The 109,120-nt window shown below is 40.7% G+C and overlaps 4 protein-coding genes across 9 annotated transcripts in view; 2 read left to right on the top strand and 2 right to left on the bottom strand.

The window, feature by feature from the left end:
- Nucleotides 1-25,681: 25,681 nt before the first annotated feature.
- On the bottom strand, nt 25,682-35,281 carry Fam217b (family with sequence similarity 217 member B). Of its 3 annotated transcripts, none has more exons than XM_075963279.1 (6): nt 34,981-35,281; nt 33,127-33,238; nt 32,326-32,411; nt 27,601-29,979; nt 27,480-27,547; nt 25,682-27,286 (listed from the first exon to the last, which is right to left on the bottom strand). In XM_075963279.1, the coding sequence occupies exons 3-4, from the start codon at nt 32,349-32,351 to the stop codon at nt 28,827-28,829; spliced, it is 1,179 nt and encodes a 392-aa protein (XP_075819394.1). In that variant the 5' UTR covers nt 32,352-32,411; nt 33,127-33,238; nt 34,981-35,281; the 3' UTR covers nt 25,682-27,286; nt 27,480-27,547; nt 27,601-28,826. The 3 variants fall into 3 exon arrangements, with proteins under 3 accessions (XP_075819394.1, XP_075819392.1, XP_075819393.1); XM_075963277.1 differs by having other exon boundaries at nt 35,146-35,272; XM_075963278.1 differs by having other exon boundaries at nt 35,164-35,272.
- A 58-nt stretch (nt 35,282-35,339) lies between these two features.
- Ppp1r3d (protein phosphatase 1 regulatory subunit 3D) lies at nt 35,340-38,589 on the top strand. Its single transcript, XM_075963280.1, has one exon. It carries the CDS (start codon nt 35,669-35,671, stop codon nt 36,506-36,508), a length of 840 nt encoding a protein of 279 aa, XP_075819395.1. The 5' UTR covers nt 35,340-35,668; the 3' UTR covers nt 36,509-38,589.
- Nucleotides 38,590-45,004: 6,415 nt separating this feature from the next.
- Sycp2 (synaptonemal complex protein 2) lies at nt 45,005-96,844 on the top strand. Its single transcript, XM_075962899.1, has 43 exons — nt 45,005-45,028; nt 45,792-45,935; nt 46,750-46,878; nt 47,578-47,682; nt 48,114-48,138; nt 50,911-50,996; nt 51,492-51,577; nt 51,823-51,857; nt 52,520-52,662; nt 52,744-52,796; nt 54,239-54,284; nt 54,859-54,954; nt 56,954-57,014; nt 60,194-60,342; nt 61,364-61,438; nt 61,831-61,977; nt 62,871-62,970; nt 63,670-63,821; nt 65,953-66,022; nt 66,474-66,531; nt 66,995-67,125; nt 67,232-67,644; nt 72,888-73,015; nt 73,902-73,938; nt 75,304-75,368; nt 75,451-75,508; nt 76,740-76,792; nt 77,419-77,476; nt 81,151-81,313; nt 83,919-83,956; nt 84,717-84,887; nt 87,213-87,399; nt 88,730-88,935; nt 91,163-91,348; nt 92,076-92,166; nt 92,598-92,750; nt 93,223-93,332; nt 94,592-94,686; nt 94,788-94,887; nt 95,273-95,331; nt 95,455-95,536; nt 95,641-95,697; nt 96,770-96,844. Exons 1-43 carry the CDS (start codon nt 45,005-45,007, stop codon nt 96,842-96,844), a joined length of 4,500 nt encoding a protein of 1,499 aa, XP_075819014.1.
- An 11,182-nt stretch (nt 96,845-108,026) lies between these two features.
- Phactr3 (phosphatase and actin regulator 3) overlaps nt 108,027-109,120 on the bottom strand; it is a 207,782-nt gene continuing 206,688 nt past the window's right edge. For all 4 annotated transcript variants that reach the window (XM_075963274.1, XM_075963273.1, XM_075963275.1 and 1 more), the window contains exon 13: nt 108,027-108,665. In XM_075963274.1, coding sequence (XP_075819389.1) covers nt 108,650-108,665 — 16 coding nt within the window. In that variant the 3' untranslated portion in view covers nt 108,027-108,649. The remainder of the gene's footprint in view (nt 108,666-109,120) is intronic.

Here is a 109,120-nt window from a genome sequence, read left to right as displayed (position 1 = left end):
CTTGGATGAACAAACCGTGCAGCACTTGCATGACAGACCGCCATATGGCGTCTGTAATTACACGCACAAGAGCTATAGCCTCACACCCAAGCTAGCAGACGGAAGCATCCTAGATGCCAGAGGCACAGTGGGAAATCAGTTACATGCGTGGCTTAGAAGTAGGTCAGAGTCTCGGTGCAGGGATGGTCAATCCACAATTATTTGAAAGAACGTAAAAGAATGGACTGCAATGGGCACTTGTGTCCTATGAAACTGAGAAGATTTAAAATAAGTAGAGAAGATTCCTTTACAGGAAAAAAAAGAGGCATTCTTCTCTTTATGAATCTATCATAAATCATATTGCAATTCTCAGCAGATTTTTACAGATTTCTTTTAGGTTTAGACATTAACAAGCTAGTCCACCCCTTCCACACTCCCAAGCCCAAATTCTACAAGTTTTCTCTAATTTTAGGGAAGCCCCCCGGGTTGCATCAGGAATAACATGCTTCTGGAGTCTCCCTTTGCAGCCTCAATGTGTTTGCGCGGTTTATAGCGGTGTCCTGTCTTTCCGTGATCTCAGAACCAATCATCAGCACTTGGGCAGAGAGGCAGCTGGTCAGAGTAAAATGTGCTGGGTGACATGTGTCCTGGGCCACTTTCCAACACCTGGTGATCTCCACTCGATGTGCTCCTGACCCAGGAGAGGGATATTCTCACCATCACAGTGGATTTGTCCCCATGCTCTGGAGGCTGGGCCTGCAGTGCAGTATGGCAGGAGGCCCTCTTGTAGGGCCCCGGTCTACTCTTGTTCCTGGGGTGCATCTTGAGGACAGTTTCTGGTCAGCTAACTAAAGCATTCTGTTTGTTTCTGTGCTCCCCGTGCTGTGCCCCGCCTGGTGATTAGCTGTAGGGCATTGTTGACTCCATCTTTGGTATGGTAATTTCCCACCTGCCTGGATGGAAATCCTTGTGCAGCAGCTAGGTAAATAAGGATTTCCCCAAGGTTGAATAAATGGCATTCGGCTGATCTCCTTTCGAATGACCCAGGTCTCTTTGTGTGTTCTTTCAATCTCCCGGCCCTTGCCCGACTCCTGTGGGGTACAGTGGCGGGCAAACTGTACTGAGGGGATAACACAGAATCTGTGTTACACCCTCTGGAGTCTGCTCAGGCGTCTCTGCATGTGGCTTCTGGCCACTGTTAAGAATGAGGATCCCTGGCCTTATGGATGCCTGTGTGGCTCAAGTCTCTGCCTCCATTTTTTCACAGTTAACTCCAAGTGTTCGCCCTCTTCTGTGCCCAAATAGCCTTCTTCTTCTTAGGACATTGACCAGTCCTGTTCCAGTACGACTTCATCTCAACTTGATTGCATCACAAGAACTCAGTAGTCTAGTGAGAACACAGTCACAGCTGCCATGAATTGAGATTCAAGTTCATCTTTTTGGTGGGTGTGATTAGACTCCTGGACCCTGGAGAGAAGACTCCATTTTACCAGCCTGGTACCTCACCTAACATCCAATGTACTTATCTGAGACAGCACTCTATGAAGAGCCTTGCTCTTGACTTTAGAGAGGGAAGCCAGGGTCTCTCACCTCTTAGTACCTACATTCTGATGGAGAGTTAGACTTTAAAACCAAACACAAATGCACAAATTCCAGAAAACTCTGACATCAAAGAGGAAGTGAGTTGGAGTTGTGGAACAGAGGGCGCTGGGTGGATGGTGCCAGCCCAGAATTTCCACCCTATATTCTATACAAATGAGAGGGCCAGACGGCTTGATTTTTAATAGCATTTACATATTTACATAATTGTACATAAAGGACCAGTGTAGGTGGCTGGGGAGATGGCTTAGTTAGTAAAATATCTACTATGCAAAAAGAGTTGGCGCTCCTATTATCCGTGAACAAGCCAGTCATAGTGGCATGCATCTGTATCCTAGACCTGAGGATGTGGGGACAAGGAGGCCCTCCTAGCTAGCTCGACAGCCAGTCTAGAAAATAAGTGAATTTGGATTCAATGAGAGACCTTGTCTCGAAAATAAGGTGGACATTAAGTAACAGAGGAAGACTCCCAACCTCCACATGCACAGGAACAGACATGGAAACACACATACACCCCCTTATGCTCCCTATACATACAAACACACATACATACACATCCTACATACGTTCACCTTATACACACATAAACACAGAAGCATGTACACACACCTATACACACATACACCTACACACATCCCTATATACACATCCCTATACATACACATACACACAGAAGCATGCACACAGATGAACACATACACCTACATACACATACCTACACATACACACATACATACACACACAGCTACACACACCTATACATACACACACATACACATATATTTACACAACACACCTACACACACAGAGTCAATGTAAAAAGACAAATATGATCTTGACGTCATGGTGTAACAGGCCCCAGACCTCTGTACAACTGACTTCATGACGGAAGTACCCTTCAGGCCTTGGAACCCAGCACACAGGCAGAACCACCTGCCAGAATAGGAACAAAGACCTTAATCCACCAAAGACCATAGTTCGGGAAAAGTCTCTGAATATACTAGCCATGCTTTTCAGCTCCTGTACTTCTGCTTCTGGCTAAATTCTTACTAACTCAGGTGCGTCAACCCAGGATGTGGGTTTGTGCTTAAAACCTATCCTAAAAGGCTCAAGACCGCACGTGGGTCCTGAACACACAGTGTAGTCACTGGCTGGCTTGACTGGAATCACATGGTCTGCTCTAGTGGGTCCCTCCCTCCCTCCTTCCCTCCTTCCCTCTTTGTCTCTCTCTCTCTCTCTCTCTCTCTCTCTCTCTCTCTCTCTCTCATACACACACACACACACACACACACACACACACACACCAGTGAGATGCCTGTCCCTTTGGAAGAGTGTCTAACATTTTACACCTTTTTCTAAATGGTGCCTGGGAATTATCTGTGACTTGCACAGTGTCTTAGGGTTTCCATTGCTGGGACCAAACACCATGACTAAAAAGCAAGTTGGGAGGAAAGGGTTTATTTGGTTTACACACCCAGATCAAAGTCTATCACTGGAGGAAGTCAGAACAGGAGCTCAAGCAGGGCTGGATCCTGAGACAGAAGCTGACGCGGGGGGGGGGGGGGGGGGGGGGGTGACGATGCAGGGTGCTGCTTACCCGCTTGCTTCACATGGCTTACTCAGCCAGGTAGAGCCCAGAACTACCATCCTAGGGATGTCACCACCCACCACACATGGGCTGGGCACTTCCTCATTGGTCACTAATTGAGAAGATGCCTTACAGCTGGATCTGATGGAAGCATTTCCTCAACGGAGGCTCCTTCCTCTCCGATGACTCTGCTTTGTGTCTAGTTGACACACATAAGCAGCCAGTACACACAGCTCATCCATCCCAACCCCAAGTTTCACAAAATGCTCCTAGGGACAGGTCTGTGTTACCAGCTTCCAGGCACCAAACACGTCCAGCCTGTGACGTGTCAAACATTTAAAGCAAACAAACACCCACCGCACTGGGGCTTTGGTTTGGTTCAGTCTCGCTGGGGCTCTTCCTGCTGCTGTGCACCATAGCCACGCCTCTCAGCACAGCAGCCCAGAACAATGACCCAGCCTCCTCTCAGGGCTCATCAGACACACAGACTGTCTGGTCCCATCCGAATGGATGAGCAGTTCGCACTGTGTATTAATGTGTATGTGCATGTATGTGCACACATGTGCACGTATGTGGAGTCCAGAGGCCAACATCAAATGTCTGGCTCAATCTCTCCACAGTATTTTCTTGAAAGAGGGTCCCTCCTTCACTGGGAGCTCACCAATTTTGCTATATTGGCCGGCCAGAAAGTTCTAGGGATCCTCCTGTGTCTGTGTTCCCAGCTCTGATGTTACAGGTGCACACTGCTTTCAGCTTTTTCATGGGATCTGGGAATCAAACTCAGAGCCTCAGGCTTGGACAGCAAGCGCTTCACCCACTGAGCCACCTCCCCAACCCAGAATCTGCATTTCCCCATGATCCTCCGGTGGTCGGTTTGTTTATGAAGAACTGAGAAGCTCCTGTAGGATCCCTCCCGTACTTTTTCCCTTTTTAATAGCACCATAAATCCTGAAGACAGGGAGGCTAGAGAAGACAGAGATCGTGGGGCTAGAGAAGAACCACAGAGTCAACTTTGCAGCTCGTGGAGTTTGGTTTGGGGGAGAATTCCTGTCTCTTTAAAAACCAAGTAGGCGCCTGGTGGTGACTTTAAAGCTTATATTTTGTTGTATATATATAAATATTTTGAGGCTACTTGGGGAATACTTCATAAATTACTTTTCTCAGATAGCAAACACCATATTCCCACCCTGGTGGGGTTAACTGACAGCCAAGCCCTGTTCCCACAAGTTCCCTGGAACAAAGGATGACAGCCCTTGTAGCCAGCAGAGACTGGAACATGATACACCACCCCGTGACTTGAGGCTCTTTCTCTGTAATTTTCTTTCCTGGTTTGGAACCTGAATTTCAACTGCACAGAAGGTCACGGAGTGATAAAAACCCTGAGTACACACGGACCTCGATAACTTGTCAGTAAATCCTCCCGCCGCAGCTACCAGGCACTTCCGGTTCTGTGTGTGTAGCCGCTCTCCACCCTCCAAATGTTGGCTACCGCAAACCAAATTGCAGCATTTTACAGACGCTCTGTGGCTCCATCCCCAAATGACTTCCAATCTCTCTGTCCTGTTGGGTCAGTGGTCTGAAAGCTTGTCAATCGCACCTCGTTCCCATTGCATCAAACTTTAATAGCGACTCCAAAATTAGCTACGTCCCACACGTGCCTCCAAAACCGGGCACCCTGAAAATGTACTAACTTCCCAGATCTGGACAAAGTTCAACATCTTACAAGAGCTTTGCACTAAACACAAGCTTAGCCTAGATCCATTTTAGATACCAGAAAAGACGGTGTCACTTCTCGGTCCACGGCGCGGTGCACGTATACTTTTCCACTCTGGTGATCTTCTATAGAGAATAAGCCGATCTCGGGAAATTCATCCACGCCAGGCCCTCTGAGTAAGTACATCAGGGACACATTATTGGACATATTATTGAACAGCTGGAAAGAAGGAAATCAGAAAAAAAATAAAGGACTCTGCCAATAAATCATGGTGAGCTTCAGACATCAAGGCTAAGAACCAAGGCATCTTTCAGGAATCTAAGCAAGCATCTCACTTCTAAGGGTCTGGGCTAAATAAGCAGAGGGCTCAGCAGAGATGTGGGAACAAAGATATGGGGGCAGAGGCTGGAGAGGGAGCTCCATGGTTAAGAGGGCTCTGCTGGGAATATATGTTAAGGTGTAAACAGAGATTGTGCATTCATTTTGACTGCCCATACCCAAATAATCACACAGAAACTATATTAATTACAACACTGGCCAATGGCTCAGGAATATTTCCTAGCTAACTCTTTTTTTTTTGTTTGTTTGTTTTTTTGTTTTTTGAGACAGGTGCCTGTCCTGGAACTAGCTCTTGTAGACCAGGCTGGCCTCGAACTCCCAGAGATCTGCCTGCCTCTGCCTCCTGAGTGCTGGGATTAAAGGCGTGCGCCACCACCGCCCGGCTCCTAGCTAACTCTTACATTAGTTCTATTATTTTATATTTTACCACATAGCTCATGGTTTGTTGCCTCTTGCTTCTTGGGCAGCTACATGGCATATGCCTGACTCTGCCTTCTTTACTCCTCTATCTCTGCTTGGATTTCCCACCTTGCTATATTCTGCCCTGCCATAAGCCAAAGCAGCTACTTTATTAACTCATGGTAATAAAACATATTCACGGCATACAGAAGGGAATCCCACATCATTAAGGTGTGTTACTTTTGCTTATGTTGCATTGGTTTAACTCTGTGAAGCTATGATACTTTGTCTGTCTAGAACATCTGATGGTCTAAGGAAGATCTGAACGGCCAATAGTGAGGCAGAAGAGAGGATAAGTGGGGCTGGCAGGCAGAGAGAATATATAGGAGGAGAAATCTGGGTTCAGAGGAGAAGTAACTAGAGAAGGAGGAGGACGTTAGTGGCCAGTCATCCAGCTGCACAGCAGTCTATGGAATAAGAGTAAGATTTACAGAAGCAAGAGAATGAAAGAAGCCCAGAGGCAAAAGGCAGAGGGGATGATATAAACTAAGAGAAGTAGTCGAGAAGCAAGCCAAGCTAAGGCTGGACCTTTGTAACTAAGAACAAGACTCCTTTTGTGATTCATTTGGGAGCTGGGTGGTGGGCCCCCGAAAGAATTCAAAGAACTTAACAACATACTCCTGCAGTGTTCACCATTCCAGAAAATGAGAGTTTGTTTTTCAATTCTGTATAGCTTACAACTGCCTGTAACTCTAGCTCTGGGAGATCTGTAGACAGAGATCTAACTCTGACCTCTGTAGACAAAGCTGCTCATGTCTGCAAAGCTATATAAGGACACACAGATACATGTCATTACAAATAATAAAAATAAAATCTGTACTGGAGAGGTGACTCAGTGGTTAAGAGTGCTTACTTTTCTATTCTTGCAGAAGACCAGAGTTTGGTTCCTAGCACTCATTTCAGAGGCTCACAACCACCTGTAACTCCAGTTCCAGTGAGATTCTAGTCCTCTGGCATCCACAGGCACCTATACCCATACACATGAAGGCACTTGAGTGTGTGCGTGCACGCATGTGCACACACACACCCAATTAAAACAAAAATAAGTCTTTTAAAAAATAAATTAAAGATATTGGACTGGAATAGAGAAACTGGAAATAGCATGGATGTTTATGGGATGAGAAACACCACACAGAGATAACATGGATGTTTATGGGATGAGAAACACCACACAGAGATGCCCATCCTATGACCTCAGACAGCTGCTGCCCAGGGTGAGGATGTGTCCTGCCTGGAAAGTCTGGCAGTCACACTCTTAAGTGAGAAAGGCAAGTCACAGAAGGGAACATGTGCTGTGATCTTGGTCCTTTACACACTCACATTCCTAAACATGCACCAAAATATCTGGAGGAACACATACCAACTTGTTAATATGGGCACACTTAACTTTTCATAAAGAGAAGCTATGAGCAGCCCTTAGCTGACTCTTATTCTTCTTTAAATAAATTACATCATCATCATCATTCGTGTGTGTGTGTGTGTGCGTGTGTGTGTGTGTGCGCACGTGCGAGCGCGCACATGCCAGTGGAGCTCAGAGGGCAACTACCAGGGGCTAGTTCCCTTTTTCCTCCACCCGGGTCCTGGGAATCAAACTCAGATTGTCAGGCTTGGCAGCGAGCACCTTTATCCACTGAGAAATCTTGCCCCTCACCCCAACTGATAGAATTTTTCAGGTGTGTACCACCACACCCTATAGCAATACAGGCCTTTAAATAATCTCTCCCTACAATCAAGAATGAAATAAAAATAAAATAAAGTAAATGTGCCAGGCAGTGGTGGCACATGTTTTTAATCCCAGCACTCAGAAGGCAGAGGTAGGTGGATCTCTGTGAGTTCAAGACCAGCCTGGTCTAACGAGTAAGTTCCAGGACAGGCTCCAAAGCTACAGAGAGACCCTGTCTCGAAAAAGAAAAACAAAACAAAAATGCAGGGGGCCAGAGAAGCAGACCTGCACATAGAGTCATTCTCATTCAGTTAGAGAGGGAAGACAGCAGTCTCAAGGCACACACTCAGATGGCCCCTAGAAATCAGCCAGCAGAGTCCTAGCCAGTGTCAATGCCTGCTTGTCTTCACTGCCTGCTGTAAGTCAGGCAGGCACACAGCAAGGCAGCTGCCAAAATCCACTCTATAAACAGGGTGTGATCCTGGGTTCTTTCCCCCAAAGAAATAATCAATAAATGCTAGCAGGAATCAAGACCCCACTCCTCCTTCCAGAAGGGACTTACTGCTCACAGAGGCCAGAGTATGTCCTTACCTCCCCAACCAGTTTGGGAAAGGGCCCTGGGTCTTCCTCCTCCAGCTCCAGGGTGGTGAGAACCCATCTTCTCTTGGACCTCCGAAGAGGCTGGTGGTTCTGTCCCTACAGGGCATAGGATGGCAGTATCAGTGAAGATGGAGTTGAGGCTGGCGGCTGGGATCTGTAGTATCTGAGTGTCATAGCTGGGCACTGAGCAGACTCCGCATAAGCCTCCTGTCTCTTGTACCCAGAGCAACCACCTGAGCTTGGCCATTGCAAATATCACTGCTGTCATTCCTAAAGGTGAGGTACAGGTTACCTAATGATTTCACAAGGTTTGCCAGATAGCTTTGGGAGCTATGCAGACTTGGCATTAAAGAGTATTCTCTACCAGGTATGAATGTGTGGCCTACGACAATAAGCCAACAGCCTAATCAGAGAAAGCATTCCCTTTATTAGTCTCTCGGTTTTCCTGAAATCATTGACAAAAATGTTTCCATTTGTTGCCAGCAGGCTTTTAACTAAAGTTACTAGTTTCCCTTTTAACCAACATGTACATATATAGACACAAGACTATGAATTGAAGCATTCCATCCTGGAAGAAAGCTCATTAAACCCAGAAAAGAAACAACTCACAAGTCTCAGGAAATCCTTGAAACTTACAGGATATACAAGGTCCCTCCCAGATTTCAAGGTTATATAAGCAGCAAGAAGAGAGAATTAATGAGGAAGTGGTGAGGACAAGCATGCAGGCTTGCACCGCTGACTGTTTTCTGTTCTTCCCAGTTAGACATGAAGGCCTCGCTGGCCCCACGGACAGCACCTGGGCCTCTAGAAGACTACGTGGAGCTGCAATTCTTTGTTCCACTGAGCCAATATGAACACGGCACTGAATAAGTCAGTCCCACCCATCTGTGGGCAAAGGGCAGATTCTGGCTTCTTTCATTAGAAAGTGTAGGAGTCAATGTCAGTTGGTGGCGGGACTTAACTGGGCTTTTCTGTGTCCTCTCCTGTGCTTTATTTACAAGAATTGCTAAATAATAGAACTTGGCATCTTCACTGGAAATTCCCACTGTGTGATTTGTATTCCAAAGCCCCCCCACCAACAAGCTCATATGTAAGACTGTAGACGCACAAAAAGACACACCCTACAATGGCATCCAAAGGTAGCAGTACACTGATGTGTGTGTGTTTGCTTTAGATAAGGCAGAGGCAGAGAAAGGGTGCACATGGGGAGCATATGGTAAAGCAATTGGGACAAAAGTTTAACAGCTGATGAATTATTGGAAAAGGAGATGGCACAGAACGGAAGGGTGCTCGCTGCACAGGCCCTGGTGTTTATCACTGCAATAGAAATCTTAAGGCACACGCACATGCACACGCTTGTGCACACATTCACAATCACAGACTCACAAGATGCACCAAGGCCTGAGGGTAGAGAAACAGGGCGTGGCTGAAAGGCCCAGAGCAGAGGACACGTCTGTCGAGCTGATTGCTTTAGCAAGCTGTCACTCATGCTGGGGTGGGGCTTATTGGTGATGCGGCTGCCCAAGAGTCACCCACGCTCCTGCACACAATCCCTCACCCACGTTGTCCCAGTAAGAAACCCTTCACAGACTCGCTGAGCTGGGCTTGGTTGGAATTATTTCTTTGTATGTTGCGGCCCTCTTGGTTCCAAGCCATTTCTGTATCCCCTGGAAAGTTACAGCACTAACAAAAGGCTCATTCCATTATATTCAGATTTCATATCGGAGGGGATGGTTGGGACATCAATACTGTCATGTTTTGGTGTAGTCTCAAAAGAGAAAATCCAGAATTCCCTATTCAAAGCATTCAGATCATTCCAAACGCAAACACGTGGGAGGCCAGGGTCTCCACACATCCTTCAGCTGAACAGCATTCACAACCGATTACACACAAGTGCGGGAGGAGAACCCAGCTGTCTTCTGCTAGACTGACAGAGGACACAGCAGCTCTGCTTTTCTCATTAGGCAGGATCTGAAAAATACAGTCATTTTGAGTAAAACTCCGTTATTCATATTTGTGTGTGATGGAGTTATTGTTCTCTTTAGTGAATTAAACATGGCTAAGGATTGTCAGCTTTCATCTCTAACACATTATCAATAAATAAAACTCGGGCAGTCAGAGTCGCTAAAACTAGAACCCAAACCACAAGTGCCATAGTCAGCAGACCCAGATTCCACCAGGCCGCCACCAAGTGTGGCCACATAGAACACACGAGGTCTGTCTTAATTCAGGGTTATGTGGTGACACAGTGGGCTTTGAGGGCTCACAGGAAATGAGCATTCTACACATTCTACATGTGTTCATTTCTGGTCAGCGACCTTCACGGTAGTGTGTGACATTACTGGGTCATTTTGTTTATGTCAAAGGAAACAATGGCATTTTTTTTTTGTTTTTTTCGAGACAGGGTTTCTCTGTGGTTTTGGAGCCTGTCCTGGAACTAGCTCTTGTAGACCAGGCTGGTCTCGAACTCACAGAGATCCTCCTGCCTCTGCCTCCCGAGTGCTGGGATTAAAGGCGTGCACCACCACCGCCCAGCAATGGCATTTTTTTTTTACCTGCCACAGACTGTATTTCTATTTCCATCTATTTACCTAAAGGAGAAGAGTTGTCTGTGCACCGCGTGTATATATATTCATGGCAATGTATGTGAAGCATGGGGATCCTCCTGCCTCTTGTTCTCTCACCCTGGGATGGAGGGTGTGCACTGTGGGGAACTCATGTGTGCCCAGAGGGCATGTCAGTGAGAGGTGCACTTATGCCTCTAGTCCCAAAGAAGGAATTTTCAAAGTCTTTGACTACCCAAACCTTAAACCAGTATGTTCAGATAGTGAGTGTTTCTTAATTAATACTGGGAGATTTAAATACACAGCCGAGGGGCTGTAGAGATGGTGGTTTGGCAGTTATGAGCACTGGCTGCTCTTACAGAGGAGGAACCTGGTTTCAATTCCCAGCACCTACATGGTGACTCACAATCACTTGTAACTCCAGTTACTATAGTGATATGTATGGTTTTTCTTTGATATGTATGTTTTAATAAGTAAAGCTTGCCTAAAGATCAAGGGCAAAGCTAAGACACTAGAGATCAGGCAGTGGTGGCGCACACCTTTAATCCCAGGATTTGGGAGACAGAGGCAGAAGGATCTCTGTGAGTTCAAGGACACCCTGGGCTACGTAAGTGTTAAATTGGGAGCTTAGGCCCCAGCCCCTTGCATCTATCCTAGCCCCCTAACCCTGAGAGTTAGCACTCTGGATTCCAAATCCCAGCAGGCCAGGTCCTGACCTCCTCCTCTCCAGACCCCTTCCCTGGAGGGGAGGGGCTCAGGACCACACCCACAGAATATTTAAGTGAACTCCCAAAAGAGGAACGTGTGGTCTCTTTTCCTTCCTCCTGGTGGTTGCCTTCATGGCCCCTGGGGACCACCCGAGTGTACAGAACTCCCATTAAACCTGGATATCTCTTAATTTGGCTTGTTTTGATTTGGCTTGGTTGGGATTTTTCATCAGCAGAGAGCTCACGTTAGGAAACATTCCTAACAATAAGATCAACACAGAAACAAACCCAGGTGACGGTGCCTCACACCTTTAATCCCAGCACCAGAGGGAATATAAAATAAGAGGAGAGAGAGTCTGCAGTCGCCCAGCCTTGGTAGAGGAAAGACTTCTCTAGTGGCTTGGTTGGTTTGCTTTTCTGGTTTCCAGGACTGAACCCCAATTTCTGACTCTAGGTTTTTATTATTCGTGCTACAAGTTACAGGGGATCCAACATCTCCCGAACTACATCAGCACCAGGCACACGTGGTACACAGACATCCCAGCAAACAACCCATACACATAAAATAAAAGTAATTTAAAAAAATTACAGAAGAAATTGCAATTCTTGCAAACGAACGCAGAAATTGATTTGGTTTCTGATCCAAGCTGCCGGTCATTGGCGTGGGCTGTGTGACATCCCCTGTCACTCTCAAGTCCCTTAGTCTAAGATGGAGACTTCCAGCGCCTGCTCCACCCCCTTGCTCTGTAGACGCTGTCCTAATAGCACAGGCAGGCCCAGCCAAAGGCAGGGAAAGCCAGCTGGATCTTCAGAGAGTTAAAGGTTTACGCTTTGCTGGAGAGGTACCAGAAATCCCCACAGCAGCTCCAGGCTGCTTTCTCCTCTTTGTGTGGCCTCAGAACAGCTAATCTGCAAGATGCAGAAGGACTCGCAATTGTTCCCTGAGGCGGAAATGGCTCGGTAAGAGCACCTATTACACCTCCACCAGGGACAATTGAAGCAATTCCTCCAAAAAGGACACCGCTCACAGCACTTTACATAATGCTCTCCCCCTGCTGGTAGGACCGTCCCTAAACTGGCTTCCCCGGCTGCAGTCTACCCCAGGCTGCTTCATCAGAGTGGTAGGCAGGCAAGCTCCGCCCCCTCCATCCTACAGGCCCTCTCATAGGTGGGACTGGATTTGTGCCAGGTCACCAGGGCCATTCAGGCTCACCTGGTCAGGGGTGCCATGATATCTTTGGAGAAAAACAAAAACAAACCAAAAATTCATAGAATAAATTAGGGGGAAGAAAGAAAAGAAGGACTCTCTCTCTCTTTCTTTCTCTCTCTCTCTCTCTCTCTCTCTCTCTCTCTCTCTCTCCTTTCTTTCCCTTCCTTCCTTCTTTTCTTTCTTTTTGACAGAACCTCCCCAAGTCTGAATCTTTGTGATGACACCTAACTGCGCACAACTGTGCATACTGAATCCTCGAGGTAGAGCCAATCACAATGCCTTTCGTACATAATGTATAGAACACACTTAAGACCATTTAAGAAAGCTGGAATAAAGGCGACCCTGCAGATGTCCTGACAGGCAGGGAAATGAAGGGTGAAGAGGTGAGAATGACCTAGTCAGCCTACACCAAACTTCAGGGAGTCTGATGCCAGGCAGTTGACTGCCAATAAACAGAAACACGATATAATTTGGGGGAAAAGAAAGTTTCATTGTGTAATACAATTCCCAGTGAACAACAAAGTGTAATTACATTGAAACTCAGCTCAGGGCACATGTCATTCCCTCCAAAGAGATGGGATAGAGAGATACACTATTTGTATTAGCTTAAGGACCTAGGAAAGGGTCTGGCATGGTCTTGGTAATACAGATAGTACAGAGGCCATTTGGGTTATTAGCCACCTCTGGCCCTGGCTGTGAGAGTGTAGGGAGTCCCTAGCTGTACAGATAATGTAAGTGTCATTTAGATGACTTGCCACCTCTGGCCCTGGCTGTGGAGCTTGATGTAGCCTGGCTCAACAGATAGTGTGGATCGCCAGGTTATTAATCACCTCTAATTCCCATCTTTCTGGAGAGAAGAACAGGTTTTACATCTTTTCCATTGAAAAGGCAATCCTGCCTGCTTAGCATTCCTGGTTTCCCTGGAGATCTGTGGGTAGAAGGACCCTCACACTCCCACACTAGAAGAAAGGGTATCGAATGTTTCCACCATAAAGAATGGCAATGGAGTGAGGTGATGGATGTTGGTCCTGATTTGACCACAGCAATGCACACAGCAATAGAACCATTATACGGTACCCTGTGAGCACAGCTTTATGTTTTTAATGTATCAGCTCCCTGCTATTTAATTCTTTAAAGTGCTAAAGGAGGCTAGCGAGATGGCTTGGCAGGTGAAAGGGCCAAGCCTTATGACCTGCTCTTGATCCCTAGGACCCACGTTGTAGAGGAGAAAGTGTATTCCTGAAAGTAATCCTCTGAATCCACGTGCACGCCTAGGCACGCACAGGCCCGCACACACTTGTATGTGTACACACACGAGTACATGCACGCACGCGTGTGCACACACGCGCACACACACACCAATATATGTAAAATGTAATTCAAACAGGAAGGGCCAGGGATTTGCATTTTCCTATGAAAGTCAAATACTTGACTTTGAAATAAAGGCAACTTTTACTTCCTCTTGTACCTTACAGTCAATTTGGATTCAACATACCCTTAACCCTTTTTAGCTCATTTTCTCACAAAGCATCCCCGTTTCAGGACTCCCTAATTCAACAACACACAGTCACAAGTTTACTTGCCATGTCTCCCCCTTCCTAGCTCCACAGTCAACCTCCATTCTCATTCCCAGGCTTCCGTGGGCCGTCCAGCCCTCTGCGTCCACCTCAGGCCTGATGGTCCCCACATTGCTATGGGTGACACTGGAGCATCCTCTGGAGTGGATCTCTCCCCACCAGTCCCTTCTTATCCCTCTGCTGGGGATTGAGTGGCATCCCTAACCATGGATGTGGAAGTCCTAATCCCCACACCCGTGGATGTGATCTTGAACCTTCGGGTTTCATCAAGTTACAATGAAGACTTCCTGGTGTGCCCTGATCCATGACAGGAAGAGGAAGCAGACACCTAGGAAGAAGGCTGGCAATGACCTGGACAGACTGTAGTGACGTAGCCGCAGGCTGTGTTAGCAACAGCCAGAGAAGTCAGGAAATGGCTCTGAAGGATTCTGCCAGGACCGTGGCCCTGCTGTCAGTGCAATTGCAGACACCAGGCCTCTAGAACAACGACCACACATTTCTCTTGATTCAAGACACCCAACTTGTGGTCCATGCTTCTCCAACCCACTCTCTGTATTAAAGCCGGTGTGAGTCCCAGCAGCTAAGCCGCTGCTGTTAGGACAGAGTCTGGCTGCTCTTTCTCCAGGTAGCCTATTTCAGGTTCACCTCCGACAGCTGTGGAACTGTAGCACCCCAACTCTGCATTCCTGGGTGAAGCCCTAGTGACTTGGGTGGCTGAAGCATAGTTGCTAGCAATGCTTTTATTATGATGATGCGTATATATGTATGCATTCAAGTATGTCCATGTGGAAGATTGAAGAAGGACACTTAAACGAAATCCCACACTAGCTCAGAACTGAGAATAATAAAGGGTTAATCTTACAGCAGAAGATAGTGGTCAACACAAGGTATCTTTCTCAATTGCTTTCTACCTCTCTGATCTGAACCATATTGACCATTAGTCGAGGCTGGCAGCCAGCAAAGCCCCAGGGATCTGCGTCTGCCTTCCCAGACGTGAGCCTCCAGCACCTGACTGTTTATACAGAAACTAAAGATCTGAACTTGGGTCCTCAGGCTTCCCTAGCAGGTACTTAACTGACTGAGCCATCTTTCTCTAGGATTTATGATAGTTTATTTATTTATTTATTTATTTTTATTTATTGTCTTTTGTTTTGTTTTGGCTTGGTTTTGGTTTTGGTTTTTCAAGACAGGGTTTCTCTGTAGCTTTGGTGCCTGTCCTGGAACTAGCTGTTGTAGACCAGGCTGGCCTCGAACTCACAGAGATCCACCTGCCTCTGCCTCCTAAGTGCTGAGATTAAAGGCGTGTGCCACCACCGCCTGGCTAGATTTACAATGTTTAAGGATAACATTTTTCAGAATTTCAAAAACAGTGCCAACCCCAGAACACCAGGATTTCTTCCTAGTTCAGTTTCATTCTTCGGAAAATTCTCTCATCTCTGGCCTTTGAATCCTGCCCAGCCCAGCCTGGGGTATCTTGGACTCTTGGGACTAGAAATCACCAGCCAGGAGGACAGCTTGTCACTGGGTGACAATGAATGTGGGAGAAAGTCATAAGGCCACAGAACATACCTCTGACTTTGTCATCTGGCTTCATGTCAGAGCCACGAAATAATTGGTAATGTTAGCCACTGGAGAGGGAAAGTCGTTCTTTTTATAAGAGCGTAGCCCCTGGTAAGTTGACCATACCCAAGTGAAAGGGCACATATCCAAAAATATTTATTTGGACAGCACAAATTCTTCTCGCCTTTTTTTTAAGTACACAGATCTTGGTGGGTAGAGCAGAGGAGGGGGGTCTGGGAGAGTCGGGGAAAGGCGAATATGATCAAATTGCGTATGAAATTCTCAGAGCTTTAAGAGAAATAAGAGCAGAGCAGGGTTGTGGGATTTGGGGGGGGGGCAGCGCACAGACACCTCCCCAGTAGAAGAGCACTGGTTGTCCCCGAGGATTGGGCGTGGGCGCGGGGCGGGTATGCCTGCCAAAGACACTGGCGAACAGAATTTGGAGGAGCCCTGAAGGTGTGAAAGGTTACATTATTTCCCGCAGTCTGTCCTGCAGCTTGTGAATGTGTACTTCTCCACCAAGGGAAAGGTCACTCGCCATGGAGGTGAATCAAGCACTCAGGCCCTGTGCTAACACAACAGAGAGGGGATATTGCATTTCCTTGAAAGACTAGTCGCGAGGAGGTGCGGGTGTGAGAGAAGGGTGGAGATGGGATTGGATTTGCAATATACTCAAATACAGGCTCCATGGGGTCATAAAAGAGGGGTCTATGAGAAACCGTAGACGAGATGAATGCACACTCAACTCTTGACATGGCAAAATACAACCGAGGTAATTCTCCTAACTCAAAGATTGGTACCAGGCAAGGTATCCACTTTCAAAAATGGGGCTCTGCTAGAGTGTGGGTACGCCGAGTCGGAACCCCCTATCGTATTTGCATCCAGTGTCTGGCCCAGGAGATGTCTAACTAGTGATTAAAGGGATGCACCTTCATCAGTGTTAGGAACACAGGAAGGAGTGCAGAAATGCCACTGGCCAGGCACGAGCCGTCCAGTCCACGGAGTCCCCTCCCTCATTAGCATGCCCACCAAGCCAGTGCAGCACAAAGTTTAGCTTTATTGGCAACTAAAGAAAACGTAATAACAAAGTTGTTTTTGTTTTAAGTCCTGACTATCCAGCTGCACAGCTAGAACAATCAATCTAAACTTCTGGTTTTCAAACCCTGCAGATGAGATGGATCTGAGCTGAGCTGAGGATAAAAGTTGGCTTACGCCACACCCCTGTCGGAAGTGGTTGACCTCGATTATTATTTAAACACTGAATTCAAATCCCAACCATAATTGCTGCCTCAAGTGTGTGTGTGTGTGTGTGTGTGTGTGTGTGTGTGTGTGGTGTCTTTTTCTGTGTAAGTCTCTGTCTGTGTGTGGTGTGCCTATCTTTTACTGTCTCTGTCTCTCTGGTGTGTGTCTCATGTCTGTCTCTGTGTGTGTGTGTGTGTGTGTGTGTGCATGTGTATGTGTGTTGTGTCTGTGTGTCTGTCTGTCTCTCTCTCTCAGTGTATGTTTCTGTGTGTGGTGTGTCTGTCTCTGTCTCTGGTGTGTGTGTGTGTGTGTGTGTGTGTGTGCACGCATGCATGTATTTATGTGTGTGATCCAGTTAGAATGTGATGTGATCTTGGGAGGGGCACTGGGATATGGGTGACATGAAATCAGAAGGAGGCTTGTGAGGTGGGAGGAAGAGACTGCAGGAGGGGGGCCTGGGATGAGTGAGAGCAGAGTACACATGAAAACGATGAAACCAATAGCTTCATATGCTGACTGAAAACACGATTTAAAAAAAAAAAAGGAAGGCACAGTTTTCTCTTCCCACCAACAGAAAGCAAATCCAGCAGGTCACACCCAACAACCACATGCAACATTGGCTGTCACCTGGGACTCAGGACACTGGCTGCCCACTGGTGACCCCTGCTCTTCCCATCCTGTTTACAGTGGGGTGTTTCAGTGTCCCCACTGGTTCGCCCCCAGTTGTCTTTAATACAAACTGCTGAGATTTCCTCAGCCCCCTTAAAGTGGGGGTAGAAGTGCTGTAGGAAACTGTTTGTTATTAAAACAATCTAACCTGAAACTGTTTGTTTCATGAATTAGTATCAAGTCCCTCAGCTGCTCCCTACTTCCTTGTAAGATGTGGATCCCGAGCCCACGTTTATGCGTCTATATTACTCTAAAGACGACAGCTCTCTGCTTCAGCTGAATGGCTGCTTCTCACCAGGTTCAGTTGGATTATACGCAGTTGTCCTGCCAAGTTCCTTTAGCCTAGGATATGAAACATCCCCCCCCCCCCGCCATGCAACACACAGTTCCCAGCACCCACCCAGCTCACCTGCAGGAGCTGCAGCAGCAGTAGCAGCAACCAGGTGCAGCCTCTTATGGCCATGTCTAGGTGGGCAGGGGCAGTCCTTGGAGCCTGGTGGCCTCACCAGGAGCCAGGCACCTGCTTTCCAGCCAGTGACATCTCCTCTAGTCACTCTGTTGAGTATTTCGTCCCCACTACTTTACCCCAACTGATCCTTCAGTCCTCTGCCCCGCTTGCATTTGTCAGAACAGGTGGGTCGATGGGTAAGGTGTAACCTCATCTGTGGCCAGCAGAGTCTAGGGGAGCAAGTGCTCAGATACCAAACACCAGTCATGTGTGTACACAGAAAACTGGCTGGATGTCCACCTCGGGGATTATAGCTCAGCCAAGGAAAGACGGCCCGCACCTACAGGAAGAGGCAGTTCATCGTTTCTTTGTTTCTTGGTTGGTTTTTAGTTTCTAAATAGAAGTCCAATAATCCCTCAATAGTATGGCAATTAATGGTGCTTAAAATCAGTCAAAACTGGAAAAACAACCTCAAGAAATTGTAGAGCGCGCGTGCGCGTGCATACACACACGCACACACACACACACACACACACACACACACAGAGAGAGAGAGAGAGAGAGAGAGAGAGAGAGAGAGAGAGAGAGAGAGAGAATGGTGGCAGCTCAACAAACGTGCTAGCCAGTTCCCCTTCTGTTTTCTAATTGTACACCCGCTGGGCCGGGCACTCGGAGGACACAGAACACAGCAATAAACAAACACAATAAATAGGGAAGAATCCTGTCTTGGGGTGACCACACTCTGGTGGAACACGAAACTATACCGGGGGAAATGTGGGAGGAAGAAAGAAACGAAGGAGACTTGGGACAAGACCCCTCTATAGAGCATTTACCCATCATGCACATGGCAAGGCCCTGAGTTCCTTCTGCCACTACCACAGAAAAACAAGTGACTTCTCTACAACTTCCCAAAGCATGTTACAAAGTCTTTATTCTAAGCATATCTGGGCTCTAGACTGTACAGACGTTTCTACCCAAACCTCTTATGAATGAAGATGGAGTTAAAGTGTAGGCAGAGAGATGGAGAAAGAGCAAATTTTGAAGCAAAATCTGAACTTAGACTTTGGCAATCTTAATTAATATATGAATTTTTGTCTCCTTATCTCTCCCAAAGTCATGACCAGCGTTCAGCAGGCAAAATGGGTAATCTTCCTCATCGGCTTCCTGTGTCCTCGGAGTGTGAGCTGCAGCTGACTGTGTGTGTTGAATTGTTAGCATCTTAGCTCCTCTAATTCTGCCACTGAGAAGGGAGAGATGGTGTGGTGGCCTATTAGTGTTCCTATGGAGAGAGAGAGAGAGAGAGAGAGAGAGAGAGAGAGAAGCAGGCTGCTAGCATTCCTGTGCAGAGAGAGAGAGAGAGAGAGAAAGGGGGCTGGTGGCTGCTAGCATTCCTGTGCAGAGAGAGAGAGAGAGAGAGAAAGGGGGCTGGTGGCTGCTAGTGTTCCTTGCAGATAGAGGATCAGTAACAACGACTGAGTTTAGTTTGTGCTCATTTCAGAGAAAGCGATTGTTCTGCACACAGCCTGTGAAACCTCCAAGCATATTCCCTAATTTGGAGTTTGTCAAGTCACATGAGCCATGCCTGGACAAGCACAGTGCAGAGCCCCATGGGAGAATGAGGTCGGATTGTAGGTTACAAAGCTCTGGGAAGGAACCCAAGGATGCTGGGAATAGCTCCACTTTATACTTATTCTGAGTTGAAAAAATGGCATTTTAATAAATTAGGAGAGACCAAATTTTCAGTGCCCTGAAACATTTAAATGTATCTGGGCCAAATGCCATTTGGGCATTACATGGACCTTTTCCCACCAGCTCACCCTAGTGTGTGCTTTCTAAGCCCCTGGAGCTCCGGTGACAACCAGCCAGTGCCCTGACTGGGCTTGGAAGCACAGTATTAGTTTGGCAACCACTTTGTGGTCACTCTCAGCTCCCCAGAAGCTGACAGAACAGAACAGAAGCGCTTCTGGGAGGATGAGAAGGAAGGTGAGATCCACTGTTGGCCCCCCTAACTCAACACGCTCACCTAGGGTACTCAAGGGAGCACTCCTCAAATGTTCAACGTTCTATTTAATGACCACAAGCAACACATCCCAGAGAAATGGTGTTGTTCCAAATAGTCCATGCCAACCCATTTCTGGGAGTGCTAAGCACTCACTGAGTTTTATTTTTAGGGCATTTGGACAAGATGTCTTGAATACGGTCATCTGTGGGCTTTCCAGGTGGAAATGTGTTTTTTGGTAGGTTTCTACTTGCTCAGGAAAACCTTCGTTGAGAACCCTTAGCTGAGAATAAAGAAGCATTAAATGTATCCTATCCTGAGAGCCACCGACAATGGGGGCTAAACATCTCAGGACTTCAGAACTGACCCTGCCAGGCTCCCAGCTGCTTCTTGGCCCAGTCTGATCTCCCCACCTCTGCTGCCCACAGCGGGAGTGAAGGAAGAGGTAACTGCCTTCTGATACTTAACTCCAGGGCTCCTTCCTGGGCCCTGGGTGTCCTTTTTTCATACCAGAGCCAGATGGGAACATCCGGGGTGCACTGGTGAAGAACGGGTGGGTGTGAGGCACACTTGACTGCTAGGCTTGGATTTCTGCTGAGACTGTAGCCCAGCTGGTGAGATGGAGACTGCCTGGGACAGCTAGACATGGGGAAGGACACATGCCTATGCTGTCAACATGGGCATTGCTTGTGTATATGAAGAAAACACTCTGAAAGATGCCATAGCTGGAGCTAAACCTTCCTTGCTATCTCCAGTGGGGTTCCTGCTGGCTCAGGAGGTAGAGGACATGACCTCAGATAGAGAGGGGTCTGTCATAGTGTGTGGTGCTGTCTCCACTGAGATGGGGCATCAGAAGGCTGGAAGAACCCATGTTCCCCATTTGCAGTCTCTGATGGAAAAGGGCCTGGAGCCCAGAGAACAGGGAGAGACATCCCAGTGAGAAGCTATAGCCTGCTATCCTTCCTTATGCTGGAATAGAAGGTAAGACACCAGGCCAGGGACACAGGAGCCCAGCCTACTTAGAGGGAGGAGAGAGACTTGATGCCAATCAAACTTGACATCAACCTAATAAAGTAGACATCTTCAGCCAACCAAAGTGACTAGAGGAAAATGGATGCAAGATGGAACAACTGAGAGACTATAAGGGCATGGTTCAAAAACGGCCCCTGTCAGGCAGCCATTGGGTCCACCAGTAACCAATCAGTGAGCTCAGTGTCCTCCTTCTCATGATCACAAGGAAAGCTTGATTGCACAGGACTCTCAAGAAGAAATTTGTATGTATGTGAGGTGGGTGTGTGTCCATGTGAGTGCAGGTCAGCACAGGCATACTTACATGCATGTGTGGTGGTCAAAGGTCATCCTTGGGTGTCACCCCTCAAGAACCATTTGTCTTATTCTTGTTTGTTTTTTGAGACTGTATAGCTCTGGCTATCCTAAAACTCATTCTGTAGACCAAGCTGGCCTCAAACTCACAGAGATCCACCTGCCTCTGCCTTCGGACTACTGGGAAGGAAGGTGTGGGCTACCGTGCTCTACTTACCTCATTTTTTGAGACAGGTTTCTCTCTGGCCTTGAGTGCATTGATTATTCCAGGTTGGTTGGCCAGCAAGCCCCAGGGACCCTTCTACTCCCCAGCACTAGGATGACCAGTGCCACCATGACATTTTAAAATTAAATTACATTTACTCATTGTTTACTGTGTATGTGCTCACTGACGGGTACACATGTACCCACAGCACACATGTGGGGTTCAGATGGCAACCATCTCCGTCTCAGGGATGACGGAAAACGCCTTCACCCACTGACCCGTCTCGCTGGCCCATGCCAGCATTCGCGTGGGTTCCTGGCCACAGACTCAGGTCCTCGTCCTTGTGGGGTAAGCATTATCATGACGGGTCTGTCTCCCCAGCCCAAGAACAGAGAAAAACACACAAGCGTCAAGGAGAGCTCTGTTTTCCCAACAGTGGCGTGGCTCTGTAAGTTGGGCCTGCTGTACACAATGGCCACCAAGAGAAGGTTACAGAGATATTCCTGGGTGATACTGTGTCTCTGGAGCTCAGAGGGAGTCAGTGGGCAGAGGCTACAGCTAGGAGAGGCCAGAGCAGATGAGGTGGCCTGCTGGCTGTGGGGTGTACACGAGGAGCCTGCGGTCCTTGCTGTGCCGCGCACACCGCCTGTCTGTGCTCTATGTACTACCACACAGTTCACGAGCTTCGGACAAGGGGCTGGAGGTTGAAACACACACAGACTCACACAGACATACAGACAAGGACACGGACCTCTAGTCACTGCTAAGAAGCCCTTTTATGCAATAGCACCATGGAGGCTTATATACCCAACAGTCAGGTGCGCCAACAGGTGAAAACCTTATCCTCTGATTCTCAAGGCCAAGGCAACACGTGCTCGTGAAGCAGAGCTGGTAAACAACTCTGACACAGCTTTCAGTGACTCAGATCAGAAGGAGAGTGAAGATCTCTAGCAGGGAAGAGCCGCTGGAGGCCAGGACTCCAAATGGTCCCAACATGCTGTACATCTTTCAGCTTTCCCGTAGGCTTGAAAATGCTCACTGTGCAGTCCTACAGCACTAGAGGATGGGTTTCTCTCCGAGTAACATGTTCACCCACACCTAGCTGGACAGACAGTAAGCTTCGGGGGTCAACCACGTCTGCCCCTCAACCCCACCAAGAAGTAGGTTTACAAGTGTGCCCATCATGCCTGACTTTTCGCAGAGGTTCTGGGGAAAAACTCAGGCCCAAGCGCTTTACCAACGATGCCAGCGCCCAGCGCCTGCCCCACCTTTCCACCTTTCGCCTTTGTGCTTAGCAATACTACACTACGCTATACTACAGCAATCCTGTTGGAAATCCTCAGTCACTGTCAGAGTATGTTCTGAAGGGTTTTGGGGGAAGGCTAGAAAACTACAAAGAGGAAGCGCTTAAATAGAGGCTTCTAGTTGATTTCCCCATATCAAGTTCTGAATGAAGACATATTTCTTTTTTTAAAACAAGATTATTTTAGTTGTATGTAGATGGGTGCTTGCCTGCATGCATATACGTGTACACGTGGTAGCCAGGGATGCATATATGTGTACACGTGGTACCCGGGGATGCATATACGTGTACATGTGGTACCCGGGGAGGCTAGAAGATCGGTTCCCCTGGAACTGGAGCTACAGACAATTGTGAGCCACCACATGGGGGCTGGGATCTGAACCCAGATCCTCTGCCAGAGCAGCAGCTCCAACCTATGCAGCAGAAAGACCAGCTTCCCCAGCTTCCTGCCGGGGAGTTTATTAAAATGCAGACTGTCTGGGCACACACAAGTGGCAGGAAACTCGTGGGCTTCACAGGAGCTACCGTGAAGCCTTCACTACTGCTGTCCCTGCAGGGCAGACATGTGTGACCCCGTGGTCACCCAGTACAAGGGGCAGGGCATCCACACACCAGGACAGGTAACACAAAAGCGCAATAGCTTTGCTTGTCTCATTGACCAGGAGGCTTCAGAAGACCCCAGGGCCCTGGGGGAGGGGATGGCTACCGTTTTATGCAAGGAAGCCTGCACAGATATGCAGACATGCTGGCATGCCAGAACACCTGGGTCTGTCTCTGAGGCCTAAAGACAGGAGACTCTTCTCGGCCAGCTCTTGCACAGAAAGGCAGTGGGAAAGGAGAGAAGGACTCACGCGTTTCCAGCTGCTTCGAGGTTCTAGTTTAAAGGGCTCAGCTGAGGGGTGGGGGCAGGGAAGATTAGGTCAGAAAGGACTTGCTTGTGAACCTGTCCTTATAACACCGTGAGCACACCAAGGCACCACACTTCGGGGTGTCCCCTCCTGAGCCCCGTGCATTTATAATAGTCAAGCTTCGCGATCGCATCCACAGTGATCCAGTTTAACATTCCACGTATATTTGCAGCGCTGGTATCGCCAATTACACGGGTGGGTGGGCATATTGGGTGGTATTTTACAGAAGTGGGTTCTCTGTGAAGATGATGATGCATTATTTCACATCTGCCGGGTGGGGCCTTGTTATTAGGGAACAGTCCAGGAACACCAGGGAGTTAACCACACCTAACAGTTCCTTTGCTCTCTGGTGGCAGAGGACAGGCAAGTGAAGAACCCGCTCTGTGTGGGAAGTCAAGCAGTACTTTCTCTCCCATTCCTTTTTGATCTTAGTAGAAAGGTCTGCTCCATCAGAAGACACTAACAAGATAAATTCACCAGGGTCTCACAAGGTTTGGTCGCCACCTAGTGGATGATCGGGTAGTGACTTGCTAACATAACCACCATTCACGCCCAATCTAAGCCTGGATTTTAGATCAACTTGGTTAATTTGGTTAAGAGCAGAGAACCGTTTCTAACCCACCACCACGACTGCCGCAGTTTGGCATCCTCAGAGGCACACTGTGGTGATATTTTGTTTGTGTTTTAACAAAGCTTGCCTGAAGATTGATATAAGCAACTAGAGGCCAGGTAGTGGTGGCACACACCTTTAACCAGCACTCAGGAGAAAGATGCAAATAGATCTCTGTAAGTTCAAGGCCACCCTGGGATACAGGAAAAATGATCCAGTCTAAAAGAGAAACAGAACTCACACAAAGGTGATCTTAGCACTTAGGACCACATGCCTTTAAACCCAGCTCTAGGGAGGTGGAGACAGGAGTGATATGGCTGGGCAGAGAGAGGATTATAAGGTGGGAGGAGACACATCAGGGCAGTCTGAGGCAGCAATCGGAAGCAGTCTGAGGATGTACTCTGGGGAGACCGTCTGAGGACAGGATTGCCCTTTGGGTCTGAGGATTTGGTAAAGGTGAAAGGTCTCTCTAATGGCTGACTTCACTGCTTCTCTGGTCACTCAGCTTCCACCCCCTACAATCTGACTTCAAGTTTTTACTAAGAACAATTAGAATTTGTTTTACAGAACATACTTCACTGTCAGGAGTGAGCTTAGGAAGAGGTACAAAGGCCTCTGGGAAGGTTTGCACCAGGCCCTGCCCTCTCCCAAAACATCCTTCAAAAGCCCCACCCACTCTCAGGTGTGCCAGGTGAGGTGTGAACTCACTGTGCCACACTGTTGCCAAAATTCCTTCCTGAAGGAGATGTAAATAATGTGTGTCTACCCCTCCTCCAAAAGTCCCACCGACAAACCAAGATAGGATAGCACCAGAGTTCACTCAGGGGGACCAATGCGTTTATTAGGCTTCCTTGTGGGGCAGGGGTGGACTGCGGGCAACAGTGTTGGTGGCCCTAAAGCGGCTTCACTGGAAGATCTTCTCCACACCACAGGAAGTGGCATAGATGGAGCCCCTTCCCTCATCCTTCCCAACCTATATTCTCTAGCTCTCCCCACAAGTCAAGCACAATTAGGGTAGAATTGCATCCATGTGGTTAGGATTGTCTGGATGCTCCAGTGAGGGTCCCGTGACCTTCCTCACCCTCCTCCTAGGAGGGCAAGTCGAGCATCAACACGCCCAGTTGTGGTGATCTTCTGCAAGTGGGCACAGCTGGATTCAGGAGGATGGCAGCAGGAGGCTTGTCCTGCACAAGACACAGAGAACCTGCAGTCCACTCCTCACCTGCCTACCCCTCCGCAATGATTCACGTCATCTCCAGCCATGCGTCTCTGATGCAGGGAACAGGGCTCGTCACGCTTACTCCTGGGCAGCGTCAGCATGAAGGGCAAGGGATCAGAGTGCCACCCTCAGCAGCTCTGGGGAAGAACTAGACAAACTGGAAAGACATCAGAAATCAAACCAAGCCAGAAAAATTCAGGTATGTGTCCTGTTTAATTGGGATGAAGGAAGGAAAAGTCCCACAAAAACTTATACATGAGTTCTGTTTTGCCACATACAGAACCAAACAAACAGCATTATGACATTCAATGAACATGCTGAATATATTCAGGTCACACAATTAAACAATAAATACTGCTATTACCTTGGATGCACTACCACCAGGGTTCGGACTTCTACCTAACTGTTCAAGTATATGGATGGGAAACACATGTGTAAGCCATGTAAGAAGCGCTTAGGTCTTTCTAGAACAGGAGCCCAAGAGGACAAAGGATCCAGACAAACTTTCCTTTTCCGTGAAGACCAATGGTATCGACCATCTCTCCCGCAGTCTGGGAGCCAGGAACGCTATAACCTTCAAGTCAGTTACGTTGGTGATCTGGGAAACAGTCCAAAGCCACGCCGTCAGTGATGACCTAGAGGGCTTTGTGCTCTTTCTCCACAAACGGGTGTCATTCAAGCCCCAGACACGGTTTTCCTCAAGATCTTCTTGTGTTTGACTGGACCTGGGAGCTATGTAAAAATCTACGAGATGAGAGGCGCTTCCGGAAGCACACTGATTTGCCCCTGTAGCAGGATACTCTGGTTTGGCCTTGAACTGAATGAGTTCACAGTTCAGTGTTCAAAGCTGTCCACTTGCCTGCGTGGGATATGTCTTTAGAGACCAAAGAAAAAGCTGTGTTTGATCAGCTGCAGTCAATGTAACTGTAAAAAACAGTGTTGTTCAGTAGCACCCTGTCCTAGAACATAATACTGTTTAATATGGGCACTCAACTCAGGCAAAGAAGTAAACAAAGTCACCCCTTCAGGCCTCTTCTAGTCCCCAGACCAGGAGTCAACTTCCATTAGTGTGCTGGGAACAAACACACGAGGAGCCATCGCTACATTTTTTCTGTTGTGCGTTTCAGTCCGGACACACATCCCCAGGGGAAAAGAAACTTGACTCTCACATGCCAGGGTATCTAGGAGCACCCACACAGTAGGTGACAGGAAAGGGAACCTTGGCAGTACTGCTCCAAGGAGCATCTAAGTACGTATGTGCACATAATGTCATGCTTCCTCTTACGGGACCTGCAGTTTCCTAAAGATCCGCATAAAAATCTGGAGAAAGAATGAGAAAGGAACCACTTATGGTAAAAATCATCTGTGCTCTAAGGAGTAGGGAAGTGGACCCACTCGGCCTCACTCACTCACTCAGGGGAGGGAAGAGGGTGAGGGGTGGCACTGTCCTCCCAAACCAAGGCGCACACCACGGGCAAACGTGGACAGTGCATCCGTGGATGGCCAACAAAGTATGCAGATTTTGGCTACACAAAAAAGCATGAGACAGCTGGTGGTGCACGCCTTTAATCCCAGCACATGGGAGGCAGAGGCAGGTGAATCTCTAGCAGTCTGAGGCCAGCCTGCTCTATGGAGCGAGTCCAGGACAGCCAGGGCTACACAGAGAAACCCTGTCTCAACCTTTCCCCAAACAACAACAACAACAACCAAACAAAAGGCATGAGAACTCCATGTAAGAACATGCTTTCTCCAGGAGAGCAGTGCAAAAAGAATCTGAAAATAAAGTCCTGAAAGAAAAAGGCTAAAGCCGGGCAATGGTGGCGCACGCCTTTAATCCCAGCACTCGGGAGGCAGAGGCAGACAGATCTCTGTGAGTTCGAGGCCAGCCTGGTCTACAAGAGCTAGTTCCAGGACAGGCTCCAAAGCCACAGAGAAACCCTGTCTCGAAAAACCAAAAAAAAAAAAAAAAGAAAGAAAGAAAGAAAGAAAAAGGCTAAAGAAAAGTTCCTGTGTTGTTCAACATGTCTGACATCAGCCTTATGGAGAGAGCTTGACATCTGACCTCAGCAGCTGGTTTAATGACGTCAGCCTTATGGAGAGAGCTTGACATCTGACCTCAGCAGCTGGTTTAAGGATAACCTTGTCTCACCCTTCGGCCTTTAGGCACCTGTGGCTGTGTGGAAGCTCCAGCTGCAACAAACTACCTTTGTCCTTTTCCCCAAAGGTGAAAAAGCAAAGCAAAACAAACAAACAAACAAAACAACCCAAAAAACTCATGGGTGCCCAAGACAAGTCCAATAATGGTTTCACTGCCTGAGAAGCAGCAGCCAAGGAAAGGTTTGCAGAAACACGTGGAAGGAAAGCTCCCCAGGCAGCAGGACTCAAAGGCAGCTGAGGAGGATGGCTGTGGGAGAGCCAGGAAGCCACAAGCAGATAAGAACACTTAGGATAGTGCACGCACACACAAGAGCAAATGTGTCTGCTCCCTCCCCAGTCACGATTAGAAGACCCTGCTCCTGGACACAGAAATAGACCATTGGCTTTGACCTACAACAGCAGGATATGGGTCTCTAGTCAGTAACCTGACAATTTACACTGGAGTACATTCCCACACACCGCGCATGGTTACCCAGAGGTCTAGGGTGCCAGGGCATTCTTTCTTGCCTCACCAGACAGCAGCAGCCACCGCTGGGCCTGCTGACTTTCCCTCTGGAAAACGTACAAATGATTTTAACTTCAGGTAAGAGAACTCAGACACGGGCTACAGCACTACCCCTGGACTTAAAATGTCTTTTAAAAACCGCACCAGAGACGCACTCTAGATGCCTTTGCCTCTGGCAAGGAACTGGCTGAGAGATAAATGACAGTCAAAATAGAAACTCATGTGACCCCTTGCTGGAGTGGAACTAGGCTCGGAGGAGGGTGGGCAACCAATGAGAGAAAGACTCACAACAGAAACTCTGCTGAGGGTTTATGCAAAACCAAGAGGCATTGAGCCAGCAGGGCTTTTCTTCTGTGAGACACAGGGTTTCTCTCCAAGAACAGTACACACTGTTTCCCGTACTCCAGAGACAGGGACACTGGGCCGGTTCCACACTGGCTTACTGGTCCTGCTGTTTCAAACCTTTGTATCATAGACACACAAGTTCAGTTTTACCTATAGGTCCCTAAAGTGCTTAAGACTGTATATCAAGAGGCGAGTGTGGGGTGGGGGTGGGTGACTGGAGAGCCAGCAGGGGACTTGACTCGGTTATCACAAACGGATTTAAATTCACCATTACTTTGGGACGAACCCCCACTTTTAGACATCTGTGAGTCTTTGCAATTCTTTACCTCAGGGGTCACTTGAACTTAGATGTGCTTTGCTTTGCTCCATTTGTTTTGAGCTTCTTCTCACTGGAAGAAGAGGCAGGTCCACAGTTATTTGCACTTCCCTTTTTCTTCAGGTCCAAGTGTGCTTGTGTCCTGGAGGCCCTACAGGAGTCCACTGGGTCCAGAAGCACCGCGGACTGCTTGGGAATTCGAATGTTACCGTTGGCTTCCATTGCAGGGCTGCCCTCCGCACAGGGTGGAGCGCGGAGGTGAAACTTGGGGCCCTTACCTGATTTCTTCTTTTTTTCCATCCTCAGTTCTGGGCCTTGTTTCTGAGAACACAGCCTGGGGCGAGCAGGCCCATCCACAGATCTAGATGAAGTCTCAAATGCATAGTAGGACGGGTGGGCATCTTCATACTGAAAACCTTTCTTTCGAGAAGGGCCAGGCTTTGGAATCCCTTCTGGGGACAGGAAAGGCTTGGATAGCGCACTGGTGGGGAGCTTACCCCGCCTAGGGCTTTTCAGCATCCCCGAAGCCCCAGAGGACCTTGCCTTGGCAGCCCGGGCCTTCTCAGACTGCACGGTTTGGAGCTGCAGCCACTCCAGCTGAAGAAGTCTGTCTATGTACTTCCCAAGGAAGCCTGTGGCCCGAGGCAGGGCCTCACTCCGGCATTCTGTGTTCAGAACCACAGCCATATCCTGGAGGTCCCAGGAGCTGAATGGGGGTGGAAGAAAGTCAGGGTAGCAGTGTTCAGCTTCTGCCTGGCTCGGGTCTGGGTGAAGACTGAAGGAAACCGGGTCGATCTCTTCCGCTCGAAGGTTGAGGTCAGGAGGTGTGAAGGGAGAAGGAGGAATGGCCACTCGTTCTGAGTCTGACAGGTCACTTGCACTGTCCTCATCAGCGCCTTCCTTAATAATCTTCATGGACTGAAAGTCAAGGAACAGCTGGCGTCCAGAGGCAGCCTGGCACCTGGAGCTAAGCGCAGTCTGCTCCTGCCTTCCCTCCGTGGAAATGGCTCCCATGAGTTTATCCGCTGCAGGCTGGGAGAGGCCAAGGAGGCTGCTCCCTCCCAGGTGGGAAGAGACGTGGGGTCCTTGAGATCTACTCTTACTCTGCCTTCTTCCTGAAGAAGTCCTTGAATGTTGGGCTTGATTCCAGGATGAGCCGGCATTCATACTGCTAAAAAACAAAAGCCACAAGTGGGGTCTGATCACTGATTAGAGAAATAGGAGTCTCCTGCTAACACTACAGCAGTTACTAACACGAGGCCTCCGTGCGATTTATGGAAGCAGGGTTTGCAAACCGGTTTCCCCTCTGTACTCTAGGCAGGGGCCAGCAGAGAATGCATGCCGCAAAAGTGGACACACGTGTTTTATGTAACGACAAAGGTGAGCCTTTAAAAACTTAACCGTTTCTCAATTGCTTTGTCTTGTCATCTCAGAGCAATTGTGTATACCTTTAAAAAACTGATTTTTAAAATCTGTCACAGGACTCGTGGTCTCTTCTACCAGTGGTCAGCACTGTTTGAAAATATTCAGAAACACAGCTGGGTTTGGAAGCACATCCCCACACTCCAGAGACAAGCAGATCTCTGTGAATTTAAGGCCAGAGCTACCTTGTCTCAAAACAAAAGTCCTCTTGGGAAATATCGAGAAACAAACCCTTAAGCCCCCTTTTGTAGACGTATTTTAGGGAAGTGCAGCTACCATGTCGACTCAAGTTTTGCGGCCGGGATGCAGAGCAGCGGTTGTCTGTCCTGCGTGTGCAAAACCCCAGGTTTAATCCCTGGCACCTAAAACACCTTGAAAAGGTTTTGCTGCTGTTTATTTTTGTGGGTTTTTGTTGTTGTTGTTTTCTATGCGTGGGTATACACATGTTTTTGTATGTGTGTGTGTTCATTGTGTGTGCATGTGAAGCCCAAAGCTGATTTCATAAATCATTCTTGATCAATCTTCTACCTAATCATTGAGACAGGATCGCCCAATCAAACCCGAGCTCATCTCTATGGACAGCCTTTCTTTAAATTTTTTTTTTATTATTTTTAAGCATGTGTATGGTGGGTGGGTGGTTCTGTGCACAGTTTGTGACTGAAAGAGCCCGAGGAGGCCAGAGGCATCAGATCCTCTGAAGCTGGAGTTACAGAAGATTGTGAGCCATCTGATATAGGTGCTGGAGGCCAAACTTACAAAAAAGTCGTGTGTACTCATAACCACTGGGCTATCTCTCCAGCCAGACATGGACAGTCCTGCCGGCCAGCTTGCTCTGGAGTTCCTGTTTCTACCTTCCAAGGCTGGAACAGGCTGATACATCAACCTGGTGTTGGCATGAGTTGCCCAGTAAGCACTCACACCACTAAGCCTCCCCAGCCTGGATTTCACTTAATCGCTGGCTGGGAGAGACTCTGAAAAAACTATGATTTTAGGATGTAAGTTTTTCACTGTTCATGCCAACCAATACCAGGAGTCAAACACTTCTTACTATCTTTTTAGGTGGGCAACACCGGGGAAAAGTTGTATTTAAAAGGCTAGAAAGGCCGACAAGATGCCCCATCAGGTAAAACTTTGCCCCCAACCCCAGTGATCCCTGAGACCCACATGGTGAAGGTGAGAATCGACTCCTTTAACTTACGTTCTAAACACACATACACTGTGGCATGCATGAACGTGCACACATATATACACACAGAGATAAAATGTAATAAGACTAGGAATAAAGTCATGTGGTACAATTATAATTCAACACAAACGGACAGGATGAATGCTGTCTTGGGAACAGCAGGCAAGAGAAGAGAATAAACACCTATTTTTGTTCTTTTCTAGTAGACCAGTGAACTCCTAGAGTACTCTAAACTGGGGTGGGAACTCACGGGAGATGAAATTACCCCCCCCCCCCTTTAAGTTTATTTCCCAACCACACATTATTTAACTAAAGTTAACAGCACTTCCTTATGATAGGATGGATGGGGGAGGAGGAGTGGGAAAATGTACTTTCTAGGAAGTGGAGAAGTCCGTCTGTGCAGCGTTCTCCAGACTGCTCAACAGTGTCTGAACATCACACATTCTTAACATGCAGACCGGCAGATCAGTGCAAGTGGCAGTGTAAGCAAAGGAAGAGGTGGCTGTCATTGGGAGTTCACAACTGGAGATGGCTCGGTAGTTCAGACCACTGGCTGCTCTTGCAGAGGACTCAGGTTCAGTCCCAGCACCCACAGGGCAGCTCAGAGCCACTTCTAACTCCAGTTCCAGGGGATCCAATGCCTTCTTCCGGCCTCCCAGGTACCAGGCATGAGGGTGCATGCACACAAAATACTCATACACATAAAAATAAACATCTTTAAAAAATCGTTCACAACCAGCTGCCATCATACATACCAGATTTCAGCAGAAGGAAGCCAACAAAGAGCAACTAAACCTTAAGAGACTCGTGTACCCATTTCTGCTACAGACAAAGCACCAATGAAGTTCAATCGGGAGAACCGAAGGATCTGCCTTTTGTAGGACAAGACAGGATCCGGAAACTAGTTACCTGCTTTTCTGATGAGAGTCACTCATCCTATTCCTTTTCGTGAACACGTCACAGGGATGCTCATCGTCGAAGGTTTGATGGGTCGTCTAAAAAAAAAAAATACAGATTTTTTTTTATCAAAAAGTGCTGTGAATTCACATGCCCGTGCATGCATGAACATACACACACGTACATGTGCACACGTGCATATGCGCGCACAAACACACACAGAAGCAGGGCCATCCTCGTGATTGCTACTGTCTTGAATCAGAACAGGAGACGTTTGCAAGGTCAGGCCTAATAGTTTCCCTAGTAGAAAGTAGCCACAGGACACCTTAAAAAGATAGGGACTGTGGGCACTTCCTCACTGAGGGAGCTTGTCAGCCACACTTGAGAGCCCCTCCCCCTTGCCTAGAGCTTGTCATACCTACTTCCCTAACAGGCTGTGGTCTCAGGAAGTGGCAGAGCAAGCAGGAGGTGAAGATGAGCTGGGGTGGGGCTCCTGGGATGCTCCTTGTGTGAGCTGCCCCTCCTGCTGGAGGGGGGCTGTCGTAATGTGCTCTTCAAGTCACCCACGTTCCTTTAAGTGACCCCAGGAAATTCACTGTTTCACCCAGAATGGACATGAATGAAACTATTTATTTGGTATGTTGATGTCTTTTAATGGTTTTTAAAATAATCTTAACTATTATACAAATAATATAAATAATGCCACAGGGTGTGCACACCCACACCCACACCCACGAAGACACGCACACTTGAAGCACATAGCGAGAGAGCACCGAGACAAATCTAAGTAAGATTTCCTCTCCTTTACATCACCTTCTCTGCAGTGCTCAGAGCGGTCTTGCTCAACCTGCTGCCAGATGATGACAGCTGGGGAGGTGGCTTCTTTATTCCCCTTATCTTCGGAAAGGACGCGAAGCCACCGGAACTGGAAACAACACAACAGTAACAGTAAGTACTGACTGCAATCGGCTACCCTTCCGCGGGCTTTTGATCTTTGTATTTGTACCACATTGAAACCTTGAAGTCGTGACTGTGCAGTGGCTCAGAATTCTGCACTACGAGATGAGAGGTAGGGGAGGATATTGTTGTATGTTTACACTTTGACAGTTTTAATATTTATCATAAATTACATGTGTGTGGTAGGGGATGCGCATCCGTCAGTGTGGATGCCCTCAGAGGTTAGATGATGGCACCAAGACTCCCTAAACTAGAGTGAACAGGCAGTGTGAGCTGCCCAACATGGCTGTTGGGAATGCTTACATGTTTTCCTCCACCGTGTCTGTTAAGTATAACACTACAGTATTATGAGAACTGAGAATGAATCCTGAACCCCCCACCTACACACAAGTGCACACACTCCTTGGAAATGATGCCAATTAAATTCGCCAATTACCTTAAAGCCCCCGTGTCCATTCATTCATCCCCTCACCCAGTAACAGGGGACAGTCTAAGACACGCAAAGTCTGCTCAAGGCCCTCATCCCACAGAGATAAAGCTCTAGTGGGGAGGCACTCTTAGAATTCTTCTAACTTCCCTGTCACCCCAATCCATTACAAGACAATCAGTGGGGGCCTGGAGAGATGGCTCAAGACTCCAGAGGACCCCAGTGAAGCTTCCGGCACTATGTGGCTGGCTCACGAGGCCTGCAACTCCAGTTCCATGAGACACCCTCCCTTGGCCTTTTCATGTGTGGATACAAATACATGCAATTTTTTAAATGTAAAAGACCATGAGTGTATTAACTTCCAATATGGACTATATGTTGTCTCACACTATGAGTTGCGGGTTCCCAAACCACACTCATAGTTCCTGTTTTTTTGAGGAGCCCATTGAACGAGCAGGCCTTAGAAACTGAATATTTCTCTCTCATAATAACGCAGCAACTATCAAATGGAAAAGAGGTGGACTCATGGGAGAGTTTCGGAACTACCACACTCATGTAAGACTTTTAGGTTTGGATTTGACGATAACAAAAATCATATCATAGCCTTTTATGGTTAATGACCCCACAATCAACAGGCTTGATTCCTTTTAAATACAGAATATATTCATTGGCCACCCTCTTTCTTTACCTTGTTCTTTATGTTGTAAAGTGGAAAAGGAACCAAGAAGGAATGTCTGACCCAGGCATCCTCTTTAGAATGTGCAGTGCCATCCTGGCCCCTCATCTACCTGACAAACTCGACACATAGAAGGGGTGTGTGTGTGGGTGTGTGTGGGTGTGCAGGCGTGTGTGAAGTTCCTCAGAGAAATAAAAGCCTGTGGTGCAGTCAGGATGCAGGGATGGGGGGGGGGTGGGCAGAGATACGAGGGGGGGAGCAGCAGAGAACGCATGGTTTCAGCTTGCATAGCAGCAAAACTAAAGCTCAAGAGATTCTGGCTACAAACACGCTCCTCAAGAGCCAGAAGCTAGATTCCTGCATCTGCACAATCCATCTTGGGCATTAGCCCCTGTTCCCAGCCTTCCTCTCTGGCTGCAAGCCCGGCAAACGGAAGCAACGTCCCCCATCTCCTCCCCAGGGAACTGGCTGCCCGGCCAATAGGGAGGCACAGCATGGTGGGGAGGTGTGGGCAAGATGCTTCCCTCAGCAGCGAGCTAACCCCAGTCTGGCCGCTGGTCCAGGTTGCTAGAGACAGGTGACCAAAGCTGGCTGGCTGGAAGCTCACCGTAGTCCTAGGGCCAGCTCGTCTCCAGGCCAGCCCAGGTTGGGCTCTGTCCCGCCCCCACCCGGTACTCCTCCAGCCCAAGGCCCCGCAGCAAGCACCCAGCGCGTCTTCAGCTGCTGCAGAAACCATCGCTGATGGATGGGTGCAGCGAGCGGGCAAACGCACCAAGGAAGCCTAGCAGACCTGCTCCGCGGCCTGGGCGCACGTGACGAGGATCCCGGGGGGTGGCTGCGGAGTTCTGCGACAGGGGCGGGCGCGGCCGGCCGAGCTGGCGCGGGCAGCGGGGTTCCGGCAGCGTGGGGCTACGCGGGGCGGCGGGGCAAGCTAGCGGGACGTGCCCGCAGGCAGGCGGCGTCACGAGGGGCGGGGCTCGGCGGGGGCGCGCCGGGAAGTTGCGCCTGGAGAAGTTGCGGGCTGCTGAGTCTCAGAGCCGCTGGGTTCCCCGGGCTTCCCGTAAGCGCCAGGAAGATCAGGGAGAAGCAGGCGCCACCCGGCAGGGCTCAGCGCTCCGGGAAGCAGCTCTGGAGAGTGAGGTCCGCCCTAGGAGATCGCTAGCCGCTGAGACCGGAGCCAGGCCGCGAGCGGACAGCCTCCTTGCAGGGTGCGGCGTCTCGAGGCTCCCAAAGGCTGTGCTACCGGAACGCCCAGGAGCTAGGCTGGGACGCCCTCCCTGGCCCCCAGCTGGGCCATGTCAAGAGGCCCGGGCTCTGCCCCGCTGCCCCCGACCCCGGGGTTACGGAAACACGCTCCTCGGAGCTTCAGCTGTCTCTCGGATCTGGATCCGCGACCCTGCAGACCCCCGGGCTGCGACCCTCGGCTGCAGCCCATCATCCAGCGGCGCGCGCGCTCCCTGCCCAGCTCCCCCGAGCGCCGTGCGAAGGCTGCGGGAGCTCCTGGCGCTACGTGCCGAGCCGGCTGTAACCGGCAGCTCCGTGTGCGCTTCGCTGACGCTCTGGGCCTGGAGCTGACGCAGGTTAAGGTGTTCAACGCAGGGGACGACCCGTCCGTGCCACTGCATGTGCTGTCGCGCCTCGCCATCAACTCGGACCTGTGCTGCAGCAGCCAGGAGCTGGAGTTCAAGCTGCAGTGCCTGGTTCCCGACTTCCCCCCGCCGGTCGAAGCCCCCGGCTTTGGAGATCGCCTGGCAAGGCAGCTGGTGTGCCTGGAACGTGTCACCTGCTCCGACCTGGGCATCAGCGGCACAGTGCGCGTGCGCAACGTGGCCTTCGAGAAACAGGTAGCAGTACGCTACACCTACTCTGGCTGGCGCAGTGCTCATGAGGCCCTGGCTCGCTGGAGAGGGCCTGCGGGTACCGAGGGTACCGAGGACATCTTTGCCTTTGGCTTTCCCGTGCCACCCTTCCTGCTGGAGCTCGGCTCCCATGTACTCTTTGCACTGCGCTACCGCGTGGCTGGTGCTGAGTACTGGGACAACAACGATGGTCGCGACTATAGCCTTACTTGCCGCAGTCATGCCCTGCACATGCCACGCGGGGAGTGCGAAGAGAGCTGGATCCACTTCATCTGAGCTGCTGGCTGTGAACCTGGAGCTTCCATGTCAGCAGAACTGCAGTCACTTCCCCGCGGGTACTGATCTCTGAGTGGCCACCTCTCACCCCACTCTTCCTTTCAGCAGTCTGTCAAGCTCTGCAGCGGTGGCCTGGCCTGTTTCCTAGAGAATTGTCTGGAGAGCCTGGTGGCCAGAGGACCCGGAGCCTGAGTAGTGCATTTGGTGGGGAGGGTGTGGGAGGGCAGATGCATGGGACTGTGGTCCTTAATTTCAAGAGGACCCAGGTAGGTGTTTTGCAAAGAGGGCCTTTTGCATGTCTCCTTGGTGTGTCTAAACACGAGTGGCTGTTATTTATTATTGTGAAGTTAGTCTGCACCCATAGTCAATGCCTTCTCAGGAATACTCCAGATTCAGTAAGCCTAAAGCAGGCGGTGTGGCCCACATTGTGGTCCCTCGAGGCATTTCTGCCCAGGGACGGTAAAAACCTGAGACCATGTCGGCTTGCCAGTGTCCGTAGCCTTCCAACGGTGGAAACTATTAATAGCCGAGAAACTTATAGCTCATCTGTCATCACATGGCCATTTCTGGGCTTCGAGGCTGCCCTGGTTAGGCGATTCCTGCCACACCAACAGCTGGGAAGGAGGGGACTGAAAGGGTTCCAGAAGTGCGGTGTGCCCCAACAGTGCTTCACTGGAACCCAGTTCATGTGCTTGTCTTCCGGTCTGGTGCTGGGTTAACAGGCCGTATTCTGTTTGTTTGAAACTACCTGAACCTTTGAAAAGAGCTTGCCTTAAGTTATTTCTGTTTTCAAGTGGCCACAGGGATTCAGGCAGGAGTACCCTTCCCAGTGACCTTTTCCACGAAAGAGATGACTTTTTACTTCTAAGCATGGAAAGAGTCCAGCCTTCGTGTTTTGCAAGTCAACTTTTAAGTGAACCTGGATGGTGTTTTCAAAATAGCCAGGGCACTGGAGGAAAAGCAATTCCCAGATTTTTATACACCTAAGGGGTTTTAAATTGTGTTGTTCCGTCTGGCTTTGCAGCCACCTGCCACTTTATTCCCTGTGCCTTCAGTTAGGAAAGTTGCTAACTTTTTTATGGGCTTATTTCCCAGTTTTAAAATGTTAAATGCTTTCAAAACAACAACCAAAAACCTCCAACTTGGTCCAGACCACTCACTGTTCCTTGCAGGATGTCCCTGCTGCTTAAAACCCCCATGGAGGGGCTGGCAAATCTTCTTGGTGCTGAGTTGTGGCCTCTCTGATAGCAGGCGCTAAAATTGAAGCAAAACCATCTGAGGTGGGCGAGACCTCCCCAGATGTGACTTTTGAGACAGTGGAAGTCCTGTGATGGACTTGGTGACTCCTGTCACCGGTTCGTTGTTGATGTTTGTTTAACCAGCATGGAAAAGATGCATTTTTACCCTTTAACCTCTTTGGTTTTGATACTTGAAACTTCTGCCTTTTAAAATTCCAAACAGTGTTGGCTTTCCCTGGTGCTTTCTGCTCTCAGACGAGTGGGATGGAACGACACGGCCTTTGGCTGTTGGGACTCCGCACTACGCTGACATTCGAGAGTGAGAAGAGCCCAGAGGCATTGCCTGCTGCTTAATGAACTGTCCAATGAGGTCAGAAAACCCCAAGGGGTCAAGGCTGCTCTGTCCTTGGCTTCTGTCCAGAATGCAAGATAATGGTCCCGGCTCTTCAGGTAAAAGTTAGAACTGTGGAGTACTGTTGCTTCACAGCAGTAGAGAGTTTCACAGTGCATGAGAAAGCCGACCATTTGTCCAAAGGGTCTGGTTACAGAAAAGTAATGATATATCATCAGAGTCCAGAGAACCTCAAGGTGCCTTTTAAGACAACCAACAGTTTGAAATCTAAAGCTTAAGGACAATTATGCTTGATTGAAAAATAAATAAGTAAAAGCTGTGTAAGACAATTCAGAGTGAACTTCCTGACCCCAAGACACACTTAGACTGTTGAGATGTTAAAACTGTGTGGATCGTGCACTTGTAGGGCTGTCTGCCCAAATGTATTTAACTGCCTGTCACTTAAAATTATTTTATCCAAGCCTAAATATTAAAGTATACGTGCAAAACTGTCCCTTTGTTAAGCTGGTGTGTGTCATTCCGAAGACAAAGTTTTGGAGCGTCTTGCTGTTTGGATCATTTCACATGGACGTCTCATCCTTCCCTAGGACTGGACCGTCTTGCATCCGTAGCAGAGTTGTATATGTGTTGCTAAAATACCTTCCCTGGGGAGACTTAAAGTCCACCCCTCCTCCTACCTCAATAAAAAGGCAAGGTGCAATTTTACCAGAGTTTATTCTGGGGAGTCAATGAGTTCACAGGGCTTATTTTGAAGCAACGGGTAAAGGCTATGGCAGGAGCAGGGGTAACCTTAAAACAGCCATACTGGGACATCCAGCAGTGATGAAGACGCCCCCAAATCTATGCAGATAGAGTGCTCTCCCATAATCCTTCCCCACCCTTATCCTCTAGCCCGGTGGTTCCTAATGCTGCAGCCCTTTATTCCTCATGTTGTAACCCCAGCCATAAAATTATCTCATTTCTACTTCGTAACTGTAATTTTGAAACTGTTATGAATCATAGTATAAATGATATGCAGGATATCCGATGTGTGACCTCTGTGGAGGTCACGACCCACAAGATCGAGAACTACTTCCCTAGCTCTTCCCAGAGACACAGAGGCTGCTGCAATTGGGGCAGAATTGCATGCAGCTGCTTGGGAGGGGTGGCTGGCTGCACTCAGGATCCTATCACCCTTTCCGACTCCTCCTCCCACCTCCCCAACACCCCACCAAGAAGAGTGGTCAACAGTCAACAATCCCAGCTGTGGTCACTGTTGGCAAGCAGGCCCAGCCAAACTCAAGAGAATGGCAGTCGTTTCGCTTGGGGGATACTTCTGTACAACAGTGTGTGTTATAAGACCAAAACCTCTTACCCTACTGAGCCAGAGTTCAGGGGCTGTGATAATTGTGTTTTCCTTATATTCCCCGGTGACTCCTGTGGATCCTGGCCTGCACTGGGACTTACAGCTAAGTACAAAGTCTTCCATACATTAAGGAGGGGGGACAAACAACCTGGCATTCGGCATGCCTTGTCTCATTTTCTCAGCCAAGACGCTAGACTCTTGGTGTGTTTGGAATGAATCAGTCATGCTGCCTGGCCGACACCTCTGTGTTCTTAGCTGGAAAGAGGCTCAGAGAGGTGAATTTCAGCTCTCCCACAGCCAGCCTGCCTCAGAGTGGGCAACCCACCAACTATCCAGCCCCATGCTGCCCCTGCCAGGAGAACTCATCTGGCCCACAACCTGTTTCTGATAAGAGATTGTTACACTTACCTGAAAAGGGCTAGGAAATGCTCTTAGCTCGGCTGACACACAAGGCCAGAGGTTTAATCTCTGGCACCGCAGAGAACATATGTGACCAGAAACCAAATTTTGATGATGACTAATAAGATTTTCTTTCAAACATCACAGTCTAAAACCTTTCAATGAAACCCAGTTTGGGTAAGAGTAAATGAGTTGTCTTACTTTTCTATTACTGTGATTAAATGCCATGACCAAGAGACACTCCAGGAGGAAAAGCGGGGGTTCCTTCTGGACTCCTGCATCTAAATCCATCACTGAAGGAAGTCAGGACAAGAAGTCAAGGCAGGAACTGAAGCAAAAGCCAAGAGGTGATATGAGATTCCCCTCTGTATGCTGTGAATACCATTGGTTAATAACTGTCTAGGGCTTGCACAGGGAATAGAGATAGGCAGGGGAAATGAAACTGGATCCTAGGAAACAGAAGGTAGAGTTAGAGAGAAGCCATGTAGCCACACCAGAGTTAGAACTTTAGATGGTAAGCCACTGCCACGTGGTGATACGCAAATTAATGGAGATGGGTTAAATATGTAAGAGCTAGCCAATAAGAAGCTAAAGCTAAGGGGCCAAACAATGATTTAATTAATATATTTCCTGTGTGATTATTTGGGGGCTGAGCACCTGGGAACTAACTAGAGACCTCCTTACAACAATGGGGGAGTACTGCTTACCTTACTGGCTTGCTCCCCGTGGCTTGCTGAGCCTGCTTATACACCCCGAGACCATCTGTTCTGGGCTGGTACTACCCACAGTGACCTCCCACATCAATTGTTAGTTGAGATAATAACCCACAGGCCGGCCTACAGGACGATCTTATGACGGCATTTTCTCAGCTGAGATTCCCTCTTCCCAGATGTCTAGGTTTGTGATGAGTTGACAAAAACCTCGGAAGAGGAGTGATAATCTGTTCCTTCATGTCACTGTTTAAAGACACGCTTGTGCCTTTGCTAACAAGCTGCTGGTTGGGAAACCACTAGATTGCATCATGGAAGATGGTAAGTCTATTACAAGAAAGCAGAGTGTGACAGTCATGGTGCAAGGCTCAGGTCATGAGGCTGGCTCACTCCCATCTTCCATTTTGTATTATACACTCTTAGTACTTACACGTGTAACTAATTCAAAAAGCATTGGAAACTAAATGTTTATTCACCCAATAAAAGCCAGTCAACTGCATATGTTGCTTCATTTTTTTTTTTAAATTAGGATCTCCCTGGACCTGTAATTCCAGCCACTTGGGAAGCTGGGACAGGAGGATATCTAGTTCAAGCTGCATACCTGGGCAACTTAGAAGATGTGTCAGAACGTACAAAGAGGGCTGGAAGTATAAATCAATGTTAGAACACTTTTCTGGCGTGCATGAAGCCCTGGGTTTCAGGAGGAACTTGCTCAAAATTCAATTTAACAATGCACGAAGTTGTAACGATGTCCGTGATTCTTGCTAAACTGAAGTTAGAAACACTGCAGTTCATAATCTGTGTGATTTGCACTGTTTCGTTCCTCAGGGGTTTAGATGTTGTTGTTGTAGTCGTGTGTGTTTATTTTCCAAGGGCTTCCCAAAGCACACTTAAGTCAGAATTATGTGTCCCGGCCTCTTTTGAAAGGCTACCCTCTGAGCAGGTCAGCTATCACTTTCAGGAGAGTAACTGTTACAATCGGTAAAGACTCTTTCAAGATTGACCTGTTGGTTACTGGCATTCCTTCATAGAAGTGGGTGAGGTGGATCGCAGGGCCCCCACCTGAGATTCCAGCCATGCCGACCGCGTGCCCCTCTCCAGCTGTGTGCAGTTCTGCTCTAATTGCGCGTGGCCTCGTGGGCTTGGGTGGCGCTAGAGTTTATAAGGGTGGAGGATTATCACAAGAAGTGCTTCTCTGGTGGTGCAGGTATGGGGAAGTCATCATTAATCGTCCATGCTGCGCTTAGGCTGCTCGGTGATCCTGCTGCTTCTAGATCGCTTGCATCCTGTAAGTAGGCCCAGCAAGTTCTGCTATCTAAGCTAGATGAGGGTGGGAGCCAGTGTTTGGGCTGTCATTGGAACCCTATCAGGGGAGAGTAGACATGCGATCTCATCCCTCAGGACAAGTTAAGAAAACACCACTGAAACCTGGGTCTGCTGCACACTGACCACGGCTGAACTTCACCCTAGCCCAATCATCTGCTTTAAAAAGCAAAACAACAAAAGATATTGCTTTTTTAGATAGCAAGTCAAACTGTTACTGAAAATGCCATTTTAAACTCTGGTTTGGTACCATCCACTTTTAACTCTCCTTATGCGAAGCCTCTACGGGCTTCCACCGGGGCGCAGAATAACCCAAGGGTTGACTAAAGGCCTTTTGTCTGTCCTGGGGATAGATGCAACGCCAAAGCGGGCAGCGGCATGCTTGCCCGTGCACTTTGGCAAAAGGACGGGGCCACCATACATTTAGGGCACAGAGAAAACGGAGGAGCCACAGCACTGGCCCTGTGGTTGGAACACAGAGGCATAAGGACGGCTTCCTCGAGGAGTGGTGGAGCCCGCACCCGCCTGCAGGTCCTCTCTCCTAAATGGCCTGTGTTTTCTCACCAGGCAGGACAGGACAGGGCCCGCACGGCGCCACAGCACAGCGCCCCCTGCCGGCGGGCGGCCCCGCAGCACCGTCCCCTCCTTCCAAGGGACCTGTAGCGGACAGGTCAGAGGTCATCTGGGAAGGAAAGCACGCACTCCTCCAGAAAATACTACGCGGGTAAGGGGCGTGGCCAGGTTGGGCGGCGCTGATTGGACGAGCGGTTCCCGCTTTCCGTTGGCGCTGAGGAGGCTGAGGAGAAGCGCGGTCGGTCACACTCGACGTCTGTCCGTCCGTCCGGAGCCCACGGAGGAGACTGGGTAGGCGGTCCCAGGCTGGGGTGCGCTGGGGCCCGGGGAGCGGGCGAGCCGAGCGATGGGGGCGGCGGGGCGGCCACGGCGGCCTCGGTTCACGGAGAAGGAGCCGCTGAGGCGCGAGGCCCGCGCAGGCTATGGCCGGGCCCGGAGCGGGAGGCCCCAGCATGCGCCATGGCGGGGCTCGGGCCGGGGCCTCTGCCGCCCCCGCGGGCCCTGGCGGGGCCTCTGGTGTGGAGGGGTCCCCGTGACTCCCGTGGGCCTTCCGCGGCCTCGGCCGCCCCGCGGGGTCCTCTCGGAGGGCACGGGCACCGCCCACGCGAGGCCGCCACGTGCTCGAGTGCGGCCTTGTCTGTCAGGGCCGCTCGGGCCCCAGCCGAGCGCCAGAGCCGAGTGCCAGGCTGCCCTGCCGGGACCCCACCCTCCGGGCTCACACTCGGGGGCTCCTAAAGGCCTTTTAAACGGTAGCTCGGAGGCCGCCAGCATTCTTCCAGAGTTATTTTTCCTTCTTAAAGCAAAACGAAAATCCACCTAGGTTAGACACTAATTAAATACGGCTAGAAACTAGAACTGTGTGGCTAGCATCATACGTCTTTGCGACCTAATTCTGTGCCGTGTGTCCTGGCTCGGTGCGCTTTTGGGAAAACCGCGCTACCGCGATTGTGAGACACGACCCGGCTGCCGGCAGCTGCTGGCCCTCAGGAAACAGAGTTCACCAGATCGCTACAATATATTTTAAATAATAGTTTTCAGTCACATTTTCAAGGTGTAAATGAGATGTTTCAGTCTTGAATTTCTTTTTAACTGCAGTAAAATGAAAAGGGGGATGTTATGGTATTTTTATAACTATTGGCAAAATACCTGCTCTAACTTAATGTATTCATTATGAATAATATTTGATAGTGGGTTAGTGATTTTTGGATAAGCAATAAAGACCTACTTAATTTATAAATTAGTACATTTTATATACTCATTTTCTAACAATCACTGTCATAACCACTTTTTGACAATCATTAGGATTGAAACAATAGTTATGTTCAAAATACGTTTAATGTTTCATAAAAACGTGTATTTTAAATATTTTCTTGTATATTGAATTTTTCTTAGAATTCACTATTGACCTTATATATATGAGCCTTCAAATGTCTTAGTAACTGACATTTTTGAGTACATATTACTCTTTTATAGTGATGAGAAATATTCTAATAGTTGCTAACTGTTACCAACAAATTTTTGATGGAAGTAATTTAAGATAAGAGACTTCATTAAAAAAATCTTATGATCTCTGATAAAGGAGCTTGAATAAAATGTGTCTTTTCAGGAACAAAGAAGAGGCTGGCTCATATACAGGAAGCTTCTGTCCTTCCCAAAACCCCTTTTTGTCTTTGCCGGTTTTATCCATATCCCTCCTTGTTTCTCAGTATTGGTATAAATAGCCCGCACCTATAGACCCGGCATTTGAATCCTTCCACCTATTTTATTTTTAACGCATACACAGGTATTCTTCACAGAATATAGCTTGCTCTTTTGTGTAGTTTAAAATTTTTACAGACGCTCTCTAGAGAGATCATTTATGTCTCGCTTGACTTCTGTTTTTTACCGTTTTGAGATGGGCCTCATTCTGAGATAGACAGTAGATTAAACTACACGTTTAAGTGTTGAGTTGTATCCTGTGCACATGACATTTATTTGCCCGCTTTCTCCCACCACATCAACAAAGGCAGGGTTCCTGCTGTTAGAGGCAGTAGTGCAATAAAAATTGAGTACTGTTTAGACCTCTGTATAAAACTAGACTTGGGACTGCATGCTATGAAACACAGACAAAATTTTTTTCTGTTTGCACTTTGAGGAAAAGTAGAGATATTATTGATACCCATCATTTCCTATTTTCCACATTATTAGGCTTTTTAGTTTTTGCCAGCCCAGTGAGTGTTGCTATTGGTTATCTTTTTAATTAGAAATTGTTATAGAGGTAACATCGTTTTCTTAGTCACTTGGGGTTTTGAGTTTCTCCTTTAATGAATGAATTGTTCTTAATCTTTTCTACTTTCATGTTAATTTCCTCATTGATTTATCAGTTACTCAAATTATTTTAATTTGTCTTAGGAACAAAAACTAAACACATTTGTGCAAGATACATAATTTAAAGTAAAAGACAAATATCCAGAAAGGACTTTTAAGAAACTGTTCTATGTGATAGATAATACGGTACATAAGATGTTCTCTTTCATAGGTGTCTGTCTTCTCCTGCTGTTCTTAAATGAAGTAAAAATGCCTGTGAGACCAGACTTCCAAGTATGTAGTCCCTAGACAACAAGCAATCAATTTAATCACTAAAATAACTTTGTGTACTTACATCTGTCTGTTGCTGTATCTTTAGTAATGACAAACTCAATGTTTTATGACATATTGAAGAGTAATTTAAATATTGTATCTTAAATACTTTAAAGTATAGTAGTAGCATAAAATACAAAAGGTATTCTTTATGTGCTTTCAGTATTAAAAAATAGTCATTCACTAATTAATATATTATACCTAGACAGATAGAAGTTTTAAATTGTGATTCTTACATTTATATATATGTATCTTATCACTAAGTCTGTTTAGTGAACAGAATGCAGTCTGGAATGCTGGACTGTAATAGTGGGGATAGCGGGTTTGATAAAAGTTGGATTACGGTAATATGTAGGTTGAATTAATGGATGTAAATTTTAGAAGGGTAAATTCATCTTGATGCAGTTTTATTTTTAAATATTAGAGTTTGTACTAAGGTATGCTAGGATGTTTCCTGTTTAAGTATAGTTGCTATAATGTTTTGATTTTTTAGTTTTTTGAGTCAGTGAAGATGTAAATATAAATTGGAAACTTTAATATTTTCTATCTGAAATTGTTACTAAAGAACATTTATAATTCAGGTACTCTGAATAGTAATAGGCTTTTTAAAAAAGCTATTTTATGAGCTGATTAATTTCATTCAAAAACCATCTTTGGTGACTCAGTTGCCTGAAGAGACTAAATTTGTTGGAATGTCTGTGCTGTTAACTCTCTCTCTCTCCAGCAGCTGGAGAAGTGTATTGATGATGCCTTGAGAAAAAATGACTTTAAACCTTTGATGTTACTTGTACAAATTGATATTTATGAAGATGTGAAGATTAAATGTAGCAAACAATTCCTCCGCAAGTTGGATGACTTAATATGCAGGGTAAACACTCATTCTTGTTTAATGGCTCTTAAAATTATTACATTTGATTTTAGTTTCTAGGAAGTACTTCACTTAGAAAAATAGAACAGAGAAAAACCTTGGACAGGTTTGCTTAGAGTTAGATGTTTTCTCTTGCCATTTGTGTATTATTTGAGGCATATCAACACGCTGAAATTGTCTCTAAAGTAAAATTTATAAGAATCTATGTTCTATTATTAATCTGAAGGGAAAGGTTTTACAAAGACCTATTGGCATATTTCTGGTGGTATGCAGTGCTTGGTAATTTAAAAAATAAAGCAAACACAAAATAATCCAAGACCTTGGATTTGATTTAACATTTCTGAAATTTATTTAGATTAAGAAAAGGTAACTACAAATTGGTTCCAAGTATCTTAAGATTGGTGATGAATCATTGGTTGAATAAGAATTTCTAATCTATTTATGGTAGCTCATGCCTGTAATCTAGCGCGTGGCAATACTGAGGCAGGAGGAATACCTGTCTCAGGCCTGTCTCAGCTATAGAGTAAGACCTTGTCTCAAAGTCAGTCAGTCTTGAGTTTCATTCTTTAAAATGGGAGGGACAGGTGCTTCCATAGAGTTTGAGTCCTGCAGAGGAGTGCTCACCATTTGCCCTTAGTGGGGTGGTTTGGGACAAGTTGCTTTATGAAGCCAGTCTTCTCATCATTTCCACTGTAAAGATAAGAACAGCTCCCTTTTAGAATTGAGGATTGTAAACTGATGCTGTTCCAGGAACAGTGTCTATCCCATACTACTTTGTATTCAAACTGCTGCACTTAAATACTTTTTGTTTTAGGAACTTAACAAAAAGAATATTCCAACTGTTTCAAACATCTTGGTATCTGTTGGGAAATGCAGCAAGAATATCTTTATATTGGGACAAGCTGGACTTCTAACCATGATAAAGCAAGGATTAGTACAAAAGATAAGTACATAGTCATAGAAGGAAATCTGATAATGATAAAGGTAGAGTGATAAAGGTACTGTTTAAAAAGTAGTCCAAACTGCTGAAAGTAAAATTAGGAACTTTAAAATAGAACTGTCGAATATTTTTATGATGTTGGATATATGTTATAAGGATAAAGGTCAGAATGAAACTGCACAGGTTTCTTGACAACTATGTGAATTTGATGCCAGTGGGCCTTTATTTGGATCATTTTCTGAAGACCTAGTCATTTAGGTTAACTATGTGACCCCCACACTAACATATAAGACACTAATATTTGTATTTTCACTGACATAACAGCACATTGATTAGTACCTCTGACATGTTATGTACTCATATCTGAATCAAATAAGGTAAACTAATTTTAAAAATACCCAAATAATATAAACTGTCTTGATAGTTTTACAATAAGTGTATCTGTGTATTAAAAAGTTAAAGAGGGAACTGTAAGGGTTGTTGTAATGGAATTAAGTTCATTCCTATTTTAAACAGTGAGGAAATAGAGTAAGTTAAAAAAAAACAAGACATTTTAAAATGTAAAATTTCTTTGATTCATTACTGGAGTTTTTTATTTTTAATGTCATTTTATTCTTAGGTTTATCGACTAAACAAATACAAGGACATAAAATTTATTAAAATGGAATTCAAAATAACTTAATATATGTATTCATCTTTTACATGGTTTCCTGGTTTGAAAAGTCCAAGGAGGTTATTCTGAGCCAAGGACAATCAAAAGATGAAGCTGTTACAAATATGATAGAAGACTTATTTGATCTTTTGATGGTAAAAGTGACATTGATTGTTAAAGATCATGAATTTATTAGAAAGTTATTTATTTTGGTTTAAGAATCATTAGTAGGGGGCTGGAGAGATGGCTCAGTGGTTAAGAGCATTGCCTGCTCTTCCAAAGGTCCTGAGTTCAATTCCCAGCAACCACATGGTGGCTCACAACCATCTGTAATGAGGTCTGGTACCCTCGTCTGGCCTGCAGACATACACACAGAATATTGTATACATAATAAATAAATAAATTAATTAAATAATCATTAGTAGATTGGCTAGTGACTTGTACTGATCTGTCTAGAGCAGATAAAGCATTTGAACTGACTAGTATTAAATAATTTATTAATAAATTAAACAGTTATGCTGTGAATTAAAAATTTTATTTTAATAGCTTTTATAATAAATTATAAATTAAATATTTACTTTTTTAGGTTGTATATGACATCAACGATGAAGGTAAAATATCTTATTTCCATAAAAACATCTTACTGGGAACTTTTAGTATAATTATTTTAATACCCATAATACTGTCCTAGGAACTTAATGATCTAATTAAAGAATCAAATGTTTTCTGTAAAGGACCAGGTAGTAAAATTTTAGACTTTGTAGGCCAAGAGAAAATGCAGACATTAGGTGGGTATTTCATATAAGAAAACAAAATCCAAAATTTATTTATGGGTACAGTTGAGAATGTTTTTGTATTATGGATTTTCTAATGAGGCAGAAAACAATATTTTGCAATTTAGGGATCCAAGATTTTGTTTTTTTAAATTGATATGCTGTAGTTTTATATATATCTTATAGAAAAGACCTGTATTTGGCCTTCAAGAAAATCTATCAGTTAAGGAATATTTTAATTAAAAATGTCTATCACATGAAGTATTAATTGAATTCTGATACTTGCTGCAGTGTCTGCTCTTTACAATAAAGTCATTACTCCCACTGAAGGTGATGTAGAATCTCCTCAGTCACAATAAATGGGCTTGGAATATAGCAGCTATACTTTGTACTAAAATCAATGTCCAAAATTATTGCTGGACTGCAAGTTGGAACTTGGAAAAAATGCCCGCTGCATATTTGTGTAGAAATGGATATATGTATGTATGTACACACACATATCAGATCTCCATTCCTTCACAAATATGCAGGGGGCATTTTGTTTTATGTGTGTGTGTATAACACACACATTTTTTGAGACAGGATCTCACCTAGCCCAGGCCACTCCTCCTTATGTAGCTGAGAGATTTGAGACCCTGATCTCTTCCTGCCACCTAATGAATGCCGGGATTACAGGCATGTGCTCAAAATGCCTAACTTAGGGATTTTTATGTGTTCGCTATATCAGAAACATTGATAAACATGTAATGTTTTTCCTATGTGTCAGATTTTCTGGATCATAAGTTCATTAGAGTATAAGTGAAAGAATCATTTTCTTTCTTCAGTCTGCCTTGGCCACTAAGTTCTCAGGCCTGGTTTTCCTGATAGGATTTTTATGCACCTATATACTTCTACAGTCTCAATTTACTTGAATAAAATTTATAGAGTGCCCTCTTCTTTCCGCTTTGCGGAATAAGTTGTATGTACCTTTTGGGTATCACTGGAAGGATGGTGGTGTTTATCTGTCCACCAGGTGTAGAGTCATCCTTGACCTCAAAGTGGAATCCAGTGCTGCTAACTGCTAGTAAACCAGTCAGTCTCACAGGGCACGATATGTTGTAGAGCATGATAACTTAGGTTATAATTGGAAGTTAAATTCATTAATCAACATTTTCAATTCTAACAAAAGTTGGTAATAAGGTTGAAGATGGCTCTTGCTAAGAATAATTTTTAGTCTGGTTTTTAGTATGAAAACGATAGTTTTCCAGTGCTGGGACATTTGTCTGCTCTGCGGTTGGCAAGTAGATAAAATACACATAGCTAACAGACTAAGTTCAGAGTGAGTGAAGCTCACCTTTGGTGGTCCTGTTCCAGTATATGGGATAGATGCAGATGGTTTCCAAAGAGAGCCTGCTGAAAGTTAGTTCTGCCTTACAAAATAAGCAGAGTTGGATTTGTAAGCTATAGTTTTGTTTTTTTTTTTTTAAGCTGGGGCAAACGAAAGCTATTTTAATCTTTAAAACTTTTTTAAATGACTTTTTTCATTTGTTTTACATAGTTTATCAGCTTTTGTTCTAATAAAATTTTCATTGGTAAAAGAATGAAGAATATGTTACAGCTTGCCAACTTTTATTTATAGATCACAAGTATATTATGCTAAGTGACCAGGTCCAGGTTACTTATTTCTTGTCCCTGGAGACTTTCTCATAGTTGGTAACGAAGGCTGGTGAATCACTTACACACATAGTTTGCCTCTGAGAATAATAAGTAACTATGTTAAGCAAATTAATGATTTAAATAATAGTTAATGCTACCTTTCCATTGATTGTGTCTTTAAATTAGCATGACAATTTAAATTCTCAGAAAAGAATGGTCCTAAGAGTGCTAACATTGTAAACTGAGCCCCACTCATATTGTAAAGAAAATCATATAGCTTTTCATTTGAGTTGAGTATGGCTACGTGGAAAAGCTGTAATTTTGCTTTTGTGGTATTCCCATTCCTAAAACTTTTCAAATATGTTATAAAGTGGCATTAGCAAATTCCTCTGAATATATTTACTATTAATAGCCTATTTTCAAAAGATGGTTTTAAATTGTTTTTCATGTACTATATCTCAGGTTTCCCATCCATCAACTCCTCCCAGATCCTCCCCACTTCCCTGTCCACTCAGCTTTATTCATTTCTTTCTCTTTCTTTTCTCTCTCTCTTCATCCTTCCTCCCTCAAGAAAAAAACAAAAAATGAAAATCAAAGTAATGATAGAAAACAAAAGGTGCCTCCTCAACAAAATGAGGTCCATTTTATGTTGGACATCTACTCCTGGTTTTGGGGCCTGCTTGGAGTGTGGTTGATAATACCCAGTAACATTCCATTGGGGGGAAAAAAACCTGATTTCCCATCAGATATCAACAGCGAATAACTAAAAGTTGAGGGTTTAACAACAACCACAAAAATAAAAACAAAAAAATCCCAAGCCCTCAAGTCACTTGGAGATTCTTGAGAGATAAATGTTGATTTCTTTTATAAAATGCTTGCGGTATGACTGAAAGTTAATGAGTCAGTTTTTCAGATAGCAAGTGACTGTTAAATTGATTTAAGATTAACATCTGCCAATAATTTATTTTTATTCAGGTAAAAACCAAGTATTGGAAAGTTTCATAGCTCGCATCTGTGCCCTTGTTATTGATTCAAGAGTGAATGTTTGCATTCAGCAGGAGGTAACTGTCTTTTAACACCTAAAAATGAGAAAGTAAATGATAAAATGAAATAGCAACTTAGACTAAGTTTCCTAAATTTATTTCATTGGGTTTATTTCTATTGTCTGAATAATTCATTGCCTGATAATGTATATTCTAAATATTCATTAAAAATCTATAACTAGATTTATATGTATATCATTAATGTGAGAACCTAAACTTTAGTATGTAAATGCCAGAGTAGCATGTAGTCCTGTATGTGTACATGCGTATGCGTAACCATAAGAACATAGCTACCCCCTTAGATTTTAGAATAGTGAATGTGTTATTTCACAGTGGGTGTGAAAGCTTCAGTAAGGGAATCAGCGCGCACTAGACTGGAAGTCCTTTCCCTCCCGCACCTAGATGCATATTCCCTACTTAGCACAATTAAGAGAAAACCAAAACTTTTGAGTACATATACCTATTTCTCCAAATGCTTCTTGGAAAACAAAGCTACTTTTTTTTCTCTTCTAGGCTTTAAAAAAAATGAATTTGATGCTTGACAGAATACCTCAAGATGCCAACAAAATACTTTCTAATCAAGAAATACTAACTCTCATGTAATAATTTTTTAATAACTTGTTTTGATCAATTGTTCAATTTAACAGTTGTAAGAAACATGGTAACCATGAGTTTTAATTAGATAATCAACTGACAGTTTTATAATTTTTGATTTAATATAACACTTATGTTTTCTCCTAAAGTCAGTTATGAGTCTGTTCTAGATTTTAAATGTTTTTTTCCCAAAACATAATAGGCTTACTATCTAATACTTAAGTATATAATTTCTTATTTTAATTCATAGGAGTAATATGGGAGAGAGGATTTTATATGTAGGAGGTAAGTATCTCTTTCCAAAATTTGAAATCATTTCAAATTTATGAATGTTAAATACCTCTGAAGATGTTCTTAGCCTTCATGTTACTAGAATAATACACCAAAATAATTATAATCTGTTTATGTAAACCAAAGGAAAATATTAGAATCATAAAAATAAGACATGTCTTGGAACAAATAATTTATCATGACAACAAAAATTAGATAAATATAATCATGCCTAGTTTTAGTTATGATCAATTTATTAGAATTACTTGTGCTAAAATTTTCCTAAATGACACATTATAATGTCCAATATTTTTGTAGTTGATAGGCAGTTTTTAAACAATATATTTACTTCAAAGAACTTAAGTTTTCATTAGGTTCCTGTGAGTAAATTTTGATTGAGTGATTATATGTAAAGTATGGCTTTAATATGTGCTCTGGGATAAGTGTAAAAGTAACAATTTTGTATGTTGTATGAATTGTTTTTCAATTTATAATTATAATGACATGGTAGAGTCTTAGAAGATTTAGGGATTTCTTTGACTTTTAAAAATTTTATTTATAAAAATGAATAATTTAGTAAATTCTTTTTCTTTTGGTTTTTGTGCCTTATGAAATCAAGTTTCATAAGCTCAACTTTTAGAGTTTTGACCTCTACATTAACTAACAATCTTTTTAAGATTATGAATTACAGGTAGGCATTGTGGAAGCCTTGTGTAGAATGACTACGGAGAAAAGGAGACGAGAACTGGCATGTCAGTGGTTTTCAATGGATTTTATTGCTAATGCATTTAAAGGAATTAGAGACTGTGAATTCGAAACAGTAAGTAGCATAAAACAACAAGTTTAGTAAAGATTTTTTTGTGTAATTTTGATTTTTAAAACCATTTCTTTTGAAAACTAGGATTGCAGGATATTTCTCAACTTGGTAAATGGCATGCTTGGTGATAAAAGAAGGTAAGCTGGATGCAGGTCATAGCCATTTGTTAGTAAGGAAGTAGAGCTGAGCCCAATTATGGATGTTATTAATATAATTTTTATTGCACTGTAAAAATTTATTCAAGACAGTATAAAACATACAGTAAGTTAGCACACTGCTAACCTGAAATACTCTTCTGAAGGCTTTATTTGGCTTTGTGCTTGGAAGGAAAAATGCATTTTATCTTAATTTATATTAATAACTGAGTGTCCAAATTTGGTTTACTCTACTTCAGAATTGTATGTATATTATTTGGTTTTTGAGGAATGATAAAAATCTGACTATACATTATGCACTGGAGTGAAAATGTGTAGAAAACAAATCCTCGTACTGTAAAAGTAACATAAGTAGATGTTTTAGTATTTAATACCAGAAGCAAGAATGAACTCATAAAATATAATTTTTACCATTAAAATTTATTTGTATGGGTGTTTTTATCTGCATGTATGTCTGCGCTCCATGTACATACAGTCCTGAAACAGCCAGAAGAGAAAATTGGATCACCTGGAACTGGAGTTAACAGAAGGTTGTAAGAAGCCATGTGGCTGCTGGGAACTGAGCTCTGGTGCCCTGGAAGGAACAGCAAGTGCTATTAACTGCTGAGCCCTTGCTCCAGCCCAGAGCAATACCATCGCAGTACTTGGCCCCAGGGATGATGTTCCTGATAAATCTTGTTTGCATTATTTATAAGGAAGTGAGAGATAGGGTTAAATTCAATGAGTCAATATCTGCATTTGAATCATAAATTCCCATCTGTTCTTTTATTTGTTATTTAACCTTACTTTCTTCATTTTCCTTAGCTACATCATAAGAATACTAATAATACTTATTGCTTCTGTTTGTTATGGAGACTGACAGAACACACTGACATACTTAAAATAGTATCTTGCCATAAAAATGTTCTAAGGAGTTAACCACTTTTACAATCGATAACTCACATCTACCTTTTACCCGTCCAAGTCCTGTGGGATCTTGTATTGATACCTATTGAATTTAGAAACACTTGTTCATGTTTGAAAGGATATATTTTTAAAGTTGCTATAATTCCTTTAGTCAAAGTGGTAAGTAAATAGTATGTCTAAAGTAATAATGCTTTTCTTTACCGAAACAAATTCCAATAAATATTTGTTAAATAGTAATGGTCTGGCTTGGTGGGTTTTCACCTTAGCTAATTGCTGCAAGTTTGCAGCAGGGGTATCAAACTTGAGGCCAGCCCAGATAACAGTGAGACCCTATCTCAAAAATTGCATTAAAGAGATTATTTTATTTAAAATTTTATAATCAATTTCTGATTTATCTTTGATTCGAGACATCTTTTTTTATGGCTGAACAAGTTAGAGACATTTGTATATTTATAACTGGACAAGTTAATTCTGGGAAGGTAGATAAATTTTTTTAACTAAAATGTTTTGTGTTTTAGGGTCTTTACATTTCCTTGCTTGTCAGCATTTCTTGATAAATATGAGGTAGGTTTTAAATTTATCCAAACTTTGAGTTATTTAGATGATTTTTATGTAAAAACTAAATGGATTATCGGTTATGTAATGATTTAAAACACTAGATTTAAAGTACTAGATTTAGATGGTTTAGCTGACTGGTCCTGTATATGATAGTGACACCAGGAAAAATATGAGCCCGCTCACCTGAGCCAAGAAGGAAAACAGCAGATCATAGTTCTCCACATTTTCTCCTCTCCTTAAAGGCATTGCTGATTATCATTCATAAGTATATTCAAACTATTTTCAATCTCTGTTAGTACTTAAAATGATGTCTGTGTAAAGCATTTAAGTAGCATTTTCTTGTGCCAAACTATCTAAATATTAATGCATGTAGACAGATTGATGTCTTCACCTACTTAACACTTTATCTCTTAAATACTCAGGGACTATTCTACTTTATAAGTGTTGCTAGAGTCTAGAATCCTAAATAACCTCAAATAATTCAATCATGGCTATAATCTAATGGCAATTTTTCAAGTTTTGTAATGGCAATTTTCCAAGTTTTGTAAGCAGAGTATATAATTTTTATGTATTATGTTAGCTGCAGATCCCATCAGATGAAAAACTTGAGGAATTTTGGATTGATTTTAATCTTGGAAGCCAGACTTTGTCATTCTACACTGCTGGAGATGATGATGTAAGTAAGCTCTTACTCCTTTTATGTTACTCTCTGTGCATGTGAAGAACGTTCTTGAAATTTACTTTCAGAATGCATGTTTGTATACTTTTTTAGCTATTTTTGATTGACATCAACATTAGCCTTCTATTTTAAAGTTGTATAATCTATCAAGCTATTTAAAATGAAAATTATTTGATTTCTTTATGATAACAAAATGAAAGCTAAATTTTAATAATATTTTTAACAAAACCTTTCAGAAATGAATATTAACAATAAATTTTTTTGGTCACATGAAAAAAATGAATCAACATTAGAAAAGACAGCTTGGAGTCTACTCAGTAGTATAGTGCTAAGTAGGCAGGAAGCCTTGGGCCACTCAGACACTCCATGGGAACATTGGCAGGTGACAACAATTGGTCTTACTCAGTCTTAACTTCCTGGGAGAAGTAAGGGAATTTCTATGTACGGTGGCATGTAGAAGTGAATTTTAGTTCTATGTTGTGTCTTAGCCATGTGTAGACTTTAAAAGTAGACTATTTCTTGTTCTGTTTGTTACCTGGGGAAAGGTATATTAAGAGTTATTATTTCCTAGCTGTCGCTTGGGATGTTTGGTACAGTGGCTCAGATGGTGTAGCCACTCCCAAAGTCTGACAATTGATCAGCATATCCTAGTCTGGTTGCTACCGCTGATCTAAAGGAGACTCTGAACTTTTTATTTTTATAGTTCTACTTCCTTCACACAGAACATTTTTATAAGTGAATATTTTCACTTATAATTACATTTTCATATACTTTTTAGAATACTTTCATAGAATGCTCATTTTCAGCAACTATTAGAGTATAATTATTGTAGTTATTGATGTCCTCATGATTCAGTTTGACCTAAATCTAGAAAAGATAAGCAGTCATACTATAGTATACGTAATTAGGGAATGTATAAGTCCATCTATAAGTTGTTCAAGATACTGATTAAGATATTAAGACATTCTTTCCAGAATTACATTTTTAGTTCTCTTTTCTCTCGATCGCTGTAGTAGTATGTTCTTCCTGAGCTGCTTATTCTCCTAAAACCATGATCCATACAGTGGCCACTTAAACCCCTTCTTTGTCTCATTGATGTAGTGTAAAAGACTTTTACAGCGTTGGCAGCTGAATATCCCTCTGAGATACAGCATTCTCCTTGTTCAAACCACTGAATTTCAAATCTTACAGGCTGCTTTTACCCGAGGGAACCCTCTTGCAGGTCCTTGAAACCTAGTTTCTGTGATACTGTCAACACAGCCTAAAATTAGTTGGAAAGAGTTTTAATGAGAAACTATCTAGATTATGTCAGCCTGTGGTCATGTCTGCAGAGGGGAAGTTGTCTTGTTAACTGATGTTGGAAGACCCACCCATTAGGCACCATTCCCTAGGCAGGGGGAGGGGGTTAAGGAGAGTACAGAACAAGCAAGAATCCAAGAGTTGATGTTCTGTTCTTGAATGTGGATGTGATGCTTCAAGCTCTTGCCTTGACTTCTCACAGTTATGAACTGTAACCTAGAACTGTAAGTCAAACTCTTCCTTCCTTGCAATTTTGTCAAGGTATTTTATCACACCAACAAAACTTCTACTAGGACAGTGCCTTCCAGTTTAGCGTTTGGTAAAAATACTGTCTGCTTAAAAATGGGTTCTCTGGTCATTAAGTATAAAGTAGCCTAGCTTCCAAGTTTTGTATCACATTGTCCAATTTTTTCCGTATAGTAATTACTAAAATTCTGTTTTCTGATTTCATAAAAGATCAAGATTTGTTTTTTTCTTGTTTATAGCTAGTATAAGGCATATAGGGCATTAGGATTTGTTATTTTTAGAATCAATAAATGAAGTACTGAAGGACTAGAAATATGAATGTTTAGTGATAGAAGGTGTACAGGAGATATGAGAAGGCTAAGTCACATATAGTTTAACTTAAATTGATATTGAAAGAAGTTTTAAATTGGGAGTAAATATATACGTAAGACTTTTTTTTCCTAAATTTAAGGATCATCAATGGGAAGCAGTCACTGTGCCCGAAGAAAAGGTTCAGATGTACAACATTGAAGGTACTAAACCCTGAAGCTTGTTTTTTTATAATTCTCTACTTGGTTCCTATCATAAGGCATACAAACTGCAAGTTAATATGACAGATTATGAAAACTCTGTAGATACACACATCCATAAAGTCATCACATTCTTCACCCCAGTTTTCTTCATCTAAAACCACAATATTTTGTCTGATCAGTATCATGACCATGTTTTCAAGGTTCTTACATTCCTACCCCATTTGTTTTAGTAAATCCAAACACCTTGTTTCTCAGTCCTATAAGAGGAGTTAGGTAGCACTGTAGGACAAATACATGAAATCTAGCAGACTGATAAAAGGCCATATTAAATTAGGGCACATATTTGTCATTTAAAATATGTATAGATGTATGTATATATTACCATAGTATTAATTTGCATTTTTAATGAGCAGTAATGGTGAGTACCTTTTCTGCATGAGCTCTCTGGCTGTTTGTGTGCTTTCCCCTGTGGAGCGTCTGCTTACACACTTCTGTCTTCTGCTGAGCTGTCTGTTTATTCAATTCTGAAGTTATTGTGTATCTTAGAATACCAGTCCTCTGACAGATACATTTTGTGAACATAGTCTGTATTGTGCTTTTATTTAAGGGTAGGTTGTACAGGAAAAGAAGGCTTTTAAGTTTGAAATCTAGTTGATCAGGTTTGTTTTGTTTTTCCTTGTATAATTGTTGCTTTCTATGACCTAAGAAATCTTGGTCTATTTTTTAGTCACAGATTTTCTGTTTGACTTTGTCTTTAGTTTTTGTGTTTTAGTATGGTGAACTAAATCAAATTCGTTTTTGTTTCGGTTGTCAGAAATTGTAGGTGATTTTGTGAATTTATAGCTGTTCTAGAATTATTTGCTAAAATGACTTTAATTTCTTTGACTTTCTTTCTTTCCCTGGTCACATGCTGTACCATTGACTATTACCCTTGGTGATTCCTCTGTTAAGTCATCTGGCTCTGTAAGAGTAGTCTTGTTTCATGCTGATTTTGTATTTCTTAGATTTGTTTACATGTTATGACCAGTACCACAGTGTTTTCAGAAACAGCTAATTTATTTTCTGAAATTGAGTTTTCAGAACCATGGCCTTTGGATTATCCATATACATTTAAAGAGGTTTTGTGTAATCATTACAGAAAACTTCCTAGAGTTGTGACTGTGAGTCAGAGTGAAGTACTAGAACCTAGAGTTCAGACCATAGAGATAGAGTTCTTTATTTGGGTCCTGGACTTCCCTAAACAATGTTTGATATTTTTCAATATATGCCTTATAGATATTTTGATTAATTTATTTAATGGCAGAAGATACATTTAGATTTAGGAAGTATAGCCATTCATTGTCCAACTCCAAAGCCAGCTCTTATTTTTAAGTAGAGATGTATATGTGTCCAAATAATCAAATTTTACTATGCAGATAATACGCCATTTTCTGATTTATTTGCATATGTATAAAATGTACAGCTCCAGTTATTGATGAATCAAGTACAATTCAGGGAAGAATCCAAGTAGTTCTCTTTATAATGTTAATTCTATCACTTTTGAGATAATTGCTATTAATTTCTCCCCAGAAATTATCACAAGCTCTTTGCCATGGTTCATTGTCTTCCCATATTTTTTTAATTGCGTCAACAGTAAAAGCAACTATAATCTCTGCTGGGTCTATACCTGCTAGTTGACAAAGTCTCAATTTTCCTTTTATAATTAATTTAGAGACTTTTTCCGCATAAGTTTTTAATTTTTTACTTGGTTTATGTGGTAAAAAGATCCATTCTAAGATAGTATCTTCCCTCTGCATTAAAATTCCTATAGGGGAAATTCTGGGAAGCAATATGAGTAGAATACAATTAAGATTTATAGGGGGCTGGAGAGATGGCTCAGTGGTTAAGAGCATTGCCTGCTCTTCCAAAGGTCCTGAGTTCAATTCCCAGCAACCACATGGTGGCTCACAACCATCTGTAATGGTGTCTGGTGCCCTCTTCTGGCCTGCAGGCATACACACAGACAGAATATTGTATACATAATAAATAAATAAATATTTAAAAAATAAAAAAAAAAAAGATTTATAATTTCTTTTCAATGCTCTTCAATTCTTTTTCCACTTCAGCTGTTAATTCTCTGGGACTACTCAAAGGTTTTGTTTAAGTGAACTATCAAGTCAGATGTTATCCCAGTAGTCGGTCTTAGACTGGAAATGTCTCCTAACAATCTTTGAAAGTCATTTAGAGTTCACAATCAGTCTCTACTAATTTGTGCCTTTTGTGTTCTAATTTTCTGTAAACCTATTTTGTAACCTTGGTAATTGACAGAAGCTCCTCTTTGTAGTTTTTTAGAAGTAACTTGTAATCCCCATTTAGGCAAAACTTTCTTCTTCAAACATTCTTCCTGCGTTTGAGTCAGATAACAAAATGTTTTCCATGTAATACTAAATTATAGACTTAGAAAATAGGCTTACATATTATTTCCAATGGCTGATTTATAAAGTATTGTCTTAGGAGGGGACTACTGAGCCTTCCCTGTAGGAGGACGGTCTACTGGTATCTCCTAGTAGGCTGAACATTATTATAAGTAGCATCACAGAGGTAAGCAGGAGCATAGTGCCTCCTATAGTGCGAATTAGTTGCTATAATTTCTTGGAGTATCAAGTATGGAAACCTCATAACTGGGACTTTTAAAGTATGATGTTTTTTATTGAGTTGAAAAGTTCCTTGAGGATAAGGACTATATCCTTCTCCATAATACTAAGGAAATTTTATCAAAATGTTATTAGCAGTCAATATGTTGATTTACCAGAGATCTTTGTTCGTATATATGTGTATGTGTGTGGTATATATGATGTATTATATATATGCTGATAACTAGAAATAATGTAATTATTAACTCAAGTTATTTTAAGAAAGCAGCTTTTTCAGGCCCATTCATGGAATATTTTAAGAATTGGTTAGGGCTTGGAAACTGTTCCAGGGACCTATCTCAATGTTGGCCTTGTGATATAATTTATAGATGAGGACACTGAAAGTGAAATATAAATTGACTTGATTTGTTTGTGTAGTTAGAGTTGGGTAAACAATATCCAATTTAAAATGTTTGTATTTTGATTCAATTTGCTGCATATTTTATTTATAATAGTTATAGACTAGTATCATAGACATTAATTATCATTAATGTTTTCTATATACAGTAAGAGAATCAAAGAAGCTTCTGACTATAACTCTGAAAAATATAGTAAGAATTAGTAGAAAAGAAGGGAAGGAGTTACTTTTGTATTTTGATGCATCATTAGAAATCACCAATGTGACTAAAAAGATTTTTGGTGGAAATAAGTACAAGGTAAGCTTTTAAAATCTCCCTTCAGCAAATAGTATTATGTTTTTACAGACTGTTTTGGACTGTTAATTATATTGCTTTTTCCATTATCAGAATCTTAAAATGGCATAGATTCTTAGTCCTTTAAAATTATACTGTGAATGGCTTACAAGATGCCTCAGTGGATAAAGGCACTTTGCCACCAAGCCTGAAGACCAAAGTCTGTTCCCCAGTTTCCACCTTTGTTGGAATGAGAGAACTGGTTTCACAAATTGTCCTGACACATGTGCACTGTGGCACATGTACATGAACACACAACAAATAACATGATTTTAAGCAGTTCTGTAGCATGCTTATTGGCTCATTAAGTCGTATCCTTGAGATGTCTTTATGAACTGTCTCAGGTGACAGTCATCTGGCAGTAGCTGGTGAGATCATTTGAGTCACTATGTCTTTGAAGACTAAAAATGAAACATTTTCAAAATATTAAACATTTTGAGAATTAGTAGAAATGATAGAACTAAACAATTGACCTATGGAAAAATTATATAAACTGGAGAACGTCCATTGAGAGTCACAGTGCAAAGCATGATTATGGAGATGGGACTTGAAATAGCATATGGAGAAATAATAATATGGAAGACTATAAGCCAGCACTCTTTAACTGAAAATATAAGGTGGCAGTTTATGGGACATTTTCGGGAGATACTCTCTTAACAATTTTGAATACACACCAGTATTCAGAAGGCAGAGGGACAGTTGGGTTATTGTGTCATTATGAGTTAAAGACCAGCCTGAACTACCTAACAAGATTCTGTCTCAAAAATATGTCAAAAATATATATTCATAAGGGACCCTTAGGCAGTAAAATAGAAAACTTAAGACCAGATAGTGCTAAGTAATGGATGTGTTCTTAAGTTAGACCATGTATGTATGTATGTATAGTAATGATTTGGGGATAATTGGTGGTTGTGGGAGAAAATGGGTAGGAAATAAATGCATGAAATAGGAAGAAAATGGCATCACTTTGAATTCTGAATTTTAGGAATTTACCAGAAAACAAGGTGTTTCAGTTGCCAAAACATCTATTCATATACTTTTTGATGCAATTGGATCACAGGTATGTCTCTGACTTACTTGATTTTTTTTTAACGCTAAATAAAATTACAGTGGTAAAGTTTATTTTAGAGAGTGATTATGTGGAAAGCAAATGGTCTAAATATAAATAATTCTGTAATAAAACATTTTAGTTATAATTTCATTATAGAAGTAAAGAATTATTAAACTATACTTTACTAATTTTAAAAATAAGAACTGTAAGTGGCAGAGCTTATTTGCAAAGGTGACTGTTTTGTTGGGTCATTTTGTGAAACTTAGAAAATGCCTGGTAAGGGAAGATAGTGTGAATGTGAGGGGGCAGAAGCTTTGCCAAAGTACAGTGGTTTTTGAGAGATGGATTTGTTTTGTAGTTTCTTTTTTAAGATGGAGTTTTCTGCATTTTAAATTCAACAGATTCTAGTGCCAGAAAGTCAACCATCTCCAGTCAAAGAAGACCTTGTTCATCTAAAAGAGAAATCTAACCTTCAGAAGAGACTTGAAAATCCTCCAACAGAGGACAACAGCAGCAAGCAAGAAGACAGAACAAGCAGCCAGGATGAGGTAAATATGGTGTTGAGTGAATTACTTTACTAAACTCCACTGCTGAAGGAAACGCAGCAAAGGTACCTAGAGTAGATAGATCCAATGTTGCCTTGATGTAGCATTTCAGTTTTTGTCCCATCTTTTACAAATGCAAACGGAAGCAAGTATGTTATTTAGCAAGTCATGTTTGTTATATTGTACACTTGGACATTCTAAATCGGAGATATATAGATGAGTTACTTTTTCCCACTTGTGTTTTTTTTCTGTCATATCTTTGCTTTGGTTCTAACATAAAATACAACTTTAAACAGTCCTGAGGTTTTTTTTTTGTTGTTGTTGTTGTTTTGTTGTTTTTTTTTTACTTTGAGCCATCTTATTTATGTGGCATTCTCTGAAACTTGTGTCCCCTGTATTCCCTACTTCTACTTACCAATTTCTGTTACTTTCAGTGATGTGGGGTAATTCAAACTTTTATTATAATTGGTGACTCTGAATTCCTGTTACTTTAAATGATAGTAGATGAGGGAAAAATACTGGAAAATGCTTAACATTTTGAAAGCATTCAAAGTAGTTTTAAATACCTAAATGTGCAAACATTATCTTCATGAAATGTTGGAAATCACAAGTTATTCATCAATAAATATCTATAAAATATTTTTAGTTTACAAAGGTACTATATTATGTAAGCCCAGTGATCTATAAATATTCTAAAACATTTTTGTCATTACCAAACATGAAGATAAAACCATTTAAGTAAGTTAGCTTAAAACAAAGAAATTTGTGGGACATTGTAATTACTTAAAAATACTTCACATTTTGCATGTAGTCAAGCAAAACTCTGACTAAAATTGCAGGATAGTTAATGTTTAAACAGAATATATTTTTATTGTGGCTTTTTCTTGTGGTTTAAGATAACTACACCTTGCAGAAAGAAAATGTCTGAAGCATCAATGATAGTTCCCGATGCAGATAGATACACAGTGAGAAGTCCAATACTCTTAATCAACACATGTAAGTGTAAAACACTCTTAAAAGATTGTAGCAAGTATTTTAGGGGAGGAATTTTTTATTCAGGGAAGTTCTGGATATAAAATTGATAAAATATAAATCACAGTATCTTAGAAGAAAAGGTATTGACTTAAATATTAAAATATTAATATTCTGTTAATTATCATAATTTAAGCAGAAGGCATTATAATATAGTGATTAGAAACCGTGTTGGAGTCATAAGGTTTCTTGGATTTAGTTCTTTACTACCAGCTTTGTACTTGACACACAGTATCCTCTAAATTCAGAATCAATTTATTTTCCAACCAGTGGAGCCAAAATACCTCATCAGTTTGGGTACAGGATTACATAAAAACCATTCATGCAACAAATAATGTTGTAAAATATTGACATATAGTACCTGGCACATTCTAGTAGTAGTTGCTCTGATGACAACTTAATAAGCTTCAAGTCCAAAAATAAAAATCTTGTTACACTCTGGGTAACAGCCCTGTGCATGACAGATTTCTCAAATGAGTAGTTTCTGATTTAATAATTCTTTATCTTTCCTGATGTTTTTTTCTCCTTGTATTAAATGGCATAGTGTCCACTTAGTTGTTGCCAGAAACCTAGGAACGTCCTGAGAACTTCCACCTCTTACCTTCATCTGAAAGTACCTCTGTAACAGCAGGAAAAATAGCTGTGTTATCTTTGTTCCTTTAGCAACGCCCCAAAGAAGTAGGGCACCACTGCAAGCAATAACTTCTGCTGAAAAAGCTGATGTTTCTAAAACATCAGAAAAAGAAGTGGATTGTGCTGTGTCACTCAAATCTAGACAATCTGATGGAAGAAACAGATGGAATGTTAGAGACAAAGTAAGGATACTTTGTGTTCAAATAAATTTTAACAAGTTATTTTAGAAATTTATACTGAGCTTCCTTCTTTTCCAAGTACAATATTTAGAAAATGACATGTTTTTCTAAATAATCTTTGAAAGGATTCTTCTGGCATGTGCTTTCATTAAAATTCTGAAGTGCCTGTTTCACTGTACCTGAAACTTCACATATTACTAAGAAAAAGGAAGTTTCTGTCATTCTTTTATTATACAAACTTGTGTCTGCTGTGAGAAGACTAATACAGAATGTGAGATTGTAGTGGAGTGTCTTTAAGTGTCTGAAAGTCTAGCATGGGGTTAGACGGATTAATACGACTGCCTTATGGTTAAAGCATAAGCATCCTCAGATGAACGCATAGGATGCAGTAAGAACCCAATGAAGAAACAGGAGCCTAGCTCCAAAGATGAAAGCTATTAAATTAGTGTGTGCAGAAAGATGAATGGCCTTAAGAGTTGAATAAATTACAAGCTATTGTCAAAGTAATGGTTTAAATAGTGTAGTATAAGTGTTTGTTAATAAAGTCACTATTTTTCTAATTTTGTGGCATGGTTCTGAGTATTGTGTGATGACTGGCATCCCAAAGAGGACAACTAAGGGCAAGGTAAAATATCAGCATCTAGGCAATGTACTTTGCTGATAGTGATGTTAGGGTTTTGTTTGTTGGATTGTTTTTAATCTTGATCTAGGATGAATCTGTGGCTATAGGAAGAAATATTGATTTGGGAAAAGAATTACCTGGAAAGTGCTCAAAAAATTTTAATGAGCATTTAAATTTTAATAAGTTTCAGCTCTTTGTACTTTAGTAAAAGAGAATAGGGTATGAAGTCAACAGCAACAAGACAGATATACGTGGAGATTTCAGAAATCATCATTAGTCTTAAGTGTAGTAACTCTGAGATGAGTTTAGAAAATTTGTGGGCTCTTCTGTCTTCATGTCTCCAGTGAGGGTTGTGGGCTCTTCTGTCTTCATGTCTCCAGTGAGGGTTGTGGGCTCTTCTGTCTTCATGTCTCCAGTGAGGGTTGTGGGCTCTCATGTCTTCATGTCTCCAGTGAGGGTTGTGGGCTCTTCTGTCTTCATGTCTCCAGTGAGGGTTGTGGGCTCTCATGTCTTCATGTCTCCAGTGAGGGTTGTGGGCTCTTCTGTCTTCATGTCTCCAGTGAGGGTTGTGGGCTCTTCTGTCTTCATGTCTCCAGTGAGGGTTGTGGGCTCTTCTGTCTTCATGTCTCCAGTGAGGGTTGTGGGCTCTTCTGTCTTCATGTCTCCAGTGAGGGTTGTGGGCTCTCATGTCTTCATGTCTCCAGTGAGGGTTGTGGGCTCTTCTGTCTTCATGTCTCCAGTGAGGGTTGTGGGCTCTCATGTCTTCATGTCTCCAGTGAGGGTTGTGGGCTCTTCTGTCTTCATGTCTCCAGTGAGGGTTGTGGGCTCTCATGTCTTCATGTCTCCAGTGAGGGTTGTGGGCTCTTCTGTCTTCATGTCTCCAGTGAGGGTTGTGGGCTCTTCTGTCTTCATGTCTCCAGTGAGGGTTGTGGGCTCTTCTGTCTTCATGTCTCCAGTGAGGGTTGTGGGCTCTTCTGTCTTCATGTCTCCAGTGAGGGTTGTGGGCTCTCATGTCTTCATGTCTCCAGTGAGGGTTGTGGGCTCTTCTGTCTTCATGTCTCCAGTGAGGGTTGTGGGCTCTCATGTCTTCATGTCTCCAGTGAGGGTTGTGGGCTCTTCTGTCTTCATGTCTCCAGTGAGGGTTGTGGGCTCTCATGTCTTCATGTCTCCAGTGAGGGTTGTGGGCTCTCGTGTCTTCATGTCTCCAGTGAGGGTTGTGGGCTCTCGTGTCTTCATGTCTCCAGTGAGGGTTGTGGGCTCTCGTGTCTTCATGTCTCCAGTGAGAGTTGTGGGCTCTCGTGTCTTCATGTCTACAGTGAGAGCTGGGCTTTAGTGCATTTCAAGATAAGGCAATGATGGTCTTAGAGTGTGTGCATAATGTTCATGAAATGTATACCACCTAATTTTCATACAGAGGCAACCTTACATTTTCTCCAAACCTTAATGGTCTTTAAAACGCTGAATTCATATAATATCTTAATGTGTATTTACATATGTTTCCTCTGTTGATAGCATGACAGAACTACTAAAGTTGTAGAAAACAAAGAAAATGAAGACAATGAATCCCTAGACCAAAATTTCAGTAAGTACTTTTGTGGATTAATTTAAGATTAATTTTAGTCACTGTGAGTGCAGCTGCAAAAGTGTATGCATGCACACATGCATGTGTATACAAGTGTGCACATACACGTCTGTGTGCATGCAATTGTGTATGTATACATGTGTGCATGTGTGACCATGCAGATGGGTGGGAGTGAAAAAGAACAAGTGAGCCTTTTTAGTCTTCTTAGCCCCAGTGGCTTTCATTAATTTGGAAATAAGTTTATAATAACTGCTGACATTATATAAAGAAATGTCAGTGTGATGAGAAAATAGACTATATAACCTCTGCTCCTGGGAAGTTTTGAGTCAGAGAGGGAGGAGAGCATAATCTATGTATTCTTACCTCAAATGTCCACTTATATAGGATTATATTCACACTTCATTCTTCTAACTGCATGAAAAAGTGACTATTATGGTTTTGTTTTATTTAGATGAAATTGAGGACAACTTTTCTGATGTATATGCAGTGAAGAAAGTAGATGAGTCTGCGTGAGTATAAGAGAATCTATCAGACCCCTTAGCATGTATTCATATTATTTTGGGTGAATTAAATTTAACAGATTTGAAAGAAAGGCCTTTCTGTTATTAGAATGCAATGTCAGTCATAACATTTATTGATAGCTATGATGGAACAATAAGAAAGAAGCTGTCTTATTCTTTCCATATGAAGGAGCTGTAAGATCTTTGCAGTACTAGTATGGAAAGTTTACCTTAGTTTAAATTTACAATAAGATTAGGATATGAAAGATGTATTTAGGAATATAGCAGTGTAGTGACATCATGATACTTTTCTAGTATTTTTAATCTTATCAGTTATATAATTTCACATGCTATAAGTTTTACCACATTTAACAATGTTCTCAAAAAACATTGACTGTATATAAACATAATGTCTTAAAAAGAGTCATGCACTTGTATTTGATAATATACTGAAAAATACTATTTTTTCTAGATTACCTGGTGTTATGGACATCTCTAAAAATACAGCACACTCCAAATGGGCATGTTGGACACCTGTAACAACCATCAAACTCTGCAATAACCAGAGAGCTCGTACTTTACCAGGATACACTTTTACCCAAGGTGAAAATAGTCTTATCTGTTAATGCAGTAGTGCTCAGGGAAACACAATAAAGTTTAGATATTACCTATTAACTCATTCTAAAAGACTTTCTTATTCTTCTAGTAGACACTGATGTCAACAAAAAATACACTAAACAAAAATCACTTGATGGTGATTCTGAAGAAACACATAGGGTAAAATACAAGAAAGATGTATTCAAGTGTAACAATTCAGATGAAGCAGAAGTTTGTGAAAGAAACAATCAAGAACAAAATCATTCTAAACATTCACAAAAGAAAAATACTGAAAACACTAAGCAGAGTGATTGGCATATTGAATCTGAAACTACTTATAAATCAGTACTCCTAAATAAGAAAACTGAAGAATCACTCATCTATAAGAAGACATGTGTATTGTCAAAAGATGTGGATGCTACTCTTTGTGATAAAAGCCCTTCTAGAAAAAGCATGAGAAGTACAAAATCAAGGAAAGAACTGACTTCTGAACTTAACTCATGTGCACTAAAAGAAATGCCAGTGGTGAGTGTTGGCTGTATTCATTTCTTACACACCCATAGAGTGCTTACTGTTAACAGAGTCTTAACATATTGCTATAGACTTGACATGGATAATTCAGTTCCTAGATGCTTCCTTAAGTTCCTCATTTACCTCCTAACACAGCCCCCTGGAACAAGCATGTAAGTATGTGTGAATAAAACAACCCTTGATTTCTTTTTTCTCTATCCCTCTGAAAGTGTAAATTGAATTAGTGTTTCACAATGCTGCTTTCCTATGAGTGGCCATGATTTTCAGCCTTACCTCATGCCTAAAGTGACAAGGCCAAAGGGACTGTAAACTACAGTCTCTGAAATCATGAGGAAAAAACATAACTCTTACTCTTTTAAGTTCTCTCAAGTATTTATTATAATGTCAAAAATGTAACATAACATATTTTCTAAGTTAGGTTTCTTTAAATCAGCTTGCTATTTTTTTCCTAATAGCACTCTTTCCTGTGTCGTTACACAGCATTTCCTACCCTTTCTGTGGTGGATCAGTCTCCTATAGTCATCTGTCTGACTGCCTTCTGTTTATTAGATCCGCACAGAACAATAGCACCTCTGTAATTCAGTAAGACTCAAGGCTCTCCTGTTCTGGAAGATCTGAAGTCATACACTGTTTTCAGGGAGATTGTTTTGTCACATTTTATTAAGCCGGTAACACATCTTCTGTCAAGAAGGGATAGTGATAACTTCCTTTATTTATAAAAACACAGTCTTTAAAATGATTAACATACTTTTTATTAGTTTTTAAATACATAGAGTTGAACCCAGAAAGAAATATAAAATGAACAGACCTTAGCTATTTAAGTACTGTTAGAATTTTAAAAACTAACTTATCTTCACAACTGTTCAGTCCCATGGAGGCTCCACAGCTGCTGTTAAAGTTCATGAGTTTTCTCCATCATGATCTTGACCTCCCTTGCTTGCATTTTCCCTCTTCCCTCTCTTTGACTGGATTCCCAGAGTTTGGTCTGGTACTCGGTTGTGGATCTCAGCATCGGTACCATCAGTTACTGGATGAAGGCTCTGTGATGACAGTTGGGAAATTCACAATCTGATTACTGGGGAAGGCCAGTTCAGGCTCCCTCTCCACTATTGCTAGGAGTCTTAACTGGCATCGTCTTGTAGATTCTTGGGAATTTCCTAGCACCAGGTTTCTTCCTAAACCCATAGTGGCTCTCTATCAAGATATCTCTTTCATTGCTCTCCCACTTTACCCCTCCCCTCCTCGACTATCACATTCCCTTGTGTTGTCATCCCCCATCCCCTCCCCTCTACCACCCTCCTTCACCCCCAGTTTATCCAGGAAATCTCAAAATTTCTCTTCCCAGAGTGATCCATGTGTCCCTCTTAGGGTCCTCCTTGTTACCTAGCCTCTCTGAGTCTGTGGATTGTAGCCTGGTTACCCTTTCCTTTTCATGAGTGAGTTCATACCATGTTTGTCTTTCTGAGTATGGGTTACATTCATTCAGGATGGTTTTTTCTAGTTCCATTCATTTGCCTGCAAATTTCATAATATCATTGTTTTTTAAAGCTGAGTGATAACTCCATTTTGTCAATGTACCATATTTTCTTTATCCATTCTTCAGTTGAGCAGCATCCAGGTTGTTTCCAGGTGTCCCAGTCAGTAGGACCAGGCTGTAGCCCCTGGTGCATGAGCTAGCTCATTGCAACCCATTCCCTGTGGTGGGATGCCTTGCTCACTCAGCCTTAATGCAGGGGGAAGGGGCTTAGTTCTGTCTCAACTTAATGTGCCAGACTCCCCCTGGGAGCTCTTACCCTTTTGGGAGGAGTGAATGGGGAGGGGTGTGGGTTGGGGGAAAGCCAGTGGGAGCAGGTGGAGAGGGAGGAGGGAGAACTGTGGTTAAAATGTGAAATTAAAAAAAAATTCTCAAATACAGTGGTGATAATTCTTTGTAGTCTTAATTTTTCAGCAATTTTCCTAGACACTCATTTAGGAAACGTTTTGTGGTTACAGTGAATGAGTAAGAGAGATTTCTCATACTCTTGTTTCCATTTCCCTTTAATAACATCTTAAATGGTACACTTTATAGAGATGTGGCATTATTAATTCATGTCTATAGTTTATATTAAGATTTGCATTATACATTGTTGTGCTTTTATACCATCAAGAGATTGAATTTTTTCCATTGTTGAAGAATTCTTGTTTTTTCTACCTATTCCTGATGACTGGATCACATTGTTCGCATATTTAGAGTTTGTCAAAAAGTCTTCTAAAGCAATAGTATTAGTTTGCATCTGTAGCAGCAATTAGAATTATGCTACATGCTTGCTAGTAACTTAGTGCTATCAGGGATTTTCGTTTTAGTATGGAGTGGTTTTCAGTTGAAATTTCTTAAAGTCATGATTTAGAGGAGCTTTCATTTTTTTTTTTTTTGCCATTCTATGTGTTTGGCATGTTAAGATTCTATATGAAAAGGAACTGCCAAACACAATTCATGTAGATTATCTTACATGGCGTCTTTTATTGTTCTGTGGTTTAAATTAGGTCTGTCATCTATTTTAACTGTTTGTGCGGAGCAAAGGTTCTGTTTACTATATGCTTGTTCAGTGTATTCTAGCATAATATATAGTGAGGACAAAACTGTGACTGCCCCAAGGTATGGTGGAGGGGAAGGTTTTATTTGTAGATACAAGGGAGAGTACAGTCAGAGACATCTGGAAGTCTTAGAGCAGGAAGAGAAAGAGGTAGAACAAACATGGCTTTGAGAAAAGGGGGAGGAGGGTGAGAGAGGAAGAAAAAGAAGACTTTAAAAAGAGCAAAGAGAGTGGGCCAAGGGTGTATGGCCTAAATGTCAGCAGTGTTTTAGGGTAGAGGCTTGGGTGAGAAGAGCTAAGACAAGACACAAGTACTGAGCCTGGAGGCCACCATGGTCTTTAGGCACCACAGTTAGCCAGTTTCTTTTGGATCTGATACTAGTGAAAAAGACTGTCTAATCCTCTGAACTGGTTTTTGTTTTTGGTCTTTTTTTCCCCACTCTATTTTGTGTTGAGGGGAATCTAATTCTAGGTTCTTGATGCTGTGGTTATTGATCTTTTGCATGTGTTGGCATTTCAGTCCTGTCTGGACTGCAAGTTTTAATAGTCTGGAAATAAAGCAATATGGAAATAAAGCAATGTCGGTTTTCCCTTTTGCCTATTGCTATCATTAGCTTTTGAGGTTGAGTTTATTTCTAACACAAAATAGCTAGCTGGGATTACATTAAAGCCATGAAGTTAAGTCTCGACTTTGACAATACTCTATAAAATGTATATGGAATATCTTTTGGATTTTCTTGGATTTTTTTTATCAGAGTCATGTAGTATTTCTCTTGTGTAAGTATTGACTTTTGTTTTAATTTTGCATCTTTCTACTTTACTGTTTGTTAGTTTTTACGAGTTTTATTGTATATTTTTAGGAGTTTTTTAAATATTAAGATTATCTATGAAATTTTAATTCTTTCATTGCTTATTGTTGAGTTATCTAGGCTTCCATTATGACTTTTTTTGATTTATATATTAAGATTTCTGCCTCCTCCCCGCCACCGCCTCCCATTTCCCTCCCCCTCCCTGATCAAGTCCCCCTCCCTCATCAGCTCCATTATGATTTTTAAAACCAAGCGATGAGAGGTAAAATCTTCTCATATTAAAAAAGATCTAGCTTCTCACCATTAAGTTTGATGATAGCTATAACTTGTTTTGTAATTTTGAAGTTTTAAAAAACAAGTGTTTTAAGTATTTTGCCTGCATGTATGAATATGACCACATACATGCACTGTCCTTGAAGGTCAGAAAAAGGTGTGTAATCCCTGGAACTAGGCTTATACATGGTTGTGATGTGCCATGTGCTTGCTTTGAACTGAACCCAGGTCCTCAGAAAGATCAACTAGTGCTCTTAACTGTGAGTCATGCATGTCTCAGCTTCCATAATTATTTTAAATAGATGTTAACTTTTCTTTCATTGTGATCCAAATACCTGAGGAAGAGACTTGTAGAGGCTTATCTTCCTAGATAGTTTAAAAGACAGTCTGTGGTCTCTTAAGCAGAGAACACATGGTATTACAAAGCTATTTGCCTCATAGTGGCCAAGAAGGAGAACGAAAAAGGAAGGCAGGAGGAAGGAAAGTTATACCCATCAAAAGTTTATCCCTGGGTGATTTCCTTTTTACATCAAGGCATCCCCTACCTCCTAACCCATTCAACTATGAACTTATCAATAAAGTAATCCATTGATGAGGTTAACACCACTCTCAGGAGTGTCACTAGCTGGGGCCAAGCCTTCAACACATGAGCCTTTCAGGAGGGTGTTTCATGTGTACACTACAATATGTGAGTCATATCTAGATGTGCAAATCCCCTTCTCTTCTTAATTTGCTGAGGTTATTTATTTAAGTTTTAAATCATCCTAAGATGCTTCATGTGTATCTGTTGATAGGACTTTCCTCCCTCAGGCTGAGGTGAGAGATGATAGGCATTGAGTTTTAAAAGTTGACACAGTCTTGCATACCAGGAGTAAGTACTACTTGTTTCTGGTGTGCAGTTTTTTCTGACATTATTGGATTTGATTTGCTAGCTACTGGCTAGTTTTCCTGTTTTTGTGATGTTTTGTTCTGTGCCTTCTAGGATATATTAGGGAGAAATTTATATAATTTCTTTCTTAAATGGCCTCACTAGTAAACCCACCTGGGTCTGCTGGTGCCTTTTGTTCTGTAAGGTTAACCATTGATTGGATACATAAATATAGGTGTTTTCAAATAATCCCATTTCTCTTTGCCTGAGTTTTTAAAAATTGCATCATTCGGGGAATTATTCCATCTTGTTACCAGTGTTATGGACATGGAGCTTAATAATTATCCTAATGTGCTTGTGATTAAAAGCGATGGCCTCTTTATTACTGGTGTTAGCAATTTACATCCTTTTGTTTTAATCCTTAGTTAACTTTGCTGTAATGTTGCCAGTTTTATTGATCTTTTCAAAAGAACTCTTTTCCCTTAAGTATTTTATTTTTATGTATAATATTTAAAAATATGTAAGAAGCATTCAACATAGCTCTCTGTATATGGAATGATTTTGATTGCTGTATAAAGTCTAGACTTTAGATAATTTCTGACCACTCATTGTTTTGTAGGTCTCTGTAGAATCAGATTTCCTAAACGTTCTTTCAGCATTTATTTTCCCTTAAAAGTTAGGTAATAGTTTTAAAGTAACTTATAATTGTTTCAGAGAGAGAAGTCAAAAGGGAAAGGATTTACTGATGCAGCAGAATCCTTGATAAGCCAAATTAATAAGAGATACAACCCAAATGATGGCATGAAGTCTACAAGAAAATTAAAGGAATCTCTGAATGGCAGGTATATTCATAAATTGAGACAAGTATTTTTGACAGATGCAACTAAATTGGCTTGCATAGTATGGGAAATGTTTTATGGACATGTTTTGGATAATGTCACTTTCTAGTAGAAATTAGTTAACTGTTAACTAATGATTCTTGTTTGATATTTTAAGAATCAGCTTTTAAAAATATTATGATTTATGAGCTGTGAGACTGTTCATTCACATTTCAATTCACTCTAATCCTATACAATAATATTTTCCTGCATATAACATTTTCCTACTAATAACTTTTATCAATGGTAGCTATTTAAATTATATAACATAGAGCATTCCAGTGCTGTATTATACTATATAAAGTGTCATACATTATGAAACAGTACAGTGTGGCATTCAGAGAGAAATCTGCAATATATAAACATCTTAGGATTTTTATTTATGGAACCTAGTAATGACTAAAGCTAAGTGTGCTAAAAATGCATTTCTTAATGAAGTACAGGGTGTGTCTGAGCTGAAATAACTGTGTTAACTAATAATTCTTGTTTGATATTTTAAGAATCAGCTTTTAAAAATATTACAATTTGAGCTGTGAGAATGTTCATTCACATTTCAATTCACTCTAATCCTATACAATAATAAAGTATTTTCCTGTATAACTATACCTTTTACAGTGTTTAGCACTTCCTTTTATATTATTGATACAACTTAGATTTTACTGTAATAGTTACAATTTACTGTGAGATTGTAAAACTATCAGACTAATTAAGAGTTTTCATTTTAGGTTTGTGTTGGTAGCCATTTTTTGGCATAGTTAATGTTAATATGTTTTAGTATATATTGATTGTATTTATGAAGAATATTTTGCTGTTATTAAGTGCTCCTTAAATACTGTATCTTTTTTAATAGTGATTTGTCAAAGAAATCTGACCTACAATTCAATAAGGTATGTGCTACTTAACTTAACCAAACTCTACATAGTCATACTTAATATTTGATTGTAAGCACTAAAATATTAATAAAAATGGTATTAGATTTAAAGTCACAGAATACTGAAATGAATTGTAACACTAACATATAACACTGACAAATTTAGTCACAAGTTACTTTCTGTTTTTCAAAGAAAATGTTATTTTTAAGCTGAGCCACATGGTGCACTCCAGTAATTTCAGCTACCCAGAAAGCTAAGGCCAGGGGGATTGCAAGTACAGGACCTGCCTAGGTGACTTTTCCTGAGACCTTGTCTTAAAAGTTGGCAACTAAGATTACCACCTTAGTGGTGGCTAGCACTTGCCTACCATTCCTGAGAATGCACTAGGTGCATCCCCTAAACCACGAAAATAGTTTCAAATATGGATCCTACTACATTCACCTTTGGGTCCATGATTTTTAGTGTACATTCAGTCTATCACAGCCTCTTGTCTGTGGATGTGGTTCTGTCTTCCTAGCTTATTCTATCTTGTCCTGACAAATACTAAAATCTTGATTTTTGTTAAAATATTTACACAGGCTTAAAATACAGATCTCTTTGATTTACCATTTATAATTTGTTTAGTTTTTGTTGTTTACATGTTTACTTATTTTATCAAATATCAAGGATCTGATCTCTGATTCTTATTGTTATTGCTACTCTGGTGTAATTTTTTCTGCCTTATAGGATGTTTGTGCTAATCCTCTCATTACATTTAAATACTAGCTTGTTTACTTTTTAAAATATACATGTTCTGTTCTTGTTCAGAAACCTACTTTAGTCTCTTCAAAGTGAAGACATAAAATGGCTTGCTAGTTTCTTCTAAAAAGAATTCTCCATTGTGTAAATGTACCACATTTTCCTTATCCTTTAAGACAATTATCACATGTACTCACTCATAAGTGTTTTTTAAACATAAAGCAAAGAAAACAAGTCCACAAATCACAATCTCAGAGAACCTAGACAACAATGAGGACCCTAAGAGAGATGTATGTAGATCTAATCTACATGAGAAGTAAAAAAAGACAAGATCTCCTGAGTAAATTAGGAACATGGGGACAGTGGGAGAAGGTTGAAGGGAGAGGGGAGGGGGAGAGGCAGAGAGGGGAGCAGAGAAAAATGTAGAGCTCAATAAAAAAAATCTTTGGAAGACAATGGTTTTCTTGAAATTTTTATTCAATTGACTCATTTTTTATTGAGAAAAATGTTAAAAATGCTAGATTTATATTACTGAGAGCACAACTAGGAAATGTGTCACAATTTAAAACTTGTGACTTGTCTGATGCAGTTAGTAATCTCATATCTAAATGTTTTTATGTGAACTTTTGTATTTTTGAAAAGGTTCAGAGAAAAAGTTACAGAAAACTGAAGACGACTTTTGTTAATGTTACTTCCAGATGTCCGCTGTAAGTTTTCTTAAGTGTTTATTTGAAGAAACTGAATTTCTTTATATAGTTGATACTAACAGTAGTCTTTTGTTTTCCCCAGGAATGATGTATATAATTTCAGCTTGAATGGCACTGATGAACCTGTCATAAAACTTGGCGTAAGCTGGAAATCACTGACTTAGTTCTTAGTTCTTCTGTAGTCATTTTGCAGCTGTTAATGCAGTTATATTTGAGATGCCATATTGAGATAGAGATACAATGTTTAAAATATTAAATGGTTTATTGGTATAGCAAGCATAGGTATATCTAGGTAGTGTTCCTCCTGATTTTTTTTAAAAAAAAACATAAGACAAATGAATAACTGAGGCATTATACTGCTTTAGACTTGTTCTTTAAAGAAAACTGTGCTATTTGAATGTATTAATAAGAAACTCTAAGTCACCAAAAATGTGGTGTTCCATTAACAAAAGAAACCAAAGCCCTCCCTGTTGCTTAAATAAGAGCAAACCTCAATTTAAGTTCTTTGCTTTGTTCTCCCTATGTATTCCATCTCCCTCTATCTGTTATATGAGTCTGAATCCTTGCCTGCCTGAAAGTTGTCTTGTGAATCTGTCCATCTTTGTCTCTCTGTGTGTCTGTGTCCTTTAACACAAGGCTTTTGTCTGCATATATTGAACATTGAACAGCACAGAAAGCTTCATATGGGGAAGGAATGAGGGATATTTTGCAGAATCTGTAAAGAGTTTGACAAGGGGTTCAGTTACTGAGTTCAACTGACCCCAAAAACATTATTGTTAACAAGATGTTATGTTCAGTGTTTGTGGTGGATATTTTATGATATTGCTTTCAACCTTTATTTTTGCTGTCTTCACCAAATGTTAGAGTATTCATGCATTATTCTGGGTTAGGGTCATGGCAGGGTACATAAGATTACAGCTATACCTTACTTAGGTTGGAGAAGTTGGTTACATGGGAAATCTAAGGCAATAAGGTTGGTTATTACATTATTCTCTTAAAGGCTGGTAAAAAAAAAAAAGATTGAGTAGGCTATAGGTTAACAGTCCTAAGTAACATCAGTGTGTATTAATTGTAACAGTGAGGTCTAGCAAGTGTTCTAATTTCTTAGAATGTAAGAGATTTTTACCAAAATGTATTGTCACAGAAAAGCACTGGTCCTCACTGTGATAATACATTCTCATTTCTTTTACTATCAGTCTACTTTTATGGATTTGGTTTAGCTTTAATCAATACTATGGAAAGTCGATTTTAATAACAATTCTTGTTCTCTGAAGTTGGAGAAACTAGATTTTGATATGTTCATTTTTTCTTTACATTTCACTTATTTTAACATAGTATTTTTCTTTCTTCTTCCTGTTTATTTCCATATAGATCCAAGAATTTCAAGCTACAGCTAGAGAAGCCAATATGGAGAAATCAGTAAAGTTGTACGTTTCTTTCAGACTATAAATCAGTAGGTCACATTGACATTTACTGTCTTTAAAGAAAAATCTTCCCTAATCTGAGTTTTTGACATATGAAAGGAGTAGATTAAAATTCTACAGTAATGATTACTCTAGCTGTGATTATTACTCCAGCACTTATTTCTAAATTCAATATGGAAAAATCGGTAATTTGAATATTATGACTTTGATCATAGAATTGAAAAATATGTTTATTTGAACTTATTTTTAAACAATGGATCAGAAAGGGTAATCTGGCATAATTACACAACTTAGTGATATAAATTAGTGAAAGAGTTAAATTTGAAAACTTAGAAGTAAAAAAAAAAGAACTTAGAAGTAATTTCCCAGTGAGCTCCGTCTTTTTTTTTAATATTTATTTATTATGTATACAACATTCTGCCTCCATGTATGCCCGCATGCCAGAGGAGGGCGCCAGATCTCATTACAGATGGTTGTGAGCCACCATGTTATTGCTGGGAATTGAACTCAGGACCTCTGGAAGAGCAACCAGTGCTCTTAACCACTGAGCCATCTCTCCAGCCCCGTCTAAAGAAAACAGTTGTGATATAGTTTTTAAATTAATGCATATTTTTGTTTCTCTCCAGGCTAGGTGTAAGGAATCATGATGAACATGACTCTCCTTTCAAAACAAAAAATAAAAGAGTAAGTTATAACATGTGATATATGCCAATATAAACCAGTGTTTCTTGGGCTAGAGAGGAAGTTCAGCTCAGTGATTATAAGAGTGCTTGGTACTCTTCAGAGGACCTGAGTGTGGTTCCCAGCTTCAACATTGGACAGTTCACAAACCCCTCTGGACCTCCATTTCCATAGGGTCTGACAATCTCTTCTGGCCTCTGCAGACGCCTGCCACATGTGGCTTAACACACACATAGGTACACAGACATCACATACATAAAAATACATCTTTAAAGTATTTCTTTTAATAATATTTTAATGCTGGAGGTAATTGAAATAGAAAATAAAGTACATGTTGTTGTTTAAAAAATACTCAAAGGCTGGAGGGATGGCTCAGAGGTTGAGAAATGTACTGGCTATTCTTCCAGAGGACCCAAGTTCCATTCCTAGCACCTGTAAAAGGAGCTTACAACCATCTGTAATTCTAGTTGCGCTTACATGCATTCAGGCAAAATAGTTCATGTTCAGAGTGAAATTTTGTTACTGTGTTTGGCTCCTGGATTGAATATTTCATCTGAAGTAGGTAAGTACAGTATTACACATACATGGAATAATGAAGAAAGCTTTGCCCTTCAATCCAATGAACATGGCTAATTCTGGAGATTGCCATATGACAACTTTAAAACAAATATGGGTAGCTCTGTCAAATTGTTATGGATTAAGGATCTTTATTGTATATTATTTTGGTGGATATAAAATAAAAACCTAAAACTGAAATAGAAGGTTTAAAGCCTATCTATGCATTGCTGTTGTTGGAATTAGGGCTTGTTGTGAAGTGAGACAACCTAAAACTGTTGTACAGTATGACCCTGCTCCATCTGCTTAACTTTCTTATTCCACTGTCAAAATGTCATTGAATTTTGAGAAACAATCTGAAATTTTTGTGGATATAAAACCATGATATGAATTGTTAGCTCTTCAGATGGCTTTGATTCTAGTATTGAAAGCACTAGTGGAGGTAATTGTATGAGAGGTTAACAATTGGATGGATGTACGTGTGAGGGGAAATGATACTGAAAAATAGAATAGTATGATACATTCAGGTTATCATAAAAATTATTCCATTCAAGAAAAAGCCCAAGGAATCTATAGGAGGAAAAAGCATACCCAATAAACTGGAGGATATAACAGAGGTATGAATTTGAGGCTATAAGGATTTTTCACCTTCAAATCATGAAGATGAGTGAGGAACAAATCATAACTTACCTTTAGCTATATGTTTGAGAATTTCTTCCAGACCCTGAATCCAGAGCACAGAGGATGGCGACCATTAAAGTAACACTGAAAGGTTTAAGGAGTCTGGAGCAGGAAACCTCTGGTCATAGCTGTTAAGATTGAGCAACTCCAAGTGTTAATAAAGTCTGTCTCCAAACCCTCTTTACTCCGCCTTCACAACCTACATAGTGAAAGAGCCAAACTATACAAAATAAAGTCAGACTTCTTTTTCTTCTAAGTCTGCATCTGATATTGATGACAACTTTATGCTTTCAAAGTCAACTGCCAAGAATATTGAGCCCATTGACAAATACAGTGAAAGAATGTAATGTAATCGTTCAGATTTGTCTTCATTTGTTGACAATCTGACCAAACTAGTGTGGATACACTAAAGGGATGGAATAGAAGAGGAACCTGAAGGTAGACATGCTGGCCCAAAGAAAGACGACATGTAATTTGCATAAAAACAAAAGATACAAAGAAAAATAGATAAAATGGAATTACTAAGAGAGTAGCAATGCCTTGATGATTTTCCAAAAGATCATTCAGTCTTCAACCTTCCCACAAACTGATATTTATAGTTCACTTAATGCAGAATATAGATTATTAAGGATATATACTGACACTCGTGCTCCCTTAGCAGGGGATGAAATGAGAAAATTTTAAGTTATTTAATAGTTACAAAAATGTTCTAAACTATTTTGGAAAATGGCCTTGATCTGTACCTTCAAGTTTAAGACCTGGGAAACAGCATTTTGAAAACCATGATTGAGAAGAATGACATAGACAATCTTATGACAACTCTGTGTGGAGGCTGAGAGTTTTAAATTTTTTCTTATATTTTTCATGCAGTTTGAGTATAAAGTGAAAAAGGTCATTTATGTTACTAAATATATACCCCACTAGAAAATGACCTAGAGATGGTGAAAACTAAGACTGCTGTGTCATACTGTGCTGAGCAATGTCTTTGTGTGAAAGAATAGTGGGAATGAGGACTTTGATTAATTCAGTATTGACTTTGTTCACTGCATCATTTCTGACTAATCATGGACAGTATGAGAAATAAAATTGCATTTATTGACAAATCATGGAATACTTTAAAAAATTATATTCAAGGATTATAGTCTGGTTATCCTTAGCTTTACATCTAGTATCCATTTATGAGTGAATACATGCTGTGTTTATCTTTGAGTCACTCGGGATGATTTTTTTTCTACTTCCATCCGTTTGCCTGCATACTTTATGATATCATTCTTTTTACTGCTGAGTAATGTTCCATTGTGTAAATGTACCACATTTCTTTATCCGTTCTTCAGTTGAGGGACATTCAGGTTGTTTCTGGATTCGGACTCTTACAAATAATGCTGCTATGAACATAGTTGAGCAGGTGTCCTTGTGGTATGATTTAAGCATCCTTTGGGGATATGCCCAAGAGTAGTATCACTGGGTCTTGAGGCAGATTGAGTCCCAATGTTCTGATAAGTGCTATACTGATTTCCAAAGTAGCTGTGCAAGTTTGCAGTCCCATCAGCAGTGGAGGAGTGTTCCCCTTACTCCACATTCTTTCCAGCATAAGCTGTTCTTGGTATCTTTTTGATCCTAGCCATTCTGACAGGTGGAAGATGGTATCTCAGAATCATTTTGATTTGTATTTCCCTGATGATTAAGGATGTTGAACAGTTCCTTAAATGTCTTTCAGCCATTTGAGATTCTTCTGTTGAGAATTCTGTTAGATCTGTACCCCATTCTTTTGGAATCCAGTCAAAGAGAGGGAGGAGGGATTATATGTCCTAGGGAGATCAAGATCATGACAGGAAAAAAATCTACAGAGACGACTGAACCAAACTCTTCGTGGGAACTCATGAACTTTAGACTGACAGCTGTAGAGCCAGATGGAACAGAACCTAGGCCCTCTGTATGTAGGAGATAGTTGTATAGCTTGGTCTATCTGAAAGGCCCCTGTCAGTAGAACCAGGATCTATTCCTGGTACATGAGCTAGCTTGTTGAATCCATTCCCTATGGTGGGATGCCATGCTCAACCTTGAGGTAGGAGAGAGGGGCTTGGCCCTGCCTCAATTTAATGTGCCAGGTTTTATTGACTTCCCATGGGAGGCCTTACCCTTTGGGAGGAATGGATGGGGGTTGTTTTGGGGGTGATAGGCAAGGGCAGCAGGAGGAGGTGTAGGAAGGGGAACTGTGGTTGAAATGTAAAAGGAATAAAAAAATATATCCAGGGATGTACCAAGTGATAGAACTTTTACCTGACATATAAAAGGCACTGAGTTTTTGAACCCTTACCAGTGCTAAAAAAGCAAGCAACAGAAAAATTGGCAAAGCCACCAGCATTTAGTTTGTTTGGATATTTGGGCATTGCGATACTGTTTGACATGTACTAAGGCATGTTTGTTGGCTTTCTCTCTAGATGTCAGCAAGTCATGAGAAAACACTCTTTAGTGACACTGAAACAGAATGTGGGTGTGATGACAGCAAGACTGACATTAGCTGGCTAAGAGAATCAAAATCAAAAAGACTAATGGATTACAGTAGAAATAAAAATGCGAAGAAATACAAAAGTAGAAAATCAAGTAAGAAATTAATTTTTAGAGAAATAGTGTAAATAATTATTTTCAGTTATATAAAATACTCTATTGAAATGCATGATAACTTGATAATACTAAGTCTATTGCTTGATAATAAGTTTCTTATAGATTCTTGCTTGTTTATTTCTTTTTTATCATTTATACTTTATTATTAACAGGCCCTTATAAGTAGGACAAAACATATACTAATTGTTTCATTGTTTTGCTAATGGTTATATTTGTATGGGTGGGCAAGAGAGAAAGAAGGTAGGATGGCGGAAAGGCATAGGAAGAACTGCCAGAGGTTGATGCTGGCTGTCTTCTTTGATTGCTCTCTACATTATATTTTGAGAGAGAGTTTCTCAGCTTGAAGCTTGGCAGGCAGTTCAGCTGAAATGACTGACAGGCCAGCAAGAAGCAGTGATCTTCCTGTGTTTGGTTTGCCTGTGCTGTGATTATAATTGTAAACTGCCTTGCCTGCCTTTTACATTGGTTGTTGGAGATCCAAACTCAGGTCTTATATTTTCATTTAAATAAGATTCCACTCCTGTTCTGTTTTCCTTCTGTGATGAACCGTGATTCAGAATCATAAGCCAAAAACCCTTTCCTCCCCAGGTTGCTTTGATCATGGTGCTTTGTCACAGTAATGATAACCCTAGCTAAGCTGTATGGCTTGCCAATTCTCAAGATTTAATGTTTAGAAATATGAGGACTTAAAGAACAAATAATTCATGTGTGCTTGATTTACTTTCCCTGCAGTCACCAAATGGTAACTTCCTAAGAGCCTCTTTATGTGCTATGTTGGGCTTATTGAGTGTATTGAATTTTTCTGCAATAAAAGTATCTTGTAACAGGAAAAAAAAAGATTCCACATACATACAAATGTGACTTACCGTAATTCTTGATTCCTTACATATTATCATTGCTTATTTTATTCATGGATCACTATTACTCAGTATGTAGCTGATGTTCATGAACAATATTAATATTCTTAAACAGAATCAAAAATTGGTCCCTGACACATCTAATTACTGCTATTTATGCTCTGTGTGTTTCTGTATCATCATTTCTCTGCCTTATCCAACACATACACTGGTGTGGGAGGTCCTTCTATGTGTTGCTTTTATTGTTTAATGTGGTGATAGTGGTCTAAAATTCTGCAGTCAATAAAAATACAAAATTTTTATGGCAATTATTTTGTTGAAATGATTAGATGGTAAGTTAACATGCATTATAGGACTCTTCTTGTAAATAAGATTTGCTTCACTAGTTTCACTTGTTTTTAGCTCCCAAAGAATTATAAAAAGATGGCTGACATTATGCTTGAAATGAAAGAAGCAACTGGGCCTAAAGCTATTAGTAATGTGGCGACCTTTCAGGGGTTCTTGGTGCATCAAACCACATTAGTCTGGAAAAATTTCATAGGTTTTTATCCTCTGTAGAAGCAAAAGAAGAACCTCTTTTCCAAAGCAACAAATCCTTAGACCCAAATTTTGAAGACAAGATACCTTTAAAGTATGTATATTGGTTACTTAGCTCTCTCACAGTCAAAAAATTCAATGTAAACATACTGTTTATGACTCTCTATACTCCTTTTTTCTCTCTCCCAAACCTACGTACCTTTTTAAACACACTGTGTATCATTTAGAGGTCTTTTTCATCTGAATTTTTCTTTATTGCATATCTGTAATTATTCTGACCAGAAGCACTTCTTAAGAATCTGAGATGCATCATTGTTAGGGTATATAATATGGCCCTGCCTGCTTGCTTCACACAGTCCAGTATGGTGGAGGAAGGCCATTCACTGCCTCGAGCCACGCACATGGTCCCAGTTCCAAGTATACAGTGGGTCTATGTTGAGCCATTAAGCAGTTTGTAACATGCTGCTTATTTAGATGCTCGGCCTCCTGAAAGAGCTAGAGGTCACTCTGGTAGCATCGCCCAGAAAGCTGGCATTTTTTTCTGCTGCTGCTGAATCAGGAAAACCTCTCTTAAAGGAGCCATGCTTCTGCTTGCTTCTAGCAAATAGAACCCATCCAAGAAAATGCCAATACCAAACCATGCTTAACTCTGTTCTTTTGTGTCTAGGATTCCCTTTCAAGCTTTCTCAGGTTTTACGTGGATATAGTCCATCCACCATGTTGGTGTGCCAATTTGTTATTGGAGGCTGCTTGTTGGTTCCCAGCTGCTCAGCCCTAAAATAATTACATAGAAACTATATTATTTAAAATACAAATTGGCCCATTAGCTCTAGCTTTTTATTGGATAACACTTATATCTTAATTTAACTCATTTCTAGTAATCTGTGCATCGCCACATGGCAGTGGCTTACCGGGTAAAGTTCTGGCATCTCACTCCAGCAGCTACATGGCTTCTTTCTAACTCTTCCTTCTTTCTCCCAGCATTCAGTTTAGTTTTCCCCATCTACCTCTATTTCCTGTGCAGTCCCAAGTCAGTTTCTTTATTAACCAATGTTATTCACAGAATACAGAGGGAATCCCATATCAGGGTGAGGGGCTTCTTATTTTATGATTTTAAATTTATTCTTGCGGAAATGTTATGACTATTTTATCTATTGAAAATTTTAATCTTATTTTCCTGAATTTTGCAGGCTCATCCTTGGAAAGGGGGCAGCCAAGATCCATAATGGTAATCAAGAGACAAAATACCATTTAGAGACCATTATAGCAATAACACATGCGTTAATTTTTTTTACCTGTTTCCATAGCTGGTCCTTGACCTTGCCTTTGCATTATTTTATCATGCATTCTATTTTTAATAGTGTCTTGGAGTATGCATGTATATCTATGTGTACATGTATGTGTTCTGCATGCATGCACCTGTGTGTGGATATATATTACTTGTGCCAGTACATGTGGAGGCTAAAGGTTAACAATATTGGGATGCTCTCTTTGATCACTTCTCCACATTTTACTAAGCCTAGAGTTCACCATTTTGATTGAAATGTCTGATCAATGAGCTCATGAGATCTGCCTGTCTATATGTCCTAGCTGGCTAGTGACCACAGGGATTCACCTGTCTGCCTCCCCAGTACTGGGATTATAAGAACTGACCCTTGTGCTTGGCTTGTTTATATTTTTTCTGAATATTTGAACTCAGGTCTCTGTGTTTATGCAGCAAGTATTTACTGCGTATACTCCCTCACGTACGTATGTACATGTGTGTGTGTGTATGTGTGTAACTTTGGAAAGTATTTCTCTTAGAGATTGCATGGTAGAAATAAAACAGTGATAGATGACAAAAATGGTAGCTTTTTCAATCAAGAATCATTTCATTCCTACATATATTTTGTGTGTAGCTGCCAATGTTGCATTTTTGTCACAAATAGCTTATATTTCTGATACCTCTATTACTGATATTATAATAATCATGACATATTCTCCTAAAGGCACGCAATAAAAACATTACCAAAAAGGATGATGAAATAGTTGTAGATCAGAGAACCAGACTTCCACGAAGGGCAACAAAAACAAAAAAAAATTATAAAGATCTCTCAACTTCAGAATCAGAGAGTGAAAAAGAATTTTCATATATACTTAAAGATAAACTGCTGACAAAGGTAAATCAATATAATTAAAATTGATAATCTCTAAATTTAATTTTCTTAAACTACTAAATTTTTTATTTATGCATACAGTACTAACAGCAGACCCATTGCTAGTCTTACAGATTTATCTTAAAATCTAATATTGTAACAGGAAGAGGGCCCGCTTGTTCATACCGGCCACCCAGCTAGCTTAGCCCTGAAATAACTACACAGAAACTGTATTAATTAAATCACTGCTTGGCCCATTAGCACCAGTTTCTTATTGGCTAATTCTTAAATCTTAATTTAACCCATTTCTATTAATCTGTGTATAACCACATGGCAGTGGCTTACCGGGGAAAATTCTCAGCGTCTGTCTCCCACAGATCCATGGCATCTTTCTCCTGATTCTGCCTTTCTTCCTCCCAGCATTCAGTTCTGTTTTCCCTGCCTACCTAAGTTCTGCCCTATCAGCTAGGCCATGGCAGTTTCTTTATTCATTAACCAATGCAAGCAACACACAAACAGAAGGAACTCCTACACCATAATATGTAGGTGGTTCATTATTGTGAATATTACCATCTTAGAGAAATTCATGTTAGGAAGTGATAGAGACAGAATTTGAACCCAGAGAGCTTATTGGTAGATAGATCTTTGACTAACTACTACACTATTGATTAGTTTGTTTGCTTTGGTTTTTCGTTTTGGGGATACAGTTTCTATGTGTAACAGCCTTAGCTGTCCTGAAGCTCAGTAGAACTCACTATTTAGACCAGGCTGACTTTGAACTCATAGAGATCAGGCAGCTTCTGCCTCTTGAGTGCTTGGATTATGGGATTAAAGGTTTGTGCACCACCATGGGGACTCACTTTGTTTGATCTTAACCCATTATACCACCATTTCCTTTTGTGTTCCTGATCTCTCTTGCCTGGAACATTTTAAAGACCTTGTAACATAATTGTATAAACTGACATGACTGTTCCAAGGTTTGGTTAAGTGGAAGGTTTTTATTATAGCTGTGAGGGGAAAAGTATAGCCAGAGTCATCTGGAAGAGTCCAGAGCAGGAAGAAGAAAGCCTTAAGTTGAACATAGGCAGCAGAATGGACTTGGCCTTGAGAAGGAGGTATATAGGGGGTGATGAAGACAAAGAGAAGTGTGATGGCAAAGGAGATCAAAAGAGGAGCAGAAGAGGGACTAAGAGAGGAGGGGGGAGAGAGCAAGAGAGCTTGAGTAAGCACACACACAGCTGGATGGGGGAGGGGAGGTTCTGAGCTGGAAAAGTTTAGGGTTAAGGGGTGGGATGAGAGGATCCAGAATGCCAACATGGACGCTGAAATAACAGATACTTGTAATACTGAGGGAGACTGGAGGCCAGCATGTACTTTGGTATGCTAATTGGTACCATGGATAGCCATTTGTGTCTCTGCCCCAAGTGATGAAGAAACTGGCTCCTTTGGTAGAGCGGAAATGGCTTTCTGAGGAATGCTGGCTTTTTCTACCCCCAGAATTTGGAGATATATAGTTCCTTTAGATCAGATAACAATCACTATTTTTGTCTTATTTCTTGCTTTAATGTTAACATACCCACCATCAAATATGCCTTTCTCTAAGCCATCCATCTTATCTATGCTTAAAAATAAAAAACAATGACAAAAATCCTTAATTTTCAAGGAGTTAAGGAGATGCCTTGTAGCCACTGGAGAGAGATGCCAAGAGCAGCCTAAGGAGAAAGATGCTAGAACAGAGGTTATGCCACGGCCATGTAGTGATGATACACAGATCAGTAGGAATGAGTTAATTTAAATAAGAGAGCCAATAAAAAGCCTAAGCCATTGGCCAAATAATTGTAACTGATAATAAGCCTCAGAGTGGTTATTTCATAAGCAGCTGCAGGGACCAGGTAGGCAGAGAGAAACTGGTCCAGTGAGATGGTGCATGATAGAGAAGAGCCCTCTGCTTACACAGAGCTATAAACAAATTCTCAGTTGTTACTGAGTGATGACCTGAGTTTCTCAAGTACCTTTGGTCTTTTCTGCAGTCTTATTTCGTGTATGTCTCCCCTTCACCATCTTGGTTCATGGACTTTTTAGTGTCTCATGCACAATGAAATCTAGGAGTTCTGTTTTCTCTATCCTGGATACAGTCACCAGCTTTGAACCTGCACAGCATTCTATTATTCTATACATAGTCTGTGCAGTCATTATATTTTCAAAGTGCCCTAGAACATATATTTGCCAATAACATCTAAGCTCTTGTTATGGCCTTACATAGTAATAAGTCAGTCAGTGCTGTAGTGTAACATATACCCAGTTGTATAAATGTATGTGACCATAATTTGAGGTTGCTGGTGCATTTAGGAGGAGACTGTCCATTCCAGAGCCCAGACAAAGAAACTGCCAAAGGAACCACAGGAAGTTGTCACTACAGAAACGGCAAAAGAAAAACAGAAAATTTCATCTGAGCTAAGAGATGGGAGAGAAGACAGTTTTTGCCTATCTTCTGCATCTGTGTCTGGGAGCCCATCTTCTGTAGAAGTGACAAGATGTCAGTATTACGTCATTTTCCTTGCATTTTCTTAGCAAGAATAGTTAGAAATTTTCTTTTGTAACTCTATGAAAATCTAAGATTAGTTTTGTGAAATTTATTTGAGATAGGTAGTTTAAAAGTTCATTTTAAATCAGCTAATGCTAATAATTGGGGTTTTTTTTGGCCAAGTTGAGAACATAAATAGAATCCAACGTTTTCATGTTAGGATGTTAAATATCAAATGATTCAATGTGGAAATATTTAATATTAAGCTATAAAAGCAAAAATGTAACATAATTCTAATACTTTAAGTATTTAATAGCAGGAACTGTATGGGATCCTTTATACAATTCTTTGATAAAAAATGTAAGAAATGCTGTGATTCTGTGAACTCACAGATTATCTTCAGAAACAATAGTGTTTACTTTTATTTAAAAATAATTGGTAATGAAAATACATAGTCTTTAGAGTGTTGGCTTACATATGTCTTTCAATTACAAAATCTCAGGCTATTTTAAAACAGTTCCAAATGTGAATCATTTCAGTTAAATCCAAAAGTTAAATGTTAATGTGTATGTTTCCCTAAAGCACACAAAATCTTTTTATTTTCACAGTGTTCAGAATCATTGTCTCATTAGATAAGCTAAGACAAATGCACATATCTTGATTTGAGCTAAAAACTGAGAATTGATTTCATTAAAACTTAACGTCCTTGCTTTTTTATTTTGGTGCTTATATGTATGTGAATTGTTGTTTCTAAGGAGCCATCTTCCCCCAAAACTTTGAGTTAAGTGGGTCCACTTGGTACCTGGGCTCATCAAATAGAATAAATTGGCTAGCTGACTGACTGAGCTCCAGAGATCCAACTCCCAAGCTCTAGAATTACAGGCATATTTCACCATGCCTGGTTTTTTAATGTGGGTTCAGGAGATGAAGTCAGGTTCTTGTGGTTATGCAGCAAGCACTTTCTGATTGAGCTGTCTCCCCAGCCTTACTGTCCTGGTATTTCAGTGAGCAGTTTAGACCAACTGATTTTGTAAAACTTTAACAGTTAGTTACTATAATGTTAAAATATTTAAAGTAGCAGTTAAGTCATCTCATACAATGTGTGTATGTCTGTGTGTGTAGTTTAAATTTTTTTGAAGGTCCTTTAAATTTTCAACTGTGAATTGTTCAAAGTCTTAGTATTTAAAACAGTCTTAAATTATTGAAAGTGTATCTTTTAAAAATACACCTAATCTTTGAACATTTGATAAATTATTCTATCATGCCCTTTCCTAGAGCAACAATAAAATAATACTCTATTTTTAATAGTAATACTGTATGTTTGTGTTTTGGGGGAATCTAGGTATAGAGAAAATAACAGAAAGGGATCTTACTGAAGATTATGACTACATCACAAAATCTTTTTCACCTTATCCAAAAACTGCATCATCTGAATCCTTAAACGATAACAATAAAGTTGAAAGTCAGAGAAAATCGCCCAGAACCAGTGAGACCAGTACACTATGTGTGAGAAAGAGTAGCTCACCTGTTCCAGGACTGCCTTCTTTGGTAAGAATATAATTTTCTTTTATCATATGCATCTGAAAATAGTTAGCCATTTGCCTATAATATTCATCAAATATGTATTATATGTTTGTTCAGTGTTTTAACCTTTAATAACTTTTTGTTATTGGAATCACAAACTGACAAAACTGAAAAGAATATAGCTGAAAACCATATTGCTCAAGTGCTTAGTTATATAAGGAGTTTCAAACTCATAGGTACTAACCATTGCTCATAATAAAATGGTGTTAATGACTATTTAGGGCTTGGAGGTGTACTGAGAGCACTTGTCTAGATGCATGGGACCTAGATAAAGTACCAGCACTTAAAGTGCAGTGGTTATTAACATACCTGTGTCAGATATCCAAAATTGCTGGTGTATTGAGCCATCTGGCCTATCACTTTTAGCTGATTTTTTTTCTAGATGGCTTTAAAGCCCTTTTATTTTAGGCCAGTAGTCTTTACGGGGGGGGGGGGTATTTTGCAAACAAAATCTTAGCTTAAACTGTCAGTATATCGAACAGTTCAGAGTAGTGCTATGTTTTTAAACAGATGTAGGAGGTTTAGACTCTGACTTACCTCATTAGCCCTCCAAGCCCCTTTGCAAGTCTCATTTTTCTACAGATGGCAACATACCAACTTAGTGCCCTATTAGATTCTGTCATCTGTCTTTTTGCATTCTTTAAATCCTTCACTTGTCATTTTCCAAGTGTCTGTCTACATCTAGGTAATTCTAACTGCTTTTATTACCTTCTTTTATTACCTTCTGTGATGTTTTCTATGCTCTATGTAATTTTAGTTTGCTACATACTAACTTGCTGGAAAGTTAGGCAGTAACTGACCCTTTTCCATAGTTTGTGCTGAGTTCTACCTCAGGTTTTTGCTTTTACTCGCCTGGTGCATGTGAAGTTTAGTCTATCTTTGGAGTTTTATGGTCGACTGTATTAATCAGGACTTTCCTTTTAGCATTCTGTGAATTCATTGTTGGTTTTTTTGTGTTAGTAGGGGTTGAATCTAGTACTTTATACGTACTCGATAAACATTCTTCACCAAGCTACATCTTTAGTTCTATTTGTTTTCTGATTTGTAAAATGTAAGTGTTGATTTATCTTAAAGTTTACAGGAAGTTTTTTTTTTTCGGGGGGAGGGTTTGAGAGAGGGTCCTGCTGTGTAGCTTTGAAAGTCACTATGTAGACCAGGCTGGCCTCAAACTTAGAGATTCACCTGCCTCTACCTCCCAAATCCTGGGATTAAAGTCTGCATCACCAAACCCAGCCTTTACAGGAGTTCTTACTGTAGGCTTGAATGTAACTTCTGTATCTGTTAAAGGCATTGTACCTTTCACTTGTTAGAATCCAGAACTCTAGTCTGGCAAACTATGAAATAAAATTTCTGATCTTTCAGAATGTGTAAGACTCAAGCAGAAATGTCTGATACATACCTGTAGTCCTAGCTCTCAAGGGGTGAAGGCAGAAAGATTGAAATATCAAGACCAACCTGGGCTATATTAGTAAGATCTTAATACTTCCTTAAGTATTATTCTTAAAAGTATTTTCCTTTATTGTAAAAATGTTACTTTTTGATTTAAACTTTTAGGTTTCAGCCTCTCTAGGATTTCCTGTGAATAGTGCAAGTTTTCCACATCTAATGTTTACATTAACTCAGCCTTAGTCTTGTTGGTCACATGAGTCTAGCTATTAGTCACTGTCTTGTACTAATACTACACTGCTTAGTTTTACATTTGCCTGAGTGTTTTCACACACAAACCTACACTTTACATTTCTGGAGTTTTAAAGGTTTTTGATTTGTATTTATCTTAACAAAAAAAGCCAATAAGTAATAGGCTTTTACTATTGTATAAAATAATTTAATTTTTTAAATTTTGAGTGATCTTGCTGAATTCTATAATTTCCCAGGTTGTCATTGATTTTCTTTATAGATGATTATATAAAGTATTATAACTTTTATGTATTTTATGACCAATTCTTGGACTTTCATGCTCCTTTTCTTGTTAAAGTGACTTGGCCTGTGAAGTATAGAACCATACATCAGGCATCTTTTCTCATTGGACTTGCTAGATACTTGTCGTTGAGCTAATTAATGTTCTATTTAAGTGGATTATGAATTTTAGCATTGATTTAATTCTCTAAAATTTTAAATTGTTTCTTACTTTTTTCTGTTTTTAAGTATTTATCTAATTATCTTTGGGTTTCTATGTGTCATTCATTCATAGCCCAGAAACACAACTATCAAGAATAATTCTGTTTTGAATAGAAAAAATACAAATTCAGTGATAGACAATCAAAGAACCCTACATTATAACAGCTATTCAGATGTAAGCAGTAATAACTCAGAGAAACATTTTATGGAAACTGAATCTCCAGAGAGTCGTGAAAACAATATACAAAGCAAGAGAGAGGTAATATGCTAATTCAATTGCTAGTATTCAGTGGGAATCATGCTACCAAGTTATTTTTCTCTGTGATAGAATGATTTAGTCATATAAAAAGTTTAAAAGGAAAGTCTTAAAATAACAAGGATATAGGGGCTAAATCTCTGAGTTTACATATTTATAAAATTTCTGCCTTCATGATTATATAGAAATTTGGTTTTCTGAACTTCTTGTAAGCAGAAAACTCAACTGGTTGATAAGTAAAAATATTTAACAATTGTATACTAAAGAAGATGAAAATAAAGTGTTGTATTTTAGGGGTGGGGCTTAGGATTTAAGCTAACCATAAGTGCCTAGAAGAGTACATGTATTAAAGAAAGAATGGTAATCTAAGTAAAATTGCTTTTTTAAAAAAACTGTTTAAAGTTTAAAGGTTAAAGTCACTTTATAAGAATTTTTCTGTAGCTCCCTATTTTCTAACTCAAAGACAATAACAAATTGGTGAAATTGAAAATAAGAAATTTGCAAATTTATCAGGTTAAAACTATATTAGCCTAAAATTGATGCTAATCTAATATCTAGATTCATTTGCAGCAATCTTAAAGATGACTTAAAGACCATGATATGAGAAAGAATTGGACAGCATTTGAAATCTGTTGGCTTGGGAGTTTCATAAAGATGATAAAGAAGAATAGTCAAAGATAAATACAAGTGTTTATACTACTTTTCTTCTAATTTCTAATATTTATTTTAGGAAAGCCTTGCCACATCTCCATTATCATGTTCTAGTGAAAGAGTAGAGAAAATATGGTGGGATATGCCCAGTGACAATACTCATGTATCAGGTTTGTAGGCATAGTCTTGCTTTTTAAAGATTTTCTTTAAAAATTTTATGTTGCCTGCATGTACATATATGCTCCATGTGCGTGCAGTGTTTGTGGAGGCCAGGTGTCAAGTATTCTGGAGCTGGAGTTAGTCAGTTTCGAGCAACTGCACAGATGCTGGAAACTGAGCCTGGGTCCTTGCGAGGGCAGCAAGTGCTCCCAACTGTTTAGCTGTCTTTCTAGTCACAGCCTTGCCTTCAAAGTCATTACTAATTACTTTGGATTTATACCTAAATGAGTTCTACATTTCAAGTCACATCATTGTTGTCAGAAATAAAAAGTATAAAGTATACTTTAACATAGTTGTTCAAAAACTTTTTAATTTAAAGCAATAAAGTGGTAGATGTATTGAAGCAGAATTATAGCACTATTATTTTTAATGGTTTCTTGAGGTCCTAGTCAACGATGTCACAAACGGCAAATGTTCCTAGAAGATGATCTAAGTAATTCCAATGAAGCAGAAGTGGAAGAGGCAGAAGAGAGAGAACAATTACTCTCCAAAAGACTGTGTCAAAGGGAAGATTCAGATCATCACATTTACAAAAGTAAGCAGATCAAAATCCTGTCAAAACTTCTGGACAGCTTCCTGGAATTTGACTTAAACACAACTCTTTGTACAAACAACTTTGTGTGAGTCCAAGATGGATATGGACTTTTATCACAAAAATGACTTTATATTAAAGGTGTAGCATGATCTTCAAACAGATTTCTCCATTATATCATGTCTTAAATTTTCATTTTACTGAAATCTGAGCTACTTGATGTGTGTCACTAAAATACTTTGCTGATGCTTCTTTCTTATTAATGGATCAGATTTAAAAGTAAAAAATATTTGTTTTTTGTGCCTCAGTAACCCTATAAAAGGGTTCTGTGACAATTTCATTTTTTAATAATAAAAAATCCTCTGTTGGATTTAAACACAGAAATTTTTCTCAGTCTGAGGACAATGATAAATTTTGTGGTAATACATATTTTAATATTAACTCATTGTTTTTATTTTAATGTTTGAAATTACAGCTTCATTATCGACACCAGATTTTTCTATTCCTGAGGACTGGCAACAGGAGTTTCTAGGTGCTGAAATGTTATATGATAACATCAGCTCAGACTATAAGAGGAAAACTGATGTGAGTTACCTCATAAGTTATACACAATACCATGATAATGCACTCCAAGTTTCTGGTAGATGATGGATGGCTTGTCTGATCCTTAGTCAACAAAACACCCATTTATGAAGCTGACTTTGCATATAATTTGGATTATCAGATAAAAGGCACCTCTCATTCCTTCTAACATCTTTCCACCATATATATATTTCTAATTTATCTGTTAAATTTTTCTTTGCATTTTTACATTTTGTTCTGTATGTGTGTGAGGTGTGCATGCACACACATGTGCTTGTGGAGGTTAGAGGTCTTTCTTGGGTGTCTGCAGTTGTTCTCCACAGTCTTTTTGTGAGACATTATCTCTCAATGAAGATAGTTTATTTATTGAGCCTATATTGTACTGATTGACCAGCAAGCCCCAGATAGCCTGTTTCTACCTCCCCAGAGTTGGCTTTACAAGTATGTGCCCCTGCACCTGGCTCTTTATGTTGGTGCTGGGGATCTGAACTAGGGTCTTTATGCTTGCATGGTAAGCCCTTGGCACGTAGTTTTCTCCTCATTTCCGTCTTTAGACATTTTAATCTCACAGAGGCTATTATTGGTGGAGACTAGCACATAATATAGTGTCTTATACTCCAGCTTTCTTCCACCATTGTCTCTACTGTGTCCTTAGTTTCTGAGAATTCAGTGGATGTCTATACACAGAGTACATCCTAAAAACAGTGTTTACTATTACTAATAGGTAGAAAAGCACATTCTCATGTCTTTATTTGGATTGATAATTAGTTCAATCCCTCCTTTAAACAGTAAGTATAGTTAGTATGACACGAACCTCATCTCTTGATCGCCTTTCCTTTTATCCAAAGATAAGATCTGAAATTTCTTAAAATCTTCATATTTTCAAAAGTCAAGAGAATCTCTAATTTTACAGACTGTTATATGACTGCAGTAGGTGAAAATGTGTTTTGTGAAAAATGGTAAATTCTATTAAGCTGTGCTCTTGAAGAAAACTATAATTAGTTCCAGTTTTTATAAACACTATAAATATGTACTAATATATAAATAGTATTCCTAAAAACAATAGAAAATTGAACTCTATTCAAATCCTGACCAACACAAGTAAACACTGTTCTGAGTTCATTATAAAAAAGTTGATTTAAATAATTACATTTTTAATGTTCTAAGTTTTTCTTAGGTGTTATGGGAAGACTTTTTCATAACACAGTCTTGGTTAGCTTGTTATTTCTATAAAGACATTTTAAGTTAAAAGTATCTTTCAGACCCAACATAGAATCATGGATGACTTTACTACAAAGACATTAAAATTGACTCAACAACATCTAATGACAGTGACCTCTCAAGCTCAAGGACGCAGGTCTGTATCACACATCTGTTTGGTGAGCCATGCATACTGTGTGCTTATGAGCTGTGGGCCCTGTGGTGCTGCAACAATCTCATTTTATTCCTTTTTAATAGGAATGAAAGTTTGGAGAAATTCAAAGTCATTCTCCTAAATGAGATGGAGAAAGTTGGAAAAGACTCAGAGACTTTACGAGACCTGGAGAAGGAGCTTGTGGTTTGTGTTTCTTAAAATTAAACATTTCTCAAAATGTTTAAAGGCTAAATATAGCTCTTTAAAATTGTTTATTCACCAGTTTGGAAGACTGCTGCAGGTTATTGTTATTTAAAACATAACTCTATCTTCTATCAGCTGCATCTGAACTCAGAAATTTCCAACTAGTTTATAATGATGATTTTTGATAATGTGGGAGACATCTAAGAGATTTTATTTCTAATACTTGTAATATGAAAGAGTATATGCTAAATACAGTATTCTAAATACAGTATTCTTAGCCTATAACCAGTTTTTGCTTAAATTTAGACTAGTGGAAATACATTAATTATAATTCAGGTTTTAATCATGTTAAAATGCAAGAGATTTATTGTACCCTAAAACTTAGGATGTCGAGGAAAAATTAGTTCAGAAGATGAAGACATATCTCCGAAGCGAGAAGGAGAGGTTAGTATATTTTTCTTAATGAATAGAATCTGTAAGATTGTAGATGAAACACAACATACACTGCACTATAGCAGTGGACTGTGAACTGATATGTAAAAAGTTTATTCTCATTTTATTTTTTAGGCTTCGTGTTTTGAAAACTTCACTGGATAATAGTTTTCTTGTCTCTAATTCTGTTTATGAAGATAATATTTTTATATCTGAGGTATAAATTTATGTACTTAATATGTAACCTTGATGTTGGATAGTCTAACTTGTCTTTTTGTTGTGAAAATCTGATAAATTTCATGAGAGAAATGTTGTTTACAGATGCGTTTGATGAAAGCAAACATGCAAATTCTGCAAGATAAGCTACTTAAGAAAATGGTAAGTGGGTTGAGTGTATGCCCTCGTGTAATTGCCAGGCTTTTGTGTGCTTCTGTTTTATAACAGGTTCTTGCTTTTGAATCCAGATTGGCCTTAAACTTGTGATCCTCCCACCTAAACCTCTAGAATGCTCAGGTTATAGCCATGGACCACCACACTTGTTTACTTTTTATCTTTTTGTGGGTGTTTGGAGAAGACAGGGTTAAGCTGGTGACTTTTAGTTTTTTTTAAATTATGGGAACCTTGTTAAAGTAGATGAGGGATGGATGAGGAAAGAGACAGTGATTTGCAAATGTAAAGCTAGGTGAAGAAATGACTTGTTTGTACTGCTATATCCACTGTGTGCTTTAACCAAGACCAAGCACCCAGACTGCTGAGTGGAAGAATTGTCACCTGCATAAGTAAGCAATGGCTCTTCATTGACTTGCTTAAACATACTTGGCTTTCTAAGTCAAGTAGACTAGCAGCCACATTCTAGGATGAAGTACACTCCACAGAGACTCGTGTCATTGCTTTACATGGACAAATTTCAGGGTTTTCTCAGAGTTTAAGTGCATAATAATAGTGACCTTTATCAATAAAGTATTAAAGTACTTGAGATTTTAATGGCATGCAGTACAGGGACTGTGACGCTTTAGCCAGGCTCGTACAACTTGAGCAAACAAGCTGCCAAGTTGATCCTCATTGAAAAAAAGTCTTCTCTAGGGGCTTTTTATTTTTGTTTTGTTTTGTTTTTTCCAAACAGGGTTTCTCTGTGTAGTAGCCTGGCTGTCCTGAAACTTGCTCTGTAGACCAGGCTGGCCTTGAACTCAAGGAAATCCACCTGCCTCTGACTCCCAAGTACTGAGATTAAAGGTGTGCACCACCAATGCCCAGCTAGATTTTTTTTTTTTACTCTTCCTTTACATTTTTAGGTGAAGTTTTGAAAGATTGCAAGTCTTTTCTCCATTATCTTGAATATTGCTAGCGATGGGAGGATCCTCTAGGTACCTCCATGTACACCCTAAGGGACTGGGTGGAATGAACACTGATGTGTCTTTATGCAAATAGTTGTTTTTCCCTCTGGTCACAGCATGAAGAGGAACTTCTCAATATACGCAGAGGACTGTGGTCGTTTTTCAAGGTTCATGAAGAAAATGATGTATGAAATCTGGCTGCTATCAACACATTTTATCTGATTATTAGTTTTTGTATATAAGTGGAAAAAAGTAAGTAGCCTTGCAAATGTGCACCATCCAAGCAGCTGTATGTTTATGGGCAGGAACCTTCAGACTAAAACATTTTTTAGAGATGAAAAGAACGTGACTCCAGTGCAACTTTTGTGTACTATGGACAAACAGTAAAAGGACTGGCTCACTTTGGGTCATATTGACATTACTTTTATCTGTGAAACTAAAGTGTATTTTTAATTAATACAGTTTGTAATAGATATAATGAAATTTGCATAATGGTTTGAAATATACAAGTAGTAAAATATTAGCCACCCTTTGAAAGGGGGGAGTTTCTGCTTTAAAATGTGTACTTTTTAGTACATTTATACTTTGAGATATTTATAGTTCCAGTGTACTAAAAATGTACTAAAGTCCTAAAATTGTAGCTATTTCATAAACATTTTAACTCAAGCAGGATGCTTTGCCGATGTGTTCTAAACTCCTAGTATTCATTTAATGTTGTTAGATTATTTTTGAAATAAATGCTCACTTCATTTGAGTCAGTATAATTACTTTATCATCACTGTTCTATTTTATGAGCCATAAATTACAAGTCTCCTTCAGTTAGTTGAAGGATAATACTAAGTAGCTTTGTTCTCCTTTGTCTATTTCAAGGTGGTATATAGAGTATCTGAACAATACCATTATTCAATGTTAAAATGGTAAAGTGGCTTCTTAGTTAAGTACAAAATACACTCAGTGTTTTCAGTTGACAATCTGCTAAGATTTATGAAGAAAGTGATGGAATTTCTATTTCAAGAGCAAGAAATATTTACATTTCATTAGCTCCTTGCTTAGTTGTTTGTATAGCAAAGACTTGCTAAGGTTAATATTTTGTTGCTCTAGTTTTATTTTTGAGGGTATGTGTAGACCAGGATAACTTCAAATTCAGTTCTGCCTGCTAAGATTAAAGGCATGTGCCCCAACATCTAGCCTTAAGATGGTATATTTGTAATGGTTAGTTTTATTATTTTTCAAATTGTTGTGCATTTTTAAGCACATTAAGTGAAAGTTATCCTTTAGATTATTCTAAAATAATTCCTAGAAGAAAATAATTCACTTTTTTCACGAACCAGAAGTTTTGAGTGAGATCAATGGTTATATGTCCTGTTTTGAACTTTAATATACACTATGACACCAAAAAAATATTAAAAAGAAATTTAGTAGCTGGGCGGTGGTGGCGCACGCCTTTAATCCCAGCACTCAGGAGGCAGAGGCAGGCGGATCTCTGTGAGTTCGAGGCCAGCACAGGAACCAAAAAAAGCTACAGAGAAACCCTGTCTTGAAAATTAGGGGGAAAAAAGGAATTTAGTAAAGTAGGCTGTCACACTAATGGAACACTTTTTAACATCAATAGTTTCTGTGGAATAATCCTTTTGTACACTTTTAATGATTTGTCACCCAAATTGGTTTAATAAGTAAGCTGACTGGCCAGTAGCCAGTCAGGAAGTATAGGCAGGACAACCAAACTAAGGATGGTGGTGATGAAGGAGGGTGGAGTCAGAAGAGTCACCAGTAGGCGCAGAGAGAAACAAGATGGGCATGCCATGCTGAGAAAAGGTACCAAGCTACATGGTAAAGCATAGGTGAGAATATGGGTTAATTTAAATGTAAGAGTTAGCTAGTAATAAGCTCGAGCTATTGGCTGAGAATTCGTAATTAATATATACCTCTGTGTGGATGCTTGGGACTGGCAGCTGGGAAAAGTCTGCCTACAGAGGACAAGGGATGAAGTACAGGTAGAGATAGCTAAAATTAAGGGTCACTTGAGGGATAGTGTGGAAACCTAATACAGTAGAAGCTTCCTAAAATATATAATATATGAAGGCAATCTAAATGAAATCTCCAAATAACAGAGGACAAAGAGCCCCAACTGAACATCTCTTCTTACCAAATGAAGCTTCCAGTACCAGGAATGGGTTCCATTTAATCAAGTTCTTGACCAAATGGGTTCCATGGGAACCTTCAAACAACCCAGGCTATTGCCAAGACTATAGGTTGCTTTCTAAAAACTGATGGCAAGGCCCTATTGCTGGAAACACCTATAGAACTTATTGAATGTAGAGTAGTTAAACCTGGTGCCTATCCTAGAACATTGACCCCTATGGGCTAGTGTTCTTGGTACTGGAAGATACTGTGCACACTACAAAAAGAAAAACATAAACACCAACTGAGCCACAAATCCTTTGATTTACAATGTTCTACCTGCTAGATGTGCTGGTGCAGTGGTGGCTCAAAGCTTCTGCAAAGAACTAATATCTGATTTGACTTAAGACCCACTGCACAAGATAAAACCCATACCCAGTGCTGCTTGGGTGACCAAGATCCTGAGAATAGACAGCCTAGAGACCCCTTGGGCACAAAACAAAATGCTACTTTTCTCCTGAAGGAACACCAGCAATAAAATAACCCCTAATGACACTCTATTATAGATGAGTACTTTGCTCAGCTATCATCAGGGTTTCTCTGTGTAGCTTTGGTGCCTGTCCTAGAACTCATTCTGTAGACCAGGTTGGCCTTGAACTCACAAGATCTGCCTGCCTCTGCCTCTGGAGTGCTGGGATTAAAGGTGTGTGCCACCGTTGCCTGGCTTATTCTTACTTATAAATGCTTAGCCTTAACTTTGCTTATTTCTAGCCAGCTTTTCAAACTTAAATTATCCCATCTTTCTATGGCTTCTGGACTTTTCCCTTTCTTATTTCTGTATATTTTACTTCCACTCTTACTCTGTGAATGCTGGGTGCTGAAGTCCTCCTTTCCTTGGTCCCTGTTATTCCTTCTTTTCCTCGTTTTTTCTATTCATACTTTCTGCCTGCCAGCCCCACCTCTCCTTGTTCCTGCCTCACTATTGGCCATTCAGTTCTTTATTAGACCATTAATTATTTTAGACAGGCAATGAATCACAGCTTTGCAGAGTTAAACAAATGCAACATAAACAGAAGTAGCACATCCTTACTTCATAAATAAATGTTACACAGCATAAACAAAAGTAAAACACCTTAATATATTCTACTATAGATATACATACATGCACATACATATATATACATATATATATATAATGTTTTAGGATTGAGATAGACACATGCATACATACATATATATTTAAATCCTAAAACATAATAAATTTTAATATTGAAATATCTTGGCAAGTTTTGAAGTTATAGTCTTTACATCCCAACCTCATTTTTTCTCTCCCTTCTCTCCAAGCCTCCCCTCTTTCTCCCTTGATGTGGGATGTCCTCCTATATACAGTGTTGCTTTTTATTGATCAATGAATAAAGCTGCTTAGGACAATAGCCTAAGGACAGAGTAAAGCCAGGCAGGAAATTCGAACAGAGAATAGGTGGAGTCGGGGATGCCAAGTAGCTGCCCAAGGAGATTGACGCACTGGAACCTTAGGAACCTTACCAGGAGGCCACAGCCTCGTGGTGATATACAGATTGATAGAAATGGGTTAATTTAAGATGTAAGAGCTAACTAGGAATACACCTAAGCTATTGCCAAACAGTGTTGTAATTAATATAATTTCTGTGTGATTATTCAGGTCTGGACAGCCGGGAAACAAAAAAGCCATCTCCACCTACAAATGGCACCCATACATTTAGGACTCACCTGCATGCCCAGCCACACACTTTGGGTTTGGGTGCTTGTATGCCAGCTCAGGGTTAGGACAAAAGTCTGGTTGACCCACCTATATACTTCCTGCCTGTCCAATCAACGTTTATTTAAAACATGATTGACAGAATACAGACAATTCTCCCGCACCAGCTTCTTATTGGCTAACTCTTACATATTAATTTAACCCATTTCTATTAATCTGTGTATTGCCATGTGGCAGTGGCTTACCAGCAAAGTTTTGGCATGTCTGATTCTGGCGGTGGCTATCTCTCATAGGTGGTATCTCTCTATGACTCAACCCTTCTTTCTCCCAGCATTCAGCCTTGCTTTCCCTGCCTACCTAAGTTCTGCCTTGCTATAGATCCAAAGCAGTTTCTTTATTCATTAATGGTAATCACAGCACACAGAGGGACTCACATATTACCTCACCTTTTCTGTTTAAATAAAAAGGATGGTTTTAACTTTAACATAGTAAAATTACCTATAACAAAACGGGTATCAAACAAGAATTATAGTTACAATATTTATAACTATTTTATCTTTTATCATAATTAATGAAAACTATAACCTAAATGCCCAGCTGGTCCACAGCCCAGAAAGTCTCCCAACCCTGCCTGCTTTGCTTGCTTTTACCTAAAGTGGTTTTTTGTAGATCTCCCACAACAGCGGAACTTACTGCATGCTGCAACTTGGAAATTTCCCAAGCACACACATGCCACTGCCACATTCCCCAATGGTGTTTGGAGGTCCTTCTATGTGTGGCTTTTATTGGTTAATAAATAAAGAACTGCTTTGAACCTATGGCAAGGGCAGAACTGAACTAGGTGGGAAAAAGCTAGACTGTATGCTGGGAGGAGGAAAGTGGAATCGGAGAGAAGCCATGAGCTGCTGCCGGAGACAGATATGCTGAAATTTTGCTGGTAGGCCATGACCTCGTGGTGATATAGAGACTAATAGAAATGGGTTAAAATAATATGTAAGAGTTAGCCAATAAGAAGCTAGAGCTAATGGTCCAAGCAGTGATTTAATTAATATAGTTTCTATGTGATTATTTCGGGTCTACGCTATCCGGGCAGCTGGGAACGAACAAACGGCTCCTCCTCCTACAACTGATGTGCCAACATGGTGGACTAAATCCATGTGTGCCTGAGAATGGAGCAGTGTGTATGGCTCTCGGGGTGGCAAGCAGCTCGCCATGCTGGACTGTGCCGTATATATCATAGTAATGGTGCAGCTTAAGTTTTTAAGAAGTGCTTAGCATTTTAAAAAGCATTCCTGGACAGGAAAGAATTACAGATATACAATAAAGACAAATCCAGATGAGTCATAGTGTTAAATAAATGTACATAGGCTTGAAAGAGAGAAGAAAAAGTATAGTGAGTTATAAAATAAAGTTAATGCTTTAAAAAAAAGTCTTTAAAGAGATAGAGTAAAAGAATTAAAAATAATAATAAGCCATGTAAAGTTGGACTATACACAGAAAGTCTGGATTATGTATATTATTGTGTTTTCTTTGAATTTTTTGACTGTGAAGGAGCTAAGTACAGAGATACATTTCATTGTATGGGACCAGCATGTATATCATAAAGGTATCATGACTTCCAAATTTGGGTCTAAGCTAGCCGGCGGCTGAGATGAAGAAGCGGCTCACACTCCCTCCAACACCTGATAACTAAGGATGTTAAACATTTAAGTATTTCTTGGCCATTTGAGATTCTTCTGTTGAGAATTCTGTTTAGGTATGAACCCCATTTTTAAATTGAATTATTTGACTTGTTGATGTCTGGTTTCTTGAGTTCTTTATATATTTTGGAAATTAGACCTGTCAGATTTTTGGTTGGTAAAGATCTTTTTTCATTCTGTAGGCTGCTGTTTTGTCCTATTGATGGTGTCTTTTGCCTTATAGAAGCTTGGTATGGGAACTCCTTCTGTATATGTGTTGCTTTTATTGGTTAATGAATAAAGCTGCTTTGGACCTTTGGAGTAGACAGAGTCAGGGAGACACCATGAAGCTGCTGAAGGAGACAAATGCCTGGAACCTTACCAGTAAATTATGAGCCTTGTCGTAAAATATAAAATAATAGAAGTGGGTTAATTTAAGATGTAAGAGCTAGCAGCTGGGTGGTGGTGGCACACGCCTTTAATCCCACTACTTTGGAGGCAGAGGCTGGTGGATCTCTGAGTTCAAGGCCAGCCTGGTCTACAAGAGCTAGTTCCAGGACAGGCTCCAAAGCAACACAAAGAAAAGAAACCCTGTCTTGGAAAAAAAAAGATGTAGGAGATAGCTAGAAATATGCTTAAGCTATTGGCCAAACAGAATTGCAATTAATATAGTTTCTGTGTAGTTATATCGGGGCTGGGTAACCAGGAAATGAATGAACAGTCTCTGCCAATAGAGGCTTTTCAGTTTCATGAGGTCCCATTTATTCTTTTATATTTTTCTTTTTTTTGCCCTAACTCTACAGGTAGGTTCTTTGCATATATATTATGGTTTCCAGTTCTGTGTTTTTATGATGCTTTTGACTGTACAAATGAGTGGCTCTTTATATCTGTTTCTTGTGCCTTTTCTTTCTATTTGTTATTGTACTATTCTTATTTCATATTATTATGCCTTATTATCCATTCAAAGCCTGCTTGTTTTCAAATAAGAGACAGAAAGGGTGTGGATCTGGATGCTAGGGGATGTGGGGAAGAACAGGAAAGAGTAGAGGGAGGGGAAATGATTATCAAGATTAATGAAAAAAATTCTTCTATAAAAGAAAGTAATTTTCCTTTGGCAAGTCTACTTAAATGTGCCCTGTTAATCAAGATCATCTGAATTAATAAGTGAAAGTGTCCACTTATTTCCTTCTATGTAAAAAGACTGCACCTGTTTTCCAGCCACCCAGACCCAAATAATAGCACAGAAACTATATTAATTACAACAGTGTCTAACCTATTATCTCAGGCATCTTATTCTTACAACTTAACCCATTTCTATTAATCTATGTATCACTATGAGGCTGTGGTCTACTGGTAAGGTTCCTGCTTCTTTCCCCTATGGCAGATACATGGCACCTGGTTGACCCTTTCTTCTTCCTTCCAGCCCTCAGTTTAGTTTCTCCACTGAGCTAGCTGTATTCTCCCCTGTCATAGATCAAAGCAACTTTTTTTATTAAATAGTGGTAATAAAACATGTTCATAGCATACAGAGGGGAAACCATATCATTTCTATTTAAAACTCATTTCTCTGTAACCTTGTGTTTTAAGCTGTCTGTCATATTTCAGTGAACTTACATTGTATTTCATATTTAAAAACACCAGAACCATTAGCTTATATGCCATTTTAAATAAGAGCTGTTGAGAGTTTATCTGTGGTGTAGAGTTTATAGACACCCCCTCCATATTTAGGAGAGAGGATTTTCTAAGGTCAGAACTTGCTGTTTATTAGTTGTGGCTCACTTTCTTGTCCTCCACTAGAGAGAGTTGTGATTGTGGTTCCAACAGTTGAGAACTTGAGGTGGATCAGGGTGAGGCCTCTGCGAGCCCATCTCAGAAAGAGAAACGCTTTCCTGTTTCTTATTCTTCCGCGGGAATAGTAAGGCAGACCTTTTTCTCAGTGGCATAGGTGAGTGTAGTAAATTCTACTAAACTGTGTCTACTACAGACCTATTGACAATGAATGGTCCTGTAGATAATGACTGATGTTTCTTGCTTGGGTTGTAATCTGCTAACTTGCTGGTGTAGTTCTACTCATTCTCAACTAACTGGAGGCTAATGCCTGTACCAGATATAAAATACATACATGGAAGAGACAAAATAGGAAAATAACAAGTGTATTTAGGTAGAAACCTAAACACCAGACTGCACATTACTATACTGATTTATGTACTGCCAAACCCTAATACCACACCAACTTAGTAGGCCAGCTTGGCCTTCGAATTCACAGTAGAGTTTAAGGTTTTCCTATAACTTTTAATTCCATACCAAATTTTCTAAATTTTTCTAAATCCGTCTCAGTATTATGACATTCTAATCTCTAGAATAGATTTCTTCAGTCATTTTTACCATCAAAACTTACCCTAGGAACAGTTATCTACTCATTTGCTGTACATGATGGATACACATTTTAAGTTTCTTGGCATAGTCAAGTATTGGAGTAAGAATAAGAATTTCAAAAGAATTCTGGGCAAAATAACCACCTAAGAAATTAATATCAACAAATAAGTCTAACATGAAATGTAAAAAGAATATGATGTTGTTTCCTGGACCATGCTTAGTGCACCACACATTTCTATGCAGAACTGGAAGGAACGGGGCGGTGCGTACTCAACAGGCACCGTGTTGTATTTGTGTGCACACCACACATTCCCTTGCAGAACTGGAAGGAACGGGGCAGTGCATACTCAATAGGCACTAGAACTGCACCACCGTGTTGTATTTGTGTGGAAAAAGTAGCGAGCTTCATTCAGAAGGGAGCATGTTTAATATGTAACATACAATAGCACTTAGGCATCTATAGAAATAGACAGCACTTCCAGTTTTATTTTCAGTTATTGATGAGATATTGCGATTTTCAAATGTGTTAACATTTTCGGGTTTAAAGTCTTAAAATATTTTTATTGTTCCAAACATAAGATTGTTGTTCTCAGAGAACCATGACTGCTAGCTCCCGGTGTTTACTTTGTGCCTATATCACTATCTGCACAGAAGAGACATCAGGAATAGCTTACAGATGTTGGCTTTTTGAAGACACTGGCATATACTGTTTTATTTGCATATTTTTGGTTGCTCCATTGAAAAATAACTGAGTTAATGGGTACTAAGAAGATGTAGGATGAATTCGGTTGTGGTTTCTTTGGGTCTTTTTGTTGTTGTTGTTTCATGATGCAGAGTCTCATGTAGCTAAGGTTGGCTTGAACCCATAATCTTCTTTACACATCCAAGGAACTGTGTTTACCCAAGTACACCACCCTTATGCCCATATTTTTAATGGACTTGAATTTGTTTCTGACTGTAGATTTGTAACGAAAACCTGACTTGCTAGTACATATGACAGTAAGCTAGCTAAAGCCTGTAGTTACCACAGATCTCCACACGATGGACCTCTTGATCTTAAATCATCTTTGTTTTCGAAATTCAATGATCCAAAAATTACTCAGGTAAGAAAAAATTTTAAATTCCTTAAATTTTTAGGTCAGGTGATGGTGGTGCACATCTTTAATTCCAGCACTTGGGAGGAAGAGGCAGGTGCAGGCGGATCTCTGTTAGTTTGAGGCCAGCCTGGTCTACAAGAGCTAGTTCCAGGTCAGGCTCTATAGCTACAGTAAAACCCTGTCTTGAAAAAAAAATCCTTCAATTTTTAAAAATTACCTCAAAGTTACAGATTTTTTAGTAAAGTTTTGTTAAGCTTTTAAGACTAATATTACCTGCATTAAATATTTTTTTGATTTATCACATTTTATAAAATTGTAAGCAAATGGTTTATAGAGTTGACTCATAAGAACCTTACTCCTTAGATCAACTAGTTAGGAAGAATTCTAAGGCAACAGGAATACTTTTCCTAAGCCCCTGGACTTGATAAAAATTGTTTTCAGGCTCAACATGTAATAGGTGTCTGTGTATGCATAGCACCGTGCTTGTATAAGTTGTGAATTGATCTGTATACTATTTACCTAGAATTTGGAAGGAACTTGGCATATGTTATACATGTAGTCACTATGGAGTTAAGTTGATGTAGAATTTGGAAGGTACTTGGCATATGTTATACATGTAGTCACTATGGAGTTAAGTTGATGTAGCTGGCAAACATACTTGATTCATATCTGTCAACCCTTCTCATTCCCTTTATGACACTCATTGAAATATGAAACATAGATGTACAACTAGAGAATAGTTAGGATTAGCAAAACCAAAATGGTAGAAGTTGGGTACTTTCGATAATTCCTTCATTAATATTAAATTTTCTATTAGTTTTAGTTACCTTGCAACTTCTGAGGTTAACCAAACCTGAATCCTTCTTTGATATCCTATAAATTACCTTAAAATTTTATTGCCCATAACTGTGGGACTTGGCAGGAGCAGAGCCCTAAAGTTTTCTGTGTCTACCAGGTCATCTCTGCAGAGGCTCTGCTCTAAGCAGCATGGGTCTTTTGTCCACTGTGGGTAAGCACAGTTTCGAGAAGAGCAGCAGAATCTGCTTTGTTCTGTAAGAGTTATGTGGACATTTTTGAGAGATTGAAATTTCATGTTTTAGTTTTGTTTTGTTTGTTAGAAACTTTGACCTGCTCACATTTTAAACTGAACAAAATAATGTGTATCTTGAAATATCAAAACAATAAACCCCAAAAACATAATTTGATTTTAACTGGCCACAACAAGGGTATCGATGGACTCTACGATTTGCAAATACCCTCCATGTGTGTGAAATTCAGTTACTGGCTTCCAGTTACAAAAGCTTTAATTTATACAACATAGAAGAGAGAACACTAGAACCTTCCTGCTATCATTTTAACTAATTAAACTGTTCAGATGGTGGTGGCACACGCCTTTAATCCCAGCACTCTGGAGGCAGAGGCAGGCAGATCTCTGAGTTTGAGGCCAGCCTGGTCTACAGAGTGAGTTCCAGGACAGGCTCCAAAGCTACAGCAACACCCTGTCTCAAAAAACCAAAACAAAACAAAAACAAAAAGCAAACGACAACAACAAAAAATTAAACTAATAGAATGTTTACAGGTATCAGGACTGGTCATAAGTCTCTGACTGGAGCGCTGTCACAAATGCCAAGCAGGTTTCATAGACAACACGGCCTACAAGCAGTCTTTAAAGAGTGAGGAGAGCAGTGAGGCGTGGTCGATGTGTACATTTGTCCAGGACACTTGGCCTTGGTGCTGTTTAGCTAACACACTGAGGCTGAGAATACTGGGTTCATGCTAGCATGTTAGCTTCTTTACCTCAGTTAGCTATATTACAGCAGTAGTAAGACCATCCTAACGAGCAATTCACGTGCTTGGAAGAGCACAGAGCCTCGATTTGAGTGTAGGTCTTGGAGCTTTGAGATCATGCTCCAAGCCATTGTTTCCCGCTGACCGGCATATTGGGCAAAGGGAAAGAAGGTTTCTTTCTGAGAGACTTAAAAGTAAAAACAAAAACAAACACAAAACCAACCAAACAAAAGCCCATAGCTAGTGTAGGGGACTGTTAATTAGCTCGCCTTCTCCCCTTGGACTGGAGCAAACGATTACTACAAATCTCCAGTCCAACTCATCTTTTTTAATGTGGGTTTTGACAGTGTAGGGTAAATAAAATCTTAGAGCTCCTTTTAAAGAAGGCATAGATTTTCATGTTAGGATTTTCAGTAAGTTACTTCTAGATTAAATGTCCTTAATACTCCTTCATAATTTTCAACTAACTTGAAAAAAGAGTAACTAGTTGTTCAAGGCACAAACCTTTATATATTTGACAGAATCAACAGAGAACAAAGTTGGAATTTTCTTTTTTGTGTTTAGATTATGATGGTTCAAAGGCTTTAAGAATTGACTTGTTCTTCCACAGTCCCCAGGTATACCTCATCCCAACCCCAAGAAAATGGAAGCCTGGGTTCATTTCCTGCAATAAGTAGTCATTTAATTAAAGAACAAAATTAACAGGAATCAAAATGTTGGAACTGTATTTTTTTGTTAGACATCATATAAAAAAGAGAAAGTATAGTACAGTAAATCACTCTATAACATGAACTTAGTTTTCAAATCATCAGGATAAAAATGTCTTTTCAACAAAATACTGAATGACACTGAGTCACATGTCCCTCGAGGTGGAGGCTGGGATGTGAGCCTGCACATGCATGTTGCCCGTCCTCCAGGACACTGCAGAACTGTAGAACAAGGCTGAAGGCAAACACGTTTTCTTCTGGGAGAGTTACTCTGGGCCTTAAGTGACCCCAACAGTTCACACTCCTCAGACATCAAAGAAGGGAGTGTGTCCTCTGGGTTGCTCCTCTTGTAGGTGAGTGGTCAGGATTGCGCCTCTGTGTGATTCTGCTCTTTTCACAAACACAGCAGTTAGACTTGAGGAAAGTTCCCTGATGAATGTTCTGTGTTGGTATCAAAAATTAAACACAAATTCTTCTCAGAAGAAAATCTCTATGGCCTGTGGAATCTAGAAATGATTTTAAAAATTAGATATTTCTAACAGTTAAAACCTTTCACAAACAACTTTACTGTTCTTCGGAGTCTCTCAGATGTACATAGAGGACTTGAAGGAGTTGTTGCTGTAGCTGAATGGCCTCCCAGAGTTTCTTCTGACCACTACCCTGTGTGAGAGCCGCCAGTGAGATTCTCCGCATACACAGAAGCTCTAGGACTCAGCCTGGGTGTCAGCAACTCATGAAAATATCTTCAGATTAGTAACAAACTCATAATAATGCTTAATACATCCAAGAAACTGACGTGAGTCTCAAATACTGTGCTGACTTTGTGAAGTACTAAAATCTGAATTAGTCCCTCACTTTCAGGTTTGGGGTTTAGTCTTTAAAGTCTTGTCATTGGAAAGCTATCAAAACTTACAGAAACAATGGTTTATGTCCATATACAGGATGGTCTATTTCTTTTCAA

This window comes from Microtus pennsylvanicus, chromosome 2, assembly GCF_037038515.1.
Source record: "Microtus pennsylvanicus isolate mMicPen1 chromosome 2, mMicPen1.hap1, whole genome shotgun sequence".
Lineage (NCBI taxonomy): Eukaryota > Metazoa > Chordata > Mammalia > Rodentia > Cricetidae > Microtus > Microtus pennsylvanicus.
This window is presented reverse-complemented; position numbering and strand designations above follow the sequence as displayed.

Bases quoted from the DNA above. Each gene is read 5' to 3' on its own strand.
- Sycp2 (XM_075962899.1), top strand. From the start codon at position 45,005: ATGCCTGTGAGACCAGACTTCCAA. The intron at 50,997-51,491 runs GTAACTGTCTTT...TTTCTCTTCTAG, and splicing joins ATGTTTGCATTCAGCAGGAG to GCTTTAAAAAAAATGAATTT. The intron at 94,687-94,787 runs GTCTGTATCACA...CCTTTTTAATAG, and splicing joins TCTCAAGCTCAAGGACGCAG to GAATGAAAGTTTGGAGAAAT.
- Ppp1r3d (XM_075963280.1), top strand. From the start codon at position 35,669: ATGTCAAGAGGCCCGGGCTCTGCCCCGCTGCCCCCGACCCCGGGGTTA.
- Fam217b (XM_075963279.1), bottom strand. From the start codon at position 32,351: ATGAGTGACTCTCATCAGAAAAGCAG. The intron at 29,980-32,325 runs GTAACTAGTTTC...TTTGTTTTTTAG, and splicing joins GACTCTCATCAGAAAAGCAG to CAGTATGAATGCCGGCTCAT.